Below are 125,263 nucleotides of genomic sequence, written 5' to 3'. Positions count from 1 at the left end.
TCTACGGACTACACACAAACAGTAGTTGCTTCCGCCCCCGCAGATGACGTCATCGCCACGCGGCGCCAGTTGGCTTTAGTGTCCACACTGTGTTTACTTGCTTGCAACCCCGAAGGGTGAAGTGGGGTAGGAGGAAATGAATTGGTCTTTTATGATTCCCAACAGGATTCCCCAGTGTACAATCCGAGTAAAACTTGTTTGCGTGCTCAGCGCACAGTTGCACGACAGTCTGTTGTTCTTCGTAGCCACAGCCCCACCCCGACTCATCTTGCAGTTGGCAAGTCCTCTCAGGAAGATTTTCCGGAGCTTGCCACCATTGGCATACAGTGGGTGCTAACTCTGCTGCTAGGCAGAGTGCCGTCGCTGGGCCTGCAAACCTGTATTCAGACCATCGGCGACAGATAATGCAGTCAAGTTGTGAAGTTCCTATGCATAAATGGGTCTATTACGTTCATCCTCAGCTTGGTTGCTTCTTTGATCCTCCACCCACCTGCAAAATCGTTAGTCTGCAACAATTCAGACAACCTCGTCCACTCTTATACCAGTGCTGAAAACAACATAGCTCTGAGAATGGGCAGCACAGCAAACCAAAGGTGTCCAACTTCAGTAGGGAGTTCCATGCGGCCCGGCAATCTTGCTAAGCCCAAACACATCCTTAGCACATCGCTACTAGGATTTTCTCCTTTTCCCTTCCCTTTCTATTCCCGACCCCCGCATACTGATATCTTAGCCCTACCCACTCACCCCCTTTGGTAAACAGTTTAAAAAAAAACAACAACACTGTCTCCTTTGTTTCTGAATAAAGCGAGACCACCAGGGATGAATTTCCGTAACCACTATTCCAAAACCTACCTGCAGCCCTTACCTACCTTCCTTTCCTTCTCTCTCTTTCCCTTTCGAAGAGATATGCTGTCCTCTCAAGATTAATCCCTCCACCTGAATTCAGGATCCCTTCCGATCTCCTTAGAGATCTTGCCCCATTACTTATCCCTTCCTTTTTGTATATTGTTTTCTTTCTTTCTTTTTTTTCCTTCTGTATATCTTCAATCTCTGGTTCTCTTACTACTCTTTTTTTTTTTTTAATTTTAGAGAGAGCATGCCAGCAGGGGAGGGGGCAGAGGAGGAGAGAGAGAGAGAGAGAGAGAGAGAGAGAATCTTAAGCAGGCTCCATGCTCTATCCTCCACCCTGGGATCATGGCCTGAGCTGAAATCAAGGTAGTTTAACTGACTGGGCCACCCAGGCACCCCTTTCTTATTACTTTTATTCCTCAGTATATAACCCTATTCCTACCTGTCACATTTTTAATGTCTTTTTCTTCTGTCCTTTTGTTTGCAACCTACTTTTCTTCCTTTACCTTCTGACCTCCCGATCTTCCTCATCTCAGTCTGCAATCTCTACTTTTTTGGATCGACTGAAACCAGTAGTCACCTCCTAATTTTGGAATCTAGTGATACAGTCTGAGAAAAGAACCATTCTGTGCAGCTGTTTAAAAGAAAGAATAATCTATCTGTATTGATGTGGAATGGCCTGGAAGTTAGGTTAAGATTTAAAAAAGGTAAATGCTGAGTCATATTTATTGTAGTCCACCAATTGTGTGTTAGGTGTGTGTGTTTGAGAGAGAACGGTATATATCCTTGTCTTTCTATATGCATATACGAGCTCTGAAAAGATACATTAGAAGGTAACTGACACTGGAAAGGAGAATTAGGAACAAAGGTGGGAGGAAAACTCACTTTTCACTCTATGGCATATTGCACCGTTTGAGCTTGTAACTTTACAAATACGGTTTGAATATACTTTTTACTTATTTAAAAAACTTCTAAATGTGACAGAAGTATATAATTTTCAGTCTTCCTTTCCCTCATTTCCTCCTTGATTTCTGGGGCACACTCCTTCTGGGTTCTCCCCCAACTCCTTCAGACCTTTCCTTTGCCTTTTCAGACTTGCTTTCACCTGTCCCTTAATTCTTGGACTAAGTAAATATTTATTGCACACTTACTGTGTGTCAGGCACTCTTCTAGACACTACAGAGGTGTGATAATGAACAAAACAAAGAAGGATCTCTGTTCTGGTGGAACTTGCGCCTCAGTCTCTAGAGGTGGCAGCTATTATTAATTCCTCTCTCTATGTAGACAAATGCCGCTGTTGATGTCAAGAGATGAAATCTATTTCCTCTTCACCTCATTATGGGCTAGTTTTGTGATTTTTTTTAAACTAATAGGCTATGGCAGAAATGAACTTCTGAGATTCCTGAATCAAGGCCTTAAAGAACTGGCAGCTTCCACATCCCCCTCTGAGAAGGCAGCTGCCATGTTCTAAAGAAGCTTCAACTGTATTACAGGTTGGTAAGAGACAATGTGAAGAGATAGGCCACAAGGAAGAGTATTACAGTGCCAAACACGAGCAGAGCCTTCTGGGACCTTCCAGGCCAGCCCAGTTACTGGCTAAATGCAGCTGAGTGATACGAGCCTGTGACAAGTGGAGCAGAGCAGCCTAGTCAAGCCCTGCTTGAATTCCTGGTCCAAATTCCCCCAAAATAATAAATTGTTGCTTTTAACCACTAAGCTTGGGGCTGGTTGGTTATGCAGCAACACCTGAAACAAATGGGAAGAGCGAGAGCTAATAAACGAATATGGTGGTGATTGGGCTATAAAGAGGCAACATAGTGTAGTAGCTAAAAGCACATGCTTTTAGCCAGACAGCTTAGGTTCAAATCTCAGCTCCAGCACTTACTAGCTTTGGGAACTTGGCACAAGTTATTTAACCTCTGTGTACCTCTGTTTCTTCATCTACAAAACAGGGATAGGAAAGTTATCTACTTTACATAGTGAGGTGAGGTTTAAAGGCAAATTGCTTAGAATGGTACATGGCATATAAGCACATATTAATGCTGTTATGAACGATAAAGGTAAGAGAATAGACAGGAAAGAGTGCAACTTTATATAAGGTAAGCAGGAAGAATCTTTCTTCTTCTAAAAGGACTTATCTGAACAGACCTATAAAGAAGCGAGGGCAAACCTTGTGGATATCTGACATTCCAGCAAAAGGAACAAGTAACTAGCAAAGGCTAGGAGGGCAGTGTGGCTGGAACTGAATGAGAAGAGTTTGAAAGAAGCTGAATGAGGCTAGAGCTGAATGAAAAAAGGTGAAAAGGTAAGAGATAAGAGAATATCAGGTAGGTAATGACGTGGTCTTTGGGGACAGATACTTTGGGGAGGACTTTGGGCTTATCTGAGCGTGAGCGATATGGGCAACCACTGCAGGGCCACGCATGGGGATTGTTGTAATCTGGCTCCTGTTTTAAAGAGATGACTCTTCTGCTCTGTGCAGAGTGATCAGAGTGTAAGAGTTTGAATGGAAGCAGAAAGATCAGAAAGAGGCTATTGCAAGAGTTGAGTCATAATGGTTTGGCCTGGAGTGGCAGTGGAGAAGGCAAAAAGGAGTTAGATTCCTGATGTATTTTGAAAGTGGGGCCTAAATATTTACTCATGGATTAGGTATGAGCTTTGAGAGAAAGAGAAAGTAAAGCCTAAGTTATTGGTAGAAATGTGCTGTCATTCACTGAGATGGGCAAGACTGGGGGGGGGGGTAGTATGGGGAAATGGAGAGGAAGTACCATGTGTTCATATTTGAGCATGCTAGAGTTTATATCGTTATTAGGCATCTGAATGGAGATGTCAATAGGCAGTTGTATGTAGGAGTCTTGTGTTAAGGAGAAAGATCAGGGCTTTGGAACTTGTTGATGGAAAAGTGAAGTAGTCTGAGGCCTGAGCCCCGGGATACTCCTCTATTTAGAGACTGAAAAGTTAGAGAGACCCTAGTTCAGAGTCCTTCTGGGTTTTGTGAGTGGGGGAAATACTTGTGTTTGAGAAACAGAAAGAAGACTAAAATATCTAGCAGAGTGTATGAGAGGGAAGAATGGTAGCAAATGAGGTTGTAGTGATTATGTAGGGGTTGGTAGGACAGGATATGAGGTTGTTTTTATTCCAAATGCGAGGGAAATCATTAGAAGAAAGTTTTAAGTGGGGGAGTCATCTGATCTGATTTACACTTTTGAAAAATTTCATTCTGTCTAGTGCTTTATGTGTACTTCCTACTTTATTACACAGAATATTAAAAAGAAGCTTAATTAAGGATTGAGATTTAGTATTACTAGTATTTTGCTTCATTAATATTTACTTCATTTAAGTTCATTCTGAAAGAATATATTATAGGAGAGTAAGAACAGAAGCATCGAGACTAAGTAGGAAGTATTGCATTAAGTCAGAGGAGAGATGATGATGCTTTGGACTACAGTGATTTGAATACAAACTGAGAATTAGATTTTTTAAAATTATGTAATTGCCTTTATTTGAACTTATACACTGCTACAAGATTACATCACTTTTCAGAGTTGAGAATCAGATAGATTTGAGATATCCTCTGGAAGCAGAATTGGCATAACTTAATTATGGATTAGACATGATATTCAATTCAAATACTTCCTGCTTTTTTTTCTTGAATAACTGATTCATAGGAACTCCATTTTCTGAACTGGAGAAGACTAAGAAGAAGCATCTTGGCTTGATTCAAGGAGTCTGTTTTTGGCATGACTTTGGGATACCTTTTGGGCATACAAGGGGAAATGTCAAATTGGCCATTGGTCTTTTGGGTAGAAATTGGGGCTGGAGATAGAGATTTGAGAGTCATTTGCACACAGGTGCCATTCAAAGCTGAAGGGATTAGATGAAATTATCTGGGAGGAAAGTGGAGATAAGAAACTGGAGAGGAGGACTATGCACGGGGTTGCCCAAACTTGGAAGTTGAGCAGAGGAGGAGACAGGAAAGATAATTACAGGGAAGTCCCCACAGAGGTAGGAAGAAAACTAGGAAAGTGACCACTTCACAGACATCAAAGAGGCTTTCAAGAAGAGTGACCCCATAAATGGTGTTGAATGTTGCTTTACAGTAGAGATAAGGTCTAATAAGCCTTTACATTTGATAAGATGGACTCTCTGGTGACTTGGCAAGAGGCTTTATTGGGAGTGAGTTAAAGAGAGAACAGGAGGTAAGGAAGTAGAGACATCATCTTCAAGAAGTTTTTCTGTGAATTGTGATATAGACCTGGGGCAATAGCTGGAGGGGGTGTGGAGTCAAGGTTTAGAATAGATACCCAAAACCCAAGCATTAAAAAGCAAAAACAAAAACAAATAGTTGATGGAAGGCAAACTAGATTTCCTATTGGAAAGAATGTGACCTTGCAAAGAAAAAAAGAAAGATATTCAAACATGTCTTTCTATACATTGTCATAGACTCAATACTGTCAGCACACAATCTGAGTTGAATCTGTTTATAAATACAGGGTTTTTGGTTGTTTTTTTTTTAGCATACATTATACTAATTTGCAAGCCTGTAGATTCTAAGCTCCCAGACAGTGTTTTTCTCACTTTTAAGTGGTGGCCTAGAACCAGTGTTTACTTGTTGTTCGTTTTGACCCCATTCATTCACATTGTATGTGTATATGTGTGGGGGTGGGGCTGCATTCACACACATATATAAATGCTGTTATTTAATTAACAGACAATCTGAATGGAGTATAAGATACAGTTCATGCCCTCAAAGAAGATACTTACCAACTTGTTAGGAAAACAATCAAAATAATGGTTAGAACGCACACCTGAGACGATCAGGGATCCAAGAGTTCAGCACTGAGAGAGACTGGGGGTGGTGATAGGAGAGGGATCAAGGAAGAAGGAAAGGTTCAGAGCAGAGCTGTAACCTCAGGGAGGACTTGAAGGAGGAACAGGCCCAGGAAAGGGAGGAACATATCAGATGAGAACATGAGAAAGTTCAGTCACAACGGCAGGGAAGGTTTGGTGGACATTGAGGTGTGAATACTGGGGAACGGAGTAGGTGTATGACTGGGGAACAGAGGTGAGCAGGACAGGATAGCCAGGTTGTGAGAAGCCAGGCTGAAGAATTGAGCCTTGATTCTGTAGGTGCGTAGGGGAACTTTGAGAAGTGATCAAAGAGGAATTTTTAAAATATATCACAAAAAGACCTTTTGGGCCTTCAAAGTAGAGTTTTAGTCTGTGTATCTTATTCTACTTAACCACTAAAATAGAAGCTGAGTATGTTACACTTTTTATTCTTACTGAAGTAGATAAGATTTCTTTCCTGATAAAAATAACCTAGACCACAGGGTACCCGGTTGGCTTAATCAGTTAAGCATCTGACTTTGACTCAGGTCATGATCTCATGGTTCATGGGTTCGAGCCCCGTATCCGGCTCTGTGCTGACAGCTAGCTCAGAGCCTGGAGCCTGTTTTCAGATTCTGTATCTTCCTCTGTCTCTGACCCTCCCCTGTTCATGCTCTCTCTCTCTCTCTCTCTCTCAGAAATAAATAAAACATTAAAAAAAATTTTTTTAATAATAAAATAAAAATAACCTAGACCTTTGTTTTAAAAATGGATGCTGAGATTCTAAATAGCTGAAGGATAAGATAGGGGCACCCAACTCTCATTGACATCAGGGAGCTCCTTACTACGTGGCTGAACTTCATGAAAGAATGTAATGTCTCAAATAAGAAGCAAAGACCTGCTGATGACATATTGTAATTTAGGGGAATTATTTAAATAGAAATGCTTCTACTCATCTCATACTAAGAATAATTAGTGGATTGAATGACTAACCACCAGATGTAGGTAAGCAGATGCTAACATGCTATTTTTAGAATGGAAGCACATGGCTATATGAGAATTGCTGAGACATATATTCATAAAGTCTATATTATGACATCTAAGTAACCATTAAAGCATGTTTAAGTATCTATATCTGTATCTGAGTTGTTGTGTAATATGTGCCTAATAATGTTACACTTCTCATTCTTTCCTTGTCTCTGTTTTGTCGACTAAACCTGTTCTACTGACATATCTTAGCATTCTGGATCTCAAGCTGGGCATTACAAGTCTGTCTTTTTTTTTCCGCTAAAAATAAAAAGTGGTAGTTGGGCTAAAAACTCTTTTTTGTGTGTATTACAATGTATAACTTGTAAATTGTTATAAACATTTAAAGAAAACATTTAGGTCCCAACCTACAAAAAAAGTGTCTCAAATATTTATTTGCAAGTGAGAAGTTTGAAACTTAGCATGTTTTCCCATAGAAACAGCAAGGTAAATTATTGTTTCGTTCCTGAACGAATCCACAAATGTTATTTGATTTATGATGCTGTTCAAATAATGTGCATTTGCAATGAAAAAATACAGCTGAAATACTTTATAATTTTAAAAACAAGAAGGAAAACCCGTTGGTATTGAGCGGGTAATTTTTCATTAACTCCAGGTACTTAAAAGCGGGTGTTAAGGATGGAGAGTTAGATGGAAGTTATGGAGCTCTGGAGCACACAAGGGACCGGGTGGGCAAACGGGAAGCAGTGTCGGCCCAGCCATATTGGGGCCTGGCGCGACATTGGAAAACGTGCCTCCTTACATATGTACGCAGATCAAGATGTCCTACCCTATTGTGAAGCAATTGTGATAAATTAATAAAATCCCTACAACTTGGCAAACATTTATATATAAAATCCCGCATTGCCAATCTGTTGGCACACTCCTGTAAGCCTTCACCAACCGCCCCTCCTGGAGCAATGGGACTGACAGCCACGCGGTGGCGGAATTCTCGGGCTGATTGGAAAACCACTTTTCCCTTCGCATAGTGGTGAGGGGCTGTAAAACACACAAGCAGCTTGTCTTTATTAAAAGGTTTGATACTGTATTTTGTTGACCATGGGTTTGTTTGTTTTGCATTCACCTTTAATTTTTTTACTTTTAAAAATATGGAAGATTTTTTTTTTGTTGTTATTTTGATTTATCTTGATTAGGGGTTTTTTGTGTGGATTTTTTTTAAATGCTCCCTGATGCCTTATCCCAATCCAGGCACTGGTGGGAAGCAGTGAGCAAGGAAGACCTACAGGCAGCACCCCCCCCCCCACCATGTTATACTTTTCTGTCTTCCTTTCTCCCTCTTGCCTTTGTCCCTCCGTCCCTTCCACTTCTTTTTCAATTTTTAAATCTGCTTTTCTTACTTTGGGCCTCCAGCTCCAGCAACCTTCCCTGGCAGTTATGGGAGGCTGTCCCATGGCCAGGAGCCGCCTGGCTCTTGGGGACTGGGAGCTGGGGAGGGCACAGTATTTCTGAGGGGAAGAGACCTAATCTATTTTGACAGGTTTTAAAATGCTTCTTTTTTTTTTTTTTTTTTTTTTTTAAAGCGGTTAAACCCTCTAAATTTCAGAGCTTTGGGGCCAAGTCTGGTTTGCCCATGCCTAGTAACTACTAGTCTTATGTATATGATAAATGCAGCTGAAGGGGGAAAAAACTGATTAAGTAACTAGACAAGGGAAAGAAAAAAAGATTCTTTAAAAAGGATTATGTAAATGTGAGACAGAGATTGCCTGAGATGGAATCACTTTGGCTGTGAGTGGCAAAGTCCAAAGAAAACTGGGGTGAGTCACGTGTGGTGGGAAGAGAGATTTGGTGTTTGGGATGGTTATCCCCTTGAAAAAGAAGTTGAGAGGGAGGAAAAGTTGATTTGGCCAGTTCTGCATGCTGGCCACCGAGTGGTGCTGTGGGTACAGGCTGGTTGCTTTCAGGAAAGAGGCACAGAAGGGTTCAGGCATCCTGGGAAAGAGACAGGGGAAGGTCAGCCACAGAAATTGAAAGAATCAGAAATTTACAGGTCAGGTTTTTGTAAGTTGTACTTATTTGTGTTTAAGTACCCACAATATATGCATATTTTAAAGTAGTAGTAACTTTCAGGAGATATTTCAAACAGTTCTAAAACTCTACTACTTTTAGTACTGTGGAGTGTACTACAGGCCAGCATGGATGGGTTCCCGGGCTAGACCACTTTACTCCGACAGAGCAAGAAACTTTAGGGGAATGTTAAGGAAGTTTATGGGAGCATTTTATAATGCATTCCACACAAATTAACAATGTCAAGTTGGACAAGGTACCAGCATTCTTTAGTTACTACTTCTGTAGTGGACTAATTGTTCTGACTCTACATCGACTATGAGGTGCTGCTAGAAAGAAATGGGTGGAGTTGAAGACAGCAGATGGAGTATGCTCATCTCACCTCTACTTTCAGATACATATGTTTCCTATCAGAGAAGTTCTTTCATGTGAGTTAGGATATTATCCTAAATACCAAGAAGCAAAATTTCCTTTCATACTAGGGAACAGTATGCTAAGTTGATGGACCCACTGTGTGTCAGGGGAAAGAATGTTCATAGCACCTTTGAGTGTTCATGGTGTGGAGATATGGTTAAGAGCATAGACCCTCGAGTTAATGCTGATGGGTTTAAATTCTAATTCTAACACCAATACTCTAAGAAACTTTGGATAATCCTCCAGTTTTCTCAACTAAACTTTGGGAAATAATTATCTATGTCACAGAATTCATGAGATAATGTGACCTAAATGTTTGGTGAGAAAGGATCAGAAAATGCTGATAATGCCTAAGGAAAGAAGGGAGGACCAGCACAGACCTGGAGATTCTTTGGTATGACTGATTATCTCTCTATTTTAAAATTGTATCAAGGAGGAGTATGGTTAAATAGGTTAAAAGTATGGATTTTGGAGCTGCTCTGCCTTGGTTCAAATCCTGGTTCCATCACTTCTTGCGTGTGTGGCCATGGGCAAATTATTTAATACTGTGACCACAGAATTGTTATGTGTAAATACAAATAATGTGTTTGCCTTATTATTATTGTCACTTTTTTTTCTACCTATAGCTGGAAGACTTGGACTAAACATGTGACAAGATCCCTTGCTATGGACCTGATTATGCTATATTTACAAATCTATTTTTTATAAAACATTAAATTGTTCTTTTTAAAAAATCATACTGCTATATTGAAGGTGGAAATTTAAATATGGAATTGGTGTTCCCCCATTTCAGTGGACACCAAATCATCAGTTTAAGTCATATCTGGAATTTTTTAATGCATTCAGACTCAAGAAATTAAAACAAATAAATAATCATACAAATGCAAAGAACAACAAAGAGAAAACATCTGGTCTGTAGAAGCATGGATTTCCCAAGGATTCCTACAATTTTAGATAATTGGTCCTTTTTAGGTATAGTGTTCAGTATAATTGCATTGTTTCACAAGCTAAGTCATTCTGTCATGAGAACACCTTGCAATTAGATTTCTTGTCAGTGAAATGTTTTTTTTAACCGCCATTGCTTTTCAGTAGGTTCAGAATGTGGTTCTACACATATGAAATCATTCAGCATTCTTGAGTGTTCCATCTGTAGTTAACAGTTTTGATTTACAACAGGTAAACTGCTCTTTCAGAAGCCAATGCCAGGATGTGGGGAGAGCCTCAATGAGAGGCAGGAATTTAATATCAGAGCCAGTAGCACAGAACTTAAGCCAGAAAACTTGTAATTGAGGCATTTGACATTTCGAGCAGAAATTTCCAGGGCTCCAGAAATTGTCTTCTAAATCAATAAGAACTTGTGCAATTTGTAAATGTGGTCATTGTGCTTCATATGCTTTCTCAATAACTCATAAGTTTTGATTGTAACTTTCTTGAAGGCAATGAAAAAAGAAGATAACACTGGAATTTATGCCTTCAACTGCATTGTGGAAACTAAGTACAAGTACAACAAACAGCACATGAATATGCAGTAGTAATATGATGTAAATAAAGACGTGTTAGCTACATCTAACAGAACAAAGGAGATTCAGATTCCATATGCTTGCAGTTCTGCTTATTGTCAGAAGACAGCACTCTCAGCATGTAAAAGTTTCAAGTTAAACTATTCCAGGAAGAAGGAAGACATGTGATTTAAGAATTCTACATTATAGCTTTTATTTGGACCAAAGATGATGTCATGTTCTTCCTGATTCATGAACTAGAGTCACTTACCTATTCCTGGTTCATCCTGTATATAATAACTAATTGAAATTTATGCCAAATAAGTAATGAGAAATACAACCAAACAGATTTTTGTGCTCTTTGTACAAATACTATTATCAGAGGAAGGTGGGTGAGAAATAGGCTAGATGGGTGATGTGTATTAGGAGGGCACTGGTGATGAGTACAGGGTGTTGTCTGTAACACTGAATGCTACTTCTGAAACCAATATTGCACTGTCTGTTAACCACCTAAAATTTAAATAAAAACAAAACAAAACAAAAATACTGTTCTCAGTGAGCCCTCATGAAATAAAATTTGGAAAATTTGGTAGTTTGGGGAGCTTAAACATTTTTTTTTACTATTGCTAGTTGAGTAACCTTGAGAAAGTTAAACTCTTTGAGACTCAGTTCTTCCATGATCAAGTGGAGATAATAATGGTATCTACTTCTTGTCATGAAATTGGAGGATCAGCTTGGAGTCTGACACAGAACAAGCACTGATGTGGTTGCTGTTGCTATTATTCTTATTCTTATTCATATTATTTCTATGTTTTTATCTAAAGCCTCTCCTGCCTTGTTGGGAGTAGGCAGGAATACAAGCAGTAAGTAATCAAAATGTTTAGATTTCATGTGAATAGGTTTTTTAAAATATTCTTTTTCTACTTTCTTTTTAGAAAATTCTTAAACACACAAAAATGAAGTTCCATATAGCCATCACATAGCTTAAACAACTATCAATATTTTACCAATTTTTTTTATCCCCAACATTATTTCTCTGGAATATTTTAGAGCAAGGAAATTATGTCATTCTACCTTAAATACTTGAGTAGGCATCTCTAAATGTAGGATTGTTTTAAAAACATATTCACCATGCAAGATTAAAAATAAATTCTTAAGATTATCTGATACCATATTTAAATTTCCATATTTGGATCGGAAATGTTGTTCTGCAGTGGTTACCAGGAGCTGGGACTGGGGGCAATGGGGGAATGTCTGTCAAACGCTGCAAAGTTTCAGGGGTACCTGGGTGGCTCAATCAGTTAAGTGTCTGACTCTCAGTTTCAGCTCAGATCATGATCTCATTGTTCGTGGGATGGAGCCCCATGTAGGGTTCTGAGCTGGCAGCATGGAGCCTGATTGGGATTCTCTCTCTCCCTCTCTCGGTGCCCTCTCCCCCCGCTTGTGCCCTCTCTTTCTCAAAAATAAATAAACAAACATTAAAAAAACACAAAGGCTGCAAAGTTTCAGATATGCAGGATGAATAAGTTCTGGAGATCTAATGTATAGCAGGGTGATTACAGTTGACAACGCTGTACTGTGTACTTGAAATTTGCTAGAATAGGGTTTTGTTTTTGTTTTCCAAGAGAGATCTTGATTGCTCTTACCAAAACAACTATGTGAGGTGAGAGAGATGTTAATTAGCTCATTGTGGTAAATATTCACAATGTATACATATATCAAAATGTCACCTCATACACCTTAAATATATGCAATTTTTACTTGTCAATTATACCTTTATAAAGCTGGGGGAAAAAGAAATGTCACTTTAAAATTGATTTGTTCAAAACAGGATCCAAACAAGGTCTACATATTTTCTGTTTGTTGTGTCTTTGAAGACTTTATAATTCACTTTTTTTTATGCCATTAATTTGCTAGAGAATCAAGTTATTTGTCCTTTCTGATTTGGTTGTTTGCTTCATTGTGGTGTTAACTTCTCTGTCCTCTATATTTCTTGTAACTTGGTTTTAGATCTTAGACAATTGATTAGATTCGGAATCTTTTTTTTTTTTTAATTATTTATTTTGAGAGAAAGAGCTCGAGCAGGGGATGGGCAGAAAGAGAGAGAGAGAGAGAGAGAGAGAGAGAGAATCCCAAGAAGGCTTTATGCTGTCAGCACACAGCCTAATGCAGGGCTCAAATTCATGAACTGTGAGATCATGACTGAAGCTGAAGTCGAATGCTTAACTGACTGAGCCATCCAGGAGCCCCTAAATTTTTTTCTTTAGCCAAAAATATATCACAAGTGATGCTGTATACTTCCTGGCTGTTAGTGTCTGGATATCCCAAATACAGTGGAGCTAAGATTGGTCAGTAGACTCAGATGTTGTAAACCTGACCCTTCATTGTAAAGTTCCTTATCAATCTTCTACCTGATGATTTTAGCCTTCACTGATGATTGTTGCTTAGCTCTGTGACTGTATAATAATGAACTTTCTACTTCAATCATTTCTTCTTCATTTATTAGCTGATATCCGTCTATAAGGAAGAATATCCCCCTCATTAATTATTTGATAACACTGGAAAAACAATTTCCATATAAAAGACAAAATAAACTTAATTTTCCCCCTTTATTTATTATATTCAGTCATGAATTGGTTCACTAGAAACCTCTAAGTGATAATTTTGTTTAGATAAATGTATGGATTTTATCTATTTCGAGTGTTTCAATCCATTGCAGTCATTGTTCTTTTTGATACTCACATTGTCCCATCTTAAGCCAAATGAGAGTCCCTTCAAGTTGGCTCCTATGTCCTTTTAACATGATTCCCATTGACATAAGATGAACCTGGGACATCTTTCTTTTTTTAAAAAGTTTTTATTTAAATTCCAGTTAGGTAACATATAGTTAGTTTCAGGTGTATGATATTCAACTCTTCCATACAGCACCCAGTGCTCATCACAAATGCACTTCACCCATTTAACTCAAGACCCATCCACCTCCCTTCTGCTAACAATCAGTTCTGAGACATCTTTCTTGATAACTTCTTAGATTTCATCTTCTAGGTACTCAGCCACCATTTCTCCATGGATGCTTGGTTCTTTTTAATGGAAAATGATATTTAGGGACCACAAACTGAGTACTAGGGTTGTTCATTACTATTTTTTATAGTTTGTTGTAAAATCGGTTTCCATATAACACCCAATGCTCATCCCAACAAGAGCCCTCCTCCATGCCCATCACCCCCCTTCCCCTCTCCAACACCCTCACTTTGTTCTTGGTATTCAAGAGTCTCTCATGGTTTGCCTCCTTCTCTCTCCCCAACTATTTTTCTCCCTTCTCCTCCCCCATGGTGCTCTGTTAAGTTTCTCCTGTTCCACTTATAAGTGAAAACATATGGTATCTGTCCTTCTCTGCCTGACTTATTTCACTCAGCATAACATCCACCTTGCTACAAATGGCCAGATTTCATTCTTTCTCATTGCCATGTAGCATTTCATTGTATGGATAAACCACATCTTTTTGATCCATTCATCAATTGATGGACATTTTCATTACTATTGAGTCTACATTGTTTCTAGGTCTTTTGGATGACAGAATTCTTTTTTAAAGAAAAAAATTTATAAGTTCATATGGATATTTCCAAATCAAAGTTAAGATAATATGATTTGGGGGCACCTGGCTGGCTCAGTCAGTAGATTATGTGACTCTTAGTCTCAGGGTTGTGAGTTTGAGCCCCATATTGGGTGCAGAAATTACTTAAGAAGTTAAAGATGACATGATTTTTACTTGACTTGTTTGATTTAATATTTATGTCTATTTTTTCTTATGCTGAAAAGTTTAGTTCTGATGACATTGTCATAATTATTTGTTTAATCCTAAAATACACCATTAACAGTTTCAAATAAGAGCAATTCTGCTAATGTTAGTAAAATTACTGACTACAATGTATGTCTCCTCATGTCTTTGCCAGAAAAAAACACAAAAGCATTTTGCTTTTTCCACTTAAAAATATATTTTGATGATCACAGACTGTCATTACATAGAGATCTCTCCTTATAGCTGCATATTACTCCATTGTTGTGGATGTTTATTTTTAATGTTTTTGACAAACTTCACATTATTCTTCATCTTATTGTCTGTTGAATGCTTGTGATAATCTACATATTCTAGAAGGGTTATAATTAAACCACAATTCCTAATAATCTGGCTAAATTTGGACAGAATGCAAATATTGGAAAAAAGTATAAATTTTCAACTATAGTACAGTAGTTTGAATACCCACCGACTGAGAAAGGAAGAAGGACTCCCAAAATGTAGGGAGGGAGAATCTGGCCTGAAATTGTCTATAACCTGTAATTTTACTGCTTGTTAAAAAATGGCTACTATTTGTCTTAATACAGATAGATTCCCTGAAAACAGAGCCTGAAACAAAAGCTTATGTGCTAACACTTAATAATTTTGAGGTGAGGTGTTATGTGCAGTCCCAAGGAAGTAGAAGGGAGGGGAAAAGGAAGCAAAGCAGAGGAGGGAGAGCAGATACATGGAGTATGTTTCTGAGCTGGCCTCACCTCCCTAACAGACATTGTTGGTATCACAATGGTGGCAGTGAACTCTGCAAGACTTCCTCATTTCACCATTGTGTCACCTGGTCCTGGCAGGCTAGTGCCTAGGCACAGGAGTCTCTCCTTGTCAGTCAGCTTCATGTGTGGGGGCTCTTTGGTCTGTGACAGGGGAAGGTAGAGGTAACAGTGGTCATGCTTTGAGACAACATAGCAGGCTTCTCAAGCCATGAAACTGACGAGGTTGCTGAGACAGGTCCAGCCAACCTGGAGTGGTATGAGCCTTGAGTCCAATTCACAATTCAAAATGAAATCTGTCCCTACTCAGAAATATTAGATAATAAAATTTGTTTTGGGCACAGAACTAGAAAACATCTTTTTTTCAATGTTTACTTATAGGGGCACAGAGAGAGGGAAATAGGATCCAAAGCAGGCTCTGCGCTGACTGCAGCAAGACCAATGTGGGGCTCAAACCCACAAACCCCGAGATCATGACCTGGGCCGACATCAGACACTTAACCAAATGAGCCACTCAGGTGCCCCTTGAGCTAGAATTAAATGCCATCTAATATTTTTCTTTGACTTTATTTATTTGTTTATTTGTATTTTCAATATGGAATGCTACATGAATTTGTGTGTCATCCTTGTGCAGGAGCCATACTGATCTTCTCTGTATTGTTACGATTTTTAGTATATGTGCTTCCAAACTGAGCACTTACTTGACTTTAAAGAAGACTGTAAATAATTTTTGAAAATTCTGAAGGGTATTTCACAGTGTCCCTGAGTAGCTCATCTAGTATCTAAACATAGCATTTCTAACCTTAAAAGCATCAGTCTATTCTATTTAAGCAATTTGTGACTTAGGTGAATAACCCCCTAGCTAGTAAAAATGCTAGCCATTTAAAAAATCTAAAACTTATGATAATTAGAGGGTGATAAGGAAAAACTGTCTCACGCATGCTCTGGGTTTTTTAATGATAAAATTCACAATCTCCTTTTAGGCAGAAGTCAGCATTTCTCATAAAATGTATTATAATCAAATTATGATAAATTCTAACAGAATTAAGTATTCTGAGAAATTAACTTCTTTCACTCTCTGTTGATTGTTGGTCAATTGTTTGTATTAGTTTAGCAGGTCACTTTTTTAAACTAAATGTCTCTAATTTGAGTGAATCTTTAAATTGGCCTGTTTTACATCTCTTCTCTTATGGCAATGTTGAAATAAAACTTCAATACATACTCATATTTAAATTATCTGAAAGTTTTAAAATAAGTACCAACTTACTGAGGTTCAGATATCAAATATACATAAATATTGCTGTGGTAATAGTCATGACTCATTTTTCTCCCTTAACAATGCTGTGTGTGTGTGTGTGTGTGTGTGTGTGTGTGTATCCTACATTCTGTCTCACTCTGATTAGTGCATTATGGTGGCATTAACATTAGGAATCTATGAGAGAAAAAGTTCTGTTCAAACACTACAAAATTAGCTCAAGCTATTTCCTTGACGCGTCATGCTATTAATATGGTAAACATTAATTACATTCATGTGGCAGGAAGGGGTGGGGAAGAAATGGGAAGAAGGGAGAAAGAGAAGGAGATATTTCATGCAAACTCCTCTCTCCCCACCATTGGATAATATCATTATTTGTATAGTAAAAACAACACAGGTGCTTACTAGGTCATTTTTGAATCAGTGAATGGATGACTACTGCTCTGGGGCTATTAAATATTATATACTATTGTTTGGAGGCAAAGACATAGAGAAGCTATTTTCTTGTTCTATGATTCTATGGTTTCTTTGACTACTAAAAGTTGGCTAGGTTGCAAATTTATTTTAAAGTCTGAGAAGCAAAATGCTTTCAGATGAAAGGCAGGGAGAAAATACTCTTCAACACGTCCACTTTAGCACCAGGAAGCCCAATCAATATCATTATCATTTACATGGATCAGCAATGTAAATTCATAAAAGCTCAGCAATGTAAATTCATAAAAGCTATGTATACTAACAGCACTAACTTATGCCTGGAATAAGAAATTGGTGCCAAAACTGATCCTATCCAGTATTAGCTGTCCTGTTTTCGGTTGTGCACGCAAGAATGCAGGCGGCCACCTTTCCGATGTAGTTTCTTGCACTGATAAGGAAAAACTGCTGAAGTCATGAGGCTGCTCCGCTCAGAGCCCTCATGTGAGTCATATGAAAGCTCCAGCATTACTGACCTCTGGCAAAAAGGGAGTGAACGAGAACAGGAGAGGCAAAGGGGAGAGGGGAGAGGTTCAAGTGCGGGTTTTCTCCTTGAACCTAGAAGATTATGGGTCAAGAGCTGTGTACAAAGACTCTCCAGCCTGGATGCAGCTGCCATCGCTGTTGGGAGGGAGGCGAAGCACACAGCTGTCAGAGGACTGCGCCTGTGCCGGCGGAGCCTGCGACCGAGGTATTTGTATCCCCGGAGGAGCATCTTCCTCTGTTGATAAACTAAGGAGCTCAGAGAATCCCTTTTTGGAGCAGAGTCTGATTTCTCTGTGGTGGGTCAAAACCAATAAAAAGAAAATTCTATTAAAGTCATTGAGAATTTATGGCTGTTGCTATCAAGTTTGGGGATGTTCTTGTAAACCAGAAAGGAAAAATAATCCTATGCTTCGGGCTACACGAAACTCTGACTCGAAGTTGAGAAAGTAGTTATTCTCTTGGAATATCTGAAGTACTAAGTTACAGAGCTGAGCCCCAGAAAGCAAGCTGCAGTATTGGTATGCTATGGATTCAAAATCATGATTAGCTTATGGTTATTAGCAATGACATACTAGAAAATTATTCCCCAAAAGAGATAAATTAAGAGAACATGAAAAGACAAGACTGAATAAAACAGAGAAAAATTGGAAACGGTCCATCAGAGAGATTTAGGTTAATCTAAGTGTTAAAGAAATATTTTTAAGTGAAGAAACAATGGAGAGTTTTAGCAGGTGATATCATTATGGTCTTTTTTAAGGATGTGACTTTCAGGAAAGGATTTGCTTTTGGGGTGTAGGAGGCTTAGAAAACATCTGAAGAGTAATAACATTCAGGTAAATAAAGGAAAAATGCTTTATGCCAGCCACTGAGTCTTGACTTTGCATAAATTTTATTCCTGTACTCTCTTTTTTCGCTAGCTAACAGACCTAAAAGAAGCATCATGTTCCATGACTTCATTTCACCCCAGGGGACTTCAGGCCATCCGTGCCCGGAAGTACAAGAGTAAAAGGCCACGGAGTAACAGTGATTCTTTTCAGGAAGAGGATCTGAGGCAGGGTTTTCAGTGGGTGAGTGAACAGCTGATGTTGAAGTAGAAGGATTTAATATATGCTTGTCTAGGAAGCTGGCCTTTACTTTCAGGGCAAGTACTGAGAGGGCCTTCCCAAGTATACTTGGGCAATGCTGTCTAATTTCTCTGGGAAGAAAGTCAACCCTAAAAAATGTGTTCTTTCTTTCTTTCCCACCTCTCTCCCCTCCCCCATTCCCCTTAAGCAGAGGAAGAGCCTCCCTTTTGGGGCAGCCTCATCTTACTTGAACTTGGAGAAACTGGGTGAAGGTTCTTATGCCACAGTTTACAAGGGGATTAGCAGGTGAGTGACTCATAAGTGGGAGAGACTCTGGAGATGAGGCTCCCACCCCTCTGATTTGAAATTATGGAGCCAGGTGACACATGGCAGAAGTTCAGGACCGGTATAAGACACCATAATCAAAAGCAAGATTTATAATAGAAAAAGTTAAAAAAAAAAAAAAACAAAAACAAAGTAAAACCTGGTCACAAATGCCCATTGATGGAGTACTGGCTAAATAATCACCATGCAGTGAAATAGTGTGCAGCCATCTGAAGTATGAAGTACATGTACTAATACAAAAAGATGTCCAATATTTTAAAAGACAAAGCAAATTACAGAACTATATGTATCCTATATTCTCATTTAGAAAAATTGCACTCAGTTGTACTATACATGTATAAATTTATATGTGCATTGAGGAGTCTGGAAAAATGCAGAAGAGATTGTGAAAACTAGTTACTTCTAGTGGCTAAAACTGTGGGCAAAGAAAGATTACTCAAACTTTTCACTCTATTCCTTACCACAAAGGCATTACATTTATAATTTTAAAATAAGTTAAAAAATATCTCAGAAATGGATGCCAAATAAATTCAACATCAATTACTACTTTTTAAGACTGAGTGGGCACCTGGGTGGCTCAGTCAGTTAAGTGTACAACTTTGGCTCAGGTCATGATCTCACAGTCCGTGGGTTTAAGCCCCGCATCAGGCTCTGTGCTGATAGCACAGAACCTGGAGCCTGCTTCAGATTCTGTGTCTCCCTCTCTTTCTGACCCTCCCCTGCCTGCTCTCTGTCTCTCAAGATAAAATAAAGACATAAAAAAAAAAACTTAAAAAAAAAGACTGAGCAAGATAGGAATAGCATGATAATTCCTCATTATGATGTAGAATATTTCAAATCAACAATCCACATACCTTCTTAGTTAAATACTAGAGACACTTCCACTGACTCAGAGATAGGAGAGGAATGCCCATTATCCTTCACTGTTAAAGATTATAGTAAATATTCTAGCCAAAATGACCAAAAAAACCCTGAATATCATTTTCGTGGATTACAGAATTTTCTACCTAAAAAGCCCAAGGCAATCATCTAGGAAACCAGTAGCAGCAGTAAGATAGAATAAGGTGATCAGTTACAAAATCTAAATAAACTTATCAAAAGTTGCCTGAGATATTAACAATAACCAGTTACTAGAAATATAGTAAGGGAAGTTACTCTCACAATAACAAAAACAAAAAACATTAGTATCAAAAAATGGGCAAGGGTTTACTAAGGGATATAAAGACTTGAGACAAAGTCAGACAGGCATTCATTCATTCTACTAATATTTATTAAGCACCTGTCTGTTCCAGACACTCTTTTAGCCAATAAAGATTCATTGGAGAACAAAGGTGACAAAATTCTTGGCTCTTATGGAGTGTACATACTAGTCACAGTAAGATAGGCAATAAACAAACTAATGAAAGACTGAGTTTGTCAAAGAGTGAAAAGTGCTTTGGAAAAGAATAAAATGGTGAAGAGGGATGAGGAGTGTCAGAGTGGGGTGGTGGATGACTATTCTAAATAGAGAGATGAGAAGGGAACGCTTGAACACAGATGCTGACAAAGATAAGGCCTGAGCCGTGTGTGTGTGTATGTGTGTGTGTGTGTGTGTGTGTGTGTGTGTAGTAGAAGAGAGCCTCATGCAGAGGGAACAGCAGGTAACAGATCCCTGAGGCAGGAGGAGGCCAGGCAATGGAGTGGAAAGTGGAAGGACATGCAGACAGGAAAGAGCTGCAGTTGCAGTATATTGGGTATATCAGGTCTTATGGATTATTCCAGAGACTATTAAAGTACAGAATATTTGAATTAGAACATCTAATAGTGCAAAGATGTCAGCAATTCTTTAATTTCAAGTTTTAATATTTTCTATTCTTTAAATTAATTTGTTTATTTTGAGACACAGAGAGAGTGTGCATGTGTGTGCGTGCGCACACACACGTGAGTGGGGGAGGGACAAACGGGGGAGGGGGAGAGAATCCCACACTTGATCTTAGCCAAAAGGCCCAGAAGCGATTGGAGGGGGAGAGAATCCCAAGCAGGCTCCACACTGTCAGCACAGAACCTGAGGTGGGGCTAGATCCCACAAACCATGAGATCATAACCTGAGCCAAAATCAAGAGTTAGGATACTCAACCGACTGAGCCACCCAGGCGACCCTCAAGTTTTAATATATTCTCAATATGTTCAAAACCTACAATAATTAAAATAGTTTAGTATAAGAAAAGACAGATCAAAGAAATATGATTTTTTTAAAGTCCAGAACAGTCACAAACCCAAGTATATGTAATACATAATTTAATATATACATCTAATATATAATCAGGGTATATATGTCAAATCACTATCAAGTCAGTGGGGAAAAGAGGACAGTCCAATAAACAAAGCTGGGATGATTGTTAGCAACTTGGAAAAAAGTAAATATACAATATGAATTCCTAGTAGATTAAAGAGCTAAATGAAAAAGAAGAGATAAGAACTGGAAGAATAGAGAGAGGCATTCTGTGTAACCTTTGGGCTGGAAAGGTCTGTCTCTACAAAATACTGAAGTCACAACCCTTAAGTGTCCATGGTGCCCCATCTACCCATGTATGTTCTAAGGAGCCCTAGTTTTGAGAGAACTTCGGGTATTTTATTGAAAGTTACCATTGCCAAATTGTTGCAGGGAACCCTAAAACAAAATAAAAAATGTGATCCTTTATTATAGATGCTCTCAGCATCTTTAAAATGATAATGTGTACTGTGACTGTCTAAGAAAGATTAAGAAAATTTTAAAAAATTGTCTAATGTTTATTTATCTTTGAGACAGACAGAGAGAGAGAGAAAGAAGTAGAGGGGCAGAAAGAGAGGGAAACATAGAATCCAAAGCTGACTCCAGGCTCTGAGCTGTCAGCACAGAGCCCAATGCAGGGCTTGAACTCACAAACTGTGAGATCATGACCTGATGCTTAACTGACAGAGCCACCCAGGTGCCCCAACAAAAATTTTAAAGTATAAAGCATTTTCTAAACATATTTGACCAAGAAACTGTTTGGGGAGGTGGGGAGAATTTCACAGAGGTATGCTCTGAGTAAAACATTTTGGAAAATATTGAACTTCATAAAAATTTTAAAGTTTCAAATTTCAAAGACATATTAAAGTAGACAAAAGAAATTGGTGAAAAGTAAATGCAACAGATTTCCATTAAAAAGATATGCAAAATACTTCAAAATTCATTGCAAATGAGCAAATCGCAAAAGAACAGAAAAAAACAATAAACAAGATAATTCAGGTCCACAAATAGTTAAATAGAAATTAAAATGTGATAATCCTTTTTAGGAAAATTAAGCAGGCAAAAAAAAAAAAAATGAAGATAAAAGTATGACCCCAAAAAACAAACCCCACATTTGTAAGGGTATGTCAAAGGGACACAGGAACCAACTGAAAGAGCTCCCAAAGGACAAATATGGAAAAATTTGAGCAGCAAAATAAACTAATACTGGATTATAACTCAAAGTGTAAAATGAATATCTATGAGTCTACACTGGTATAAATAAATGGCTCAATAAATCAATAAATGAGAGAGAAGAGACAAATTTCCTGTGCAGCAGACTTCCAAGTAATTTATATAAATAATCCACCCTCAAGGAAGTGAAGCATAAATCCCTGCTCTTAAGTGTGACCTACTCATAGTGACGTTCTTCGAAAAGTACACTGCAGAAAGGGAGTGGGGGGGAGGGAAGAACTACAGTGAAGAAACCTGACAGACACGACCTTAGCCTGGTGATTAAGGCCAATATTAACATCAAAAATTCTGATGATAGTATGTATCCTTAATATGATGGGATGAAAATGGTACTTTACCTTCTCAAAATTCATATCACCAGTCTAATCATCAGAAAACCATCAGAAATATTGCAATAGAGAGGTATCCTACAAAATTTTTCACCAGTACTCCTCAAAACTGTCCTGGTCATCAACAACAAGGAAAGTTTAGGAACCTGTCACAGCCCAGAGGAGCCTGAGGAGACGTGACAACTATATATAATGTGGTATCCTACATGGAATCCTGAAACAGAGAAAGGACATTAGGTAAAAACTAAGGAAATCCTGGGGGTGCCTGGATGGTGCAGCCGGTTGAGTGTCCCCCTTTCAGCTCAGGTCATTGTCTCATGGTTTGTGAGGTCGAGACCCGTGTAGGCTATGCACTGACAGCCAAGAGCCTACTTGGGATTCTCTCTCCCCCTCTCTCTGCACTTCCCCACTCCCCCCTCAAAATGAATAAATTTAACAAACAAACAAACAAACCTAAGGAAATCCTAATAATCATACTGCAATATATAAGTGTATCAAATCAACACATTGTATAGCTTTAACCTACAAATTCTGTCTGTCAATTATATCTCAAAGTCAAAAAGACTAAGATAGATAAATTTATTGATTTCATAGTTATACATATCTACCATGATATCTACTTTAAAAGAAATAAAAAGAAAGCATTTTGAAATCACATTGGAAAACCATAATAAACTTATAAATATTATTTTAAAAGGCAATATGTAAGAGCAAATAAATTTTTAAAACTTAAAAATCATCAGGGTGCCTGGGTGGCTCCATCAATTAAGCATCTCACTCTTGATTTCCGCTCAGGTCCTGATCCCAGGGTTGTGGGATTAAGCCCACATCGGGCTCTGCATTGAGAGTGGAGACTGCTTAAGGTTCTCTTTCTCTCCCTCTGTCCCTCTTCCCTCCTCACGCTCTCTCTTCTCTCTCACTCTCACTCTCTAAAAAATAAAATAAAATAAAACTTAAAAATCCTCTGTGAGGCATGGGGATGGCTCAGTTGATTAAGTGGCTGACTCTTGATTTTGGCTCAGTTCATGATCTTACAGTGTCAGGCTTCATGCTGTCAGCATGGGATTCTACTTCTCTCTCTGTCCCTCTCCTGCTTGCTCATGCTCTCTCTGTCTCTCTCAATGTTAATAAATAACTTAAAAAAATCATCTATAATCCATCACTCTAGCATAGCAATTGCACATGCACATTTTGTCTTCTACTTGCAGTTTATTTAAAGTAACAAACATGGTGTGCTTGCTATTTTGTATTCTATTGTTTATTTTATCATGAATATTTTCCACTCTCTACATGTCTCTGGACTTGAGCTTTTGACATGAATTCAAAATATTCCATTGTGTTGATGTACCACACATTTTTAAATTGTTCTAATGTTGCACATTTCAGCTACTTCTATTTAGTTCTATTATAACACAGTAGTGAAAATCTTATGTGCATTTGGAATTTAAAAATCATTATTAAATAAGTTTATTGGGAAAAATTCCTGGGTCTGGTACTTTTATGGCTTTTCCTGTGTATTATCATGTTGCACTACCTCCAAAATTACCAATGTATGATGCAGCCCACAAAATACAATACAATGTTACCATAAAAAACTAAATAATTCTTAATAAACTGTAAGCTTTAGTTAATAATAATGTATCAATATTGGTTCATTAATGACAACAAATGTACCATACTAATATATTAATAGTAGAAGAAACTGGATGGGGGTATATGAGAACTCTCTGTACTATCTTCTCAATTTTTCTGTAAATCTAAATCTGTTCTAAAAAATGAAAAATCAAAACAAAATAAAAACTCTGCCCAGTGTTGGCAAGAAAGTGCTGGAATGGCCATTCTCATGACCAATTAGTGGTGTGATCACTCTGTGGCACAATTTGGGATCATGCATTCAAAGACAGTAAAAACTTGTGCATAGCATACTCTGACTTAGCAATTCCAAATCTACCCTAAGAAAATAAGGGCTGTGTGAAAAGACTGATCTAAAAACATGATCATGACTATATTTTCATAATAGTCAAAAGAAACAATTCGAAAACATTTGGAACTGGCCAAGCATAAACACACTCAGTGTATTTATATGATGAAATATTATATCATTATTAAATATCACACAGTACAAGAATGAATAAAAGAAAAATTAAATGGTGGAAAAGCAAGCTACTAATATGATATGAATCTCACTATACTGAAAATCATATATTTATACTTGTATTAAAATCTCAGTTCTCCAGCACTTCACTTGCATCAGTGAACAAAACATTGAATAAGGAGAGAGCGGGAGGAGATTAAGAGAGAGAGAGGTAATGACGGGCTTGGGCAGGTCAGATGGCACCTAGGAGGTAATTTTAAGAATTTGGCTTTTACTCAGAATGAAATGTGACTGGGGGCATCCGGGTGGCTCCGTCAGTTAAGCATCGACTTTTGATCTAGGCTCAGGTCATGATCTCGCAGTTTGGGGGTTCCAGCCCCGCCCCCCCGCATCGGGCTCTGCACTGATGGTGCAGAGCCTGCTTGGGATTCTGTCTCTTTTTCTCTCTCACCTTCTCTGATTTGTGCACACGCGTGCCCACACACACACACACACACACACTTTCTATCTCAAAATAAATACATAAGAAAAAAAATTTAACAAAGTGAAACGTGACAATAATGGTGGGGTTTGAGCAGAGAAGTGATTTGTTCTGACATTCCTTTAAAAAGAATCCCCTGGCTGCTCTATTGAGACTAGACAGTAGGGGTACAAACGTACAAGTAGGGAAACTGTTAGGAGATCACTACAATAATTCAGATGAACAATAAGGATGGCCCAAATAAGTGCACAAAAGGAAATGAAAGGAACAATATACATCAAAATATTATGAGGATGGGTTTAGTGCCTTTCTGTATTCTCCAAAGTTTCTATAATGAGTATATATCTCCAAGGTTTCTATAATGAGTAAAGAGAAAAAAAATATTTTGGTATACATACATATGACTTTTAAAACAGTTTATTTTTAGAATATTTTGGATTCATATGCTGGAATATATTTGGAAGGAAAAGCTACTTTCATTAAACTATCCTTAGTATAAACTGCTGCTATGAACCATCTCAATAAGTGTGTGTCCTCCCCATCCCTCTCCCCACCCCTGACTCTTCCAGGATAAATGGACAACTAGTGGCTCTAAAAGTCATCAGCATGAATGCAGAGGAAGGAGTTCCTTTTACAGCTATTCGAGAAGGTAAGATCCAAGAGATCTATGTTACAGGTCCTTGATTTGGTAAAAAATCCATGGAGTCTATCCATTTGGCATCTAGCTTTTGATATTTCTAGAAGTAATATTATAATTGCAACTGGAGAACAGTATGGAGGCTCCTCAAAAAATTAAAAATAGAACTACCCTATGGCCCAGCAATTGCATTACTAGGTATTTATCCAAAGAATACAAAAATGCTGATTTGAAGGGGCACATTCACCCCCAAAGTTTATAGAAATGCTATCCACAATCGCCAAATTACGGAAAGAGCCCAATGTCCATCAACTGATGAGTGGATAAAGAAAATGTGATAGGTATGTGTGTAGATATATACATACACAATAGAATGTATGTAGATATAGATATCTTCACTCAATGGAATATTACTTAGTGATCAAAAAGAATGCAGTCTTGCCATTTGCACTAACATGGTTGGAACTAGAGTGTACTATGCTAAGTGAAACGAGTCAGTCCAAGAAAGACAAATATCATATGATTTCACTCAAATGTGGAATTTAAGAAACACAACAGATGAATATAGGGGAAGGGAAGGAAAAATAAGTTAAAAAGAGAGGGAGGCAAACCATAAGAGACTCTTAAATACGAAGAACAAACAGGATTGCTGGAGGGGCATGGGGGAATGGGCTAAATGGGTGACGGGCATTAAGGAAGGCACTTGTAGGGATGAGCCCTGTGTGTTATATATAAGTGATGAATCACTGGGTTCTACTCCTGAAACCAGTACTACACTGTATGTTAACTAATTTGAATTTAAATTAAAAAAAATAATAATTGCAACTGTATTCTTCATAATACTTTTCAGAGCATACTTATACTATCATTTTATGGTTTATTCTTGAGGAAATTAAGATGCAAAACTATTCTATTAGTTGAGGAAGCCCATGAATTCAATGAATATTTACTAAATACCTTCTGTGTGTTTGGCCCCATCCTAAAGTACTAAGACTATATCTATATAAGTCCAGACAAATCCATATAAAAAGGGAGAAAGGATAAAACCACACAAATTCTCAGTAAGCAATTTACCTGAAAATCCTAAGTTGTTTCAAAAGCATTTAAAAAAACTCTTTGGGAAGACACTAACTTTAGTGTTGTCCCTCTATGTTCTCTGTACCCTGAGAGTATAGCACATGGGTAAGGAATCTGGTGTCAGATGGACTTGGGTTTGAATCCCAAATTTGCCAACTGGTATGACCATGGTTAGATTACTTTACCTATTTTAGGCCCCATTTATTGCAGAAAGAGGATAATAGTACCTTTTTTCTTGAGTTATAATGAGGATTAAATGAGAATAGGCATATAAAGAACTTACCACATTTTCAAAGTTCAACAAACGTTGGCCATAATTGTTCTATTCTTGTTCTTTCTCTTCAGTGATGTCTTGTTTGCCATCAAGATAACTAATAATTTATAATATAAAAATCAAAATTCAATAGAGTAAAAATAAATCATTAAAAATACAATTTATTAGGGTGTCTGGGTGGCTTAGTCAGTTGAGTATCTGACTTTGACTCAGGTCATGATCTCGCAGTTGGTGAGTTCCATCCCCGCATCGAGCTCTTGGTTGTCAGAGTGGAGCCTGCTTCCCATCCTCTGTTTCCCTCTCTCTGCCCCTCCCCTCCCTCTGAAAAATAAACATTAAAAAAAAGAGAAAAGAATCACCAATCTACAATCCTGTATCACAAAATTATTTTAAAAATACAATTTATTAACATTATTACATGAGCCATTTGTTTTTTAAAAATGTTTTAATGTTTATTTTTGAGAGAGAGAGTCAGAGCATGAGCAGGGGAGGAGCAGAGAGACAGAGGATTGACTGGAAGCAGGCTCCAGACTCTGAGCTGTCAGCACACAGCCCGACGCAGGGCTCAAACCCATGGACCACAAGATCATGACCTAACCCAAAGCTGGACTCTTAACTGACTGAGCTACCCAGGTGCCCATACATGAGCCATTTGAAAACAAATGATGATAGGATTGCTATTCATTTCAGAAAAAAAAAAGAAAGAAAAAAGAAAAGAATGAAAGAAAAAAAATGAAAAGAAAAGAAATGGCTCTTTCTTTTTACTTTCTCCCTTGTTAACTATTTTATTTTCCCCTTCTTTATGGAACACACACTACATGCCCAGCATATTGCTGGACGTTATGCAGGATGAGAAGAAAAGGCCCTGATCTTTCTCTGTATCATTTTCAGTTCTTAACAGAGCAGATGATTCAAGTTACAAGTGTTATAATGGAGGTTAGAAAGAGACATAAACTAACATGAGAACCAGTTAGTCTCAGTGTGGCTAATGGAGTCAGTAGATCTTGAATTGAGCTTGGAAGGATGGGTTATGTAAACAGGCATGGAAAAAGCAATTTGGAAAATGAGTTTATAACTGAATTTGATGCGATTTTCAAAAGTCTTTTAGAACCCTTGGGAAATATGTCATTTAGAATTTGAGTAGAGGGGCCAAATGGCTGTCAGTTTAGTAGGGAATGCATCCTGGTAGGATCAGGTGCATTCTGGAGGAAAGCATGGTTTTAAGTGTTTAATATAATGGAAGCTGCATTTACTAATGTACTTATTAGTGGTCCCCATGAAAGTATGATCAGATTTAGAAGGAGTTGTATGGATAGGTTGAATAGTATTTCTGAACATAATAGAAATCCCCAGGTCACCAATATAATGGGAGAGCCTCTGGCCCAGCTTCACCGCATTTTCATGGTGTTGTCTTTGTGTGTTTGAGCTTGCCTATTACTTCAGGCTTGCCTTGCTCAGATTTTGCCCACAGCCAAGTTTTTCAGGTTGACATTTGACTTAACAATGAAAAATTTTGCCAGTTTTGCTAACAGATGGTTCTCAGCATGGTTCAGAAAAGCTGGATCTGTATTGTTCTGTATGGTAGATGTTTCTTTTATTGCATATTTACTGAGAAATTGCCTCTCCTTCACAGGTGTTTGCAATTACAGTTAGTATTCAGCTGTGGACTTTCTTGGTTTGTTTTATGGACTTACCTTACTGAACGCTTTGCTTCTATAATATTAAAAACCACTAGAGGATTTTTGACACATTGGAGGTTATTAGGCATCCATTTTCCAACAATGAATGTTTCTTTTTCCATCATTGAAAAAGCTGGGAGCCCTTGTTAAAGAAGCCCTCTCCCCTCAAGAAGAGATGAGGCCTCATTTGAAAACTTTGGCACTGTCCCATTTTTCCTGTAAGAACTTTAAGGATGTGAGAACAGGGAGACAGGAGGTTAAATGAGAAGGGATGGAAGGCAAAATAAGAACAGCTGGAGTTCATTAGTTAAAACCCCAGGTCACTAGCTAAAAAGGCAACCGAAAGCCACATGCAGAAAAACTGAACGAGTAATGCAGATTTTTTTTTTTTTTTTTAAAGAAGCCTTGAAGCAGGAATTACTTTTCCTGAACAGTTTGGCTGCTCTGACGGGATATCTGCCAAAGATTTACTGAGTAGGATTTTACTACATGTATGGTCTCTTTATATATAAGTAGAATACATGTGCTGGTTCAGTAATCTGGTCATTTGGAATACTATTTGATCTTAACATGTAATATTATGAAATTAGCAAAAGTAGGAACAACACAAAGGAAAACCTATCTTAATACACGTGCCAGATACTTTTCATATGTTACCTCTTTCAATCTTTTTAACAACCTTTGGAGATAGATATTACTATTATTCTAACATATAGCCATGATTCAAACCAAGTCTCTCTGATTCAAAAATCTATACACTCTCTATGGATATTCTACAAGCATGTATTGAACACCTACCATGGCCAGGAACTCTGTTGGCTTCTAGACACATAGTAGTGCACAAAATAGACATGTTCCCTACCTTCATTCCTTTGCTAATTAAAAAGGTTAGCTGCCTTTATAACAACTGGAAAAAATCTTCCATAACCAGCTCTAGAATTATATTTTAAATGTTTATTTTTACAACTAGGAGAGCAAAAAAAAAAAAAAAAACAACTAGGAGAAAATACTTTCATTTGAATAGGTGAATTTTTAAGCTTTTATGTAAGAACACATTCCCTAGTTTTATGAAACTGTGTATCAATAGCTTAATAATGTGCATTATTTTTTAAAAATATTTTATTTATTTTTGAGAGAGAGAGAGAGACAGCATGAGCAGGGGAGGATCAGAGAGAGAGGGAGGCACAGAATCTGAAGCAGGATCCAGGCTCTGAGCTAGCTGTCAGCACAGAGCCCGATGCGGAGCTTGAACCCATGAACCGCTAGATCATGACCTGAGCCGAAGTCAGGTGCTCAACCGACTGAGCCACCCAGGCATCCCATAATATGCATTATTTTAAGTATCTTTCAAAAAAATAGAAACTTTTTGTTCAAACCCAGGACTTTCAGTCTCTTAGCAGCATTTGTTTAGGAAACAGTCATATAACTAACCTTTTTTGAAGACTAGGCATGTGACAATCTTTTCTCCTCCTTTCCCCCATTATTTTTTTTAAAACACTTATATCAACTCTAAGAGGTAAAGCATATTATTTTTGTTGTGCAGATGAAGGAATCAGAAGTAACTTATCTGAGCCTCAGAACTAGTAATCAGAATTATTAGATATTAGAATCTATTCTATTCTAATGCTACTTTACTATGACAAATTTAGAAATCCGTAACTCAAGCACTTCTCCTTTAGCAAAAGTAAAAATAAAAATAAGAATCTGGTTTTATGATACATTTTGTATAAGCATTAAGCAAAATGCAGAAGAAATATTTTAAAGAAAATAATATTGTACATTTGTCACTTCTGATTCTATCATGTACTCTACAACATTAGTAATTGCAGTGTTTAAATTAGAAACAGTTTTAGTTGAGAATCTGTTAAGACCATTCTTTAATAGAAAACATTACAGGGACACCTGAGCGGCTCAGTCTGTCGAGCATCCAACTTCGGCTCAGGTCATGATCTCACAGTTGGTGGATTTGAGACCCATATCGGGCTCTATGCTGACAGCTTAGAGCCTGGACCCTGCTTCAGATTCTGTGTCTCCCTCTTTCTGCCCCTCCCCCATTTATGCTCTGTGTCTCTTTCTCTTAAAAATAAATAAACATTTAAAAATAAAAAAAAAGAAAACAATAATATTTCCCAGTCCATACATAAGAAAACTGAGCGAAAAATAGACTAAGGAACCTCCCCAAGGTCATACAATGAGGTAGAGGATACCAGTAAGAACCCCTGAGTTGCCTATTACTACAAATAGATTGTGGGAGGCCTGGTTTATAAAAAGTCCTCCACTGAATGCAATCAAATCACAGCACAGACATAGCACATTTATATGTGTATAGTTATATTTTTACAAAACAAAATGTCAGGATGATGATATGTGATTGGATTACAATTCCAAAGAAATCAGATAAGTACTTATCTAACATTTGTCTTAACATTTATTTAAATTTATCTAGATTTCTTTTCTTGGAATGAATAACTCAACTCATTGACTGGATTTGTGACACCCAGGCCAGAAAAAAATGTAACATCAGGAACCACAAACTCTTTTTAATTCAATGTACAGTGGAGGTTGGCGGTGGAAATTAGCTCCATTATGGACTCCTACATAAACTCAATTACAACAGTTTGGTCTTCATTAATTTACAAGCACGTATTGAGCACCACATGCCTGGCCTATGCTAGGTACAGGAGGTACAAAAACAAGGACAGGGACAATCCATGCCTTCAAAAGCTCACAGCCAGCTATTCACTACATAGAGCTGCACCACAGGACTTTGAGGGTCAGCCTTGTCTTCCTTATCATCATCTTTTATACAAAGTAAAGCAGAACACAGGAGAGTAAAATCAAAACATCATGACCCATTGCACTTGGAAAGCATCGATTTTCCTACAACTTCACTAAGCCACAACCCCCAGTAAAATGAACAAAACCAAGAAAATAAATATTTTCATATAATTGCAAGATGAAAACATTTTTAAAAATTATTAAAATCTTACATATATGAGAATCAAATTAAATGTCATTTAATGTTCAACAAGTTGATCATGCTACTTTTAGACATTTAAAATAAATAAAGAGGGGCACCTGTATGGTGTCGGTTAAGTGGCCGACTTTGGCTCAGATCATGATCTCGCAGTTCGTGAGTTCAAGCCCCACGTTGGGCTCTGGGCTGACAGCTGGGAGCCTAAAGCCTGCTTCAGATTCTGTGTCTCCCTCTTGCTCTGCCCTCCCCTGCTCATACTCTGTCTCTCTGTCTCTCAAAAAGAAATATATCTTAAAAAAATTTTAAATAATAGTAAAGAAATATTTTGCATTTTTTAAGTGAGCTGAATAATGCTCAGTTGTGGCTCATTTTTCCTGATCTTTGGGATTATGTTGTTTTCATCAGGTTTCCTCTTTGGTTTTCTGAGTGTTCTCATACCAAGTTAATATATGCAGAGTTCTTCTTACAACAACGCCTGGCATGTGGTAAATGCTCAATGAGGTATCATCATCACTGAAATATTTTGAAATGACTCAAAGAAATTCCATTATGATTCCACTTGTCTGGAGCTTTAAAAACTTTCCAATTTATCTGTGTGTCTTTTTCTTTGACAAAAAACAAAAATAGATATACTTAGAAAATGTGAATTATAAAAACAATAATTTTACAGGAATCAGAATGCTCTGATTTAAGAATCTTTCCCCTTCTCAGGTGGCTTTTGTATTCCTCAGCTTGTGAGTCTGCAGAACACACCATATCCTACTGTGAAGTTTATGAGGCAGGCTTGAAATTAGAAGAAAGGATTTTTCTTCTTGGGTTTGAGACCCACACATCTGAGGCTATAGGCATTTTAGATCCCTTTGGTAGATGGACCAAACAATATACCAATACTATGAGATAAATTCCTTAAACATCATCTACTCTTTCATGTAAATTGCCTATTATTACTGACCAAAAGTCACAGTTTCCATAGAAGTATTTCAGTAGTTCTGGGGTGTTAAAAAAGCTGTAGTAGACATGGTAATAACACCCAAACATTTATAATCTAATGAGGAAGACAATGAAGAGAACCAACGAATGAAAGCATTTCAAAGAAACACCCTATGTCAACCAATTATAGATACAGAAATGAGATTAGGTAATTAGTGACACTAATTCAATACTAAATATTTACTGGATGTTTGTAATAGACCAAAGATTGTTCTAGACACTAAAGATACAGCAATAAGCAAAAAAGAAGTCCCTGCTTTCAATGGAGTTTACATTCTTAAGGGTGGATAGAAAATAAACAAATAGAGGGGTGCCTGGGTGGCTCAGTCAATTGAGCATCTCACTCTTGATTTTGGCTCCCAGGATCATGGCATGGAGCCCCATGTTGGGCTCCTTGCTAAGCGTGGAGCCTGCTTGGGTTTTCTCTTTTTCTCTGCCCCTCCCTCCCACCCCTGAAAGAAAGAAAGAAAGAAAGAAAGAAAGAAAGAAAGAAAGAAAGAAAGAAAGAAAGAAAGAAAATAGATATATAATATGTTAGGGGTAATAAGCAATAGGCGCTGTGAAGAATAAAACCAGGGCACAGGGACAGAAGATCACTAGGGTAGATCAGGGGTAGGGAGGCTGCTATTTCATTGAGAAAGGTCATGGAAGCCCAGATTTCATGCGTATGGTTTGAGTGGAGACATGAAGGAAGCAGGGAGAGAAATGTGCAGAGAATGGGATAAAAGGGTTATAGGCAGAGACAAGGAAAGGCGTAAGACCCAGAGAGGAAATGTGTTGAAGTGTCCGAGGAACAGCCAGGAGGCAAATGTGTTAGAGCCAAGTGAGCAAGGATAGGAATATGAGCTGATGAGGGCAAAGAGGTAATGAGGGCTGGACAGGCCATTACAAGTCCTTTGTGTCTTATTCTGAGCGGGATGAGAGACCACTGGGGAGTTTGGAACCAGCAGAGGCATGCCTTGACTTCCCTCTGAGAAGGATCACAGTACCTGGCTGTTCTGTGCATGACAGACTACAGAAGGGAAAGGAGGATGCAGTGAAACACTAGCTGGAAGATGTTTGCATTAATTCAGCAAAGATATGATGATATCTTGGCCTGGGATGGTAGCAGAGGAGATGGCAAGAAGGGAGGGATTCTGGACATGTGGTGATTTGCTGAACTGGATAAGGGTATGAGAAAAAGAGTCGAGAGGAGTTTAAAAGGATTTCTGCAAAGAAATTGTGAATTGAAGATAAGACTAATAATACATAAATATAAGTGAACAACAGAGAAGTAGTCAAACTGACACTTTTCCTACTCTTATAAAACAGAAATTATCAAGAAAACTATATAAGATAAAGATTTATCCCCCACAGTTGTTAGCAGTGAGCCTCATCCTAAGTAGATACTGTTCCCTGAGCTTTTTAGCAAATGATAAGATGAAGCCATCACAATTAAGAAAACATGCCACCACAATTTTAAAAATAAGCATCACAAGTTTTAGTAACATCAAATTTAAGTAAGAATAAAATTATATTAAAAATAACTTTAAAATATTTTAACAATATTCTTAACAATTTCAGCCTTACCCATGTCCTTTAAAATCTAGTTTTGGTGCATGCTTTGTAATGCGCACACGTGCGTGTGTGTGTGTGTGTGTGTGTGTGTGCGCGCGTGGGCACACACAGGAAGAGAAAATGAACATAATTCATAAATAAAAATTACACAAAATACAGCATTCTCAATTGACAGTAAGAAGTCATTGCTATAAATATGGAGGGTGCTGCAAACTCTGGCAGAAATATAACATAAACAAAAGTTAAAGTCATTGATCTTCGAGTGGGGGGTTATTGGAATTCAAGGTAAAAGGGAGAGGCAGAAGAAGCTGATGGCCGGGATATTAATTCTAATTTGCAGCCGTGTGATGTTTTATATTTTCTAAGGGTTCCACACATAACATCTGATTGCATACTTATGCCAACCCTGTGAAATCCAGTCAGAAAAGGCGTTAGCACTTTTTCATAAGGAGTGAGATACTCCCCAGAGCTCACTCAGATAGCAAATGATGGGGCCTCTGTCTCCACAATCCGTTTCCGGTTAAGACGTTCAATAAGTATATTTGACAAAATAAGTGCTTACTCTTGGCTGAGCGGCATCCAAAAGAGAGGGAGAGTCACAAAGTCACTCCCTGTATTCCCAAGCAACCTTCAGGCTGGGGCTAGGGACATCAAACAGATGCCTGTGAAACAGTTTCCTACATTTACAAAGCAACATGTTTGTAAAAATGAAATAATAAATTTAGTTCATAAAGATTCAAGGAGCAAAAAGTAAAGTTAGATTATTAGTCATAGAGCACAGTAGGGTTAGCAGGTATAATAGGGCTCCTTTGCTGATTAAAGGTTCCCAGCTCAAACTGATGTTAAGTAAAGAAGGAAAGTCACTGGCTGATAGTTCTGCTAACTATGAGCTAGCAGGACATAGATGATGTAGATGATGTCACCAGGAATCCATACCTCTCCATCCCCAACATTGTTTTTCTCTGTCTTAGTTTATTCCCAGACATGCTCTCACCATGTCAGATGGGTAATCTGGCCAGAGCAGCTCCTGGAGAAATCCTACAAACTCAGCGTTCTTTTCACAGTGGAAAAGAAAGCACTTCTTTCTGGATGACACCAGCAAAGCAGGGTTTTGCCTACCTCTGAAGCAATCACTACGGCTAGAAAGGGCTGTGCTGTGATTAGCCAGACCTGGGGGACACACCCAGTCTTGGGTAAGGATGGGGTCAGCCCCACCGGAAAAGCATGGACTGAGTGGGTAGAGGGCTTATTCCCCAGAGGAAAATGGAGGTGTTCCCACTAGGAAGGAAAATGGCTATCAGAAGGGCAAAATAGCAGAAGATCATTACAACAGGAAAGACTCCTGAAAGGAGTAATTTGTTCCAAAATTTGGAGGTAGTAATTGGGTTTGGTTTTAATCTTATGGGATTCTGGGAAAGAGTTGGTATAGGAAATTCATGACATATAAGCATACCCTGCAGAACATTGATTTGAGTTTTTATACTTCACTTTTCCTTTCCTGTAAGTCTTAAGGACACTATTCATGCAGGGGTGTCCTGAGCCGAGACTCATCTCCCTATCATGCCTTTTCTGGTCTCCACCCTTGTGAAGAGGGGTCTTCGTATCCCTGAAGCTCCCAAAGAGAGCTTTTCAGACTCTTTCCCAGCCACTCACTGGCCTTTTATGCTGACTTCTCCCTTTTAAGGCTGCCTTTACTGACCTAATAATAATCTGTTATTAAAGATGCAAGAGACAATCCTCAGACCTCCCCACTCCCACTCCCCTGGGCTCCCCAAGATTGGCTCTGTCCTCCTTTCAGGTTTGCATTTTCTCCTTTCCACAGAGGTTGGCACTTCTCCCTTTAAGAAATTCTCTTCCCTCTATTATGTTTCAACAATTCTTCATCCCATACTCTTATCCCTGCCTTCCACTAATCACATCCACGGGTCCTGCTGACCTTCTGTGACACTTTCAATTTTAGAGAATGGTCACGTGTTGCAAAGTCCTACTCTAGAAGGCAGAATACTCCATTTCCTGCTCATCCAATGGTCTTTATCTCTCCAGGCCTCTTCTCCTGTAACTCTGAAGCAGAGATAAGATTCCCAGAGGGAAGCATTTGCAAAGTGCTCTGAGTGCTTTGATGAAATTGATTAGATAAATGGAAACATAGTTTTTTGCAACTGCTCTAGCCTGTAAGAAAAATAAGTTATGTAAATGCAATGACTTGCCACTTGACAAATGATGAAGGTCTTTTGTAATTTTTAATATTATTTCACAAGAGTTTTTTCCCAGCAATAAAGAAAAATCAGGATGACTGATTTCAAATGTTTAAAAAATAAATACTGCTTGATATCTTTAAAGCAGTACTTTCATTATCAATGATTGAATTAACATTTTGTTTAATTTGTTCTAGCTTCTCTTCTGAAGGGTTTGAAACATGCCAATATTGTGCTCCTGCACGACATCATCCATACCAAAGAGACACTGACATTTGTTTTTGAATACATGGTGAGTTGGCCCAGCATTTTATAAAGCATGAGGGAAAAGCCTGGTGCTTGTACAATGAATCTGTTAATATTTTATGGCGTGATAAAACTTTCATTACAATGTGGAAAGTGTCATGGAAATTTTCATTATTATGATTACTAGAGCCTATTGTTCTTACACTCCTTCTTTAGTCCTGCTTCTTTACCCACTGTATTTGCTGTCTTTTCCCCCCTTACCGAAAATAATAAATAAGCACTTTGAGTTTGCCTCCTCAATAAAACTTTCGTACTTATTTTTTATCTATTTTTAATGACCATCTGAGCAGAACCCAACATTTTTTCATTGACAATAAAGACATAAATCACAAGGTTTTAAAAAATTGTATACAAGCTTACTAAATAATAACTCATTTTCATATTTTGGAAAGGAAAAAACCATTCAAATATTAGCGGAAATAAATCATAGGGCATATATACTTGACTTGCCTCCAAGGAGAGTGAGAATGCCTGCACCACCGTGTTCAGTGGCTGTCATTTAAAATGAGCATCTTTTTGTGATGAGAAACAAGCTTCCTTGTAAGAAGTCATTTAGAAAGATACACTGTGTTTGACCTTAACAGTGAGGTCTTGGGAAACCTGGTTATGTATCTTTTGTACTGTAGTCTAAAAAATTCTGAAGTTTGTAATACCTCTGACAGTCGATCTATGGTCTACTTTAGGACACTGTTCAAGCTCCACTGACATCACTCTCTCCTTCCCCATTTTGTGTAGCACACAGACCTGGCCCAGTACATGTCTCAGCACCCAGGAGGGCTTCATCCTCACAATGTCAGGGTGAGTACTTTGAGGATCAGGACTCAGCAGAAGAATTTTGAAACAGACTGTCATCACAAAGCAGAGACTCATGATACTAAGTAAGAAGATGCATATCATTGATATTCTAGAGAAAAGTTTTTTTTTAAGAGTTGACCCTCAAGATATAGAGGGGTTATAAATAGCTATAGCTATTTTCCAGGCAGCCTAAACTTGTTAGTCATTGCCATCATGCAAATGTGTCTTTAAAAGTATAAACCAGTGAGCAAGAATTGCATTAAAAGGAAAAAAGTGAAGCTATGACATTATAAAATATTTTATTCATGGCAGACTACTGTGGTTTGTGATAAAATTTGTGTTGTACTTATATTTTCCCAATAGAATCAGAAAATAAACTACCTTTGTTGGCCTAATTTGGTTATCAGTTTGCTTTTTCTATCAGATCCTAATATAAATGGGACCAAGTTCCATTTTCTAGTCATGAGAATAGAAATAATAATAAACTCTTAACTAGCTGTAATTCTCTGTCTGATATAAATTTTAGAAACCATTTTTATTTCATACTTTTCATTTCCTAAGGTTTTTATTGCATTAAATAATTGATTGGTCCTTGATATAACACGTATGAAATTCATATATGATATATTCATATTCATTCATTTAACTAATATTTATATTCCTTCCTTCCTTCATTCATTCAAGAATGATTGAGTACTTCGTATTATATTAAGCTCTGAGGCTTCAATAATGAATAAGTTGTGCTTCTTACTTTCAATAATTTTCAAACTCAGTATGATATATGGGCTTCAATAGCTAATAAGAAGCAAAGTGATAAGGGCTATGGCCATGTTAACTAGAAATGCTTTGAGAATTGATAGTAAGGGAACTTCATTGAGTCCTAGAAACAAGGGGGAAAATATTTGAGGACAGGGAGTTGAGGAGAGTAAAAACATTTTAAGGTAGCTAGTGGAGAATGGAATAGAGACCTAATTAGGCAAAAAGAAGGAGTGTCTAGTAGTGTTTTGAAGATTCCGATGAAAATGAAAACCATTAAATCATCTGCATTATCATAGGATTTCTTTTTTAATGGCAGTGCTTAGCAATTCAAGTAGAAGAATGTAAAGAGTAGACTGTTAGATTGATTCAGAGTTGGGGTTTTGCCAGACATGTGAAAGAAAAAGACAGCTGGGCAAGAGAGTTGAGGAGACTGTCAAGAGAGAGGTTACAGTGATGGTCAGAGACTTCTAAATGGGAGTCTAATCTGAGGGAAGGAAGTGAAGATAGGCAGGTTGCTGATAGCTAGGGACAGAGCAGAAGAGTCAACGAACTAGAGATGTCGATTAGATAGAGGAAGGCTTAGAGAAAGAATAACTGTGAGAAAAATAGAATATTTCCAGGCTTGAGTGACTCTCATACCAGACACTGTGCTAAATGCTTAGGAGGATAAAAAGTGATATAAGACATGAGCCCTACCCTCAGGGGCCTTACAACCAAAAACAAGAGATAAGAAGTATGCACAAATACTATTACAGGACATCTGTGAATAACACCGAGTGAGAAATAAGACCTCTTGTAGATGTAAAAAAAAGTAAAAGATATCTTCTCATTTTAAGAGCTTTTATTAAGGCAGGCATTAAAAGATACATTGCATTTCAAGAGACTGGAATAGGGGAAGATGTCACTGGAGGAAGGAATGTTTTCAGCAAAGGTACAGAGCAGAGAAGTAGAGGATGTGTTCAAGATAGAGGATCCCAGAGTCATGGACTGTTAGGGTTAAAGGAACCACACTGTTTTTTAGTCTTCATGTTTTGACCTATTAGTGGGTTATGAAATCAATTTGGTGATTAACACTAGCATTTTAAAAAATGAAATGGATTAGATGAGAAAAGAATAAAAAATATTAGGGTTTGTAACACCTAGTAAGAATAAGTATTATTTTGTACAACTTTTGTTCCAGTTGAAACTGTACTTATATCTATGTATGAATGTGAGTACTGGCTACAGGTGTATTTCTTATGGTAAGTTGCAGCAGGAAAAAAAAAAAATCCTTAAAAACCCTGGGCTGGCCTAACTTTCTTAATTTGCAGAATTGGAATCTTGGAATCCAAGGTTTGAGAAGACAAATATTTTGCCGGAAGTTACAGAACCAGTTTTTGCCATTGCTAAAAATGATTCTTGGTTAAGATTCTTTTCCACTAGTGCCAGTACTGCATTTCTGGTCCTGTTGGCCCAAAATAGAGACTATATTACTGAAATGAGGGTATGTAAGTCTTGGAAAATAGATTGGGTAGATGGTTGAGAGCCTTATTTTCTAAGATGTGGACTATATTTCTTAGACAGTAGAGTCATTGAAGGGGTTTGCATTGAGAGAGAATGACATGATCAGAAGGAAATTTATGTAACTGTGGTCTGTGGGATGGCTTAAAGAGTAGGGGATTCCATTAGGAGTTTACTGATGTGGGCTGGCCCAGTGCTTCTCAAACTTCAATGAGCAGATGAAGGACCCGGGCATCTGATTCAGGAAGTCTAGAGTAAAGGCCTCAGCTTCTGGGTTTCTAACATAATCTCCTTGATTGACCAGAAGAATTATAGCTCTATTAACAGAAATAGAAGAAGTTGATTTGAAGAAGAGGAGAAGGAGTCCTGTTTTAGACATAGTGAGTTTCTAGTTGAGGTGGAAATCCAAAGGGAAATGAGCAGCAGACAATCGGAGAGGAGATTGGTGTCCAGGAGGAAGATATACACTGGAGATGTAGACTTGAGGGTAACTGGAACATGTAGTTTGTAGTTAAAGATAAGAGAGTAGACAACCTAAAGAGAAAATACATAAAGCTTAAAGAACTGATTATAGAACTTTTGCCTTTAGAGGTTGAAAGAGGAACAGGAGAGCAAGAGAAAAGAAAGAAGCTTTTAGGAATGTGGAGGATCCAGAAAAATACAGTCTCATGGAAATCAAAGGAAGAGACAATTTCAGGGAAGGCATGGTTGAGAGTGTCACTAATACCAAGAATACAGTTGAAAACCATACTTGACTATTTTGTGGATTTGTGAGGGATACACTAATAAATAGAGGAGTTTTTTAGGGGTATGTAGAAGCACAAAGAAAGTTTTCCATTCAAAGCAAGTAGGAGTAAGGATGAATTTTCCATAGCAATGGCAGCAGTGAAAATGCCTAGATAGCACTAGCCCAATGAAATTATCTTGTCCCCAAGAGTCTCACTGTTTTGGAAACAGGACTAACCCCTGGGGTATGAGAAGTCTTTCTGGAAAGAATCACCCATGATCTGGCTTGATGTTGACTAAGAAAACACCATCAGATTGAGTTCTGTTAATGGTGCTTTGGTGATGTGAAAGAAGAATCTAGGTTGCAAAGGATTCAAGAGTGAGTGGATGGTGAGGTTAGTCAGGGCATACATTAATACTGCAGTGCTTTACCATTTACGAATGCTTGTGAACATATAGGTGGAGCGAGGGAGGAAAGGGATTGAAGAGCAAGAAGGTGGGAGGCAGGTGTGACTAATTAGTGAGAGCAGGCTGTACTCCAACATGAAAGGCATTTCAGGCTGGCCCACTAAGAAATTCTGTCTCTGACTCAGCCAGCTGACTCTTCCTTTCCGTGTCAGGTTTTAGTTTTCTTTAGTTTCTCTGAATGGTGTATGGAGTTAGGCAGGTCTGAGTTTGAGTTTTGGCCCTGACTGTTTCTAGACATGTTTTTAAAGTATTCTTGAGCCCTATTTTTCTTATCTGTAAATTGAGGACAGGAGTTATCTCCCTCACGGGGTTACTTTGAGGATTATGAGAGGTGCTAGGCATACAATAAATGTTGTTTTCCCCTTCCTCCCTTCAGTCCCTCTCCCTCCATTGTCTGTTGCTCCCTCTTTCTTCAGTATTTCCACATTGAAAAGCACTGGGAAAACTCATAGACCAGTGAACATTTGAAGTAGGAGTGTCAAGAAATTTTTAACATTCTTAAATGACTCATGAGCCTGACGTAGGACTTGCACGGAGCTACACAGACACAGCTGTGACATGGTGGGCAAACCCCCCAGGCCTCTTCCCCGGTTGGACCGAGCTGCCCCTCAGCTTGGCTCCAATGTTTCCTAGTCATTGTTAGGTCAGTACAGGTCCCAGCATCTCTGAAGTTCCCAGTTTCCAGGATGTGATGGAAAAAGTGGATATATCTGCACAGCTCTGCATCTGCTATTTTGCCTGTGTCTCCAGGAATGCTGGGGCTGGGCTTTCTTTTCTAAACTGCCAGAACACGTTCTCAGTTGGCATAGGTCTTTGTAAACAACTAATGTCGGTGTTTCAATTCTCAATTGCCAGTGGTACTAGAAAAGAGCAAAAGACATTGGAATCCTAAGCATTCTTTTTTTCCTTAAGCTTCTACATTGGTGGGAACCTAATAATGTCTTTGGTTTCTATGCCTTATAACCACATGCAACATTTAAAATTTTGAGCCCAGAATGTATTTTTCCCTCCTATTTCTTCTACTATTTATTCCTTATGCTTTTTTTTTTTTTCGGTCTAATTTTTTTTTTTTGGTCTCTCTTCTCTTTAATCAAATGGCTGCACTATAGCTTATTTTTAGCTTTGAACTTCAGACTTTAAAAATAGGTTTAAAAAAGTAATGGTTCCTTTATTTCCTAATACCATCTAAAGATATATTTCTCAGTCTGGTCTCCTTGTGTTATGTTTTTAAAAGGGCTTCATATCAGAGAGCCTGGAAAACTTAAGCAGTTGTAAACCTTAGAATATCATTTCCAGGTCAACTTTGATCTTATATGCCAAGTTCATTGGTGGGGAAAAAAATTAAATCTTTCACATCTAAATCAATAACTAGTTCCAAAGGAAACTTCAAAGTTTCCCTTTAGATTTTTAAGGAAGGGTAATTCCTCCAGTATCAAAGAAATGAGATGTCAGGAAAAGGCAGAATCCCTTTGTTTAGGACATGGTCTACTTATTTGACTTTCTTTGTCTTTTTTTTCCCCTCTCTGAATGTAAAATCTTCTTTTTTTTTTTTTTTTTGGTCTCTCAAGGGACACTTTTACTATATTCTTTCAGACGACTGTTTTTGATTTAGAGGAGAAATCAACACATAGTGGCTCAAATCTGCTTAGATAAGGTGTTCATTCCTTCCAGCTTTTCATGTTTCAACTTTTGCGGGGCCTGGCATACATCCACCACCAACACGTTCTTCACAGGGACCTGAAACCTCAGAACTTACTCATCAGTCACCTGGGAGAGCTCAAACTGGCTGATTTTGGTAAGTCTCCCCTTGAGTCTCTTTCTGGGCTATGAACAATGATGCTTTTGTGTGCACGTGTTTAAAGCATTGACGAGGCCTGGGCTTTGAAAAGTGGAGGCAAATGGAACGTGGTGCTTTGTGAGGATGTCAAACTACCATATAGGAAGTGTGAGGCAAGAAACAAGGCAAGATTGGTAGCTTCTTAGGATTCCATCAAGCCTCAGTCTATCAGATCATAAAACTTGGGCACCACTACTGCCCCATGGCCATTTTTTATAGAGAGACATTCGCGTACAGAGTGAACTGTACCTAGTAGGTTTTCCTACATCTGAATGGATATAAAAATTCAGAATCGATCAAGGTTATCCCATGATGACAGGATAAAGAGGTAAACCCCAGATTTTAGGATGCACTCCTATTGATATAGAGGCTCCAGGACACTTGTTCTGGTCACCTACATATAGAGCTGTATTGCATGAGTACCTGAGGTTTTTATTCCTATTAAAGTGACACAGATTTCCCTGGAGCATCGCTGTATCTTTCCACTTTAGCACTTATTGCAGTTTATAATGATATGCACACATATATTTGTGTAATGACTTTGTCTCCTCTGATAGACTGTAAGCATTATGAAGACAGCCGGAGTCTATTTTGCTCATCATCACATCCCTAATGCCTGACACCACAGCAGACACTCAATAAATATTTGTTAAAAAACTAGAGCTGAGAAACCACTCTTCCCTGTTTGGAAGATATCAGATGACTATTGTACTTTATTCTGATATATTAGTTGTCATCCGGACATGTAAGCATTTGGCATATATTCAGTTATGAATTCCCCACAACAGAGAACTCATCTGTTGATGTTTTTTCCAAGCTGTTCATCATGTGATTCTGCAAGATAAGTAGCTGACTAACAAAAGTACATTTATATTCCAGAGGAGAACTTGGGAGTGATGTGTTCAAGGTCCTACCAAGCTAATTAGTTTGGATTAGCAGTCCCCACCTTGTATGTACTAAACATGGAAGGCAACCACATTAATTGTGAATTGAGTTCTGTTGCTGTTACAGAGACCCCAAATTACAGAGGCGTAAACATGCTATAAGCTTAACTTTCTCTCATGTGACAGTCTGACCTAAGTAGTCAGAGCTTGTATGGTGGCCCCACAGTGTCTCGACCCATGTTCCTCTGTCACGTGGTCCTACCATCCTTAAGGTATTGCCCCAACTACATATATAAGATGGCTACCACCTCATTCTCATTGTAGCCGAGAGGAAGAAGAAAAGGGAAGAAGGCTTAACCCCTCCAAAAGGGCATGATCTGAAAGTTCACACATCACTTCTGTTTATAGTGTATAGGCAAGAGTTTAGTCACCTTACTATACTTAGCTGCCAGGAAGGCCACATCTAGCTGCAAAGTAGGCCAAAATTTGAGGCCTCTTCACTTGATGAAGAGGTACGCAAGCGTCAAGATAATGGAGTAACTATTAAAAGCATCCAAATTTTGTGTATTTTTTTTTTTAACATTGCTTATTCTGCCAGTTATTAACTCCTTGGTAGCATGCATCTCTTCCTGACTCTCCAGAAAGTCATAGGACAGTGAGTTCTGTGCTTTTTCTCTTTGGCCAGGTCTTGCTCGGGCAAAGTCTATTCCCAGCCAGACATACTCTTCAGAAGTTGTGACCCTCTGGTATCGCCCTCCTGATGCCTTGCTGGGAGCCACTGAATATTCCTCTGAACTGGACATATGGTAAGAACTAGTGTCAAGGAAGTGAAGAAAATGTGGGTTGTTTTACCCATGAGAATTGCTTTATCATCTGTATTGCATTTCAAGTAATAATGTTAATAATGACAATCACATTTATATACAGAAACATAAAGTACTTTCAAATACATATCTCATTTGATTTTTGCAATCATTCTGTAAGTTTTTATAGTTAAAGAAACTGAAACTCAGAGAGATCGTGCCCAAGGCATATTCTCAATCAGATGCCTCTCCTCCTAGTTCTTCTCTTCAGTCCTTTGTTTCCTCCCCGCCCCTTGTCCTCAGAGAAACACACACGCACTCCCCAACCACACACACACACACATACACACATCTACACACTAATGCTCACACATGCCCAAGCACAATTCAGAGCTTAGAGAAAAAGGCACACAGACCATGATTGAGTAGACCCAATTTTCACACAAGTTCTATTAATTATTCTGAATTATGTTATCTTGAAAATTCAAGTATCTTCTTTGTGTCTATGTTTCTCCATTTTTAAAATGAAGATAATAAACTCTCCCCATGAGGGGTTAAATGGGGCTATAGTGTAAGTATAAGAATCAGATAAGCATTTCCAAACAGAACCACATCACCGGGGAGGCTCTTCGATTAATGGGGTGCAATAGTGTGGGATCACTCATCATCCTACAATAGCAGTGTTACATTATCAGATCTTATTTCTGTTAATATCGCAGTCATCCAGGGGCCACAGTTAAATGTGTGGTAACTTTGCAATCATAGCCACCCCCTCAAAGTTAACAAAATGTATAGACATCCTTTAGTTCCTTAGGAGGTCTTCTATAAACAAAAAGCCTCGTTTTTAAAAAATCAATAATGGGTTTTTAAAAAATTAAACAGTATTCTGAAACGCTAAACTAAGCTTTTGGATTTCCCAAAGAATTGAGAAAGGTTGCAGAAATATCCCTCCAATGTCTCTAGAGTCATTGATTTCCCAATACCCAGTACCATTTCTAGAAATATCACCAGGTAGTCAAAATCCTCCTGAAACTGTCAGCTCTCACTGCTCTGCACTGTCACTTCAAAGGCCTGTGCAGGCTCTGGCTTTCTCGGCGCTTAATGATTACTTCTTAGTTGTGCTTCACAGACAGACTGAAACTTCTACTCATCACTTCTAAACTTTGTTTTATTATGGAACATTTAAAACATTCAGAAAATGTATCATATATATATACCAGTGATTCTCGACCAGGGCCAATTTTGCTCCCCGGGGACATCGGACAATGTCTGGAGATATTTTTTACTGTCACAGCTGGGAAGCAGGTGCTACAGGCATCTAGTGGGTAGAGGCCTGGGATGCTACTAAATATCACAACAAAAATTTATCCAGTCCCAAATGTCAACAGTGTCAAGATTGAGGAAACTGATGTAGATTAAGAAGTATAATAAAGTGAATTTCATGAACCTGCTATTCAGTGTAACAACTAGAACATACTGCCACATTTACCTGTACCCCCTCTCCCATCAACCTGCCCCTCCATCAGATGGGCTCCTAACCTGAAGTTTTTTCTTGTCGCCATTCCCTTACCCCTTTCAAAAATAATATTTTGCATTTTTGATGTGTTCTAAAAATACTGTTTTGCTTTACTTGTGTGTGAGTTTTGTAAAAATGGTATTATATTGTTTTTTTAATGTTTATTTTTGAGAGAGAGAGAGAGCATGTGCGAGTGGGAGGAGAAGGGTGAGGGGCGGGGGGTAGAGAATCCCAAGCAGGCTCCACACTGTCAGTGCAAAGAGCCCAGTATTATATTGTTTTTAGCCTTCTGTGACTTGCTTTTTTCCACCAAGGTGTTTCTAACATTCATACATGTTGATCTATGTAGCTATGCTTTATTTCCTGTTGATAAACATTTCATTTATTTAGTTTGGGTTTTTGTGTGTGTGTTTTGTTTGCTTTTGCTGTTATGAATATACTTGTTATTTATATTTAAGGATTTCTCTAGAGTACTTAATAGATTTCCTGTCTCATAGTGTACATGAATGTTCAACTCCCTGAAGTAGTGCCGAATTATTTTCCAAAGTAGTTCTAACAATTTATATACCAGCAGTGTATTATAGCCCTTTATCTACATCTGCACCAACTTTATAATCAAGTAGAGTGGTATGTTGTGATCTAAATTTGCATTTTCCTAATTACTAATGAGGATGGATACCTTTTCATGGATTATTTGTGTTTCTCATCTATGAAATACCTACTTGTGACTTTTGCTTATTTTCTTTTGGTCTCTCTGTTTCTGTCCCCCACTGTCCTTCCCTCCCTCCCTCTCGTTCGTTCATTCTTTCTTTCCTTCTTTCTTTCTGTTCTTCTAATCTGAATATTAATCTTTTATCAGTCATGAGTGTTGCAAGAATTCCCATGAAAACATGGCTTATGTTTTCATATCCTTATGTTGTCTTTTTGAATAAAAGTTCTTAATTTTAATATTGTTGATCTTATCAGTCTTCTTTTTTTGGCTGGCCCTTTTGTTTCTTGTTTAAAAAAAAAAAATCATTCTCTCCTTGAGGTCAGAATGATATTTTCCAATACATTCTTTAAAAAATTGCTGGGATGCTAGGTGGCTCAGTCAGTTAAACATCCAACTCTTGGTTTCAGCTTGGGTCATTATTTCACAGTTGATGAGTTTGAGCCCCATGGCAGGCTCTGTGCTAATACCGCAGAGCCTGCTTGGGATTCTCTCTCTCTCCCTGTCTCTCTGCCCCTCCCTGTGTGCACTCTTTCATTCTTTTTCTCTCTCAAAATATTAAAAATAAATTTAAAAGTTATAAAGCTTGTCCTTTCATTTTAAATCTTTCATATATTAGAAATTGACTCTTGTCTATGCCAATCAATTGTCTCATCCCATTTTCTTCTGTGATCTGCCATGCCAAATCTCTCATATATCAAGTTTCCATGAATACAGAAGTCTACATCTGGGCTCTCTTTTCTGTTTCACTGAGGTCACTTTCTCTGTCCTGGTACCAATGTCCTACTGTATTAATTTCTATAGCTTTACAATATTCGATATCTGGTAGGACAAGTGTCCCTACCTATTTCATCTTCCTCACGAATGTCTTAGCTATTTTTCCCCTTTGATTTTTCATATACATTTTAGATTACTGGTTCAAATTTCATGAAAAATCCTGGTGGGATTTTCACTGGGATTGCACTGAAATTATAAAACTCTCTGAGACTAATTAACACCGTTGTGATATTGTTTTCCAATTTTTAAACGTGGTATATTTCTTCACCTGTTTGGCTTGTCTTTAATGTCTTTTAGTGGTTTTATTATTTTTTCTCTAAGCTCTTACATATCCAGGGCAAAGGTCCTTAAGTCTATTTCTATTGTCTATTATTTCTTTTGGTTCTTGCATATAGTATCTTTTTCCCATGCATATTTAGTTGTTTTTGACAGCGATATGCTAGCTTACCTTGGAATTTCATTTGTGGGATTTTTTTTTTTTTGAGGACTTGAATAAAGTAGGTTTCTTCAGAGAAGATTTGCATTTAATTCTGCTAGGTGCATTATTTTTAAAGAAATTAATTTTTGTATTTTATATAAGTATTGGTCTGCCACACAGATCTTGATTTTCTGATACCATTCCCTACTAAAAAGAACTAAGACTTTTTGGAGAAATGGCCAATTCTAAGTCTGGGGCATGGAAAGTATAAGATGAGCCAGGAATATCTTGTTGTGCCAGAACATTTTTTTACAAAGTGGTCAAAAAATGAGGGGATTATGTCAAAAGGATAGGGGGAGTAATTTGAAGAAATACCCACTAGCTAAAGATGTACAATTTGAGTAGAATTTGATTTATAACCAAAGCAAGTGATGTAGGTAACAGATTATAGGCCACTGAATAAGAATGCATAAGTGCATACCAAAGATAACTAGCTAGCTTGATAAGAAAGGAAGCATCTCCTTATAGTAGAATGCCAACTAATAACTGGAGAAGAAATGATGGGCTTAGAAAATCACTATTTTGCAATATGGTAGTGATTGGTTCAAACAAGAATTAACAATGCTAAACTAGAACAGAAAGTTTGATGAAAAATAAAAAATTTTCATAGTCTCAAAGTACATCTCCACAAATTACTTACTAGTTACAAAGGAAAAAATAGTAACTTTATAGGGGAAAAAAACCCAACTTGGCAGATACCACTTTCACCAAGTGATTAGAGTTAATATTATCAATAATGGCACTGACTGACACCATGGGCCTCCATGAGGCCCTGAGATGCACTGAGAAGGATACAATATCACTTATGCGGCTTTCCAGCAAAAAAAAAAAAAATCTCAACCTGAATCAAACAATGAGGAAACATCAGATAAACTCCATTTGAGGGACATTTGGCAACATAAGTGGCCTGTACTCTTTTAAAGGGTTGTAGGAGAGGGAAAATTTTCCTCTGTCCTCTTAGAGTCTGTGGATGAACCTGCAAATTGACAGCAGATTAATGGGAGACAAGCATATAAATTTTATTTGATGTTAAAAGTTTTATGTGGCATGGGGGAGGGGGCTCTATGGAAAGAAGAGAAAACACCCAAAGAAGCAGCTAGGCTTGGAGGCTTTTATACCATTCTGACAAAGAATGATAAATTTGTAGGGAAGTGATAAGACAAAAGAAAGGGGTTTCTGGACTCTTTAGGGGCAGTAAATTGTGGGATAAAATCCTCATAAGGGGAATTTATGCCCCACTTTCAGGCAGATACAGGGAGGCAGAAAGCTCATCCTATGTTTGCTTTTACTCAGTTGCCTTCAGCTCAATATTTCTTTATACCAGAGTGGCATATTTTGGGGTGGCATTTTTTTTTAATGTTTTTATTTATTTCTGAGAGAGAGAGAGAGAGAGACAGTGTGAGCAGGAGAGGGTCAGAGAGAGAGAGACACAGAATCCATAGCAGGCTCCAGGCTCTGAGCTAGCTGTCAGCACAGAGCCCAACATGGGGCTTGAACCCATGAACCTTGAGATCATGACCTGAGCTGAAGTTGGATGCTCAACTGACTGAGCCACCCAGGTGCCCCTGGGGTGGCATATTTTGATCCCCCTACTAGGTCAAGAATTTAAAAGGCAAAGAAAGACTGAGGAATTGTTCCAGATTAAAGAAACTAACAGGATATGCCAACAAATGCAATACATGGTTCTACATCGGATTCTGGAGGAAATGGAGCTAAGGAACAGGACTCAGACAATATGTGAAATTTAAATATGGACTGTGGATAATTGCACTGCTGTTATGTAAGAGAATACTTTTGTTCTTAGAAAATACAAAATATTTAGGGGCCAAGAATTATGATCTGTAACTCACTCTCTATGGCTTCAGAAAAAAATAGAGAAAAAATGAAAGGCAAAATGTTGGCATTGGTGAGTCTGTTTGAAGACAGTTCATTCTACTATGTTTGCAACTTTTTTTAAGTTTAAAATTATTTCAAAATTAAAAGTCACCCCCAAAATTGAGAAAAACCTGGTGTTTCAGCAGAGATAGTATAAGTAGCACTAACCTAGTATGTGATCTCTGTTTGCAAATATTTCACACGTGTTTGAGAAGAATGCAGATTTCTGAATTGTTGGGTACATGTTTTTACATACGTTCAAAAATTCAAGGGTAATTGCATTATCCAAATCTTCTTTATATCTTTTATGTCTGTTTCACTTATCAAAAGTGTGTTGAAATTGTTCACTATATTTTTGATTTGTCATAATTCTGTTCATTTCTGCTTTACGTACTTTAAAGCTATTTTCATTAAGTGCAAATAAATCTAAAACTGTTCATTATTCCTTCATGAACTTTAGATTTTACTTTTGGAGGGTTGCTCGCTGGCTCAGTTGGAGGAGTGTGCAACTCTTGATCTCAGGGTTGTGGGTTCGAGTCCCACACTGGGTGTAGAGATTACTTAAAAATAATATCTTTTTTAAAAATCTTACTTTTGGAATAATTTCCTTTCTTTTTTATTTCATTTTTAAACTCACTTTTTTAAAAATTTTTATTATTTTTTAATTTATATCCAAGTTAGTTAACATTTGGTGTAATGATGATTTCAGGAATAGAATTTAGTGATTCATCACTTACAGATAACACCAAGTCCTCATCCCAACAAGTGTCCTCCTTAATGCCCCTTGCCCATTTAGCCCATCTCCCCACCCAAAGCCCCTCCAGCAACCCTCAGTTTGTTCTCTGTATTTAAGGGTCACTTATGGTTTGTTTCCCTCCTTGTTTTTACATTAGTTTTGCTTACCTTCATTTATGTTCATCTGTTTTGTATCTTAAATTCCACATACAAGTGAAGTCATATGATATTTGTCTTTCTCTAACTTATTTTGCTTAGCATAATACACTCTAGTTCCATCCATGTTGTTGCAAATGACAAGATTTCATTCTTTTCAATTGCTAATATTCCATTGTGTGTGGGTATATATATATGTGTATATATATATATATATATTTTTTTTTCTTCTTTATCCATTCATCAGTCATCGGACATTGGACATTTGGACTTTCTCCATACTTCGGCTATTGTCCATAGTGCTGCTCTGAACATTGGGGTACATGTGCCTCTTTGAAACAGCCCTCTTATAACCTTTGGATAAGTACCTAGTAGTGCAATTGCTGGATTGTAAGGTAGTTTTTTTTTTAAATTTTTTTCAATGTTTTATTTATTTCTGAGAGAGAGAGACAGCATGAACAGGGGAGGGTCAGAGAGAGAGGGAGACACAGAATCCGAAACAGGCTCCAGGCTCTGAGCTAGCTGTCAGCACAGAGTCCTACACGTTGTTTGAACCCATTAACCATGAGATCATGACTTTAGCCTAAGTCGGATGCTTAACCAACTGAGCCACCCAGGCCCCCCTCGGTAGGGTAGTTCTATTTTTAATTTTTTGAGGAACTCCATACGTTTTTCCAGAGTTGCTGCAGCAGTTTGCATTCCCATAATTTTCCTTTCTTTTGAAGTAAATCTTTTAGAATTTTCTTTAATGTAGGCTAATCAGTGGCAAATCTGTTTTTGTGTTTTAAGATAAACTCTCATTGTTGAAAAGTAGACTTGCTAGGGATGTAACTCTAGATTGATGCTTATTTTTTCTCAGAACTTTGAGGATATCATCTCCCTGACTTGTCTTCCATTTGAGTTTTACTGGGCAAACAGTTTGTGAAGTCTGCTTTTAGCCTAATTGTGGAGAAATTTGCTTTTAGACTTACTGTCTTCCTTTTGTAGGTGATCTCTTATTTTATCCTGATGCTTTAAAGAATTTTTGTTTGCCTTTACTGTTATAGCATTTTCACTTTAAGGTGTGTGGTGTGGGTTTCTTTTTACTTACACTGCTTGGTATATATTGTGCTTCCTCTGTGTTATGAATAGTGTCTTTGGTCATTTCCTCTTTGAATGTTGCCTCTATTCCCTTCTCTCTCTCTGGAACTCCAATGAAAGACTATCAGAACATGTCTTTCTATTATCTACAGCTCTTATCCTCTTTTTCATATTTCTTGTCTCCTTAACTTTCTGTGCTGCTTCCTAAATAATTGCCTCAGCTCACCCACCAGTTCTCTAAGTCTGTCTTTTTAAAAAAAATGTTTCTTTAGGGGCACCTGGGTGGCTTAGTTGGTTAAGCGTCCAACTTTCGCTTGGGTCATGATCTCGCGGTTCGTGGGTTCGAGCCCCGCATCGGGCTCTGTGCTGACTGCCAGCTCAGAGCCTGGAGCCAATTTCAGAGTCTATATCTCCTTCTCTCTCTGACCCTCCCCTGCTCACGCTGTCTCTCTCTCCTAGAAATAAATTTAAAAAATATTTTTAAAAAAATAAAAATAAAAAAATAAAAAAATGTTTATTTATTTTGAGAGAGAGAAGGGGAGGGGCAGAGAGAGGTAGAGAGAGAATCCTAAGCAGGCTCTGTATCATCAGTGCAGAGGCAGACACAAGGCTCAAACTCACAACTGTGGAATCATGACCTGAGCTGAAATTAAGAGTCAGTCACTTAACTGACTGAGCCACCCAGGTGCCCCTAAGTCTGTCTTAAGCTACACATCCCTTACCTTTTTACTGCATATACAAAAATGTGTGTTTTTAACATTTCATGAATAAATGTTTCATAAATTTAAGCATGAATAATAATAACACAAAGTAGAAATTCAATTGTAGTTAAAATTATTGTCATTACTCTTATTCATTCTATTATTATTATTATTTGCCCAGTAAAACTCAAAAAGTAATATAAAAATAAAACAATAGACATCTTCCATTCAGTTTACTATTATTTGCTCACTCTACATAATTGTTAGATATTGAGTGTTTACACTGAGATTCCTCTTCCTCCATTTTTTTTTTTTTTTGTTCTTTTCAGAGTGGTAAAAGGGGAAGTGAGTAGGGAGATTTCCAATTGACAAAGGAAGAAAAGGAGGAAAAATCCTATTGTGCTAGGTCACGAAACCCCATAGGGTATAAACTGAGTGCATTTTTGGAGGCAGATGACAGTGGGTGAGCATTAGAGACTTTGTCTTAAAGAAACTAATTATAACATGTAGTGCCAGAGCCTTTTATTCACAGTGAGCCCTGGTGTCAGCAGCGTCAGCGGGGGGCCTGGGGCAAATAGTTAGATTATGGAAAACATACAAGTAGGACGCATTGATTATTCCCACCCTTTACAACCAATGCTCTCTAGTCTCCTATTGTCTCTTCTTTCTTTCTGTCACCTTTTTAGACCTCAAAAGATTCTATTAGCAACTTTGGTGAGAAAATTTAATGTTTTACATAATTACATTTTTTGGTTTTGTTTTTACTTTTTTGCATTATGTTAAAATACATATAACATAAAATTTACCATTTTAACCATTTTAAAATGTACAATTCAGTGGCATTGAGTACATTATTGTACTTAACCATCGCCATTATCCACCTCGAAAACTTTTCATCATCCCAAACTAAAACTCTGTACCCATTAAACAAAGACTCCCTATTACTCCCTTCCTCCAGCCCCTGGGAACTACTATTCTAGTTTCTGTCTCCATGAATCTGACTCTTCTAGGCACCTCATATAAGTGCAATCATACAATATTTTCCTTCTGTGTCTGGTTTATTTCATTTAGCATAATGTTTTCAAGGTTCATCCATGTTATGGTAAACTGATTTTAAAGAAAGATTTATTTTGGCACACAAAGTGTTCCCTTCCAAACTGACTTCAGGCAGCTGCTGGTTTAGGACTATGAAAAGTTGCTCTTGCTTGAGAGAGTGCAGATTTCCTGCTGCAAACTTCCAAATATAAAGAGTGGCCCAGGGAAAAGCAAATGGAAATGTCATGTCACTGTCATACATTATGTCATTCTGAACTAATTTCAACAGTGAAAAATGAAATACTGACTCATTTCTCCCAACAACATTTTTGTATGCTCCTTACACTAAACCTAAAACTCCTGAAATGGTTGATTTCCCCAGAGACTGCCTAAGGAATTTGAAGAATCTTTTCCTCTCTTTTGGAAGAATTTGTTCATGCTCAGAATAGAGAAAAGGTTAGGAAGAGAGCCAGAAAAAGCAGAAAACCTGGAGGCTGTTTCCTCTAACTTGACTGAAGAACCACAGTTAGAGCAATAAAATGACCCAGTGCATCTCTCCTTTCTGGAAAGACTCACTGGTTGATGCCATCAGGTCTTTTCCCAAGTGTAGGAAGTTCCCCTTCATCTACATGGGCTGCCCCAAGTTTATCTCCACAGAGCAGAAATCCTCTAAGAAGCCTAAAGATAAGAAGGGTAAGAAGAAGAGGTAAGAAGAGCCACAGGAATGAAGATTTAAGAACAAAACAGAGGAGAAAAAGGAAATAAGAGCTGGTTTCTTTCTGAACATAAATGTTCAGAATATTTTAAAGGTTTGCTTAAGGCTAGACAAGGGGTGGACAAAATAGATGATAGTCACACAACTTGTTTACAAAGCAAATTAAAAAATACAATAGCTTTGAAAAACAACTGAAGAAAATAGGATGATGAAATTGAATAGTTTTTAAAGAACAGTGCTTACACCTAGAAATCATCTTCTGTTTTTCAAACTTAAGGTGCACAGAATCATTTTCTTACCAATGCACTGATATTTATGATACTTGTGGATATTCCAGGTACAGAAATAGAATTGATTTAGGAATTCTGTTTGTCTTACAAGTGTCCCAAGTAGACACATGGGCACTCACACGCCTGCGCTCACTCTCTCTCTCTCTATATATAGGTATATGTATAAATATTACAAATATGAATAAGTAGCCTTAGACTCTATATATTTGTTAGGTTAGAAGTTTTTTGTTTTTTTTACATCTATTCATGTTTGAGAGAGAGAGAGAGTGTGAGCGGGGGAGGGGCAGAGAGAGAGAGAGGGGAAAGAGAGGGAGAGAGAGAGAGAGAATTGGAAGCAGACTCCAGGCTCTTAGCTGTCAGCACAGATCCCAATGTGGGACTTGAAACCCACGAGTGGTGACATCATGACCTGAGCCGAAGTAGGACGCTTAAACAACTGAGCCACCCAGACACCCCAGAAAGGTTTTAATCTACTGCTAGGTGAAGCTTAAAAAGAAGGACTCAAGAAAATGCCAGTAAGGTACCCACCATACAAATGCAAATGGAGAACTTCAACCAAATATTAGCATATTATTCTGTAACACAAACACCTTATGTTACTTTGTACTACTTGCATAATGGCCTTAATGTCCAGCTTTCTCCAATATTTTACATGATTTTGTACACTGTTCTAGTGGAGCAGAAGACAAAGGACACTAAGAAATTGTGTGACAAAAGGACTTCCTTCTTGTTTCCCTACAGCCACTAGTATGAAAAAACGAGTTTTTTCCAAGCAATGAAGACCTTTGGAAGGGATGAAAAAAGTGGACTACAGGTTTAAACCTGATAATAACTATGGTTTTGAACCTTATTTAAAATGCCATCAGGCCTTCTAGTGGCTTGTGAGCCCCTGGGGTTTCTAGAAGGTATTAGAAGGGGCACCTGGGTGGCTCAGTCAGTTAAGCATCCAACTTTGGCTCAGGTCATAATCTTGTGGTTCGTAAATTTGAGCTCTGTGTCAGGCTCTGTGCTGACAGCTGAGAGCCTGGAGCCTGCTTCAGATTCTGTGGCTCCCTCCCTCTCTGCCCCCTCCCTGGCTCATGCTCTGTCTCTCTGTCTCTCTGTCTCTCTCTCAAAACTGAATAGGGGTGCCTGGGTGGCTCAGTCGGTTAAGCATCTGACTTTGGCTCAGGTCATGATCTCACGGCTTGTGGGTTCGAGCCCTGTTGAGCTCTGTGCTGACAGCTGAGAGTCTGGAGCCTGCTTCAGATTCTGTGTCTCCCTCTCTCTCTGTCCCTCCCCTGCTTGTGCTCTGTCTCTCAAACATAAATAAATGTTTTAAAAAATTAAATAAACATTAAAAAAAATTTAGAAGGTATTAGGGTATTCAATAGATAGTTGGCTCAAGTCTTCAAAAACCAGTACATTTCCATTTCTATTTTATATTAGTTAATATACAATTACATTTGTTTTACACACACACACACACACACACACACACACACATTTTTTTTTTTCATTTCAAAATGAAATGGTTTAAGACCTTTCAAGCACATATAAACATCATGGGTGGTGGCTAGAGACCATTTGATGGCATTCACTAACTCAGTTTCCTAGTTGGCTTATCTTATAATTGACCACTGCTAGCAAACAGGATGGTTTTTAACCATTTGACAGTATTCTACTACTTTTATTTTCCTCCACTTTTCCTCATACCTTTTATATCTGTTGCTTTAAAGACAAAAAGTAAAAATTTAAAAAAAACCCAAACTACGTGGATTCTAAAATACAACCTGATGAGGAGCCTTAAAATGGCAATAATTCTAAAAATTCACCTCAAGATAATAGTCACCAGATTCTTTTTTCTAAGTTTATTTTATTTATTTATTTTCAGAGAGAGAAAAATGTATATTATTAGCAAAATAAATCTTACCCCTTACTGTCCCTCAGGAATTACACTCCAGTTCGACTACTTAGGAAATAAATTTTATATTTCACCCTATTTCATCTATTTTGAGATGCACACTTTCCGCTAAATCAGGGTGTACCTTATAATCAGTAGTGTCTTACCAAAGCTGTCAGCCAGGCTGCAGTTATGACTGCAGCTACCATTGCACATGTGCGAACATCAAATGCCAGCATCAAAAGTTGCAGAATGGATGTCAGTGACTTGGAAGAAAGTTTTGCAAACAGGAGAGCTTTTTCCCCCCTTCTTTTTAACTAGGAACTGAATGGTGGTGGAGAGGGAGTTAATCAGACATGTTTAACAACAGTCTTTAAGGAGTCAAAAGTAGGTTAACTATGTAACTGCAAGGTCAGTTTAGGAGCCCAGAACCAATGACTCTTAGTTTTCTTATGGATTATTTTAAGAAATGCTGCATCATCAAACTCCTGATATAGAGGATGATCCCATGGATAAAAACAGACATCAAAGAGTCTGAGTCAAATGCTGAATGTAAAAAAGTTTCACGAGTACCCAAACCAATTTATTTTACTTACTGTTCCATTTTTGCATGTACAAGTATGATATGTGGTAAAATAATCCTTCTAATTAAGTTTATAATAACCCTTGCTATAGCTATGAAAGAAACATTCTGATTGTGTTATGGTTCAACTTGCAGGATTTTTTTCTTAATCAATACCTATACTAATGGTGCCTCTTACAAAGATAGCATTATAAAATTTTTTTTTAATGTTTATTTATTTTTGAGACAGAGAAAGACTGAGCACAAGCTGGGGAAGGGCAGAGAGAGAGGGAGACAGAATCTGAAAACAGGCTCCAGGCTCTGAGCTGTCAGCACAGAACCCAATGCAGGTCTTAAACCCATGAACTGGGAGATCATGACCTGAGCTGAAGCCAGACACTTAACCAACTGAGCCACCCAGGTGCCTCCAAAGATAGCATTTTTGATTCTGTGAAAGAAAGTAGTCAATGTGGAGATTCAATACTTTCCCCTCTTCGCATAAAATGGATAATGAACTTGAATGAGTTGAAATGTTTATTATCTGTATTGTGTTCCTAAATGCTGGTTGCAGGTCATTTTAACAAAAAGCTGCAGGCTGTGCTTATATTTCTTTTTCTTTTCTCTTTCCCAAGACTTTTAATAGCATATGGTCCCTATTTAACTCTCCAAAATATTTACCGTGTGGAGAAATACTGGTAGTTCAGTTTTGCATGTATGGTTTCCTTAAAAGTGTCCGGCTGACTCTTGTCTCCTTTGCTAGGGGTGCAGGCTGCATCTTTATTGAAATGTTCCAGGGTCAACCTTTGTTTCCTGGGGTTTCCAACATCCTTGAGCAGCTGGAGAAGATCTGGGAGGTAAGGGAAGAATTCCTCTTAGGAAGAAGAAATATCTGCAATTTAAACTTTGAACCAAATTCGCTTTAGAGACAGTGAAGTAGTCCATCTGCTTTGAGATATTATGCCTCATAGTAAGGCTGTGGAAACTGTGGAATTTGCCACAGGTGGAAGCACCTAGAGAATGAAGATGTGGTCAGGAAACCCCTGTTGTCCTGTAGCAGCCCCTGAGTCTACCTGCCCACTCTCATTATTTTCTCAACTTCCCAGGACAATTGCTGCTGTGGCTACTTAAGCACGTCCCTGCCTTGCCACCCTCAGCTCTAATTCTACCATGCATTTGGTCGTCTGTCCTTGTCAACAAAAGATGAGATGTTACATATCCACAGAACCCTGATGAAACAACGGCTTACCATGTTAGTGTGAGAAAAGCATACTATTTGTGCTGCTCTTTCAAAACCGAATTCCTAAGGTGTGAGGTGCTTTTCTGTGTGTGGTTCCATTTCTTTCCTTATTATTTATCCTGGCCTTATTTGCACCATGATGCACTTCATTCTTTTGTCTCTTGTAGCTTATATGCTACATACTATAGTCATCTGTATATATATAATTTTTGTGGTGATTTTTTGTCATTGTGGTAAAATACACATAAAAATTACTATCTAACCATTTTTAGGTATATGATTCATTAAGTACATTCACTGTGTGCAGAATCACCACCATCCAGTTCCAAAAGTTTTTTTATCACCTGAAACAGACGTTCTGTATCCATTAAACATTAATTCCCATCTTCCTTCCTTCAAGCCCCTGGCCTGTCTCTACGAATTTGCTTATCCTAGGTATCTCATATTAGGAATCATACAGTCAGTATTTGTCTGATTAACAGTATTTATTCCACTTTTGTTTGTTTGTTTGTTTTAAACTTATTTTTGAGACAGAGAGAAAGCATGAGCTAGGGAGGGGCAGAGAGAGGGGAAGTAAGGAACCAAAGCAGGCTCTGCAGTGACAGTAGAGAGCCCAATGCAGGACTTGAACTCACAAGCTCGTGAGATCATGACCTGAGCCAAAGTCGGACACATAGCCAACTGAGCCCCCAATGCGCCCCATATTTCACTTATATTCTAAAGGTTCATCCATGTCGTAGTGTGTGTCAAAGTGCTTTAAACTATGCTGTTGTTATCCCAGATCCTGCTCCCTTTCAAGTTTGCTTGCTTCAAGCAGGCATCTGGAGCATTCTTGATAATGAGTTTCTTGAGAGATATTGCCAGAGTGGGGGGTTTGTGTGTAAATGAGGAAATTTGTCTCCTCTTGAACTGCTTTACAATTTTGAGGTAGAGACACGGTTTTGTTATCACAGTCACTGTTCCACGCTCTGAGGACAAATTGAGAACATTCAGCAGCGTGTTGTCTTCTATACTACTTTGTTTAAGCAAGTTAGAAATGTAAACATTACAAACAACTCCGGAATTAGTGCTTCATTTAACGTTGTCTACATGGATGTAAATAGGAAATCTCTTTCAGGTTCCGTGATATTTGATGTAGGAGTTGGTTCTTTGAAAGCAATAGGTCCAGGGTGCCTGGGTGGCTCAGTCATTTGAGCATCCAACGCTTGATCTTGGCTCGGGTTATGATCCCCGGGTCATGGGACTCAGCCCCACATTGGGCTTTACACTGAGTATGGAGCCTGATTAAGATTTTCTCTCTCCCTCTCTCCCTCTCTCTGTCTGTGCTCCTTTCCCCTGCTCATGCTGTCTCCAAAAATAAACAAATAAATAAACAAACAAAAAATTAAAGCAATGGGTCCGTTCTACTCTCCTAATCTTTAACCCCAATATCTCTTACATTTTTGCCAAGATCTCACTCTCACTCTTAGGAATGAAAACATAATGAAAAATCCCGAATCTTTATTTTGCCATCTTTCTAAAATGCCTGTGTGTGTGTGTGTGTGTGTGTGTTCATCTGAATAGCTGTCACCTCTTTCTGATCAACTTTTTAGAAAGTGAATTCTTATAACACGTGTTTTTGGCAAATAATCCCAGATGTAATTCTAAAATCAGAATAAAATAATCTATGCAAACTTTAAGTCCACTAATCAAAATGCCTTCAGTTTCCATTCCAACAAAGGCAGAAAACAGCCCTGTTCAGTTCACTATGTTTTCAAACATAGCACTCACTGGCTGCCTTTTAAGAGACTTCAGGGAGGGAATAAATCAACAATTTCGGTTTTCAGTTTCCCAGACAGTGAAGTGGAGATTTAGTAATTTTCTCAACTGAAAACAAATTCAGTAACTTTCAAATAGAAACTGAGCATCAAATTTCCAAATGAAGGAGATTGAATTTTTAAACTTCAAAAAATTGCAAGCTTAAAGTTTTTAGTATAATAAGTTGTTTGGTATCCACTTTTTTGACTTTAATTAAACATAATACAAAGTAACCAATAATTCTAGTAACTGTTACCTTAGAGAAAATATGGATGTGGTCACTATTGATTGCCTTTGTTGCTTTTTCTTCATTGTCTTTGCATTCTTTTCATTGTGCTTTGCCAGCCACCAGTATGGGTGCCTGTGAATCACTTGTTTACATGCACATCTGTGCAAATATATAAGACGGTAGGTTAAAAAAGAAGAACCAGCTTCCCATCCTCTCCCCCTCTCCCACAAAAGAAGAATTAGTCCAGTTGGTTTTTCAAAATGGATTCCAGGATTCTTAGTGTTCCCTCAGGCTCAGAATGGTTGATAGGAAAAGCCTATAATCCTCTCAGTAGCTTTTCAGTTTGTTTAGGGAATGGATCAAAGAAAGATTTTCCTGGGTGGCATGATTTTTTTATTGTATGAGAGAAAATAGCACTTCAGTGTCTTTTGTTTGAAGACAGTCTTAGCCAGCACCACAAAATGTACCTCTCAGCCAGAGTCCTAGTCAGCAAGCTGGTAGACATTAAGATTCTGAATTCTTAATTGATTATTATTAGTCATTGTTGGGCAGTTGACTTCCTGCCATAACAACTGGGCTGGTATCTATATCTTGCATTTTGTAAATGGATTGATTAGATTCTTTCTATGAGAGATGCTTCTAAAAAGGGTTATACTGAGATATGCTTCTAAGGAGAGTTATATTGGGTAGTGGTGTAGTGAAAGCTACTGGTACTTCACTAATATTTTGCAAAAACTATGTTATTTTAGCTCCCAGATATAACTGACAGTGGGCTTTTAAGGTTAAGGTAAAAGAATGGTAGAATCATGCCCACAAAAGAACTCACAGTAAAAGCACTAACCAAAATCTGAAGTTTTGACTTTGTACTTCAACAGACTTTTATTTTCATGTTAATTACAAACTGGAGCTTCAATTTGGTAATCCAAAGCATAAGTGAGCTCTTTTTCAAGTGATGTTACTTTTTGAACCCACCAGTTAAAAGTCAAATACCATACTCCAAGCTGCCAGGCCACCAAGAAAACAAGGTGAGATGAATTTGGTAGAAAGGACTAGAGTTAGGTTTGGATCACTTTTAGCCAACATTCCACTGCCTAAAGGTCAGTAATCTGAATCCTTTTTAATTTGAACACATCGGGGAAACAGCTGAATGCTCATGCTGAGGCATAATTCAGGCTGAGTGTCTTTTGTTGTGTGTGTGTGGGGGGGTATTTTTTCATCTAATGTAAGGTAAAAGGACAGTCACTCCTGCTTCTTTATATTCCCAACTCCCAGAGTAGCATCCTGCTATTTGGTGACCATGCAATGGATAGTGATGAGAATATGACTTTAAACAAGGCTATGTGATCTACCTCAGAATAAGAACAAGTGAGTTAGTAAAGACACAGGCTCAGGACCTATATTCATGTTCTCCCAAGAAACAGAACCAATGGAATGTATAGAGATACATAAGAGGAGATTTATTATGGGAATCAGCGCATGTGATTATGGCTGAGATATGCCGTCTGCAAGCCGGAGAACCAGGAAAGCTGGCGGTATAATTCAGTCTGACACCAAAGGACTGAGAACTGAGGGGATGCTGGTGTAAGTCTGAGTCTGAAGGTCATAAAACCAGTAGCTCAGATGTCTGAGCAGAGGAGAAGATGAATGCCCTAGCTCAAGAAGAGAGAGAGAGAATTTGCCCTTCCTCTGCCTTTTTATATGGGCGCTCAACCAACTGGGTGATGCCTGCTCACGTTAGAGAGGGCATATTTCTTTACTCTTTACTCTGCTGATTCAAATATTAATTCCTTCCACATTTCATAGACACACCCCAAAATATTTTACTAGCTATCTGGATATCCCTTTGCCCAGTCAAGTTGGGCATCAAATTGACCATCACAAGACTTTAAGAATACACTACAGTTTTGCCCACGAAACTGCAAATGTTGGACCCTCAAGTTTCTTTCCTATGTACATCAGCTGGCATAATGTGACATATGTAACCAATTCTTCCCTATTCTCCCTTGATCTTTCACATCTCCTGCCTCATCTTCCTTTGTCTTTCTTTGGCTTTATATAGGTGTTAGGAGTCCCTACAGAGGATACCTGGCCTGGAGTTTCCAAGCTACCTAACTACAATCCAGGTAATATTGATTTGAGTTTCTGGAATACTCTGAGAATTAGCAATATGAGAGCATTTGCCACACAGATAGGGTGACCTTCTTTTATTGTTAACTCAACAGTAAAGATGGACCTAGATGAATTTTTAAATTCCTATATTCCCTGATAATCCTTTTATGAGAAGGACACTGAAATAGTAGTTGAGGTTAGATCAGTTCTCCAACTCTATACAACACAAGTAGCAAGCTGCATAAGAATTTGGAATGACTATTGCTGTGGAGTCCATATCCATTTCCAAATATCCAATGGCTCAGAAGAACTCAATAGATGGTCTCATTTTTTAGCCTTATGACTATTATTGACTTTATTTGTTAGGTTATTATACCTCATAAAGTATAAAAAGAAAGCTAATGTAACAGAGGGGAGGTAGAGGCTCATTAGGCCAAGGACTGGCCAAGTAAGATGTTTCTAGTTTATACAAGAGTTCCTCCATTGTCTCTAAGCCTAACACTTGGTCATTCTTGTCACTCATTTGGTCCTCCAAGACTGGCTCCTGGGAATGGATTTGGAAGTGTTGGAAGTGTTGTCTTTGGGGGAAGTCTTTGAGAAATGGTCCCAAGGCCATGCCAGAGAGATCAGAATACCCAGTAGTCATTCAAGGATATTGAGATGGAAGGAAGGAGACGAGCAATGAGCTATAGGATGAAGGATTGTATCAGAGGCTGGGGAAGCAAGAAATGGCTCTATCAGAGCTGGTCTCCATTGCTGGCAGGATTAAAGGGGAGGTAGATATATACAGATAAAGACAATATTGGGGTGATTATGGTCATTATGGCTTAAGCCAGATTTTCTAGTCTTTATATTCTTAGAGTGACCTATCACTAAATATGGACTTTCTCCAAATTGTTGTCATTACTAACTTTGGTATGAGATTATCCTAAAAGGATCTCATGAGAGCAAAAAATTGTAGGAAGATTTAAAAAGCAGTTAACGGGTGGGGAAAGGAGAAAATGGATGAAAGGCATTGAGGAGGGCACTTGAGGAGGGCATTGGGATGAGCACTGGGTGTTATATATAAGCAATGAACCACGGGAATCTACCCCAAAAAACAAGAGCACAGTTTACACACTGTATGTTACCCATTTGACAATAAATTATAATTAAAAAAAAGGAAAAGAAAAAAGAAAAAAGCAATTAAAAAGCAATTAAGCAATTTATGACAGGGGTGCCTGGGTAGCTCAGTCAGTTAAATGTATGACTTCAGCTCAGGTCATGATTTCACCACTTGCGGGTTCCAGGCCCATGTCGGACTCTGTGCTGACAACTCAGAGCCTGGAGCCTGCTTCAGTGTCTCTCTCACTCTCTGCCCCTCCCCCCCTCAAATATAAAAAAAAACACTAAAAATTTTTGTAAAAAAAAAAAAAAGGAGTCTAACAAACGACATAAGAGGCAGGGGATTTTTTTTTTCCTTCTTTTCTCCGTCATATAATACTTATGCTCAAACAGCTATTCATAGGGATCAGGCATCTTGGACTGACCAGGTTATGAAAGCCCTACCACAAGTGAAAGACTAACTGTTAAGTCACTTCAGCTGCCTTATATTATTTGCATTGCTAAATGGCCTCAGGGTCATTTATAAACAGTTTATCACTTCTAACTATTTTGCTTGAGTTTAGCACCTGAGAAAAATGCCACTCTGGCCATAAGGCTTGGAATAATGCCTCTTCCTTTTGGTCTGAAATAGAAAAAAGAACAGACTTCTCATAGAGACCATGGTACAGTCTGCAATAGTTCTGTCTCCAGTTGCCATGGTTTCTAGGAGAACTTGGTTCTATTTTCCCATCCTGCCTGTACCTCTCCTTACCCACTCTCCTCTTGCAGGTGAAAATGGCTCAGCTTCCTACCACGATTATGCAACCAGAAGTTTAGGGTCACAAATGGGTTATAGAAAACAATTTGGGTGATGTCAGTACTAAGCTGCCATGGTGGGCATATGCTATTTCTCCAAACTTCAAACGTTTGGGTTTCAGGTTGGCTCAGGCAAATAAGCAGTGATCCTAAACATAGAATGCCTTAGTGAGAACAATAATAATAGAAACTTGTTCAAAATGCTTCCCTGCCAGATTCTGTACTAAGTAAGATAACTGGGTCCCAATAAAACAGCAAGAAATATGTTGCATTTTTCATTTTGCTGTCATTTCAAAGTAATGTGCAATTTTTTATTTATGAAGAGAATTCTCTAGGCCCAACATCAATAGGGTTCATACTCTGCATTGTTTTTCTAGTAGGGATTCAATTTAATTCAAATAAGCCAAAAAATTTTGAACACACTACTATCTGCCAGGCATTATATTATGTGTTGGGTCCACACAGACAGATATGGTACATTCTTGGATCTCTGAGAACTTGGGTTTGTATTCGTTCATCTACACTGTCTCACCAGCTCTCCTTATTAGGGGTGGGGGGAGGGCAGCAGTGATCGTTTGTGAGCCCTGCTTCCATAGGTTCAGGCAGTGGGTAGCCATAGGCCAGGCCAAGCTTATGAAAGGAAGAGAGTTGTAAACTTAGCTACCATGAGGATGTCCAACTCTTAATTTGTAAATCTTAAAAGTCCAGCATGTCTTGAGCATGGGGTCAGGACTATTGATAACTCAATCATAGGGACTGTGTTTTAAAAGGGTTATCATTTTTGTTCTGGGACCATCCTCTTATATCAATTGAGAAGACCCTTTGAACTATCCCGCACCCACCCCCATCACTGAATGGCCACTGCTGCTTCCACACACTTGAACTCCAGTGATCAAGAGAACAGAAGAGGGTATGGGAGCCAGAAAAATATCACAGAGAGAACAGTAACAGTATTCGGGATGAGATTTCCATTCCTTTCCTTTTCATTCTAAGTAGTAGTAAGAGCCCCCAAACTTGGAATTCAGTCAGAGCCAAGAGCTCAGAACTTGGGAGCACCATCCAGTGTCCATCTCTGCCTACTCTACCCTTTCTCAGACCTTGTCTGGACTATGTCTAGGAGGACAATACAGTTTCTGTTTGCATAGGTTTAAAAAAACACTTGGTGCTGACTCACCTGGACAGGTTTGTCTGGCCACTTACTTGTTTTGTTGGGACACTGATGAGCAGGACTGTAGGTTTTTAGCCATCATCAATTCAGATTCGTGTACCTGATGAAATCTGGGCAAGGGAAGAGAGTATATAATTTTAGACACTAGGCTTCTTTCTTTCTTTCCTTCTTTCATTCCTTCTTTCTTTCCTTCCTTCCTTCCCTCCTACCCCCCATTTTAAGCAAGCTGGCTGAGAACTCTGTGTCCTCTACTTCAAAGGGCCAGTTGTCTTATTTTGATGTGGGCAGATTGAGAAGTAGGCTTTGAAAAGTAGGCTTTTTTTTGTTTAATCTTTTCTCCTGGGATAGCTTTCAGAGCAATATATCCAAGTGTCAGTAAGGGGGTTCTGACGAGCACAGATTCCCAGACTCTCAGCAGGATCATTCTCTAACAGAAATATAAAAGTGAAATATTAAAAACCCTGGAACGTGAACTCCATCTGCAGAGTAGCCAGTGGCTTGCCTGCTTGCACCATGGGAAAAAAAAATAGATCTTGAAAAAAGAGGGAGGAGAAAAAAGTGCTTTGAGTAAGAGGTTTACAGGTTTAGTAGAGCATAGTAACATCCCCTCAAAGAAGTGGGTGTTGCTCTGTGACCCCCCAAAATGCTCCACCTTTGACTCAGCCGCCAGAACACTCACCCTCTCCCCCCCCCAGAAACACCCCCTTTTCACATGCTAACTGAGGCGCCTGTGATTGGCTGAACAATAAACTGGTCACACTTGCTAAAGGCCTGCCATCTTTCACACAATTAACCAAGACATATTAATCAAACTGGCGGTGAACTGGGGCTGTGCTGGCCTCCAGCAAAGGGGGAGGGGAGAAGTTTTGGTGATCCTTAATAAGAGTCCATAGGAAGCAATAATAAAGAACGACATGCTGGAGGGGATTCTACTGTCAGAAAGTCTGAAAAGGTTAAAGCCCCCATTGATACCATCTCTGGGATGTACTACTGGGTTTATGGCAGAGAGGATCCCAGAAGCTTAGAGCAAACTGGATATTGGTCTTGGCGAAAATCCGCTCATACAAGACAGCAGTGTGAATTTAAAGGGTAGACCCCTATAGACAATTTTACAAAGTTCCCTGGTGCTCTTAGCTTCACCTCCAGCCTCCCTGCCCCCAAAATGTACTCAGGAGTTACTCCCCTTCTGAGCCTCAGGCACTTCGAATCCAACTAAGCCAACAGAAATAAAGCATATATAAGAACTAGAGAGCCACTTAGAATCAATTAATGCTGGCAGGGTGTTGTTCCTAAGCTAAATATTTGGAGGGCATAAAAATAATTAATTTTGAAAGAGAAGAAAGATAAGCAAACATTTATAATTTGAGTGGTAATATCTTCGTTCTTTTCTTTTCCAAATTCCCTTTAAATAGATTTTCCAATGGCAATATAGAGCTAATAAGATCACACCTTAGAGACCAGTTTGCTACAGAATCATGTAAGGCTTTTAGGAGAACCAACTAAATATTTAGACGTTTCTCAGTGAAAGTAAGCGAAGGCCTTACTCCTCTGGAGGTTGTCCAGTCACCATCTCATTAGATGCAAAGATCTCGTGATAAAGAAAAACTTTTTTTTTTGTGCCCACATGATTGCAGCCCAGTTGTGGTTTTTAATGTGTCATTGATTGTTTCATCCAACTCCTTTTGCTCTGCTGAAAGGGTCTGCCGTGGCTCTGTTTGCTTCCTTAAACACGGGTTTTGAAAGCACTCATGCTGTGTGAGCTCAAATCCTAGCATTAATGTACTGCTGGGTTCATTTCACTGCACTCAAAAGCGCTGAGTTTAAATCCCTCTCAATTCCATTTGAGGCACCAGAAGACTTTATCCTTCTCCACTAATGGTTCCAAGTTTACATCTAGATACTGGGGGTCAAGGACAGGAGAGGATTTAGAAATAACAGTGCATGACATTAGTCAATGCATTTGCCAAATTGGCAATTAGTTCCTGATGTGCGTGCAAAGCATTTTATTCCTGTCTCTTTGATGCCTATTCCCATTGAGAAGGGAATAGAGTCCACAGAGGCCTTCAAACTTTTAAAGAAATATCTGCTGAAAATCATGCCTGATTTGTGACATGAGCTCAGCTGCAGGGAAGCATCCGGGATTATCCTGGTTCTTTCAGCCCCAGAAAAGAACACTGCACATGGAAAGATTTTCCACTGGAGGAACTTAGTGGAAATCAAAAGGCAGGAAAGCAGTACTAAAAGCCCTGCAGGGACCCAGAATCAGATGTACTATAAACCATAGGCAAAAGGGTCCTACTGATGCCGTTATTTTCAGGACGCCTGCTTTTTCAACTTTTGACCACCAGGTGGAAGCAAGAAATAACGGGCATGGAATACCAACCTCAGAATTACATTAGAGCAATCCAACCTGACTCTTGAAATGTTTCAGTCTGAGCTGAAATCCGGTGTGAGAGCTTCATTTCATCTGACACCACAATGGGACAGATGATGATTGCAATCTAAAATGACCCTTGTCCCTATTGGGATGACAAAGAGCTACATGCTTTGGGCTCAGAGGGTTCTGAGCGTGTCTTTGTGTGTTTGCTGTGAACACAATGTAAGATCTGCATCAGCATCCACTTTGTCACATGAGCTGTTCGTCAAGGGAGTTATGCAGTGGGCTTAACTAGGGAAAATTACTGATAGGAGAGGTTTTAATTATGGACATCACCTCCTCATGAAACAGCAAGTCCAAGCTCCACTTTTTACTACCTGGGGCACTTGAGGAAGTTCCCTAATCTGCAAAGTGGGAGCAATCCTGTCATTTTAAGTGTTCCCACATACCAGGCACAGAACACACATAATTACTCCTCCTTACTACTGCCTACCAGGGTCCATGCTGCTGAGAATAGCACAGTTTTATGCATGAGGAGGCAGGTTTTCTCCCAGGTCCACCCAGAGGCATTTCCTAGATTGGAGAGGAGTCAATCCATGACCAAACCTTATTCTCTTTCCATTGGGCATGCTGCATCCCTCTGTCTCATTTTTCAGGGTGGTTCTGAGAAATAAGTGAAATTATTGAACCTTATCTGCCATGGTTCCTAACTTCTAGTAGGTGCACAAAACAAGTTAGTTCCCATTCTGTTTCACCCAGTACGGAAATTTATTCAGTGGTTCAGTGACTTACCAGTGTTCAGAGTCAATGCAGGTGTGTGAGAACTGAAGCTATGCCTGTTTGTCTGTTTAGTTTCCTTAGAATTCCTGGCTTCCCTCTAGATGTTAGGCACACCTCCCAGTGCCAGAACTGACTTCTATGTTAGCTTGCTTAGGCCTAAACCTTGCCCGAATTCATACTCTCTAAAAGCCAACCCTCAGTTTTCAAATTTCTACCTAAGTCAGTGTGAGCACCTGTTAAGACCATCTCTTGTGAAGGCTCCATTCTGCACCCCCCACTTAAACTACTGTGAGATGCCTGCCTGCTATGACATGGGCTCTTCTCTGGCAGAATCCTTAGTGTCTGTATGCTGTGTAATGGGTGTCTAGTAAAAGATACTAAATCACAAAAGACATCAGTATCATCTTTATTGACTTCACCGAAAGCCTAGTGTGGTAGAAAGAGTACTTAAGTTTTCTACAGAGCAAACTTGACCGCATCTAGTGCTTTTAATATTTAACACATGCCCCCTAATTGGCACATAGTAGTGAGTCAATACATATTAGTTAAAGGAAATTAGTGATCAGGAGTTAGAAAATGTGCAATTCTAGTTCCAATCACATCCTCTAGGACTCTAAGAGTCCTTGTTCTACATGCTTGGCCAAGGAAGTACATTATTATTTCTGGGTAATAATGACTACTGTTTATGGAGCACTAACTATGAGTTAAGCACTTTACTCACATTATTTTACTTTGATTCACAACAGCCTTATCACATAAGGGCAATGTTATCATCCCTACCTTACCCTAGGGTCACCTAGCCGGAAAGGGGATACTCCAGAATATCCAGACCTATTGGGTCTATATTCCAGCTGACTTTCCAGCTATCAAAGGGAAAATATGATGATATAGTAATTAAACAATGCCCTAGACTGGTGATCAGCTAATAACACTTTCCAAGTTCATCTCCAAATAATTATGTCCTTCTAACTAGACATGGTCTTAAAATCTGTGAGCTTGGTGACATGTTTTTGGAATGTAATGTGAATAGAGTCCCCATCCTGGGACTCGGCAGCCCTTGCTTGCTACAGCTAATCTGTGAACCCTGATTGGGCTCATTACCATTGCACTTCTGCAAGGCTGCTGAAGGCTCCTGGGGAGTTACTATTAACATCTTTATTAACCCGTCCCCTAAATCAGTCAGTGAAGTTCATTTAGATACACAGCCTACTTTGATCTTCATTAATAGTTTCTTCTAGTTTCTACATTTATTTTTAGTTTTCTCATCTTTAATTTATTTGGTGGCAATTATTAGTTTTTATTGAGAAGGACTAGATGATCTTAAAGTAGTTAAGATGAGGAAAAATTGCAAATGAGTGAAAGCAGGTAAAAAAAATTTTTTTAATGAAACCCTGCTATATTCCTTCCCAGTCCAAGAAAAGGGGCCTTAAGATCCCAAATATTGTGAAACTGGCTCAACCTAGAGTCTCCCTCCCCACCTTCATGGGCAGTGCCTCATTCCACCCATCTCTGTAAGGCACAGAGCAAAACATGCACGTAGGCCCTGTTGAGGTACTTTCACATTTTAAGGATAAAGTTTAGTAAATTTATTTCATTTTTATTTTTTATCCAGGCATCAATTTTTCATTCATTTAACAAATATTTATGAATGCTAGGTGTTAGGGACTAGGAGATTAAAAAATAAATAAGACATTGATACCTACCTTCAAAGAATACAGTCTAGAGGGGGAAAAATATAAATAATACAACTTGGAAAGTATTATTCTAGTAGCATCCCCTGGGAACCTCTGAGAACACTAGGAAAAAGGCACCCTTAGTTTGCCTGGGGAATTTAGGGATTTTTTTTTTTTTTTTTTGAGAGAAAGAGACAGAGCTGGGTCTCAAAGATGATGAAGTGGGCTTTCTCTAGGTGAGCAATAAGGGAAGGACATTCCAGACAATGGAACTGGGCACAAAGGAATAAGAAAGGAGGTTTAGGGGCACCTGGGTGGCTCAGTCAGTTAAGCAACTGACTTCAGCTCAGGTCATGATCTCACGGTTTGTGGGTTCGAGCCCCGTGTCGGGCTCTGTGCTGACAGCTATCTCAGAGCCTGGAGAAAGAAAAGGTTTATTTGATATTGTACCAAGCAGGTAAATTGCTCAAGGAAGCTAGAATGTTAGCTTTGTGGTGGTACATTGCTGGAGATTAACTTGGAAAGGTAGACAGGGACTAGATTGAGAAGTTCTTTGTAATCATCCTAAGGATTTGGACTTTGACCAATAAGCAAAGAGAAGACATTGGATAATTTTTAACAGGGAAATGATATGGCAGGATTTAAATTTAAAATTGCTTGCTAAGGAGGGCACTTGTGATGATCACTGAGAGTCAGATGTAAGTGATGAATCACTGAATTCTACTCCTAAAATCAATATTGCACTGTATATTAACTAACCAAAGTTTAAATAAAAATAAATAAATAAATAAATAATCATGATCAACAACAACAAAATTGCTTGGAATACTATATGTAAAATTAAATTGGTGGTGCAACTGAACTCAAGTCCATCTGCCTTATGCACAGGAAAGTCAATCACTAAGACATCAGGTATGCATCAAGGAGACCAGAAGCAATGTGGCAATGCTTTAGATTCTAGAAGATGGGGGTGCTTGGCTGGGTCAATTGGTAAAGCATGTGACTCTTGATCTCAGGGTTGAGTTCAAGCCTCATGTTGGGTGCAGAGATTACTTAAATATAAAATCTTAAATAAAATAAAAATTGGGGTGCCTGGGTGACTCAGTCAGTTAAGCTTCAGACTTCAGCTCAGGTCATGATCTCATGGTTTGTGGGTTTGAGCTCCACATCGGGCTCTGTGCTGGCAGCTCAGAGCCTGAATCCTGCTTCTGATTCTGTGTCCCTCTCTCTCTGCCCATCCCTTACTCACAGTCTATTTTTCTGTTTCTCAAAAAATAAATAAACATTAAAAATTTTTAATAATAAAATAAAAATCAATAAAAAAAGAATAGATTCTAGAAGACAAATAACAAGTCTCAACTAGAGCAGTGGCAATGAATAAGGAATGAAAGGTACAAATCTAAAAAGCATCTAGGTGGTTACAGTGCAGGGGAGATTGTAACTGATGGGATTCTAGTGGGTGAATGAGAGCCCCATTCACTGGCACAGAAAAGAAAAGCGAAGCAACAGATTTGTGGGGAAAGTAATGAGTATAAAATTGGAACATTTTGAGATTAAGATATCTATGGGACCATCAAATGTAGATATCTAAAAAGCAATCAGAAATACAAGCTTGTGATTATAAGAGTCCAATGTAGAAAACAAAATTGGAAGGAATCTGATTGAAATGATATTTGAAGCCCCCTTGTGAACTCAGTTACCCAAGGGAGAGTGTGAAGAGAAAGAAGACTATGATAGAGCCCTGGGGCACCAGTCCTGAAGGGTCAGGCAGAGGGAAAGGGGTCTTTGGAAGCTGAGAAGGAACAGCCAGAGGGGCTGGAGAAGACCAGGAGATGAAAATAATCATAATACCACTAAAATCATATGGTCATAAGCTCACTGGGGGACAGGCAATATGTGTCTGTGCATTCCCAGTCCTGAGCACATGTGATGGCCCTTAAACATTTGTAGAGACTATGGAGCAGTGGTAAATGTCAAATAATGCATCATCAAACACCATACACACCAAAAGCACGATCAAGCTATAGCTCAAACATCATTTGTGGAGGTGGACTGATGTTAAACCTGATACTCTCCCGAACCTCTGCCCCGGGGAGATGAAAGACTTGGATTATACCCATTCCCTTCACCTTCTCCACCTACCAGGAGCAAGGCCTGGCTTCTCCTTCATCTACAGAAACCATTACCTTAGGAAGAGGCTTCAGAGGATGGAATGTTTTCTTAGAATCCACAGAAAGTTTTGATACAAGGTTAGAAAAGTGATAAAGTATAAATGTGAGTTGGAGTGCCAGGTTCCAATGCCAAGGAGCACCCCTCATGGGCTTTCAGCACTCTGGTGACAAAGCCCAAACAGAATCTAAAGCCTGGTAATGCAAAGCATCAGAAGCGCCAACTTTAGACTCCTTGAGCCAAAGACCAAGGAAGTAAGCAGCTGTGAGGGCATGAGTATGGTTAAGGAGGAGGTGAGAGAAGAGCTACAGATTTTTGCAGTGCAATTTTAAAGTTACTGCTTGGGCTAACAACATTATCAACTATTTAAATATATGGTATCTTAAGAATGCATTGTATTTGGGAAATTCCAGAGGTGTAGTTCAGTAGGCTGCATTATAAGATAACCTTAGGGTGATTGTGGTAAGACTATAGAAACCAGAAAATGTTTTACCTTGAGCTAAGACTCAAGATGATTCTTGTGATGTTTTATCAATCAACCAGCAAATCTCTATTGACTTGAATCTGTTGTGAAATGAGCTTTCTCATTTCACTTACGAAATAAGATTTAAAGAAAAAAATGCATTATTGTATTATGGCAGCAACACTTCTGCCCTCATTTTAATTTTATTTCATTTACTTTGGAAATTAATATGTTTGGCATTTTAAGTTTCCCTTTGCAACTTTCTTCACTTTTCCTACCGCAAATTCCAAATGAACTCAAATGAGAACTCTTTTTAAAATAATTACAAAAGAAAAAGTAGAGAATTGTAGAAGGAGGAGATGGAGAAAATTTAGTCTATTGATTTACCATCATTTTTGGAAAGACAAGGGAAAAAAGCTACCTATAGACCTATTATGTTAAAGGCTACAGAAACCAGAGAAACAAACTTGAAATGGTGCTGTGTAGGATGCCTGTTTGTGGATCATTCTCTCATTGATCGTTTGCAGCTTAACTACTGATAAAAATCAATGGGAGAGAGGCAAGGTCATCCAGCATCAGGTTATCTGCAGGAGAGTGGGGGTGGGATGGGGGGGCGGGCAGGTTGCAAGCTTTGGGCTTTAGCTGTGCTTCAAAATAGCAAACTGATCGTACCCTGGACACATCAATCCCCCCATTTCAGCTACTGTAGCTACAAAACAGATGGGGGAAGAGAGTCAAGCACTGTCTTGCAAGATATGGAACCTCAAATTCAATGTTACATTGCCTCCTGGGACAACTCTCAGGCAGAATGTATGAGGACTGATCTTTCCCTTGCCATGCATCCTCTTTTACATCTTTGAAAAATATATTAAGTATGCATCAGACACTATGTTCTGCAATTTTTACATACATTGATTAACTGAATTTTCACAACTAGCTTGTTTGAGAAATGAGCCTCAGAGAAGTGTATGGAAGTCACTGATGAGTGGTGACTTGCTAGACCAGCACCTTCTGCCTTATTTAGTGGGACACTAGAAACATCTGGAGATTATTAAAGACAACAATAACAACACAATAACAGACCAATGCTGGGCTGTCCCCAGGTTCATTGAATCAGATTCTGCAAGGTGGAGCCAGGGTTTCCTTTTGGTTCGAAACTCTCCCAGTTGATTCTAACATACAGCTTAGCCTGAGAACCACTGTGTAGACCATGCTGCCTCTCCAAAATGAAAAGTGAAAACAAGACAAAAAAAAAAAAAAAAGGAATAAAACTAACATTTATTAAGCCCTTACCATATTCCAAGTGCTTCATCTTATCTAATCCTCCCAAGCAACTGGAAAAGTATTCCTGTTTTACAGATTTGGAAACTTCTGAGTTACTTAACCAGAGAGGTTAGTTTCCCTCAAATCCCAGAGCTCGCAAGTGGCAGGAGGGAGATTTGAACCCGTGTTTGGGCCTGTGTTCATATGACTACGTCACACAGCTAAGAAACACACCTCTGGTCCACGCTGAAGATTCAAAAGAAATCGAGTGGGGTTTGTAAGAACTAGAGCTTAAGGCATATTAGAATTTCACTGCAGTGCAATGGCAAGTTATTGAAGGAGAACAATAAGGCAGAAATAGCTGAGAGGTGAGAGTAGAGAGAAAAATATGGTACATGAGACCAGAGAAGAGGCAAAAAGAAAAGAGACAAAAAGGTGAGGAAATACTTATATTACACTTAATCATCCTTATTCTCATGACAACTCGGTGGAGCAGAAATAATAATTATCCTCCTTATGCAGATGGGCCTGTGGGGTCCTAAGCAATACCCTCAGGTTTCACAGCTGGTAAGTGGCATGGTATGGACTCAAAACCCAGGTCCTGGGTCCAAACCACACAGGGTTTACATTGCTCATCACTTCTCAAAGGAAGAAAAAGAAGAACAGGATTTATTTTTGTTTAATGCTGAGAGGCAGGCACTTTACATTCACAACCTCACAAATCTCAATGAATTCAATGAATCACTTTGTCCTTGTGGGATGAATCTGACCTCCAACTTGAGTTTAGGAAACAGGCTGGCCATGGTTATACTATCTTGCTTACGGTCTCAGTGAGGCTGACACAGCAGTTTCAAACCCCAGGCTCAGTATTTAAGCCCTAATTCAGCTAATTCCAAGCCTATGTTGTGAAAGAACAGCACTTACATTAGAAACAGCTTTAAATACTAAAGGCCCCAAAACACAGTGCATAGGGCTCTAGGACCAGAAAAACAAAACATGGGAGGGCACTGAAATGGATTTCCTTATGTTGGTTGGAAATTGATTTATTAAAAAAATATTTTTTCATTTTGTTTTGAGAAAGAGAATGTGCACACACACACGTAGGGGAGGGGCAGAGAGAGGAGACAGAGGGTCCAAAGGAATCTCAGTGGCATTGTGAGCACAGAGCCCAGTGTGGGGCTCGAACCCACAAGCAGTGAGTTCATGACCTGAGGCTAAATCTAGAGTCAGCTGCTTAACCAACTGAGCCACTCAGGCGCCCCTGGAAATTGATTTATGACTGAATGAGGAAATATTTTAATTTTGTTTGGCCAGAGAAGAATTGTAAATAGGCAGCCAAAAGTGGTTTGGAAATAAACATTCTAAACAAATACCAGATATTCTTATTTTTACTGGTTAGTTGTATTCAGGCATAATCATCTGAATAGAGAGTGAAGAAGTGATATATACAAGCACTTCCCTTTGTGCCTACCTGGGACTGTAAATCACCAGCAAAGTGGTTCTCATTTGATTACATCTGACCTTGAAAACTCCATGGAAATCACTTTCTTTGAACACTGGTTCCACTCTACAAAGTCTTAGCACTATAAATTCTATTTTTAATTGAACTTAACTTTTGAAGTTATAAAATCATGTTTTTTTTTTAATACATTTAAGAAAATAAGCATAGAAGTAAAGGGGTAAGCCCCAGAACCATTATCCCTACCAGATGCATAGTCTTCCAGATCTTTTTTTTTTTAATTTTTTTTAAATGTTTTATTTATTTCTAGGAGAGAGAGAGAGAGACAGCGTGAGCAGGAGAGGGTCAGAGAGAGAAGGAGTCACAGACTCCGAAACAGGCTCCAGGCTCTGAGCTGGGAGTCAGCACAGAGCCTGACGCGGGGCTCGAACCCATGAACCGCGAGATCATGACCTAAGTGAAAGTCGGACGCTTAACCGACTAAGCCACCCAGGCTTCCAGATCTTTTTTTTAATGCATATACAGACAATGAATATGCTAGTATTATCAAAATCATTTCTTTGCCCAAGTATGAATAAATTTTTTGTTGGGTAAACAGTCTTGGTGTATTCCATTCCTCTAAGAGCTGGAAGAAGAGCTCTTTTAAAAACACTTACATTTCAGGCCCAAGAAAATATAAGGAAGAAACAACATTTTAAGCGAGAGCTGAAATACTCTTTTCTCAATCTTGAGTGGGTAATAAAGGGATTTGATAAGGAGCATCAGTTTATAGCTCCTGCAGCATCTCTTGTTGCCTGTGCATAGAGGAAGCATTCAGTTAGTACTTCTTGAATGAATGAGAAATTGTCCCCTTTTCTGGTGGTTTTATTTTGGGTTAAATAGTGTTGATACCAGGAATAATAGAAACACATGTGTTCACATGTGAATGTTGTAAAGAGTGCTCCAAAGAAAATGACAAGTCTTATCATCATTCATTTGGAGTTATTCAAGCCAGAATTCACTTCCATTTTTACTGTAAGTGACATATAAAATTAGTCCCATCACTTTTTACCACTTTGAGCCTTTGAGACTTTACCTCATCATTCATCATGTGACTTTTTATGCATGTATGTGTGTGTGTGTGCATACACATGCACACTTTGTTCTCGCAAATGAATTGTAGGCTCCACAAGGTTGGGGAGGGTTCTTTTGATTTCTCCCCAGCACTTGGTACGTGTTCTGCACACAGTAGTTGTTAAATAAATGTTCATTTGACTTTAGTGAATATGGTGACCATATTAGTTTGCTAAGGCTGCCATAACAAAGTACCACAAACTCAGTGACTTAAACCACAGAAATCTGTGGTCTCACAGTGCTGGAGGCTAGAGCTAGAATTGAGGTGTTGGGGGCTGCCTGGGTGGTTCAGTCGATGAAGCATCTCATTTTGACTCAGGACATGATCTCACAGTTTATGGGTTTGAGCTCCACATCAGGCTCTGTGCTGACAATGCAGAGCCTGGATCCTGCTTCAGATTCTATGTTTCCCTCTCTCTCTGCCCCTTTCCCCACATAGGCTCTGTCTCTGTCTCTCAAAAATATCTAAATGTTTAAAAAAGTTAAAATTGAGGTGTTGGCAGAATTGTTTCCTTCTGAGGGCTCTGAGGGCAACTGAGAGGCCAAGGCCTCTCTCCTTCTCCTTGGCTTGTCTTGTCTTCTTCGTCTTCTTCTTGGGTCTTTTCACAACATCTTCTCTTACCCTGTATCCAAATTTTCCCTTTTTTTTTTTTTTTTTTTTTTTAATGAGGACACCAGTCATATTGGGCTAGGGACCATCCCAATGACCTCATCTTAACTAATTACAACTGCAATGACCTATTTCCATATAAAGTCAGATTCTGAGGCAGTTGGGGTTAGGGCCTTGACATACCAATTTTAGGGGAACATAATTCAACCCATGATAGTGACGTTCCACAGCATCATAAAAATCCACAATGAGAAGAGGCCTTAAACATTGCTCACTTAGCCTACCTGATGCCTGAACTTTCTTTGCCTGAACTCTCTTTGCCTGAACCCTCTTTGCCTGAACCCTCTTTGCCTGAACCAAGAAGAACATGTAGAATTTTTCTCTTAATTCTTTTAATGTTTATTTATTTTTGAAAGAGAGAGAGAGAGAGAGAGCGTGATCAGGGGAGGGGCAGAGAGAGAGGAAGACACAGAATCTGAAGCAGGCTCCAGGCTCTGCGCTGTCAGCACAGAGCCCAACATGGGACTTGAACCACTAACTGCGAGATCATGACCTGAGCCAAAGTCAGAATTAACCGACTGAGCCATCCAGGTGCCCCAAGAGCATGTAGAATTTTAATAATATTTTGACAATGGGAATTTAGGGTTATTTTTGGTTTTTAATGTGTTTGTTTGTGCTTTCCAGAGTGGTTCTCACTTCCTAAGCCTCAAAGTCTTCAGAACGTCTGGAACAGGTAAGCACCAACTTGGAAAGCTTATCTTTCAAGCAGGGTTAGAGGATCATTTCCCTGGACCTCAGTCCACTGTGAACTGTGAACACACAGCCCTCAGCACCTGGATCCCTGGGGCCACAAGCCCCAGGAAGATGCCTCTGGGAGAGCCAGCCACCTGTGAGTCTGTTAGTTTTTCTCTATGAACCATTTTACTTTCAGGGAGTTTGGTCATTAAAATTGTTTTGTGCCCCTCGACCATGCCAGAGGCCCTGAGAATGAGGGAGTGTTGGTCTGCAAGAAAACCTAGTGGGTTTATTATTCTCCAACACAGAGAAACCAAATAACATCATTGAGTGGCTATTGGAGGGGGGGGGCAACTTGATTCATGGAGGTCATGCTTTCCCAGGCCCTCTCCACGCAGTCTCAGCTCAGACCAGGGCAGACTTTTATTACCAGCTTTCAACAAATCCCTAGTTTCTTTTACAAAGTAAAACAGATAATAGAGACATTCCCGGAATAGTTAGCTAACTAAGCCGTGCCAGGCAACCTCGGGGCTAAGAAGAACTCAGTGTTTTCGGACAATGACCAATTACAATAACCAGTATTATTTGATCTGAGAGTAATTAGCCGAGGCTCTGTTCTTTTTGCTTCAGTGAGGAGGCAAAAAGGGCAGTGAGGAAAACATCAGAGACAGGGGGAACAAGCTCAAATGTCAAAGAAAAACACACTCTCGCAGGTGGGGAGAAGGAGAAGAGATCCTAACTGAACATTTGAACATTGTTCTTCCCTGAAAATGTGGTAGGGTTTAAACCAACCAAATTTTGTTTGATTTTTTTCATACTTACTGTTCATGTGCTTTAAAAATCTTCCCTGGAGAGTGAATATCAGAGCACAAAGAGGTCAGAACATAGAGCTGTGGGCTACCAAGGATCTCTTGTTGGAAGGGACAGGTGTCCTCTGGAGGGCTGCACTCTCTACTCTTATTTTCAAGCTCACTGTATCACCTGAACCCCCCCCCCCATTGTTTTGGAGACAGGTTCCAGGGAACCACTGTTTACCATTTCGTTCAAGGTGTGCAAACTTTCTCTTGCCTGTACAGTCAGGTTCCCTAGACCCAGCTAGAGATATGTGGGTTTTAGCATTGCCCAGAGCTTTCCTCCATCTCACTATTGGCTTCCAAAATAAATGGTAACTCCAAACCTAACAATCACCTTAATCCCCTATTGCTGCTGCTGGTGGCACTGTTGCAGAGCAGAAGAAAGTGCCACGAGCCTCCTGCTATCACGCCACCAACCCTTCCTTCTAGACCTAGCAGGACCTGGATCCACTGAATGTCCCTCTGGTTTTACTGACCACACAAAAGACCAACCACCTCTGCCCATTTCCTTGTCTCAACAATAACTTTGCCTTAGCTCAGACTTCTGGTTTCTTTTTGCTCAGGGCTTCAAATCAGGGAGCAATATCTAGTGATGTGCTGCTTAATACAATAGCCACTAGCCACATGTGGCTATTTAAATTTAAATTTAATTGTTCAGTTGCACTAGACACATTTCAAGGGCCCAATAGCCACATGTGAGTAGTGGCTAACATATTGGATGAGGCAGAAATAGAATATTTTTATCATGATGGAAAGTTGTATTGGACAACACAGGTCTATATTATCATATGAGAAAATTCTTAGCTCTGAGAACAACGTTGTCATTGAACTAACATTAGGCAGAATGATTGCAATGTGCCTAGCAAGGTGCTGAATATATTATTGCATTTATTCCTCACAAACCAAAGTTCCACTTCGAAGAGGTGGAAACTGAAACTCAAAGAAGTGAAGTAACTTGGCCCAAGTCACCAAGCCAAGTGGAGCCCAGATTCATCCGGTATACAGGTCTCTGTGACTTTGTCAGTTGAGTCAGGTTGCAAGTGTGATGGATAAAGAGGAGCTGAAAACTGGCTTTTCTACAAGATATCTGCAAGGTACAGAAGAACTGTGCATGGACCTCTGTGCATAAATGCACCTCAGGGCATTGCCTTGGGTTTGGTGGTGACCCAATCAACATGGGCCTAGTAAGTGCACACTCACTTGTTACATTGATTGGAAAATTAGAGACAGCCTTTGATGTTGTTTCTTCCTAGTATTGGATATATTTCTTATTGTGGGTTTCTGCTTTACCATGTCCTAAACTGGCAACATTAAAAAAGTACCCACTCTCCCGGAGCAATGGCAAAAAGGTAATTATTGAAAAAAACCAATGATATTTGAATAAAGCCTGCAGCTTAGTAGCATTGTGCCAATGGTAATTGCTCAGCTTTGATAATTTGACTATGCTTATGTAGAATGCTAACATTGGGGAAAGCAGGTGAAACATACAACTCTGTGTATTATTCCTGCAATTCTCCTGTAAACCGAAAATTACTTCAAAATAAGAACAAATAAAACTGAAAAAAGAAATTGAAAAAAAAATCCCTGCCCTTTTTTCTTTTTCTATGGATCTAGGGCAAAACAATAAAGAACCCAGGGGAACTAACAATGACCAGCCTTGAGCTGCAAGCAGATAAAACCTTCCACTGCAAAGGTCAGTGGCAGTAATGGCAATGGAGATTTTTATACTCAGAGCCAGGCTGTGCTGAGAAGTCAAGGTTATTGCCCCAGGCCTCTGAGAACCACCAGATTTCACATGTGTGCAGTGATGGCCAGTGGATGGAGCTTCACACAACCACAAAGCCCAATTTTCATTTTTTCTTATTGTTTATGTTTCTGTTCTGGACTTCTAAAATTAAATGTGGATGTCTTCACACCCGGCACTTCCTTTAGGATTGGTTTACAATTTTAATTCTTTTTACAACTTTCATAAGTGATGAAGTCTGTGGCAACTCACGTCTGCTGGAATGAATTTGTTTTCTGTGCACACAGAGAAAGGAACTCTACCAGACTGCTGGTGGAAATGGAAATTAGTACAACTAGCTCATAGTCTTAGTCAAAAACTCGAACATATTATATGTCCTTCAATCTGGGGATTTCAATTTTCAGAATTTATACTAAGGAAACCACTGCACAGTTACACAAAATTTCTCATTGAGGAGTCACAGCATGATTTTAATTGTAGCCTCTCACACTCCAATAAAAAGGAAACAACTTTGACAAGGGTCTGTCTATGGAAATTATGGTATGCCCACATAACAGAATGCTACGCAGCGATTAAAATTATGTCCTAGAAGATGATCAAAATAGTCAAGTACAAAAAGTAGGTTACAACAGCATGCAGAGTATGATCTCATTTTTTTTGTAAAACAAAAATATATCCACTTAAAAATAGAGGACTAAAGAAGAAAAACAACATCAAAGCAATAATGATCATCTTTGAGTGAAGGGGGTTATCTCAGAAGGATGGAGCAGTTTTAATTTTCTTTCTCTGCATTTTCTAAGTGTTTCTAATAAATATGTATTATGTTGTCAATGGAACACTTCTTGCTTCTGGAACTGTTACTAGAAGGAAGTGTTCATTGGAGGATTTTTGTCTTTATTAACAGACTCCCATTAATTGGGTAGGTGGGTTCACCTAACTCTGCAAGATGTTCCTGGCTTGTTTGGGATTTAACACCACAAGCCTAACACATGATATTTACTGACATTTAGCCTATGTGGAAAGATGCTGGTAGGCAAATTAACATTTGTTAATGTCACTTTCCCTCCCAACTTCGATTTCCAAAGTAGTGGTTGTAACCATTGAAGCTTTGTTCTAGCAAGAGTTAGAGGAGGTGGCAAGCTGTAGAAATGTGGTGATAAAGGCAGTGGATAGTAAGCAATATTATAGATGGCAGAAGGAAGTAGAATGATACAAACATGGAAATAAATTAACATTTGTGCCCAAAGAAGCAAGATTTTTATTCCTAGGGCTCTTTTTGCAGCTCCCAAATAAGAGTGCAACATGCCAATCACAAGGTAGAGATTATCAGGACGCTTCTTCAGATGGGGTAGTCTCACTACAAGTGCTGCTAGTAAAGGCTCATATTCAGGAGGGCATGGACTTGGTGTATACAGGGAAGAGCAACATGAACTTGGCTCATGGGATAAGGAGCAAGAGAAGTGTGCCGTAGCTGTCATAGCCTGGAGGCCATAAGACTAGAACAAACAGAGGTGCCAGGAAAAGCCTTGATACAACCTTGTGGGAAGGATTGGGGGAGAGCTAGTTAGTTGAAAAGAAAAGTCCTAAAAAAAAGAAGCGTTCATATTGCTGATCAGTACCTAGTCTCCTTTCTTTCATTGGCGTGGTGAAAATGGCCAGTTCTTCTTATATGAGATCCTTCTACTCCATAAGAAGCTCTATCAGCCTTTCCCTGCTTCCCCAGCTACCTCGTCCAAATACAAAGCGTATGCATACCATGCTAACACAAGTTCAAGTAGGTTTCCTAGTCTTCCTTATCCAATGAGATTGCAGTTCCTAAGCCCCGTCTATAGAGCAATTCTGTAACAATTCAATTATTGTGAGCCAATGGGTAGGAGGGTTGCGAGAACTAGCCATTCACTGGGGTGGGAGTGTGGAGGTGGAAGCTGATGCCCCCCTCACCATCAACACCTACCCACCCACCCCTGGAGTTTCATAGAGTGGGTTCAGGCCCCAAATTTGGCACACATCCCATCCTCCCACCTATAGTGAGAGTGGACTAGGTAGAGAATTTCACAAGATTTTTCCTTTAACGTCCTTCTAGGCTGATTATCAGACCTTAGTGATCTGTATCACCTTCCCCATTCCAAACCCCTGTTTCATTTTCCCTATAAACCTGTGCCTGGGCAGGGCACCCTGGATGCAGAAAATACCCTCCAGCCTTTTCTCAAGCCACAAGCGTGTTCCTTTCTCTTTTAACTAGTCTGGAAATTGGCAAGGACTGGGGATTTGCAAATTGTCCTCTATCATAAGTCTATGAAGTAATTATTCCTAGGTTTGAGGGTAAAGTTATCTGTTTGTAGAAACAGTTTTATGTCATGGGAATCAGCTACCTGAAAGTTTTTTTATGTAAATCTTATGCAAAAATTGGCCAGCTTACAGCTCTGGGCCAGAACTTCCAGCATCAGTGCATCAGGGCACCAGGAAAGGGAAGGTATCAGTTCTTTGTTGCTTTAGGTTGGTATGTATATTCAACATTAAATAAGCCCATCTATTTTTGCTTAATTGGGGATTTGCGTGGCCATGCAACTTCGTTCTGAATGTCAGACATCAGGCCTGCAGTTAATTGCCTCCTGGAATCTGCACACTTTTCTGTCTTGTGGCTTTCCACTTGTAAACCTGGCTGTGGGCTCTAGAGATGGGTGCACTTAAATGATTGGCACTAGAAAAGCAAAGACTTTCAAATGCTCTAAGTGAATAAGAAAATTAAGACTCATAAGTCCTGCAGGCTCAGCCCCTACCACCCTCCTAGCTTCAGGTCTGTCCCCTCTCTCGCTCTGTCCCAGGCCAGCCAACTGGCCTTTCTTCCCTTCCTTAAACTCACTCTTCTCCCTCTAATCCCAGGGTCTGTGTGAGCACCACAGATCTCAGCCTGCACAGCCTGCCCCTCCCTTGCCCTAATTCCTTCACTCTCAGCTCAAATGCTTCCTTCTCAGGGAAGCCTTCCCTGACCAGCTCTGACTCTAAGTCAGATATCTGGGCTTTTTCTTCACAGGTAATTATGTATCTCTATGATAATTTGGTTAGTGTCTGACTCCCTCTAGTCCAAACTGCCAGAAGGCAGATCCTTCCCTGTATCTTCCACAGCCAACCACCTACTAGCATATAGTACTTGCTCAACTAAAAGATTTGCTCATCTCCAAATTTACAATTCAACACAGATCAACTTGAGGATCTGTCCTTACTGTAATTTGGACACTTCATTATCTCTCTTTCTATGCTCCATCTCAGCAGGAAACCAAGCAAACTTCTTAAGTAATATCCTAGAAGCTGAGCTTCAGGAACACTGTAAATAGGGGTATTTTCCACCCAAGTGTCACCTTCCAAAATTGCTTTTCCTCCCTCCCCTCCAGGATTTGCCCTCGGAACATATGTCAAATTGGGCTTTTCTGTTTGGTGGGCACTGTCGCTCATAGAAGCATCCTTAATTACATGTTTCTGCTTCTATAATGATATTTCTGGGTCCTTTATGTATGTACGTGGTACCCAGAGCCAGTGGAGAGGTAGAAGCTGAATGAGAGCATACTGAGGATAGGTAAGAGTACCTGTGCGGGTATTATTTTTCCGCTTGCCATCAATTATACTAATCCCAGGATATTCTACCTGAAACACACTTCTAGGCTTCTCCTTTTCTCTCCTTTTCTTCTTTCCCCCTCTATTTCTCAGAAGGAAGACCTCTGGAGAAACTATTTTTCTCTTCCACTTTTCCAGGTTGGGCAGGGTTCCTGAAGCTGAAGACCTGGCCTCCCAAATGCTGAAAGGCTTTCCTAGAGACCGAGTTTCTGCCCAGGAAGCACTGGTTCATGACTATTTCAGTGCCCTGCCTGCTCAGCTGCACCAGCTCCCTGATGGTGAGTGAGGGACCGTGTGTGTGTGTGTGTGTGTGTGTGTGTGTGTGTGTGTGTGTGTGTGTGAAAGAGAGAGAGAGAGTACACATGTGTATGTACATGCACATGTGTAAATCTCAGTGTCTAAGCGTCTTCTCCAAGCACTGGAGAATCAGAATTTGCAACCAGAAATGAGCCTAGAGATCAGTGTGCCTGGGAGAAGCAAGAGGGGACCCAATCTTGCCTGAGTTTTCTATGAGATTCTCTAAAACTGAAAAGCACTGGTGGGTTGAAGTGACACAGACCTCCTTGTAATGATCCAAACATTTCACATATACACTCTTAGAAATTGGATGAGATGAAAGTTGCCTCTGAGTTGTTTGTTTTCGCTAGCATCTGCCAGGAGAAGCAAAACCAAAGTTTGTAACAACCCCCTTCTCTCTCCATAGAGGGTAAGATGATAGGTGACATGGAGATGTCACATGAGGAGAGCTGGCCTGTCTCGATTGGTAATTTGATGCTGCTGAAGGAAGTACTGGGGTGGGGCGCTGTGGGGAGGGGGGTGTCCTCCCAGGCCGGATGCCCACGGGGAAACACAAGTTACCCTGAAATCAGCCTTGCTGCTTGGGCCTGAAGTCATCCTCCAAATCCGAAATCTGCTGAGGGATCATGTGGCTGGAGCTCTCCTCATGTTTCTCAGAATGTGGCCAGGAAGGGCTAGGCAGAGGATGTGGGCAGTGTGGTCATGGCCTGGCTATTTGGGGGGGACCATGCTTAGGTAGAGTTTCTCTGGAAACATCCACCATTCAACTGAAAAAAAGTTTCAGAAGCCCTAAGCAGGAGTAAAGAAGGCTAATAAGGAAGGTATAGGGACTCCGGCTGGGAAGAGGGCACTAAGAAGGCATGCAGGGGTGACAACAAGGACAGAGGAGAGAGCTGCTGCCCAAGGGGCTTAGACATATGGTCCAGCCAAAAGCTCCATGGTCTGCAAACGCAGCCCTACGCAAATAGGACATTGTCCTGCCTCAGCCCAGAACTCTTAGATTGGGACTTCTTGAGGCATTTCATTATTAAAATGAGTTATTTAGGATCTCCAAAAATAATCATAATCATAAACTGGGGTTAATGTCTTACTTAACCCTGTAGGAAGAGTTAGTCATCAGTATTTATTAAGTCGCCATTAAGTGTCAAGAACATATTAAGTGCTATAAAAATTGAGGGAAGAAAGAGGCTTGTCCTTGACCGCAAGGATCCTACAGTGTGGGAGGAAAAGAGGGTGAGGAAGAGGAAACAGGGCACCTTTGTACACATATTAGCACAAATCATATCTAAACAGCTCAAGTCTGTACATAATCAGCCACAGATGTTCTGAGGATATGTGTATGCTAAAGGCAATTCTTTGGAAGAATTAGAATAACTCACATGAGATGGATTGGACTGGAGGTGAATCTGGATTGGAATGTGGAAGGAGGGTAGGGACACTGGCATATGTGTGGAACAAAAGATGTTCCAGGCAACTACACTTCTTACCCGCTTTCCAGGACCCTCATTCCCACTGTACCCTCATCTGCTCCCCTACTCTCATCCTGATACACTGTCCCCGATCTGAGCCCCTAGAGCCCTCTTTAGCTTTCTTCTCTTGGGCCCAGGCTTTCTAACTACCACTTCAGGCAAATATCCACATTCAGGAGTGTGCACGCACACACATACTCACACCCTCACACTCCTACACACTCACACTCCCTTCTCTCCACTTAAAGAAACTCCTTCATTGGTCCTCATCCAGGATCTATTATTCTACATACTGAGAACCACTGGGGACTTTCAAAATTTTCTGGGCATAAGCTTTCACCTGATGAACAGTAATTAGGAAGAAACAGTCATTGTCCAAACTGATGTGTTGTTAGAAACTCGGGTTTTGATTCTTCTTGGCTATCTGAAGCAAAGCCACCAACAGAGGGACTCTGCTGTGTGTGTGTGTGTGTGTGTTAGCATGCACACCCATGTGCGGGTAGAAGAGAGAGACCCATCTGTATTCCTTCTCTGTTCACCCAGCCACAGAGCCTAAATCTACTTTGACACTTTTAGAAAAATGAAAAGATGGAATCTTGCAGGAGCCTGCCTGCGCTGGGGGGGAGCTGAGGAGTGCTCACAGCAGGAGGGAAGTTGACTTTTCTTTATACATATAGGGGTTTTTCCATGCAGAGTTTAAATTATGCCTGATAAAAGGAGTTTCGTGGATGTTTCAGTTCTTTCAAATTCTCCTGGCTTCCTCCCAATTAAATGAGGTTTGTCAAAGCCACAGGGCTCTGCTGCTGCTGCCTCGGCCGACAAGCACTTCCTGCAGCGACATCTCGAATCCCCGAGGGAGAAGATGAAAGGGCCAGTGCCAAGAGACAGGGAAGGGGGGGTGGCAGGATTGTGTGTGTGTGTGTGTGTGTGTGTGTGTGTGTGTGTGCATGAGGGAGGGGGTGCAGAAATAGGTTTAGAGACAGACCAACAGATAGATAGGACATGGGACAAGTAGAAAGAAAAAGCAAGGCTATCAGGAAAATAGGAAAGAAAAATAGAGGAGGAGAGAGAGCAGCTGGAGCCAATCTGTGCACCTTGACAGCAGTGGCCCTTACCAAGTACATATCTACTCAGGGATGCACCCCCTTGGCTTAACAGTGCCAGCCTACTTTTACATTGCCAATGGCAGTTAGCCTTTATTAAGAGCCTCCTTTGTGGACAGAGAGCCCCAGACAGTTATCACAGTTCCCAACCTGCAGGGACACAGAATCTCTGTCTCTGTGGTGGGCTGCCCCAGGCATAAGAATTGTGCAAAAATAAGACATGCTCTTGTGAGTGGTTTGTAAAGAGAGTTTCCCTGCTGTAATTATGCAAGAAATTTTGTTCTCTGGTGGCATTTCAGTATGGAATCATTTAGGAGCTTATATTTATATCATTTTATTATTCTGGCTTATTCTGGTTGCAGGATAACAAAGTTGTCACTTTAAAATATATTCTGTTTCCCCTTTGATCTGAGAGATGCCAGCTCTTATTGTTTGCCCTCTGAAGAAGACAATTTGAGCATGAAACCTGTGGCTGAGAAATATGTGAAGCGTGGAGGGACGGCCTAAATCCCAGTGGAAGAGTGGCAGAGAGACTTCCCACAATGCGCAAGAATTGTTCCCATCTACCCATGTCTATTTCCCCAAACTTGAGTCATCCCATACAACACTTTCTCTGGATCATGGCAGTATGCTTATAGCCAGAGGAAAGCAGGGGGTTACTTGCCATGAAATTCAGGGTTTCCAACATTAGTTCCCTTTTGGAGCACTCTTAAGTGGAGAAGCATGAATATTAGAATGGCAAGAATGTGGGAACTTCTGGCAAGCGCTGACATTTTCCCTTATTGACTCTTGAACACCTGAAGAAACATTTGTTGATGGGGAAATTATTGGTAGTCTCTCTCAAAACACACCCAACAGCAAACTAATTGCTTTTGCAGATGGCAGGGGAGATGCTCGCCCCTCTCAGCCGCCAGCTCACGGCCACACTTGCGGTCCGCACAGCTGAGCCAGCAGCACAGAATGTCAGCTGGGGCAGTGAGGACCTAAAATTAGGTCCTTGGCAACTCTCTAATCTTAGCTGCAGGTTCAGCTTCTTCGTTTAATTCCCTTTGCCCTCAGCATGAACTTGGGCTCTGGGAAAGGAACACTGTTTAATGATTTGGGGATGGGGAGAGTAGAAAATCATTAAGCTGCCCTTTCTAGAAACTGGCTCCACTCCGTTCTTGCAAGGAGCCTTCCAAATGTTACCCTTGGAAAGTTAAGACTGATTTTGGAATCTAGCCATTTTGAACCACAGACACTGATCCACAAAAGTTTTTTGTTTTTTTTTTTAATCTGGGGCAGTAAATGCCACGTGATTTAAGAGTCTGGTCCTTAAGCCTCGGTCCTCGATCGTCAGGACATCAAAGGCTGTCTCTCTCTGTGGGTTGGTCCCATTTTGCTTTCCAAATCCCAGACTTGAGTCTCATTCCTTCCTGGAATAAATCCCCCTTCTCCTTTAAAACAGGTTTCAACATCTTAGTAAAAAAAATCCTGAAACTTGAAAGCTTACAATTGTTTCACAAGTAATTTTTGCAAAAACAGCTTACCAGGGTCTTTTTCCTCATCAAATGTTTTCTTCCTTTGCAGGCATACAGAAGGCAAGGCATTTACCCCTCCAGTATGTCATACCACCCTAGTGTCTATCCTCTGGAAGTTCTTTAGCAGGCCTTATCCATATTACCCCATTAACATCTGGGTAATTTTTTTGTTTTGCTCCAACAAAAGAATTTCAGGCCTCTTTTAATATTATCTCTTTAATAGATTTGAAGATCCCTTGATATCACTTTCCAAAGTGATATCACTTTTCTAGGCTGAGTGGCTTTGACTTCCCTTCTCCCCAGTATAGATTCAGCCTCTCTCACTCTTTAATCATTCTGTTTCATTATTCTGTTCTGAACCTTCCAATTATTTTGCTGATCTCTGAGACTATGGACCCACTGTAGACTCAGATTTCTAACATAGTGGGAGAATTATGTTCCAGTTCATTCATTAAAGATTTACGGAGGGTCATTAGTATGATACTGAGTGATACAAAAAGGAATTAGTCATGGAGTCTGTCCTCAAATAGCTTATAGTCCTTAAGGAAATGAGACAGTTATATAAACACCCACAGATCTAGTGCAAGGTGCTCTGGGTATTCAAAGGAAGTGAGATTAACTCCAGCTGTGAGGACCCAGGATGCCTTTGTGGGTGGTCCTTCAAAATGAGGGGTCTGGATGGTTGAAGAGGAATGACATCCAGGGAGTAGAATGTCATTCTCCGCTTAATACCATCTAACATCATAGTGAAGTTGTCCTCTTTTTAATAATAGTGGCACAACCCTGACTCATAATCCATCATGGTTTTTATGGCTTGTTGCAATAACTTAAACATTCTCTCTCTTTTTTTTTTAAAGCAAAAAATTCCCAGTGTGGGGCTCAAACTCATAACCCCAAAACCAAGAGTCACATGTTCCACCAACTGAGCCATCCAGGTGTCCCAGTTTAAACATTCTTTAACATGTACTAGTAAAATTTAGTTTCATTCTTTATATGCTAATTTCAAATCCATTTTGTTCTTGCTTCTATTGTCTAGTCATTCAAAATTTAACCAGAATATTTTGTCATTCTTTTTTTTTTTTTAAATGTTTTATTTATTTCTAGGAGAGAGCAAGAGAGACAGCGTGAGCAGGGGAGGGTCAGAGAGAGAGGGAGTCACAGATTGAAACAGGCTCCAGGCTCTGAGCTGGCAGTCAGCACAGAGCCTGACGCGGGGCTCAAACCCACAAACTGCGAGATCATGACCTAAGCGAAAGTCGGACGCTTAACCGACTAAGCCACCCAGGCGCCCCGAATATTTTGTCATTCTTGAGGCCAGTTCTCAGGGGATGGGAGGAGGGAAGGCAGATTCTGAGCCAGGTCTCTCTTTTCTGCCTTCAGGAGTTTGTAACCTAACTCAGACCGCCTTCTCTAACCTTTCAAATCCTTCATTATTTGATATGTAGGCAGTACATTAAGAAGCAAGAAATTAAAATGTATCCTCCATAACACACTTCCTTACCTTCTATGCTCAGAGCTGTCCTCAAGAGATTCCAGTACATGAGAAGAGATGCTGGGAAGAGAGGGAAAAGTTAGAGATTCTTGGAGTGGAAAAGGATTTCAGAGACTTGCTATTCCATATCTTCATTATACAGACTGAGTCCCTGACTCCCTGGGAATAATAGTGGCTGTCATTTATTGGGCATCTATGTGCTTTACACAAATTCTCATTCAATTTGTAGACTAATTTGTAAGGTTGGAGTTATTATCCTCACATTACATATCAGAAAATCGGGACTGAAAGAGGCTAAAGAAATTGCTCAAAGTCATGCATCTAGTAAGTGGGAGAGCCCAGGCTTGACTTTAGGTCACCGAAGCCACTCTTCCTACTATTCATTGCTGCTTGGTAACCATCAATGGGAACTTAGTAGCAAAATGAGGATTAGAACCAAGGTCATGACTCCCAGCCCTGTGACCTTTCCACTGTCTTATGCTCTATGTTTATTTTAGAGCCTCCCAGGAAAGACTCCACTTGTCCCCAGGTAACATATTTAATATCTCACAATTAAGAAGGTTCAATTTTATGTTTAATAGAGATATCCCTCACCACTTCCTTAATCCTCAATGTCATTTTGTCTTAGTTTCTGTTCCTCTTTTCTTTTCTTTTTTGTTTTTGTTTGTTTTATAATCCACAGTCACCCTTGGGTTTTAAGACTTTTTATTTTTTGAGAGAGAGCACACATGTGCATGAGGGGGAGGGACAGAAGGAGAGGAAGGGAGAGAATCCTAAGCAGGCTCCATGCCCAGGGCAGAGCCCAATTTAGGGCTCAATCTCACAGCCATGAGAGGATGACCTAAGCCTAAATCAAGAGTCTGACACTTAACTGACTGAGTCAACCAAATGCTCTGGGTTTTAAGATTTGTTAATCAATGTTGGTTCTTTTTTGTTTTACTATAACTCATTAAATTTTATAAAGTAATTTCAGGAGTCCAACAAAAAAATGGGAAAAGGCACAAAGTAGCAATTCACATAAGGAAAACAAAAAAAGCGTACCAACATATGGAATAAAAAGACAGCCTTAACAGTGATTAAATAAATACAGATAACTGTTAAAGTAGTTAATTTTTCCCTCAACCTAATGACTCCCAGTGTTAGTGAGATTGTGGTAAAATGATATTCTGCTGGTGGTGTTGTAAATTGGAGCAACCTTTGCAAAGCATTATGGCACACATATCGGGAACCTTAAAAATGGTCACAACCTTCAACCCTACACTTTAGTTTCCAAAAATTATTCAAAGAAACAATTGAACCCCCCCCCAAAAAAAGAAAGAAGGAAGGAAAAAAGATGCATAAAAGTTCATTGCAGTGTTTTCTATAATTTTATCTTAAAAAATATAACAAAAATAAAAGAAACATTCTAAATAGTCAATACTAGAAAACAGGTTGGAAAATGTTATATTGACTCAGCATATAGTACTATGTAACCATTTAAAATAATTCACAGAAGGGGCGGGGCACCTGGCCATCTCAGTCAGTAGAGCCCATGTGACTCTTGATATCAGGGTCCTGAGTCTAAGCTCCCCGTTGGGCATGGAGTCAACTTAAAAAAAAAAGAAAAGAAAAGAAATTCACAGGAGTGTTAGGTAATACGGAAATGTTTATGCTATTATGACATGAGCTAAAAGAAAGGATACAAAATTGCATATTTTAATATACCTGCAAACATGTATTATGCATATCAATAAAACTGAAAGAGCACAAGGGGGATTGTGGGTAACTTTTTTCCTTTTTCAAAGTTTTCTTTAATGTTGATGTTGTATTGCCTTTATTGTTTAAAAGACTGAGGTGAGGCAAATGGTATTGGGAGTCCACGCTCCTGACTGAGAATTAAAGGACCTGAGTTATCTTCTTTTTTTCCAACATAGCATGTGTTATTGGCCTTCATAAACCTCAATTTCTCAGTCTGCACAATGGGTTAACATTAGTTTCCTTTACCCCAGATTGACAGAATGTTTATTTTATAAAGCTTTTAACTCACTGAATGTAAGGGTTCACATAAATGTGGTCCTAGGAGAATGAGAGGTGGGAGGGAAAGGAAAAGATAAATAGGCACTAATTAATTTTAAAAGGAAAGATCATCTGCTTTAATCGGAAATGCATGTGTGCTGTGCCCCCAATCAGAGTTTTAAGTGCACTCTATGTTAGTTAGCAACTTCAACGTAAAGTAGTACTGTGTGATCCTTTGGGCTTTGAAGATACGAAGCCTATATACATACACATGAGCTAAAATTACTGTGTAGTCACGAGGCTGTGTGCACTCTGAATAATTAAATGCACTAAGCAACTCCAGCTGATGGATTGACAATGTGTAAGAGCAGTGCAAAAAACCACGTGACTGGGAAATTACAAGACATTTTGAAATGATGGTTTAATTTCCCAGCTTTCTTTTCAGCTCGTGCTTTCTCTTTTAGCCATTACAGGCAAGTAAAAGAGATTTGATTATCTTGTTTCCTGTGAAAGGTTATTTAGCTCCTCAATCCCATTAAGTCACTTTCTGCACTCCAGTGCACCCAGCCTTCACCAGGTTATCAGCCCAGGAAGAGTAAATGGAGACACCAGGATCAGATTTCTAAAGGAAGGAAAGTTAAAGCAAAGTTTGAAAGGGGTGACAGCCAACAGCCAGGAGCTTAGGAACTCAATTAGACTGAAAGACAACTATCTCATTATCTCATTCCGAAATGATCTAAATACATAAGAATCTAAAAGTTTTAAATAAACTTGTCCTACTGACTGTCTAGATGACTGAATTTCCCTTCTCAAAAAATTTTAAACACCCACTTTCGTATTTATTTATTCTAACTGCGAAGCAGCTGTGATAATTACGCTGTCAGCTTCAGTAAGCTAATGAGGAGTCAGTAGAATGGAAGGTTTTGCATCTGTGAGATTTCTGCAGAACCGCTCTGCTGCTTTTTTCCTTCTCTCTTTTTCTTTCTCTCTTCCTTTTTTTTTTTTTTTTCTTGCTCTTGTTTTCTTTTTCTATGAGTCGGGAAGGAGAGTCAGGCAGTCCATGACCAAATAGGAATCCCTTTGATTAACTGGTTGTTTTCCCAACACTGTTCCACCAGAGAATTTGTCTCTCTCTCCTTCCTGTCTCCCTCTTCTCCCTCTCTCCCTTCTTTCTCCCAATTCCCTCCTTTCTCTCTGCTTTCTTCCTTTCTTTTTTTTTCATATAAATATCTGTTTCCTTTTTTAAAATGTTTTATTTTTTGAGGGGGGAGGGGCAGAGAGAAGAGGGAGACAGGATCTTAAGCAGAGAGAGTCCTATGCAGGGCTTGAACTCATGAACCCATTTGATCATGACCTGAGCCGAAGTCAGATGCTAAACCAACTGAGCCACCCAGGTGCCCCTCTTTCTTCCCCTTCTGCCTTCCTCTTTTACTCTGCCTCTGATTCCTCCTCCTTCTTCCTCTTCTTCTCCCCTTCTTTGGCCTCCCTCACTTTTCCTTCTTTCCCTTTCTTCTCCTCCCCCTCCTTTTTTTACCTATTCCTCTCTCTCCCTCCTCCCTCCTTCCTGGCTTTTCAGGTGCTGCTGCTTTTGAAGGACAAGGAAGCCTGAGAGAAATCTTCATACCATTATCCCCAAGGCAAGGGGACACTTCTCTCTGAGGGAAATTCCCAAAGTGGTTTCATTTTGCGTTGATAAGAGAATAATCTGTGAAGTGTATACACTGTTTATTTTAGCTGTTTGTTTATGCTATCACATGAGCTAGAAAAAAAGTAGAATACAAAATTATGTATTATAATGTACCTGTGATAAATGTATCCTGTGTCCCAATGAAACTTGATGCCTCCCCTTTATAGCCTAGCAAATGTGTAATTCCAAACCCAAGCACTCAAGGCCACAGACTACTCATGACCTCGAAGGCAGATGTCTAGGCCAAGCGAGGCAGAGACGGCCCTGCAGATTCATTTCTTCTCTTTGGGTGTTAGCGGCCTCCGGCAAACAATATTATTGAGGCATCTTATGCTTTTGGTGTGCCAAAGCTAGAATCTTCTCTTCTTGTTAAGTTGTCAAGTATTTTTTTTTCCCTAAAGTTTATGTATTTATTTTGAGAGAGAGAGAGAGAGAGAGAGAGAGGGAGGGAGAGAGAGAAAGGGAAAGGGCAGGAGAGAGGGGGAGAGAGAGAGAGAATGAGTAGAGGAGGGGCAGAGAGAGAGGGGGACAGAAGATCCAAAGTGGAGTCTATGTTGACAGCAGCGAGCCCAATGTGGGGCTTGAACTCACGAATGGTGAGATTATGACCTAAGCAGAAGTCAGATGCTTAAATGACTGAGCCACCCAGGCGCCCCAAACTGTGTAATATTTAGAGCCACCCAGGTTTGCGTACATTGTCAGCCTAGGAAAAGTGATGCCCAATGAAAGGATGCCCTGAGTAGGTTTGTGGATGTGCTTTGGTAACAATGTGGCTATTGCCTCTTGCTATTTTTCCCAGATGCTATCTATGCTGATAGTCTGTAACAAAGGCTACTAGTTATTAAAAATATACTGTGTTATGCTTCCATAACAAATTGTCACAAACTTAGTAGTCTTATAACAACAAATGGTTATTAACTTATAGTTCTGTGTGTCAGAAGTCTTACAAGGGTTTTGCTGGGCTGAAATCACGGTGTGAGCATGGCTATAATTCCTTCTTCTAGGCTCTGTAGGAGACTCCCTGTACACTATCAGGAAAGGCTTTCTGCTTTTAAAGATCTTCTAGAATATCCTTATTAGAAAATCTAGGATATTCTCCCCATCTCAAGGAGCTTATAGATGACATTTTTGAAGCCCCATTTTTGTTGTAAATAACATTCACAGGTTTCAGAGATTAGGACATGAACATTTCTGGGAGGAGGTCAAGAGTGTATTATTCTGCTACTCCATCAGACATGCGTTTTGAAAATATTTTCTAATTGATGGTTTGTCTTTTCATTCTCTTAACATTTTAACAGTATCTTCCACAGAGTTTTTAGTTTTATAATGGGAAATTCCCAGCTAAGCCTAGCTATTCCTTTTAGTTTTCTAGAATTTGGTAAATCTTTTTTAAGTCCTTCACACCAGCCCATCCATAGCAACATATCAATGAGTGACCTCCGTTGATGCCACATGGAGTGGGGGATTGCCCAGCACAAACTCTGTCCAACTTCTTGTCTCACAAGATCATGAGTATAATAAAGTGATTATACTTTACAAAAAATAAAAAATAAATATTTTTTCTTGATATTGTGTATCAAGAACCCAAGATGTTTTGCATATATTATCTCCTTTAAACTTACAGCAACTTCTAGGAAGTTATATCATCCCCATTTTGCAGATGAGTCCTTTAAAATGTTTACTTTGGGAGAACTTGACCTATAACTTTAGTGTAATAAGCACATAGGAACCATACACACTTAACAAACACAGGCATTTATAAAAATGCAAACTCCCAGCATACTAAACTAACCCAATACATAAATCAGATGGCAAAGGCAGTGAGTGTGTGTGTGTATACATTATATATAATTTACAAAAGTTGTACCATAGAGTCTATTAAATAGATTGCCTGATGTAATGAATACACTAGGATTTTCCAAAATACAACTAGCCCCAGCATGATACTCATCACCTACCATCACTGGGACCCTTATCCAGACTCCTTGGCTTGATATTACTCCCTTCACCATCTGGTTCCAACTCATTTTTCCAACTTTATCTACTAGTCTGTCTTGCTCTAACCATTCAAGATTACTTTGCAGTTCTCTCAAACACTTTCCTTCCTCCCTGCCTTTGCTCATGCTGATCCCCAGCCAGCAATAGCCACCCTGGAATTCGCTACCTGCTCAAAATATAAACCTCCTTCATGGGCCCCCAGTGTGCTTGTCCATGCCTTTCCTGTGCTTCCTGGGAGATGTAGGAGAGCGACTGTCATAATTCTTTGTTTGCACCTCACTTTCAGTCCTTGTTTGTCAGTGTGTGTCTGTCCCCAGGTCTATTCCTGTTTTTGGATCAACAGGATAGCATAACACCTAGCATAACACCTTTCCCAAGTATTTTGGTAAATATATGTTGAACTGAATCAAATGAGAGGCATTTGGCAACTATTAGTAGATTCAGTAAAGCAAGTTATCCATGAGTCAGTATAAATTATTGGTGGGTAAGCCTGCCTCATGTTTTGATGTCTCTTCAGGTGAAAAATATTACAACAGACATAAAAAATACACCATGAAAGATTCCAGGAAATAATATGTTTGTGCTTTTCTCTTTTCCTTCCTACAGAGGAGTCTTTGTTTACAGTTTCAGGAATGAGGCTAAAGCCAGAAATGTGTGACCTTTTTGGTCTCCTACCAGGAAGGTCACCTCCCAGCCCAGTTTAGCAAATGTTGGTAAAAAGAGGGGGCAACATCACCAACCTCCTTTCAGGTAAGTGGTCCCAACAGTGAGCCTCCTTATGGGTGGGATTGAACAGTCATCACTGCCAGGTGGAGAGAACATTGTTCACAGATTCAGAGCACCACTGCTGTGTCTGGCTCTTTCTTCCCAGTCTAGGACAGGTGGCCTAGCCTCTTCTGGGCACATTGGGTCACAGGGAGGATGATAATGTGCATCTCCTGTCTCTCTCACTCCCAGAGGAATAGTAAGACTCCAAGACAAAACTGGCAAGTCATTATAAGGCCTTTAATTCCTAAAACAAAACTGGCAAGTCATTATAAGGCCTTTAACTGACACACACGGGGTAAAGTAGGACACTGTCATGTCTCATTCTCTCAACCATTAAGTTTTCTTCATCAGCTGATAGGACAAAATCAGAGGTTGGAAACCATCCCCATTGGCTCAAGACTGAGGAGTGTCCTGGGATGTGGGACATTCAATGCTAAAAATGGCACAGCCCTGGGTAAACCAGGATAGTTGGTCACCACAGTGGTAGAAATTACTACCTGGCCTGCCCCCAAATGCCAGAGAAGACCTGGTTCAGGGCCTGGGCCCATCCAGGAGATGGTTTTAGATTCCTATGCGAGCCATCCTTGCCCCAGGCCTCTTAGGCCACCCCTTCTGCACAGTTGATCACAGGGAGTTCTCTCATTCAGGGTGAGTTCTAGGAACAAGTTTCTGATTGGGAGCCATCCACAATGTCTCAGACACAGCTACTCTCTTCAGTCAACCCAGGGTAGCCCAGCCTTCCAAGGCAATCTTGAGGAGGAAGGGTACAATGGAGAATTTTTCTGGAATTACCATACCCTAAAAGGAGTTCTGCTGGTAGGCCCAGGAAGGCAGGTGAGACAACTGCAAAAGCCACCCGAGTAGAGACACCCCTAGATGTGACCAGAGCACTTCCCATACTGGGCCTTCTACAGTGGGTAGGGGGGACAATAATCCAGATAGAGAGATCAAGGTGGAGCCCATGCACAATGCCACCCAGTCACCTGGCTCTTTAGGTGACCCTAGCTATATCCCAAGCCACAAGCATTAGACTATGGTTTGACCACCCATTTGGAAACCACAGCTTGGCCATGCTTCCTGACAGAACTTTCAGGGCCTGGTGTGCTCCTCAGACCTGCCGGCTCATAATGTCATCCACAGAGCAGGGTTCAACTCTTTGCCACTTTCTCTTAGATCTCTTTTTGGCTGTTGGTATTTAAAGGCATGTAAAGATGTTTGCCTCCTGGATTTTCTAAGATCATTGCATTTAGAAATTTAGAAAGTTCCAAGGTATCTGGGTGGCTCAGTTGGTTAAGCGTCCAACTTCAGTTCAGGTCATAATTTTGTGGTTCACGAGTTCAAGCCCTGCATCTGAGTCTGTGATGACAGCTAGAGCCTGCTTCAGACTCTGTCTCCCCCTCTTCCCCTCCCACACTCACTCACTCTCTCTCTCTCAAAAATAAACTTTCTTTTAATTTTTAAGAAATTTGGAAAGATTAGAGAAATTTAGAATTATAGCTCTTCCTCAGAGCATTTTATAAAATATCCAAGTTTGTATTTTGACAGTACACAATTGGAATTAACAATAGGTAACACAATAATATGGTATTTCCCAAGCACAGTATTTTCTAAAACAGAGATTTTGCTATATATTTATGTCATTTCAAACCCACTAGTTATAAGAACAGGATGTACTTTAGCTACATTCTATAAAGTAAAGGATTTGCCCATCATAAAATTATCAAAGACATTGATAGAAATGGTCTTACATGGTGGTGTTCCATAAGTATTACTATTATTTCTGTTATTGTTATTTTATTTTACAAGCAGCCTGAAGGTAAGGAGGTAACCCTGCCTCTCTGATCTTCAATGACTTTCCACATAGGATTGTTACCTATAGATATAAAATGGTCACAATAGAAAGTCAATTAAATGCAGCACGTCGAACTTAGTGCCTGTGCCAGCAGTTGACAGGGGGAGGAGGCAGATTTAGCCTCAGTTGGAGTAATCTCATGATATCCCTAGGCCCTTGGTATTAATATAAGGAGATAAAACCGTAGGAGATGAACCACAATAGGGAAAATCTAGAGCAATTAAACTGTTTAATAAATGACTTGGGATCAGCAAAATCTGGGTGTGCTGGAGTTAAACTAACTAAAGGTAATCACATGGACACTTGCGGCCTGGAAATCTTTTCCACTAAATTGAATTTATGTTAAAATATTCACTTTTCAGAAGATCCAAAATGTAAATTGGGATATTAGGACCTGTAACTGGCAGTAATGTCTCAAAATTAAAACTCATATCCTCAAAATGTCAGTTTCAGGAATGGAAACAAAATGTATACTGATGTCTACAATAGAGAAATAGAAAGGAACTAAAATTTACTGGATATATTATTGTGTGCCATGCACTTTACATGTTTTATTTTCAAGCTTGGCATGTTTTGAACAGTGGAGTATGGTATATCTAGAGATCAATTTTTATTATTTTTAAAGCTTTTTTAGTTCTTATTACCAGGGGTAAGATAATGTCTCTGTTATAATTTATTATTATCGTTTCTATCAATATATGGAATTCCATCAATAACTTTGCATTAATGTTTAACACATTTTCCTTACTCAATCTGATTCATATCTTTTGATTTTGTTTATTCTTCATTCACTTCCAGGGCCACATTACTACTGTTTCCATTTTAATTTGCTTTACCTTACTAAGAAGCTTCAAACCTAACTCCACAATGGACCAGGGTTTTCATACTGTCACCTGTGATCTGGAATATTGCAAATGTGATGTCCAAAGCAACGGACATGATACTTGAAGAAAAAGCAATGAATGGTTATTGCTCTTGTCATATGCCTAGAATTTAACAGTGATTAGCTCAAAAATTAGACATAGAGTGAAAGAGTCTAAGAAGAGGATTTCTGAAAATTTTCAAATGTTTTGTTATTTGATAAAGAGATCCCTAGGCCAGAAGGGCTACAGGACAGATAAAAGGCTAACAATTAAAAGAATCTGGAGACTGAGCTGGTGCTTACAGAGGCCTGTCCCTCCTGCGTTCACTTACAATTTCCCCCAACAAAAGGACTTCTGTGGCAAGGGGAGGATTAGTCAAAAGTTTAGAAAAGTCTCGAGGAAGATGGTTTCTTGGATAAAGTTGTCAACAAAAGGACTTGGCTAAGACTCTTTGTTAAGATTTCCTAGGGGGTGCTTCTTTCTTCATTAACTGGATTATCAAAACAAACTACTACCCCACTCCAGCTAGATTTTAGAAGTTTAGATTGAGCTCCTAGTTAGATTTAAATTTTTGGCTATCTCCTTCTACTGAATCCCAGTTATCAGTGATGATAGCAAAAGCAATGAGGAACCTAAGCTCTGATTTGATGGTAGAGATATTGAACAGTAGGAACAAAGAATTCCAAAGATGGAATTCAAGCCCTATTACACCATCAGACATACACGCATGTGCTCACACACACAACCCCCAAATAAAATGAGAGATCTGTCTCAGCTGAAACATGTATCATTTTCTATAATGACTCCTTCTAAAACAAACCAGGGAAACTCAAATTACTTCATCTACATATCATCTACTCAGGAAGTGTAGTAGTCTAGAAACCAGAGACTTCTATGTATCCCTTTTAAAAAATGTTTTATTTATTTCTGAGAGAGAAAGAGACAGTGTGAGCAGGGGAGGGTCAGAGAGAGAGAGGGAGATACAGAATCTGAAACAGCCTCCAGGCTCTGAGCTGGCAGTCAGCACAGACCCCGACAAGGGGCTCGAACCCATGAACCGTGAGATTGTGACCTGAGCCGAAGTCAGATGCTCAACTGACTGAGCCACCCAGGCACCCCTTCTATGTATCCTTTAGAAGAACAAGGAAGAACTAATGAAGAAAGAATTTAAAAAATAATACCTATAGACTCAAAGTCTTCCCAAAGATGGGAAAAGGAAAAATGCATACAAATAACCCAAAGAAATCTACCTTAGTAAGTATTTGATTTTAGTAAGGTATGTGACAAAATCTCTCCAAACATACCTGAGAGATGAAACTGTGGGCTGGATTATGGGACAGATATATGTCTCAATGAATGGTGGTTTTTCAACCTAGATAAAAGTTAATAGTGGTATGGTACAAAGTACAGTCTTAAGTCCCATCCTGGCCAAATATTTGTATTAATTACCTGAATAAAGTCAGAGAAGGTCCACAATTTATTCATACAACTCACTGAAGTAGTTATAATTAATATATTACTTCCATTTTACCAAAGAGGAAACTAAGACTCAAAGAAGTTAAATGGTAGTATACCAGAGTTAAGCTACAAACCTCAGGTCTGGCTGTCTCCAATGTGTATGATCTTACCAGTAATCACATACCTATCAGATCTGGAGAATCTGATCTGTTCTCGAAGAAGCAGATGATATTTAGCACTGGATCATAATTCAAAAGACTAAGCCCTTGCTAAAAGCTAATGTGTATGTACCACTATATACCTATTAGGATGGCCAAGTTCCAGGACACTGACAACACCAGATACTAGCAGGGATGTGGGGCAACAGAGGAACTCGTGTTTGTTGCTGGTAAAAATGCAAACTAGTTCTTTGGAAGATAGTTGGGCAGTTTTTTACACAACTAAACATACTCTTACCATATGATCCAGCCACAGTGCTCCTTGGCATTTACACAATGGAAGTGAAAACATGTCCACACAAAAATCAACACAAAAGTGTTCATTCATAATCACCAAAACTTGGGCACAACCAAGATGTCTTCCAGTGAGTGAGTGGATAGATAAACTGTGGTACATCCAGACAAAAGAATATTATTCAACACTTTAAAAACAATGAACTATCAAGCCATGAAAAGACACGAAGGAGCCTTAACTGAATATTACTAAGAGAAAGAAGCCAATTTAAAAAAACTGCATATTACATGATTACAAGTGTATGACACTCTGGAAAAGGCAAAACTATGAAGACAATAAAGACAGCAGTGGTTGCCAGGAGTTAGGAGGGAGGGATGAATAGAGTACAGATGATTTTTAAGGCTGTGAAAATAAGTATGATACTATAATTGTGGATACATGTCACTATAAATCTGTCCAAACTTACAGGATGTACAACACCAAGAATGAATCCTAATGTAAACTTACGGGCTTTGGATGATAATAATGTGTCAGTATAGGTTCATCAATTATAACAAATGTACCATTCTGACAGGGGGAGGCTATGCATGTAGGGGTGAGGAGGGGCAAGAGTTATATGGGAAGTCTCTGTAACTTCTGCTGAATAGTGCTATGAATGCTAATAATGCTCTAAAAAGCTAAGTCTATTAAAATCAAATGGGGTGCCTGAATGGCTCAGTCAGTTAAGTGTCCGACTCTTGGTATCAACTCAATTTCTGATCTCATAGTCGTGAGATCAAGCCCCACATCAGGCTCTGCACTGACCGCATGAACCTTCCTTGGGATTCTTTCTGTTCCCCTCCCCCACTCATGCACACAGGCACACTCTCTCAAAATGAATAAGTAAACATTTAAAAACAAACAAACAAAAACGTCTAAAAAGCTATTGGGCAACAAACCAATATAACTTTTATTCTTATAAAATTTTATCTGATTTAATTTCTTACACTTTAGACTTAAAATGTCAACAAGTTAAGTAAGGCTATGACTTAGTAGACGTTGGCAGTTTTAAGTACAATGTGTCTGGCTGTTCATGAAAGGTAATGACAATACTTTTAGGTGATATAAATGAAAGAATAATAAGATGGTGTCCCTGAAGTGTTACTGGGTGGCTCAGTTGGTTAAGCGTCCGACTTTGGCTCAGGTCATGATCTTGCAGTTTGTGAGTTCGAGCCCCACATCAGGCTCTGTGCGGACAGCTCAGAGCTGGAGCCTGTTTCAGATTCTGTGTCTCCTCTCTCTCTGCCCCTCCCCCACTCATGCTCTGTCTCTCTCTGTCTCAAAAACAAATAAACTATAAAAATAATTTTTGAAAAAGATGGTATCCCTGAGAAGGGAAATAGTTTACTCTCCACTGATCAGGTCACATCTAAATTATCGTTTATCTGTACCCATCACACTTTAAAAGAAAAATCATATTGAAGTAAATATTTATTGTGCATATATTAGCTCACAGATCTAATTATGCTTAGTCCTTTTCACAAGACTAAGAGGTAAGTGTAGTTATTTTACAGAGAAGAACACAAAACCAAATTTAAGTAGATTTACTGCTCAGATTCTCTGTCCCCGAAGTCTATGCTTTCCCTACCTCAAAATGCAACTCTGTGCTGCACACACCAAGGATGGCTACTAGGAGACTAGAGGGTGTGGAGGCCAAGGCACAGGGAGAAATAATCCAAAGAAAGTAAACCCAGGGGGCAGAGAAACTCCCTCCAGAGGCTTGAGGGTTCTCATAGAGCAAAGAGGCTGGCCCTGTACTGGATGGTTGTGGAGCCAAGACAAATACATTGAAAGCTCAGAGATCCTAGTTTTGATATAGCAGGAAGAGTCCTTGAACAATTTCACCAGCCCACTACCGATGGAATGAGTTTGCATAACAGTAGGGGGCTTCCTCTGCACCCCAGAAGACATGGAAAGCTGTAGGACAGATCTCCATATTAGGGATTAGAGTAACTGAACTTTAAGGTCCCATCTGATTCCAAGATTGTTGAGTAAGGACTTTAGAACAGCTGTTGACAGACTATACTTGGAATTATAGTGAGATCTTATTGTTGCAAGAACAGGTAGACTTTTGGGTTTTTTAAAAGGTTTTTTTTTAAAGTAGAAATTGATAAAATTATGCCCTTTAATTATAATGGAAAATAAATCATGCTTGTGCTTTATTCTTTTTCTCTCTTAATTAGTAGATCTGAGGCACCTGGGCAGCCTAGCTGGTTGAGCATCCAACTCTTGATTTCAGCTCAGGTCATAATTTTACAGTTTGTGGGATCAAGCCCTGTGTCAGGCTTACATTTCACTGACAGTGCTGGACCTGCTTGGAATCTCTCCCTCTCTCTCTGCCCCTCTCCTGCTCTTTCTCTCTTTCTCTCTCAAAATTAATAAACTTTTAAAAAATGGTGGATCTACCTACTCAAAGGCTTAATAAAAATTATATGTAAGACACCAAAACATCATTACAGTCTTCCTCCCTTATTTTGTAAAAGGAGCATTCCTGGCACTCATATATACTTTTTCTTCCCATGTTTTTGTTGATTCTTCTGCATAGACATACACTTGACCTTTGAAAACATAATTTATAATTCAATTTGACATATTATTTTAATGATGCTTACTTTCTCAGTCACTAATACTACTCACCTAATATTTCTGTCTCCCAGGCTCCATAATTGGATGGCACTCCTTGGTCCTCTGGTAAGTGGATAAGGCTGTATGATTAGTGCTGGCCAGTGAATTGTGAGGGGAAGTGATATATGTCACTTCTGAGCCAAGCATTCATTTGATTGCCTGTGCAATACCTTCTAGATCTCTTTTTATTTTTTCCTCTGTTACAGTGACTAGCGGCATTCAGGGTGGTCCCAGAATGAGGAGAATGTAGAACAGAGTCCCCAGATGACATATGATGAATATATAATAAGAAAGACAAATAAAACTTTGTGTTAAGCCACTAATATTTGGGGATTATTTGTTATTGTGGTATTACCTAACCTATCCTGACTAGTACTGAGTCACTGTCCAACATGGCAGTTACTAGCTATATGTGACTATTTATGTATAAATTTAAATTTAATTAAGTTAAAAATTCAGTTCCTCGGTCACACTAACCACATTTCAAGAGGTCAAGAGCCACATGTGGCTAGTGGCTACCATAATGCACAATGAAGGTATAGAACATATCCATCCCTACAGAAAGCTGGTGATATACAGCAGTAGGAGGTTTAATGACATCTTCTTACTTTTCTTGATACTTTAAGTGTGCATCTAATACCACCTTGGAGTTATTCTCAAAAAGTGTCACTTTTCTAAAACAAAATCTCTGGCAGTGTAGAATGGAGATTACCTTCTGGAGGAAAATAAATCACTTTGAAAAGTTACATTTCTTAGAACTAGAGGGCTCAGAGGTCTTTTCCTGTAGGATATATAGCAGAAGATTGACACCTTTTGGTTACTCTTGACAACTTTCATAAATGAATTCTCACATCTCCACACCTATTTTAGTCCATCTTCTCTGAACCTATTCACATTTTCTACTTCTAACTTCTCTGTATCCTTAAGTAGGTTAATAGGCACCTGGTATAAGATCTGAGGTGCTCAGTAATAATTCATCCAAGTTTATTAGCATCCTTGTAAACAATTGTTTCTACTGTAAGAACTGTCATTGGATAGTATAAGAAAATCTTGTAGGAGACCCAAACTGAACCAAAGTATAAAATAATTCTTCCCATATATTTATTCATTCATTCCACAACCATCTAAACACTAGAAATAGAAAAAAGTAAATTTCTCCCAAGGATTTTATAGTCTAATGGAGAATTAGAAATAAATACAAGATCCAGTGACAACATAACCATCTGTCCTATCACAGAGGAGATTACAGTTAATCTTTGTCTCAGAATGAGAGTTTGTCAGGCAGGCAATCAAGGGAGTGAAAACAAGACAGCTCTAATATAACTCCATGTTAATTATACTTTAAATAAATATATACATACACACATGCATACATACATAAAGAAAGGCTGTATGAGGGAAATACAGAAGGGATAAGATATTTTTAGCTGAAAGGAATTGAAAATCCCAAATCAATAGTTTAATCCATGAGGATATTATTTCACATAAGAATTCCAGACATAGGTGTTTCCAGTATTGATTAATTTGATGGGTCAATGACATTAACAACAACCTAGGTTCTTTCCATTTTTCTTCACTGTATTTTTGATGTCCTTCATTGTCTTATTCTCAAGCTGTTCTAATCATTGTCACCAGATGCTACCAAAGTTTCAGGCATCACATGGGGGTACAACAACGTCCAGATGAAGAATAGGGCATCTCTTCCTGCATGCTTCTTTTTCAAAGAAAGCACCTTTCTCTTCATATCTTAGTAATCAGACTGTCACATCTCCACTCCTAAACTGCTAGCAAGGGTAATAAGATAACTGATTTAGAATGATCAGGAACTATTCCTGATATGAAGCTAGGATCACCTTTCCTGGGGTGTGAACTCCTGAATAATCACAGCGTTCTTATAACTGAGGAAGAAATGAGAACCACTGTTGAATAGACAAGCAACAGTTGATTGTGGAGTCTAAGAGTGCAGGGAGCAGTGTGGAAGGTGGTGAAGAATGGCCATAAGCTTTCCAGTCTGGGGCCTAGATAACTTGTTATATAATTTACAGTCAGATAATTAGTTTGGGAGAGAAGACTATGAGCTCATTTCTGGACATAGTGAGTTTGAGGCATGCATCAGACAGTTGTAACTGCTGACTTGGGACCAGGAAATGAGGACCGGCTATATGTGGGCATCACCTACATAATAATATCCTTCAAGTCTCAAAGATAATGATTGTCAAAAAGAACATATATAAAGAGAAGAAGCACAAGGCTGAGAGACGAATCAGCAAAGGAGACAAAACATTAGTGGCTACATTTTGATGGGTTGGAGGGGGTGGGGCAAAAAACAAGAATCATTCTGGGTGACAAAATATAAGAAGAATGTTCTAAGAATGAATGACTTACAGAGAAAAATGTCAGGGGACTGTAAACTAAGGCTGGCCATGGATTTTGGTGGGTACTGGTCATCAGTGACCTATAAGGGAGTAGTTTCTATAGATAGAATGGTGGTCATAGAAAAATACAGTGGGTTAAAGAAGGAGTGGTAAGAAAGTAGAAGCAAGGAATATCTTTCAGAAATTTTCATGAAATGATGCAAAGGATGGAGTACTAGCTGAAGTGTGGAAGGCCTGAAGGAAAAAGAATTAAAGAAGTTGGAAGCATCCATGCACAATCTAAACACATGAGGCATGCTCCCTCCTTAGACTTAGACTTCTCCCAAACATCCACACAGCCAAATCCCTTGCCTACTTCAAGACTTTGAGCCAACGCTGCCTGTCTCCTTCATAAAATGGGGATAATGATAGTATCTATCTCATAGAATTGCTTGTGAGGATTAAATGAATTAATACATTTAAAGTACTTTAAACAATGCCCGGCAGATAGCAAGCATTATAAAAATCAGCTGGTAGTAGTATTGGTGGTGATGGTGATGGTAATAGTTGTAGCAGTGGTTTGTCTATGGAAATGGTGGTCGTGGTGGTGGTGGTAGTGATGGTGGTGATTGTAGTCACATGATGACCATGTAGTCACATGGTCACAGTAAAATGGAAGAAAAATGGACCACGGAAATTAAAGGTGCCAAAGCCATGGTATTCTAGCTAACATGGTAAGGCAGGGGTCCAGGAGGACAATAAGAAATCAAGTAATATAAAGAATGAAAGAGTTACATTAGGGTTTAGAAGTGAAGTTGAGGGAGGAAAGGTGACCACACCTGGTCCTGGCTGGGTGTGACTGTGGTTTCCTATGGTGAACCTGGCTAAGTTAAAGTTTCAGGCACTTTTACAATGAAGTACACTTGGGTTTTATTAGTGCCTTGCTCTAATAAACACTCAAAACTAAAGATAGGTATTTTAGGGGCACCTCGCTGGCTCTGTAGTAGAGCACACAACTCTTGACCTCTGGGTTGTGGCTTCAAGCCCCATGTTGGGTGTAAAGGTTATTTAAAAATAAAATCTTTAAAAAGGGGGAAAAAGATAGCTGTTTTAAAATATAAATGTTTTTCGGGACACCTGGGTGGCTCAGTAGGTTAAGCGTCCGACTCTGGCTCAGGTCATGATCTCACGGTTCGTGGGTTCGAGCCCCGCATCGGACTCTATGCTGACCCCTAGCTCAGAGCCTGGAGCCTGTTTCAGATTCTGTGTCTCCTTCTCTCTGAACCTCCCCTGCTCATGCTGTCTCTCTCTCTCTCTCAGAAATAAATGAAACATTAAAAAATATATATATATGTAAATGTTTTTCTTTCAGACAAATTTCAATTAATACAAACTTGTATGAAATATAATAGTAGCACTGATTTGTTTTTGGTCCTCTGAGATTTTTTGTCTTTTTTTAGTTTTGTAGGTATTTTGTAATTTATTATGTTTAAACAATATTTGAGGAAAGATCTAGGGGATTCAAGGTAGGAAACGCAAAAGGTCAAGCTAATAGTACTAACAGAGCCCACTACAATGGCCGCAAAGGGCCACATATCTCTAGAAAAGACAATTCCCCAAAAGGGTGGCTGGGGAAAGCAGATAAAAGACCAAAGTTGGGTCATGTGACAGGTGTCACTTGAGTAACGGTACTGGGGCCAGAGATAAAAGCCCACTCCTTCTGGTCACATGACATAGCTTCATTACGCTCCCAGCAGGGGGTTAGAGAGTCTGGATGCCATTTTTACTTATTTATTTATTTGTGTGTTTTTCCCCTTATTCTGTGATAATGAGAAAATGTTTAAACTCCCATCTCTGTGTTTAAACATTTCTCCCTGCTGACAGCAGCGGGATACCCCTTGATCAACTGTCAGATTGGAAAGTGCAATTTTTCTGGAAAGTAAACAGCATGTTAGCTGGTTGGAAATAATTTTCTGTTTATTGGTAGCTGTTAGTCCAGGAGTGATGGAGCCCTGTGACAGCACTTGTCAAGTGAAGAATACAAAACAAGTTTGGAAATACCTTTAAGACATAGTTTTGACAATAGGGCCTTACTATTTTTTGATAAAAATGTACTCTAAAAAAGTTAAGTTAAAATGGGCAAAAAAACTTTCCCAGTGTCACCAGCTCCTGGAGATCCTTCTTGCAAAACTGACACAGAATCAAAGGCAAACTCATGGGATGCTGGAGTTGGAAAAGTCCTTAGTAGGACTAAATCCAACCCCCTTTGTTACCACTGGGGAAACTGAGACCCAGCCAAATGCCTTGGCCTCATCTACAAATAAGAAGAAAACGTATAACTACCAATATAATAAAGAATAAAGGTTATATTTGATTTTCTCAAATTCACGTGTGAAAATAAATGGAAAATAGGTGGAAGCTTTTTAAACATTTGGACCTACATTTACTTAACAGACAAGTTTAAGGGCTTAGGTATAATGTGGATCTTTTTTTGTGGAGTGGCTATAAAGACATTATCATAGTCCTTCACAGATTAAACATATTGTCATCAGGAAAAAAAATGGCTCCAAGAGAAGTAATATATATTCTCAAGCAATATATTGTAATAAGTCAATACCTGTCTTGAATTGGGCTAAATTTGAGGTCCCAATTTGTCCCAGAATTTGCCTCCCTTCTTCCTGATAGAAAAGTATTGCCAATTGTTAACTAGGAGCCTTTACCTAGATGTTTCCAACAAATATGTCAAGCCTTATATGTCTAAATGTCTTCTCCTCCATATCATAAACAGAGCATTCTGTTTCTCCATTCCCATTTCAGTTAACGGCAGCAACATCCACCCAGTTGTCTGATCCCCCTTCTACCTACTTCCAAAATACCTTCCGATCTGTTTTCTCCTCTCCACCTCCACTGCCAGGCCACAGATTGGTGGTTCTCACGGTGGTTCTCAAAGTAAGGTTCCTTCATCAGCAGCATCAGGATCACCTGGGAAATTGTTAGACCTGCACAGATTCAGGCCCCACCCTGGGTCTTCATAATTGGAAGGTGGGGGCTGAGGCCCGGTAAGTCTGCATTTTAACAAGACTCACAGGTGATTCTGATACACTGAAGTTTGAGAATCACTTCCCTGGCGGTGGTATTTTCCAGGTCTTGCCCAATAGTCCCCTAAGTGGCCTCCCAGCCACCAATTCTTTCTTCTCCATACCAGTGATTCTCAACTTTGGCTGAATTGTATTCACATTGGAGAGGTTTGGTTTTTTTTTTTTTTTTTAAAGACCAATGCTGGGTCCCACTGCCAGGAATTCTTATTTAATCTGGTGTATAGCATTAGGTGTCAGGATTGTTTATAGCTCCCCATGTTATTCTGATGTGCAGCCAGAGCACAGCTGCACATTTAAGCCAGGGCTCTCTTGTTATGATGTCACTATCTCCCTAGAAAGACTTCCATCAGTCATAGGATAATTCTGAACGGGATTTTTTCATCATCCCGAATTTTTCATCATCCCGAAAAGGCAATATTCTGTTTGTAGCCCTAGACTTTCTCAAGTTCTGTTCTCTCTGCTTGGAACATTCTTCTACCTTCTGCCTGGTGGATTGCTATTCATCTTCAAGACTTAACTCAAAAAGTCACCTTCCCTGACTTCTCCAACCCATAGTTAGTTGCTTTCTCCTCTGGGATTCCAGAGCACTTCTTTGCTATTATAAATCCTATGCTCCCATAGGATTGTAATTATTAGTTGACACTTCTTCCTTTACTAAAACTGATGGCATAAGGAGCAGGTCAAAGGAATACTTAGTTTTTAAAATTTTATCCCCAGTGTCTAGCACAGACATTGAGAAGATATTCAGTAAATGTTGGTTAAGTGCATGAAATGAAAACATAATCAACAACATTTGCTATCTTTCACTGAGATCAAATCATAGTGCCATTCTGCTTTCCATTCCAGAAACAGTAATGCTCATATGGCTTGATTTATATATATGACAGGGAGTCAACCAGACCTACACTGTCATTTGCTGGCCTTCAATTTCTAATCTTTAAAAGAGCATCAGAGCATCTGGTTAGCTCAGTTAGTTAAGGATCCAACTCTTGATTTCAGCTCAGCTCATGATCCACAGTTTGTGAGTTCAAGACCCACCTTGGGCTCTGCAATGAACTAAGCAGGGAGCCTGCTTCAGATTCTTGCTCTCTTCCCCCCCGACACTTTCACTTGCTTAAACACACAAGCACTCTCTAAAAATAAACAAATAAACATTTAAAATAGCATTACTACCTCAACTGCAGCAATTTCTTATTTGACACATCCCCAAAGGCAAGGGAATCAAGAGCAAAAATGAACTATTGGGACCTCACCAAGATTAAAAGCTTCTGTATGGCAAAGGAAATGATCCATAAAACTAATAGGCAACCAATGGAATGGGAAAAGATAGTTGCAAATGACATATCAGATAAAGGGCTAGTATCCAAAATCTATAAGGAACTCACCAAACTCCACACCCAAAAAACAAACAATCCAGTGAAGAAATGGGCAGAAGATACGAACAGACACTTCTCCAAAGAGGACACCCAGATGGCCAACAGACACATGAAATGATGCTCAGCATCCCTCCTCATCAGGCAAATACAAGTCAAAATCACACTGAGAAACCATCTCACGCCAGTCAGAGTGGCTAAAATAAGCAAATAAGAGGGCTCTAGATGCTGGCGAGGATGTGGAGAAACGGGCACCCTCCTATGCTGTTGGTGGGAATGTCAACTCGTGCAACCCCTCTGGAAAACAGTGTGGAGGTTCCTCAAAAAATTAACAATAGAACTCCCCTAGGACCCAGCAATAGCACTGCTAGGAATTTACCCAAGGGATACAGGAATGCTGATGCACTGGGGCACATGTACTGCAATGTTCATAGCAGCACTCTCAACAATAGCCAAAACATGGAAAGAGCCTAAGTGTCGATCAAGTGATGAATGGATCAAGAAGATGTGGTTTATCTCTACAATGGAATACTACTTGGCAATGAGAAAGAATGAAATCTGGCCATGTGTAGCAACATGGATGGACCTTGAGGGTGTTATGCTGAGCGAAATAAGTCAGGCAGAGAAGGACAGATACCATACGTTTGCACATATAGGAGGATTGGGAGGAACTTAACGGAGGACCGTGGGGGAGAAGAAGGGGGGAAATAGTGAGGGAGAGGGATGGAGGCAAACCATGAGAGACTCTTGAATGCTGCAAACAAACTGAGGGCTGATGGGGGTGGGGGGGGAGGGGAAGGAGGGTGGGGGACATGGAGGAGGGCACTTGTGGGGATGAGCACAGGGTGTTATATGGAAACCACCTTGACAATAAACTATTTTGAAAAATAAAATAGCATCAATAATACCTATTTCACACAGAATTAGAATGAGGATTCATCATGTCACACTCAGCAGCATGATTAACACAGAGCAGGCCCTAAATCAGTTACAATTTTTATTATCATAATAAGTAAAACTAACTGAAAACAAAGTTGAACTAAGCAGCACATCTGTTTATTCATCTGTTTCCACCTTCAGCATGTGAGCTCCTGACAGGCAGGAACTGTCTTATTTATCTATGTGTTTCTGGGGCTGGGAACACAGTAGGCATTCATTAATTAATTCAGTCACTCACTCAAGAACACTTATTAAGCCAATGAATGAAATAAATAATATCTGGGTTAGAAGGAAGACATATGGAGGGCATAGGCTCACACATTTGCCCATCTTACCAAACAGAATCCACAATCTTACCAGTTGTAAGATAGAGATTATCTTTAAAAATCCTTATTTACAAGTGAGGAAATGGAGATACCCAACCAGGACAGCTAGTTTAATTTCAATATTTAATACAGAATGCCTGGGTTATGAATTGATGCTGATCAGGTAGAAATTCAAGTCTATGTGTATAAAAGTTGGCCCTAACAGAGGCTTGCTGAGTGAACAATAACAAGGCAGGACCTGAATTTTCGCACTATGAGAAACTGAAAGGTTGAGAAGGAAAAAAAAAATCACTGATGGCACCTTTGATTATTGTCAATTCCAGACTATATATAAAACAAAACAAAACAAAATAAAAGCATTTCTTACTCAATATGTATGGGTTACCCTGTCCTTTCAAAAGGCAGGTAGAAAACACAATTTGGATCACTTAACAAGTGTTTATTTAAACAACAACAAAATAGATAAAAGTGTTGACCAAATATAATTGCAGAAATGAGCCTCGTTTTAAAAAAATCACCTCAATAGATGGGTCTCCAAAATCTGAGTCATTCCAAGAGGTCTGATAGCCACTTTTAGGTTTCAGGTCAGTGGAGCGTGGAGTTTCCCGGGTGAGCCAGAGTGACTGAACTTGGAAGTCAAGAAGGCTGCTCTGGTGGTTAAGATGGTGACAGCCAGGAGTGTTGATCATAGATGTGTGGCAGGAAAACACAGGGGGCTATTTGTGACAAACATCCTGTGCCACCTGGCCTCTGTGCGCTGATCTGCAGGAAGCACCTCCATGAAACACCCTTCCTAGGAGGCATCTGCACCCTCCCCTCACCCTTCTGTGTGAGCCTTGCATTAGCTTGCTATTGCCATCCTAAAATATCACAGACTGGATGGCTTTATTTTTCTCACAGTTCTAGAAACAGGTAGTCCAAGATCCAGTTGTGTGCAGGGTTAATGTCTTCTGAGACCTCTCCCTGGCTTGTAGACACCTTTTTCCTGTGTCCTCACATGATATTCTTTGGTATGTGTTATCTGTGCCCTAATGTCCTCTTCTTAAAAGGACACTAGCTCCCACCCTCATTTAAATTAATCACCGATTTAAAAGCCTTATCTCCAAATACAGTCACATCCTGAAGTATTGGGGATTAGGACTTCAGTATATGAATTTTGTAGGGGACACAATTCAGCCCATAACAGTCCTCTAAGCTGCAAGACCCATTGCTGACTTTTCTCACACAGAAGAAAAATGAATGAATGAATGAATGAATGAATGATAATGAATGATGAATAATGAATGAATGCTCTAGACCAGACAGACACTAAGCTGCAAACAATGCTATATTTTTCCCTGGCTACTCTGGTTTTTCTTTTTTTTTTTTTTAAATATTTTATTTATTTCTAGGAGAGAGAGAGAGACAGCGTGAGCAGGGGAGGGTCAGAGAGAGAGGGAGTCACAGACTGAAATAGGCTCCAGGCTCTGAGCTGGCAGTCAGCACAGAGCCCGATGCGGGGCTCGAACCCACAAACCGCGAGATCATGACCTAAGCGAAAGTCTTAACCGACTAAGCCACCCAGGCGCCCCTACTCTGGTTTTTCTTCCTAATGTCGCTATGTAAAAAGGCACTATCGGGTGTGGCCCCAGGCAGGAGTGGGGGTTAGCAGGCAGCCCCCAGCCCCAGATAACAGGCTGCTCTCCAGGAACACGTGTTAGAAAAAGTGCTTGATCAGAGTGTCAACTTGTGGGCCATGTAGGAACACTAAGTGGTTCTGTCTGTCACCTCCTCCACCCCCACTGGAATTTGGCCGTAATCTGATGGAAACACTTTGCCTACTTTCAGGAGAATTTTCCACTATCAGTAAGGCTGTTTTTCATACTTAGGCTATCACCAAAGGCTTTCAGAACAGCAGTACTGCTCTCCCCCTGGGAGGTGTACGAATCTCAAGTGTAGCAGGATGTGGAACCAAAAGCCACTCTGTGCAGAATGTTCTATTAATTGAGCTTCTCATTCACATTTAATTACAACCTATTTCCCAGCAGTAACTCTGGGCTAGAAGCTACTCCTGCAGCATTTCTTCATTAGTCCCACATTACCGAGGACAAACCTTGTGGGGGCAACATGACAGATAAGTGATAAGCAGGCAGGCTGTTTTCAAACTCAAATCCAGCCTATGTGATTCCAAAGTCCATTCCCGAACCCTTTTGCATGCTGTCCTCACGTCCCTGTGAGAAGGCCCAACTGGCCTTAGGCAGCAGCTACGTGAGAAACAGTTACAGGTGCCAGTATAAGAATCAGAGCACTTGACTTCACGGCTTCGTTGCTAAATATATTTGGGCAAGTTATTTAACCTCATTAGGCTTCAATTTCCTCACCTGAAAAATAGGTCCAATAATTGTACTTACCTCTAAGGGGGTTATAGTGAGACTTGACCCACGCTTATAGGGTGTGACCCAGCAAGCGTATTCAATAAATCAGTTACTAGTATTATTATTGCACCAAGAATACAACCAAAACTACAGATTTGTTCCCACTTAGGGGTGAATAAGCATGTGTGTTTATGTGTACAGAATGTTTCCATGGGAAAAAAAAAACAATAGCCACTATTTAGTGAGCACTACTATGTGTCATGCAGTAGAATAGGTGCTTTATATACATGATCTGATGCTTTATATATATGATATTATTTATTCCTTGTGGCCATCCTCCTATTCAGATGAAGAAAATTAAGGTCAGAGGGGTTGAGTGACTTGCTTGAGGTCACACAGCTAAAAAATGATGGAGCTAAACTTTGGTTCCAGGACTGACTCCAGAACCTATGATTCTAGTCACTAAGGTACACACTATCGCTCTGAAGTAATAAACCTAAAAAATAAAAATATCCTAAGAGTTGCTACCCTCAACTGTGTATAATCTTTTAAAGAAATTGCTTTGAAAGGTGCCAATTTATCCCATCAATGCTGCCATTGTTCCTACTCTTTGGCCCTCAGAACCATCTACAACCCTCACGAGAAAACTAGTCTTATTCAATTATATCAGCCTCATCTTTTAATCTAACGTGGTATTACTTAACTCGATTATTCACCTTATTCCCCAGACTTTGATCTAAATGAATTTTGGCTGTTGTTAAAAATCAAATCCACCTTTAAAGCATAAAGATTTGCCCCCATCAAGATACTCCAAAGAATGCACTTAAGTGTCTAAAAAAGAAAGGAACCAGAGTGTTTTTAACAGTATCTTTGGAATAAGTGATTCGTCTTCCAAGGAGACTGCTTTGAAGGGGAGACTCATGTGGGATGCATAAGCTCTGGTATGTTTATTTAAAACATACCTTAAATTTCCTCATATACATTCACAAGTAACTTGCCGGGAAGCCCCAGACACTCAACTCTGTTAAGGCAGGGGAAGTTGATCAGGTCCCTGAGTCCTTTTCAACTTTATCTTTCTTAGACTTCTAAACTTTTATGCGGTGGATTATAAACATGAGCAAAAGAGTTCACTGAGGAAAGCAATCCCCACCTAAACAGATATCTCTATACATACACCTTGGACCAGTTCTCTGTTCTGCAATGCTGGGAGCTCTAAGCCAGAAATGGCAGTTGGTGGGTTTGAGGCTCTGAAGGGACAGTATTGATGCAGCCTTTTTTTTTTTTTTTTTTTTTTTTTGGAAGACAGCAATTCTCTCATTCACGGAGCTACCCTGAACTTAAATGCCTGCCAGTTGCTGGAAGCCTCATGTCGCATTGATTTGGGCAGTGCTGGATAGCTTTTGACAAATTTCTCCATTTGATTTTTACATGGCCTCCCATTTGATAGTTAATTCAATACCAGACGTGTGGGACTGTTCTTCCACAGCCTTTCTCAGGAACCAACACTTGGTGAGTCAGGGCAGCTACTCCAAGCCCAGACATTCTAACTGGGCTTAGTCTCTACATCAGACTCCACTTAAATCCCTCCTTTCAAATCAACTCCAAGCACAGATCTTCTACTTTTGTAGTAGTCTAACATTGGTTTCTTTAAGCTCTAGTCATCTTACGTTTGCCTACACTGCTGCCCCATTTCTCACAAAGCTTCCCCAGCAATCATACTGTGCTTCCCAGATGTCCACAACTCTGAAATATCCCAGACAACAAAATGTATACACATTGTACTTGTCCAAGTGAGTCCATCTTCACTTACTTTGGTCTAGTTCCCCTTTGTCTTGTCAGTTAAATAGTAAAACTTTGATTAGCATAATAGGGAAAAATTATGCCTCCCCAAGATATCCAGATTCTAATCCAAGAATCTGTGAATATGTTACATTATATGGCAAAGGGGAGTTAAAATTATAAATGGAACTAAGGTTGCTAATTAGCTGTCCTTAAAACAGGGAGACTATCCTGGATTATCCAGGTAAGCCTAATGTTATCACAATGTCTCCAAAAGTATGTCATTGAGGAGGAGCGTAGAGCAATGTGATGCAGAACTGGAGGCAGAAGAAGAGGTCAGAGCAATGTGATAATACAATCGGACACACTATTGCTGCCTTTGAAGATGAAGAGGGCCATGAGCCAAGGAGAATGGGCAGCTCCTTGAAGTCAGAAAGATCAAGGAAATAGATTCTTCCCTAAAGCCCCCAAATGGAATCCAGTCTTGCTGAAACCTTGCTTTTAGCCCAGTGGGCTGCAAGCCCATTTTAGACTTAGGAACTATAGAACTTAAGATAATAAATTTTAGTCTTAAGCCACTAAATTTATGATTCTGTGATTTGCTACAGCAGCAATAGAAAATATAGTTAGCTAGGACCTAAATAACCAGAAATTACAATTCACTGACATTTTTTCTGCTTATCACTTTCAAGAGAAGTATCCAAATCTCAAGAAAAGTTTAAATTAACAACTTACTAAGGGGTCCCTGGGTGGCTCAGTTGGTTAAGTGTCCGACTTCAGCTCAGGTCACCATCTCACGGTCTGTGAGTATGGTTCAAGTCATGATCTCGTGGTCTATGCGTTAGAGCCCTGCGTTGGGCTCTCTGCTAACAGCTCAGAGCCTGGAGCCTGTTTCAGATCCTGTGTCTCCCTCTCTCTCTGCCCCTCCCCCTCTCACGCTCTGTCTCTCCTGTTCTCAAAAATAAATTAAAAAAAAAAAAACATTTATATATTGGGGCACCTGGGTGGCTCAGTCGGTTAAGCATCCGACTTCGGCTCAGGTCATGATCTCACGGTTCATGGGTTCAAGCCCCGCGTCAGGCTCTGTGCTGAGGAATAGCTCAGAGCCTGGAGCCTGTTCCAGATTCTGTGTCTCCCTCTCTCTCTGACCCCCCCACCCCCCCGGCTCACGCTGTCTCTATCTCAAAAATAAATTAAACATTTTTTAAAAATTTATATATTTTTAAATTAACAACTTACTTTTAAGCAAGATCTTAAATGGGGTTCTTTGGAAACAGACTCTGACATGGAAAGTTGGGGGGCTGCTGGTTTCTTAGGGAGAGCTCTCATGGGGTGCACCTGTGAAGAGTGAGGACCCAACAGGAGGAGACACTGCAAGGCAACTGGATCTGCAGACCCCACAAGCAACTCTGCAGCTGGGGTAGCCCTTTAGAATTGTCCGAAATTGAGGCCATGGAGCTGAACTGTATCCACATAATCCAACGTAGGAGGGATAATGATCTTGGGTCAGAGCATTCCTGGTTGCTGAAGGCAATCTCCATCTAGGAACACAACTGTGAGTCATCAGCTGCTGATATTCCCAGCTGCTGGGGGACTGGTAGATCAGCCCTGAGGAAGGGATCTGTGTAGGCACTATAGTATTCACTGCAAGCAAGCAATATTTCCAGGATATGTGAGATCTGAAATGGATCTATAGTCTATCTTGTCATGATACAATGGTTAAGAAGAAGAGCTGTTACTTGTTTGGTCCTTATGCAGTGCTTAAGGACTTTGCATTCATCTTCCCCAAACCTAGCAAAGTAACTACTATTAGCTGCATTTTACAGATGAAAAGACTAAGGCTCAGGAGCTCAGATGGGTGAAGCAACTGGCCCCAGGTCACCCAGCTCATTCAGGGGCAAAACTGGGTTTTCACATCAAAGCCAACCCACTTCATCTCCAGCCCACCAGAAAGCACATGGAACAAGTTCTTAGGAAGCAAATTAACGTTTACAAACATTAATCTGACACTGCAGGATTCCTGGCCCTCAAAGGAAGATAAGATTATGTTTGTTAAACTCTGCTTCCTAAATAGGAAAGGGGACCTGATCCAAATGATAAGATATTAAACAAGGGTCGAAATGAAAAAGAACTTCTGGTGGCCCAGAGGGTTGAGAGATCAAGGTTTGTACTACACACTGTAAATCAAAGTTAATTACATTTTTGCTCCACATTGTACATGGTGAGTTGGGTCATAATTTTTACATGTGCCTTAGTGTTCTCTTTCCGAATGGAAGTTCCTAGGGGAAAAGCATCAAGTTGGTCTACCTTACCTTGTATGGCCCCTGGCACTGCATCAACACAGGACGGCACATAATAAATACCATTTGATGATTTTCTTCCCTTGCAGTCATGACCCAGACCCTGTCTAATGGCCTATAATGCAATATCATTCACTGTAGCACTCTCCCTGTGGGTTGGATCTAGAAAATGTGCTCTGAAAAACGCTGTAAAAGCTCTCTTCTTTAATAAGAATCCTGGTGTTCTATGATGGATGCTATAAAATCGCGGACTGGCTGGGGTGTTCATAGCCGCGTGGGCCTGTTAACAATGTCTGGTTCTGTGGTAACATACTTCATATCCTGGAAAGGAGAAGGTAGTCACCAGAGTGCAAAAGCGAAAGCATTTATTATAAATAACACTAGGTGACCCTGGAGTAAACACAGCTGTGCCCTCGTGGTGTCTTGTCAGTGGTACTCCCTCAGTAGATTAAAGAAATTCATGTTTTATGGGGCCATTACTTATTCTGTATACACACCACAGAAGGCTGCTTTTCCATCAGACCTTGCTTACTGCATATAAGGTTTCAGGCCGTGGAGTTGAACAAAGTAGAGCTGCTTCACTAGAACACTTAGACTAGCATGTTCTAATATTTTCAAAGGGGGAATGAGGATCAGTTCCTATTTGTTCCTAAATGGTTTACACAGCATTTCTGGATCTGCACAACTTGTAGCTGCCCTACTGGTTTCTTAGACTCATCTCACCCAGCCCGGCAGCTGGGGTGGGTGGAATAAGCATGAGACTTTATTTAGGAAGGTTGGAGGCCTGTCTCTGTCATCTACTAGTTGTAAGGACGTGGGACTGTTCCTTTAACTGACTAAGACTTATTCTTCTCATCCTTAAGTGGAGACAATGAGCTCTGCTTTTTCAAATTGTGCTAAGTTATATGGGTGGTCCCCAAATAGGGGGCAGAATGGGAACGGAGTAGTAATACACACTGAGAACTCCTTAAGTTGCTGAGGAAAAATTAGAATATATATGAATATAATCCTATTTACATAATATTATATTATTATATACATATTAGAAAATATAAATTTTAAATATATAAGTTTAAAATCAGACAACAGTTATATAGATATGGTATATGTACATGTGTATTATGCATGTGTATATATAAAAAACCTTTGTGGGATTGTTTCTACTCTTTGGCTATTATGAACAATGCTTCTATGAACATTCATGTGCAAGTTTGTGTGGACATATGTTTTTATTCCTCTTGGGTATATACTTAGGAGTAGAATTTCTGGATCATATGGTATCTCTATGTTTAACATTTTGAAGAACCTCCAGACTGTTCTCCAAAGCAGTGGTACTGCTTCACATTCCTACCAACAGTGTATGAGCAGAACCTATTCATTTTCACGCTAAATCCTCATTAACTCCTACAGGAATTCCCCTTTGGATGGAAGGACTGGATCCTAGCCCTTAATCCTGAGGGAAGAAGTAGGAAGTGTTTGCTACGGCTGCCTCTGCTCTCAGCTCTGCTTGGAACTTGTCTTGGAGTATCCGGGCCACCCCTTTTGTTTCAGGCCTTTTCGGTCTCTGGGATGGTTGGAAGAGAACGTTTATTTTCCTGTTTCTTAGGAGTGTTTTGAGGAGGGAAATTCTTTGTGATCCTTGGAATGAAATACCACAATTTTATGGAGTCTGTTGGTGGTGGTTGCCACAACAAAATGAATAGCTGTGATTCTTAAAATTATTGAATGTTAGCTTTGGAAGGATCAGTATAGAGACAATCTAGTCCAGGGCTGGTAAGTAAGCTGTGGCTCACATGTCCCTCTGATCAATAATAGGTGCATGGGACTGGGGAGCTCTGTCCAGGCTCAGGAAAAGGGCTGGGATTGATTAGCAATGTCTGCTCCGGTGGCAGGAGGGTATCTGTGGTGGCACTTATGCTACCTATTTGCTTTCCCTGATTAAAGCCAGCCACAGTACCTCTGAGGCTGCAACCAGGGTCACACAGCTGGTTAATGATAGAGTTGGAACAATAATCAGTTCAATGTTTTTTCCTCTGTACCATACTGTTTTCAGTACTAAAAAGTGGCTCATAAAGGGTCAGTTTAGGGACAGATAACCAAGTCAGCAGGTCAGTTTCCATCCTGCTATGTTCAGACAATTCCCGTCAATGCCTGTGGGAATTACTCCATCAGGGTTAACTAGTTAATGATTATAAAGTCTTGGTAAATGCTTACTAATAAAGGGGGGGCCATTCCCACCTCCAGAACCCCCATATCTCCAGCTATCATGTGGAACACCCTTTGAAGTCCACAAACTTTATGCATTTGTACACAGGGAGTGTGGAGGGGGATGGGTTTGGACCAAAGAAAACAAGTTAAGCCCCTTCTGACTTGAAAGGGAATGGCCGTGTGTGTGCTTCTACTTGAACAAAGAGAAAAGGAGCTCCATAGTCAGGCCTTAGATCAGTCAAACTCCAAAGTCATTGTGGCAGAGAAATAGGATTTATCCATGAGGGAGAAATGAATATTGACAATAAAAGATAGCCATTTTTTAAATTCTCAAATCTATTTGAATTTCATTAGAATGTAAAATGTGCACAAGTTTCTCCTTTTCTATTTTATTAATGAATTAAATTCTATACTAGCAAAAATCATGTTGAAGAACTTAGACCTTGGGGTACTTGGGTGGCTCAGTCAGTTAAGTGTCCGACTTTGGTTCAAGTCATGATCTCCCGGTTTGTGGGTTTAAGCCCCGCTTCAGGCTCAGTGCTGACAGCTTGGATCCTGGAGCCTGCTTCCTATTCTGTGTCTCCCTCTCTCTCTGCCCCTCCCCTGCTCATGCTCTGTCTCTCTCTCTCTCCAGAATGAATAAACATTTAAAAAAAAATTTTTTTAAAGAAAGAAGAATGGAGACCTTAGGTAACTAATCCCTTTTCTTTCTTTTCTAAATGTTATTGTATAAAAAAGAAATAGCATGAAAGTTATTTCCTCTTCCTTCTGTCCCCTACTTTCTTTTTCTTTCTTCTTCCCATCATCACTTGACTACCTCCTCAATGTCCTTATGTCAGAATTCAAGTGAATGAGCCACAGGGATGGGCTCAAAGTCACAAGCTCCCTACTGCCCAAGGGGGAGGCTGAGATCAACTGTCTCCAGGGAAAAGGAAGGTCAAGAAGGTTCTGGAAGGCAAGTAGGTAGTAGGCCGAAAAACAGGAGAAAGCCAGTCTCTGGTCAGGAGGCACAAGAGCACAGAAGGCTTCCAGAACTGCAAAGTTAAAGGTGCTGAAGCATGAAGGAGATGTGAAGGATGGTCATCAGAGGAGCAGCAGGAAGTGAAGCTGGGAGAAAGGACCTCTCTTCCCAGGCTCCTGGGGTGAGCCTGGCTCCAGACCCATTCTGTGGAAAAGATTCCTGGGTTTTTCATCAAACTGTTGAAACTAAACTGTAAATGCAGGCAGAGATGTGTGTTGTGTGTCTGTGTGTGTGCGCACACACGTACGTGCATGCATGTGTGCTTGTGCTTGAGTATATATGAGAAAGAGAGAGAGAGACCACATTTTACTTATCCGTGTATTCTTTGACAGACATTTGGGTTGTTTTCACATTTTGGCTGTTATGAATAATGCTGCTATGAATATTTATATACAAGTTTTCATGTGGCCCTATGTTCTCATTTCTTCAGGATATGGACATAAAGGCAGAATTGCTGGGTCATATGGTCACTCTGTTTAACATTTGGAGGAACTGCCAAACTGTTTTTCCAGATACCTTTTAAAATCTGAATTTAAAGGTAACTTTAAACCTTTAAAATATATGACATTCTTCTAACAGTTGTACACCACAATCTGTACTCCTCAAGGATTATGTGTTTATCATTGTCAAATAACAAAACTAAAACAATTTAGTAATGAGTTCGAGGTCTTTTATTCAAAGGAAAACAAGCCACGGGTTGGGGGAGTACAGTGCCTAGCAAGCAGCAGGAGTACTCTTCCCTAGGGATTTTGAGTGAGAGAGAGTTTTACCATATGTTAGAAACAAAGAAGCCATCCTGGAAATGGGGCATGACTGGAGAGGAGGTTGGGAATCTCCTTATAAGGGTAGCAGGTCCTATTTGCTAGGTAAGGTGAGCTAGCTAAAGCTGAGTTGGAGGATTGTGATTAGTGTTTTCCTTGACAATGAGGCATTTTTTGTAAGACCAGGCTAACTTAGGTTTAGATTTGTGATTTGGGCTGGGCCGTAGGCAGGCTTCCTTTTTGTGGGTTCTGATATAAAAATTAGCTTTATCATCATATTAGCAAGACATCTTTTATTCTTGTGGTTCAGGGGTGGAGCATCATGGAACTTAGTGGGGCTAAGCTTAAAGGGGTGGGGTAAGGGGTAGGACAGGTGTCTCCATCCTCCCCAGGGAAATCCCAGGTTAGTGCCCCAGACTCATGGAGAATTAGTTCCTTCCTACCTGGCCTAAATCCTCTTCTGGTTTTATATAGAGGTATTGGCTTTGATCAATACTCACAGCCCTTAGATTCTCCCTCCCCCTACCATTGGACCAGTGTCTATGGGATCAGTTAGGTTGAAGGCAAACGTCTACATAGTTTTGGAGCTTCTGAATTCCCAAAGCAATATAGGAAAGGAAACACCAAGTGAGACTCTCATCATGACCAGAAAGAAGATCTGGGCAACACTTCCCTTGATGGTTGGGTCCCAGAAGCCCAGACTGGGGAGGATAATGGGATAAAGAAAGGTGTCTTTGAGCTAGGCAGCAAGTCTGGGGTGGGGAAGAGTCTAGCCTCTAGAGCTGACTGCCTTCCTACTATGTGTCAGCTACTTTAGGTCCAGCTCCTTATTTATCCCCTTTTTTACGGAGGAGGAAACCTTGGTGATGGGAAACCAAGAGTCCGGTGCCCACCAGCAGACGACTGAACTGAGCTGGAGACAGAGTAGGTCTGAGTCCCCCAGACTGGCCTCAGAACCAGGCCACCGTCCCTGCCATCTGGAGCACTGGGGCTGGAACAGGCATCCATTCCACACCATTCAGGGGCCCTCGGGCACCAACACCTGGCCTTGCCCAGCAGAATGGCTGTCACTGCTATTTTGGAGGCAATCATATATTTTTAATGACCTGCAAAATCTCCCTGTGAGAGGAGGGAGAGTTGAAATTATGGCCAAGCAATTTGCATTGCGAATCAAGTTATCCTCCCTCCTGCTCTCCAAGAATATGCAGAAATAAATGCCTCCTAATGAACCCTGGGGGGCTGAGGCTTTGATATGAATTCTGCTGGAGGGGTAAAGAGTTCTAGCCAGACTGAAACCCAGCGTGAAGTTGAAGCAGGAGGGCCAAGGCCCATTCCCTTCAGAGCAATGGGGAAAGGAAATTGGATTATCTAGCTAGCAGTTGGTGTTTTTCTATCTCTTAGAACCACAGATGAGAGTTCCTCACCTTCAAATAGGGGAGGGCGGGGGGGATTCGATTTAGCCCTATTTACCAGCCGGCTCTCACACCCTGCTCCAGTCTCCCCACCCTGGCCTCACACACCCTTAAGTTCCTTCCATACTCGCTGAGCTTGCTGAGACCAGAAGCTCCAAAGCTTTCGCGTTTTCCAAAACTAAAGATCTGTTACAGATGATAGACAGAGCCACCCCTCGCTGGCTCAGTTGGAAGAGCATGTGACTCTTGATCTCAGGGTTGTGAGTTCAAGCCCCACACTGGGTTTAGAGATTACCAAAGAAAGTACTAATAAACTTTAAAAAAAAAAAAAAAAAAGATGATAGGTAGGTAGGTAGATAGGTAGACAGACAGACAGACAGACAGACAAACTTTCTATCTAAAGTCAGGTAGCCTTCAGTTCTGGCTGCCTCTCAGAAAACAGCAGCCCTCTTCCCCTCTCCCACCACCTCCAGGGTCTGTGTTTATTCTGCACAATGAGGAGTGTGTGCCGGCAAGTACACGCTTGTAGGAATGAGCCATGTGGGGGCTGGCCTGGGAGCTGAGTGGTGTGGGTCCTAGGGCATGTGGGTGTGGTATTTGTGTGGGCTTGAGAGTGTGTGGTAATGAGGGTTTGTGTGGACTTGTGAAGTAGAGGAGGTGGGGAGCCTCCCTCTGGGAATTTGTGGGGATGAACTCAAGCCGAGCTTGGACAAAGGAAATCCACAGAAGATACTGAGCTCAGTGTCAGCTCTGCCTCTCTGCCACATCCTTGCCCCAACACCTTTCCCCGGAACTGCACACACATCCTCCTGACTGAGATACTCCTCTTTCACAGCTGGTCCTGCCTGAGAAGAGCCTGAAAACCCCGCAAAGCCCTCGGTGGGAAATGAGACCTTGACATGACACAGGGGCTCTCCATGGTTAAGCAGGTGGATGTATCTTTCAGAGAACCTGATCAAAGCCCAATTCACCGATCAGGAAGAATAGAACAGATTCTTCTATCCCTCTCTTTACTTATTTAGAAAATAGGGATTAAGAAAAAAGAAAGAAAATAGGGATAGTAAAGGACCAATCCTAGTGAGCTGTAGTAAATACTTATGTGCTAATAAATATGAGTTATTATTGGGGTGAACGGGTTGGTAACCATTCAGCAGTTTGGGATCCCATTATTACAAACAATAATGGAATAAGATGATTAACCTCTTTAAGATATTCTGGGGCACAGAGAGGAGAGGCCTGT

General features: G+C 39.7%; 1 protein-coding gene, 1 non-coding gene and 1 pseudogene across 4 annotated transcripts; 1 reads left to right on the top strand and 2 right to left on the bottom strand.

The window, feature by feature from the left end:
* Positions 1–15,792: 15,792 nt before the first annotated feature.
* On the bottom strand, positions 15,793–15,900 carry LOC120248944. The gene has a single exon (XR_005532716.1). It is a non-coding gene; the product is annotated as a U6 spliceosomal RNA (small nuclear RNA).
* Positions 15,901–17,497: 1,597 nt separating this feature from the next.
* CDK15 (cyclin dependent kinase 15) lies at positions 17,498–96,744 on the top strand. 3 transcript variants are annotated; one of them, XM_039257410.1, is made up of 13 exons: positions 17,498–17,620; positions 18,333–18,482; positions 18,691–18,785; positions 25,783–25,862; positions 36,797–36,891; positions 37,641–37,703; positions 42,825–42,948; positions 44,560–44,680; positions 57,949–58,042; positions 62,511–62,574; positions 78,219–78,267; positions 84,618–84,757; positions 96,665–96,744. In XM_039257410.1, the coding sequence occupies exons 1-13, from the start codon at positions 17,498–17,500 to the stop codon at positions 96,742–96,744; spliced, it is 1,278 nt and encodes a 425-aa protein (XP_039113341.1). The 3 variants fall into 3 exon arrangements, with proteins under 3 accessions (XP_039113341.1, XP_039113340.1, XP_039113339.1); XM_039257409.1 differs by having other exon boundaries at positions 96,647–96,744; XM_039257408.1 differs by having other exon boundaries at positions 18,688–18,785; positions 96,647–96,744.
* Positions 20,603–20,820, bottom strand: LOC120248943 (annotated as a pseudogene).
* Positions 96,745–125,263: the final 28,519 nt, after the last annotated feature.

The sequence above is a fragment of the Hyaena hyaena genome, unplaced genomic scaffold, assembly GCF_003009895.1.
Source record: "Hyaena hyaena isolate Hyena2069 unplaced genomic scaffold, ASM300989v1 scaffold_615, whole genome shotgun sequence".
NCBI classification, from domain to species: domain Eukaryota; kingdom Metazoa; phylum Chordata; class Mammalia; order Carnivora; family Hyaenidae; genus Hyaena; species Hyaena hyaena.
Note: the sequence above shows the minus strand (reverse complement) of the source record. Positions and strands in the feature narration are given on the sequence as shown.

Bases quoted from the DNA above. Each gene is read 5' to 3' on its own strand.
- CDK15 (XM_039257408.1), top strand. From the start codon at position 17,498: ATGGGTCAAGAGCTGTGTACAAAGACTCTCCAGCCTGGATGCAGCTGC. The intron at 37,704-42,824 runs GTGAGTACTTTG...CATTCCTTCCAG, and splicing joins TTCATCCTCACAATGTCAGG to CTTTTCATGTTTCAACTTTT. The intron at 78,268-84,617 runs GTAAGCACCAAC...CCACTTTTCCAG, and splicing joins CTTCAGAACGTCTGGAACAG to GTTGGGCAGGGTTCCTGAAG.